Here is a 125813-nt window from a genome sequence, read left to right on the forward strand (position 1 = left end):
AACTGATTCTACTGTTTAGCTATAAAAATTATCTATCGCAATTTCATTTAATTTTTTTTAAAAAAGAAATATTCAATTGGTTTATGCAAATGTATTATTCCCTATGATTGTGATGAAACATGTAGGTTAAAAGAAGGAGCTTGTGTTTGGACTGTATTTAAAAAAGGATATGTTTGCATTTGTACATTTGGTTGCTAATTAATTAATTAATTAATTATGGTATTTTCAATTTTCATGTATAATAAAAGTTGATGGTAAATAAGTGAAAATATTATAAGTTGTTGATTGTTGGATATGAATGTATAAAAGTAAATAATTTAAACACCCACTCTTCTCATTGTTTTCTATTATATCCTTTCTTCATAACTCCCTTCAAACCTAAAGGAAGTTTTAAAGTCGTGGTGTACTGGTGGAAGTGCTTTACTTTTAAACAGGATCTCGAGTTCAAGTCTTGGCTATGAAGAAAATCTTGTTGGGAACGTGATTCGAATTTAGTCAAAGTTCTAATGTGGACTTCGAACACCGAATGAAAAATCAAAAAAAATAAAATCTTCCTGATTTTTATATTTTTTTATATTATTTAAGTGTTTCTATTTGTATTATTATCATAGAGCATACGTATAGTTTTTATAGAATATATGTATACAAATTATGTTATGATTAAATAATACTTTATTTTCTTGATACTTTGATTAAGTTTTTATATATTTGTTTATAAATCGCATATCAAGCTTTTGAGTCAAATTAGTAACTTCATCTCCTTCTTGTGGAAAAAAACTCTAAATTGAATAATAATATATGCCTATAATATAACATGAAAAATTAATGTCAAATAAAAAATATAATATAACATGGAAAATCAATTTCAAATAAAATTACTATTACAGTAGAATATTGTTATAAATTGTAAGTGTTAATAGAAAATTTTGATTATAAATTACATGAGAGCCGAGAGGAATCAATAATCTACAACTATGACACACAAAACTACAATTATAACAAGGATGATAACATCTTATAAAACAATTAATTAATTTACTATGTTTTTCTTGGTCATTTTGAGGATACCAATAACATTGCTTCTTGATTATTTTTTTTTAATTATAAATGTTAACTTTGAGTTAGATAAATACCCAAAATTCTTATATATAACTCTTTGCTATTTTAGAGAAAGAGAAATTTGAATATGGCTAAATCTCATATTTGCTTTTCTAATTTTATGGTATTAGTTTTTAACATACTCCTAATTACCTCCAATGGTGAGTCTATTTTCTTTCTCTCAATATTTATATATCATCTGAAAGTTTAAGTTGTTCGATACATATTTATTAATCACACAACATGTCACCCTTCATCCAGTCAGGCCTTGTTTTTTCTTCTTCTTCTTCTCCTTAGTACATGGATCAAAGATCTATCGAAAATAACTCCTCTATCCTAGGTATAGGAATAAGATTTGAATACATACTATATTATTCTTCTCTGAATTCCACTCGTAAAACTATACTGAAATTTTTCTATACTCTATTATTTGATTTTGTATTATCTGATTATCTCATCTAAAATTCAAACTATTAAAAAATGTATAACAATTATTATTATTATTTTTTCAGATTTTGAGGCTGTGGAAAATGAAATTTGTGAGGTATTTAGTGGCACATTTAGAGGGCAATGCTATGTATCATCTCATTGTGAGACAAATTGCAATAAAGAAGGATATCCCTCTGGACAATGTGAATGGAGGTGAACTAATTGGGGATTTGCTTGCATGTGTCAATATCTTTGTTGAGTTCATAATTATTTTCGAGTTTGAGCTTTTAAAAATGAAAAAAAAAGTTATTTAAATAAATTAGTACGTGTAATTATTTGGCTAAAATAGTCTAAAGAATATTATTATTTGTTAGCGGAGTGAGCCGCAAAGAAAGGACTAGCTCGCTCCAGCTCTTCTAGGGTTTGAGTTGAGTTGAACATTCAAGCCCTTTTGAATGAAGGGTCAGCCCGCCATAGACCTTCAAATTCCTTGGCCCGTGAGGCTTGGACAAGACCAGCCCTTTTTAACAGCTCTAAATAGGAGTGAGGAGTTGTTTTTGCCCGTCGTGCAAATTTTTTGTGCCACTTGTCACTCCACCGATACTGAGTTGGCGAAATTAAGCTTTCCACGTAGGCAAGGGCGCTAGATATTGTACAATTTGTGTCTCCTTCGATAAGAATATAATTATATTTTTTAAGATTTACAACAACTATGCAACATTCATATTGTAGAGTCAATAATGATTCTTTATGCACCAAAAAATGTGCTTCCAATCCATGAAAAAAAATCTAGTGATAAAATATAAAAATGTCCATGATTTCTTCTCACCATATTCATTTCATAACCAATATCTCAACATGATCCTCTATATCATTCTAATTATTTTTAGGAAAGGTTTAATATTTTTGTATGGTTTTATTCATGTATATCATTAAAAAAAAAAAAGAAAAGGAATCCCAATAGTTTTAGGATTTTGATATTCTAATCATGGTAATTAATTGGGAATGAACAAGATATTGTATTAAAATTTTAATTTGGTAATTGGATTTTTGATTTTTTAAAATGTTATAGGATCATCGTGTCAACTTTTTTTTAAAAAAAATGATTGTTTTTTCCGATGTCAATTTAATGTGAAAATTTTATTTTTTTAAAGATAAAACAACGTCTCGACTCTAATCAGAACAAAATTGTGTTTTTATTTCTACTTAATTTATTAAAATTATTTTAAATTAAAGTAATGCCACGTGAAGCGCGGACAAATTTCCTAATTAAGAATAAATGAAGATGAATTCTCTTTATATTACATTGTATTCCATTCTCCAATCTTTTTAGCATTTTATTAAGTATTATTCCCCTCTTGAATCTTCCATTTAAATTTCAATTCAAAGAAGAACTTATAATGGCAGTAAATTAACAGTAATCATGGGGTCTTTGATTTAAAAATTGTAAACTAAAATATAATGAGATTGAGTTTTGAGAAGAAAAAGTATCCAAATTTCCATTGTCAAGTTAGAAAAACATCATTGTATGGAATGACCATGGTTTATTATAATAAAATTATTATAAGTAATTTTTTAATAAAAAAATAAATTATATTTTGTCTTTCTTTTAGTTCATTTCAAAATCTTAAAGAATGTTTCTTTCCTTTTTATTAGTTATAAATTTAACTTCCATGTGACATGTTTAAGGACACAAGATTAAAAAGTATTTTGATATATATATTAATTTAAGATACGAGAGAGAATTGTTCGATGATAAGCACCACTCACTTTTAATCCGAAGATTGCGAGTTCGAATCATCAAGGGAGAAAAAAGAGTGGGAGCTCCTAAGAAGGGTAAAAAAAAAACGTAATTTATTTTATGAAATTATTATGTTCATCTCTATGAACAGTTGAAAAATAAATAAATTAAGACAATAGAAAAATAATTTTTTTTAAGACAATAGGAAAAATAAAAAAAATTCATTAAAAAGAAGAAATAATTTTAGAAATAAACTAAGGCCATGCACGGGTAAGAGCGGAAATTACTTTATGAAATTAATATGTTTATCTCTATAATTATGCGTTTAATGTTTGTAAGCCCTAACAAACTGGAAATAAATTTTTTTTAAATTACCAAAGTTGGAAATAAAATTTTTCTATACTACCAAAGTTAGCGCTACAGTAAACCAACCGTGCTTAGAGGAAAATATACCTAACAATCTACAAGTTCGACTATTCTGAATAATTGGAGTCTTATCTAATTCAACTATGGAGGGCACGTTCGAAGAAGCAAGGAAGGAAACATGAAAATTCAAAGATGTTCTATTTCTCCTACAGAAAAGACTATCTCATTTGTAAAATTCTGCAGCTTATTATACGGTGTAAATAAAATTCATAGTAAAAGCTAAACACAAAATAGAAAAAAAAAACATGCATAATTTAACTTCCATCTTATTTATTGATGAATACCTTGTTGCTGGCTCCTAGTAACTTAGCTAGAGATCAAAAGATCCATTTCAATGAGACAAAAAAATAATAATAATACAAGAAGAATAGAAACAAGTCAAACAATGATGTTGAAAATACCAAGAACGAGATCTGTTTCCTATTTGATATTTGATATCTGTATTGAAATTCGATTTAATTCGAATTTGAGCATTGCACAATTCATTTCTTGGGGGAGGGGGGACGCTCCCAATAAAAATTTTCTCATTCCTAAGTACTCGAACCCCCGATACCTCTGAGTAAGAGTAAAGGAATCTCAATCATCCCATCACAACCTGTATTGTATTTTTTTTCTTGAATATATTATTAATTTTGAATTTGACTTAATTAATTAATTAAGGACCCAACTTCTATTCTCCCTATAAATATCTTAATTCATCCCACATAATCATATAACTCTTTGTCACATTTGATATATAATTAAAAGAGAATTTTAATATGGCTGGTTATAATATTTGCTTTACTAGGTTTTTGGTGATATTTTTTAGCCTAGTACTCCTCATTGCATCAACTGGTGAGTTTGAAAAAAAGAAGCAATACTTTTACTAATTTTATTCCCATAATTAATTTGATCCTTATTATGTGTGGCACTATAAAAGAAAATTGGAATTATATACTAATCTATCGCTAATTCATTACTATATTGCTCGTAGCTAATAGAATATTTAGTTATCCAATGATGAACAAAATTAGCAACAAATTATGTTGTTTAGAACAAGATTATAATATCATTAGGGGTCACTCAATAGGAATTAGGTAATATGATTTTTGAGAATTTTTTTTTTCAATTTTTTTACAGGATTCTCCGTAATGACTTGAGGGAATAATACGTATAGCTTCATCATGGTCCACATTATTTTTTTTATCATTTAGGAGCCACTTAACACTAATTAGGTGATTATTTTCTTAGTTTTTTCGTGTATAAGTCAATGAAATTATTGGTGATATGGTTTTCGAGCTTTTTTTTTCAAAACTTTTACACGATCCTCCGTAATGATTTGGGGGAACAATATGTATAGTCTCATCATGATCCACGTCAATTTTTTAGCATTTAGGGGTCACTCATCAAGAATTAGACTATTTTCTTAGTTTTTTTTTGTGTGTGTGTGTTAAGTCAATAAATTTTTTGGTTGATATAATTTTCGAGCATTTTTTTTACATTAATTCATAACGATACGGGGAACAATATGTTTAAGTCTCACCATGATCTACGTCATATTTTTTAGCATTCAGGGGTCACTCAACAGGAATTAAGCGATTTTCTCAGTTTTTCGTATGCATTAGTCAATAATTTTTTCATAGATATGATTTTTGACCATCTTTTTTCTCCAAATCTTTCCAAAACATATTTTCGATGATAATCATATTTTATCATTTACCCTATTCGATTAGATTCTACGTTTTACCCTACATGTCCATATTAAGAAACTATTTCTTTAAAACAAAAAGTTAGTATATATCACACTTTTTATGTCCAAACACCTACTTATATTAAAAAAAAATTATTATTATTATTTATGCAGATGTTAATGGTATGAAAAATGGAATTTGCAAGAAATTTAGTGGAACATTTAGTGGACAATGCTATGAATCTGCTCATTGTGAAGAAACATGTGTAAAAGAAGGATCTCCCTCTGGAGAATGTGAATGGAAAGGAGTTCATTGGGGATATGTTTGCATGTGTGAATATTTTTGTTAAAAAAAAAACTATATATTATATGAAATCATCAAATAACAATGTTGATCAAAATCAAATATAATATATATATGTATAAATGAAACCTGTTTATATTTTTATGAATAATAAAACAGGTTGAATAATACTTTGTGTTTATTCATGATTAAAGAATAAAGGTGTATCTAGTTTTGTGTGTGTATGTATACTATATGTAGTTCTATTATAAAATATATTCCTTTTGTTTTAATTTATGAGTTTTATGTACTTTACTTTTTAGACTGTTTTTAAAGAAGAATTAACATCGTTGGTTAGATTTACCAATTTTTTTAAACATCATTATACAATATTTATATTATATTGTCTTACTCGCAGTGTTCATACTGATATTTTTGTAGAAGTTAGATTTTACCTTAATTTTATATTTATCTTTTGGATTTAGATCTACAAGACTTTCCGCCACCTTAAAGTTTTGACAACCCTTTTGAAGGTCAAGAATGGATGAGATTTAATCAATATGAACTCGAAACCTCTTTCGTTGTTCTCAAAACTTTTTCGTACTAACTCTCTTAGTCAAAAATGGATGAGATTTAATCAATATGAACTCGAAACCTCTTTCGTTGTTCTCAAAACTTTTTCGTACTCTCTTACTTGCCTAATTTCACATGTTATTATAATTGTCATGTGAAAAAATTACTTAAGTTGTTTAATTACTATTCTAATGATTACATATCGTACAAATAAAATAATAATTTCAAAACAAGCCGATAATTCTCATCAAATGTTGTTCAAAACCATGAACTTGTATTTTATTTAATCAATCAAAAGATCAATACTAAATGGACTTGAATCACCTTCTATTATTGGATGTGATGATTCAATCTGATCATAAATTAAAATTCATCGATAATATATATTAAAAAAATTATATATATATATATATAACTTAAAAATTCATATTTTATTGCATGAATATTGGCAATAACAAGCAAATCCCAAAAGAAGTCCACCCCAATCACAAACTCCATTGGAATATCCCTCAGTAAAACATTTTGTGGCACAAAGTGCATCATTATAACATTGTCCACTATATGTTGAACTCAACTTTTGGCACCCCAAAATTGCACCCACAAAAGGAAAATGGCCTGCAAAATTGAAGAAAAATAAAAATAAAAATTTATTTTTAGTACTTAAGTAAATTAATAAAAATAAATAATATAAGTCTTTTCAAATAATTTGAATTTCAAATGAGACTGTCAGAATTTTAAATGATTTTAAACGAAGCTGTCATACAGTTCGACATACTTTCAAAAATGTATGTTTATCATTTTCACTAACTTGAATATTTTTAGATAAGTTGATCAAATAAACGTTATACTTGATGAAAAGATCAAAATTATGGTAACAAAGATTTGCTTTCATTTTTTAAAACTCACCATTTGATACAATGAGGAGTACACTGAAAAGTATGACCAAAAACTTAGAGAAGCAAACTTGAGATTCACTCATATTTCAAAAGAATTTTATATGAATTGAAATTAATAACAAATATATATAAGGAGAGAAAAAAAAAGTTGGTTACTTAATTAATTCAAAGTAATTAGATTTAGTTTATTCAAGATATACAATGTTCTTGGTATCTTCAAAATCACCATTAAACAAATTATTTGAGTTGTTTACATCCTTGTTATGTTTGTCTCATAGTATAGTATTGTAGGATTCTTCAACACTATGTTTGGATGGTTGTTACGTATTATTGAAGACATAATTGAGTAAATAAAAGTGTGATATTCTTTAATAATTTGAACTTTGAGATAATATAACCACACACCACAACATGCATGATGGGTTCAATTCGAGTCTCACCGTCATTCATTAATAAAAACAATTTTTACACGCTTGACTTAAATACAAATTAAAAGGATCAGACTCTCACGTGAAAGTACTTACTGAAGACATAACAATTTAAACTCTAAGATCATGAGATAGTCATGTTAAATCGATAGAATGAGGAAAATTGGACTTAAAATCTTTTCCTCGTAATCTAACTTTCGAAATTGAGTTATAATAATTTGTTTTTTTTATGGATTACACACTTCAAACAAATAGCAAAACTACAAAGTAGATGAAAGATGTATCTTATACATTGAATTATTTATTTTCAATATCATACAATAGAAGTAACATCAAGAACACTTTATTCAATTACATAACACTTTCTTTTCTTATTTTGCACTCAATTTAGAACATTATTTTTTCATCTCAATTAAAACTCTCTTTTATCTTATTATATTTTATATTATATATATATATATATATAATAACAAGACAAAGCTTTTATATTTTCTTATATGTATGCATTTTGATGATGATTTCAATTTCACTCAACATAAATATTCACACATACAAACAAATCCCCAATGTATTCCTTTCCACTCACACTCTCCTGTTGAACTTCCTTCTTTAATGCATGTTTCCTCACAATGAGATGACACATAGCATTGACCACTAAATGTTGAACTAAATTGCTTGCAAATTCCATCCTTCACACCTTCAATATCTACATCCACATTAAAAAAAAAAAGAGAGTAAAAGAGTAGATATATATATTATGAAATTTATTACGTTGTCAATTTCAATTTATGTGATATTATTTTACTTAATACAAAAGTTAAGAAAGAAACAAAGGCGTTTGAAAACTTGTGGTTCACACTAGAGTATTTTCATTACTAGAAAGTTGCGAATTTTTGACAGATGTCTCTATGGAATTTAGTGAGATTCTCGATCAAAATTTTATTGAAAATATTATTGATGAATCGAATTCTGATAAATTGAATTACGTAGGAGATAACGATTTTCTGGTAGTATAATTTTAGATGAAATATTGATTACACAATTCAACATATTATTATAAAAGCAGACAAAGACTAATTATTCAAATCTCATCGATACACATTATTAAAAAAGAATTTTTCAAATGTATATGAAAAAAACATGTTGTATACCTAACATAAATAATAAATATACAGATCTCTAACAATTTATGCATCCAAAATTTTTTTTTTTTTTTTAACTCACCATTTGACACAAGGAGGAATACACAAAAAAGTGTAACTAGAAACTTAGAGAAGCAAATATCAAAATTAGCCATATTCAAACTTCTTCTTAATTATATCTAATTAAATAGCAAAGGCCAAAGAGTTATATGAAAATTGGAATAAAATGCAAGATATTTATAGGAACTAATTGGATTCTTAATCAATCCAAAATTAAAAATTAATTAAATAGTTAATTCTAGAAGCAACATTCTTGGAATCTTAATTACAAAATCAACATAAAAAATATCGAAAAAAAGAATTGTTTGAGCTGTTTTCGTCTTTGTTTTATTAAATTTGTAATTTTCTGTCTCATAATAATGAAATATTAATCTTGATACCTTTAAGCAACAAGATCCAATAAGCTATTTTTTTCCCCATATTTATATTTTAGATTTAAATTATATATATTGAATGTATAAATGGTTTTTTTATATACAACTATTGTAATAAAATGACAGATTTAAATACTTTTTACGCGATCATTGTTGTAATTTAAGTGCTTATAATTGACCTATATCGATGAACCAAAATTAATTTTTTTTATAGAACTATCAATAAATTTTAACATGTTATACCAGATTAGCTAATTATGATTTTTATCAAAATATTATTTCGTATTTATCAAAATGTTTATCTATAATTACCTTTCGATCTTATCGTGTGAATTATTTTATATATTGTCAATGCATAACTAAAACTTTACATTTGATATATATTTTACAAGAAATTAATTACGCATGTGTTTTTATTTTAATTTTTTTATGTTTTGCTTTTGGACTTTTATGTATGTTGGAATTGATAATTTTCAAAATCAAATCGAGGTAATATTGGTATATAGTGAATATAACAACCAATACTAACAAAAAGAAAAGTCAAGTGATTAAGAAAAAGTTGAACAAAAAAAATAAAAAGTTTATCTCTTATTTATCAAAGTAAATTTGTTGTCTTCATTGGTGATTTTGAAGATAACAAGAATTATTATTGCTAATTGAATAAATATAATATATCAATTATTGATACCCAAATTTATGTATTGTCCCTATAAGTATATGTTGTTAGTGTAGGTAAATATACACCTAATTCTTGTAACAAATTAAACTTCTTGTTAATTATTTCATATAGAAAAAAAGATATCAAAATATAAAATGGCTGAATATTATGTTTGTTATTCTAAGTTTCTTGTGATACTTCTTTGCTTGTTCCACATTGCTTCAAATGGTGAGTAATGAAAAAGGTTTAAGTATAAATATACTGATAGTTCAAAGAATTTTTTATATTAATATTGCAATTTAACTTGTTATAATAAAAATTACATAATTTCTTTTTTCTTATTATCGTGTCAGATATATTCACATGCATAATAATTCATCATAGTAGATAAACTTTATCTGATAATTATTTATATATTGTCGATGAAGAATAATAAAATAAACTCGCGTTAAAGCACAGACAAAAAAGAGGGAAGGCTATGATTGTTTGTATTGACAACATTAGCTTTATGATTTGTTGATATATAAATATTCTCTATCCGCTTGTCACATCGTTTAAAGAATTTTTTATATTAATATTGTAATTTAACTTGTTATGATAAAAATTACATAATTTTTCTTCTTATTATCGTGTCAGATATATTCACATGCATAGTAATTCATCATAGTAGATAAACTTAATCTGATAACTATCTATATATTATCGATGAAAAACAATAAAATAAACTCGAGTTAAAAGCACAAACAAAAAAGAGGGAAGGCTATGATTGTTTGTATTGACAACATTAGCTTTATGATGTGATGATATATAAATATTCTCTATCCTCTTGTCATGTCGCTCCTTTGTTGTCAATTAATATAAATTTTACTCGAGCGTAGTTAATCAGCTTCGTAATTATTTTTTTTTTAAAATTATTTGCAGAAATTGAAGTTGTGGAGGGTGCTAGTGCTGGCTTTTGTGATGCATGGAGTAAAAACTTTAAGGGGCAATGTTATAATGGTTACCATTGTGATAATGTATGTACAAATGAAGGGTATATTTTTGGAGGTGAATGTTTGTGGGAAGGCATTTTTACAGGAATGGCTTGTATGTGTGTCTATAGTTGTTAAGACTCAAAAATATAATATAATATAATAAGAGCGTAAAATTTATCTGTATTCAATATTTATATGAAATTTGACATTTTATGTATAAATATCGGTTGCAGATAAATATTATGTTAAGAAGATTGTTTTTGATTAGATCTTACTTTGTATAGGGCTGTGTATCGACCGGTTCGGATATAAAGTTTATCGGTTGACTTATTGGTTATCGGTTTGTAGAGATGCTAAACCGTTAAAGAACCATTAAGATATTAGATTATCGGTTATTGATTTATCGATTTTTGATCGTTATCGGTTCGGTTATCGATTTAACCGTTAAGATTTGACACAAAAGAAAAAACATTGAAAATCACTTAGAAACAAGGTGACAAACCAAATAAACATGCACTTGAGTTCACAAGTTACATCTTTCTCAAAAGCAAACACTTTTATATTGCAGAATAATCAACTGTTTGAGACAACCAAAAATAAAAGTAGGAAATTAAACTCTGAGTCGAGGACTTTATATACAAAATGGTATAACTATAATTATTTAATTTACTATCGGGTTATCGGTTAACCCGTTAAGAAAAAACTTCAAACCGTTAAGAACCGATAACCTGATTAAAAAATATCAAAACCGTTATCAAAACCAATAACCCAATACTATAAACCAATAACTTTTTTATCGATCCGGCTTATCGATTTTTGTTCGATTTTGAACAGCCCTAACTTTGTATATGTCTCGATTATCATCTCTGAAATAAAACTGAAAAGAATCATTATAAATATGTGCGATTTTCAAAACTATTTATGTTCAACTATAATCACCTTTTGTTCGATTCATTTTCTGGCATGAAAAAATGTACCAAACAAAGATATGCACACAATATTAACTATATTACCAAGACATATTAATACCATATCTTTCATAGATAAAACATCAAATTACAAATATTTAGACCATAAATAATTTATGATCATTATTTTTTCGATATCAAACATGTAATCACAAACATTTATTCAATCATACATTATATAAGACACATTGTGCCATAAGTAAAGTCTTATGGCCTTATATTGTGCTTCATTAATTTATTTTTTCAACATTTATAATAGCAATAACAATAACCCTTGTAACAATCTCCATAATCTTCATGATCCTTATTTTTGCACCAATTATCACATTTTTTTTCAAAACATTTCCCATTCCACCCTTTACTAGGTTTTCTACAGTATTTTGCTTCTGTTATCTGCATCTCTGCATTAAAAATCATAGGATAAAAAAAAATTAGGAAATAAAATAATAATAATTAAAAAAACATGTCATTTCATGGGTTTTTATTACTCTTTTAAGTATCAATTTATGTGACAGTTTTTGCTTTTGAAAAGTTAATTTGAGTAATTTTTTAAAATATTGATAATGGTCAAAAACACATATGAATTATCACTGTTCGCGAGCTTCATACGTTAACTATCAGTTGTTTACTTTTCCTACTTGAACTATCGCTATCTAAGTATTGAAATACACCTAGTTGATTATATGATGATAGTTCGTGGAGAAAAAAGGCCGAAAACGACTGATATTTATGGCGTGAAACTTGCAAAAAAGAAAAAGTGACAACATTCAAATATGCTTTTGACCATAAATTGAGATGTGAAACTAGCGAAAAAAGTAAAACTCAGAATGAAGCAAAAAAACACAACTTAATAGTGTTTAAAAAAAAAGTAACAAAAATTGAGAAAAAATATTTGAGAATTACTCACCAGAAGCAAACATGAGGAAAAAGCAAAAGAGTAGAGCACAGAAAGTAATTTTGCTAGCCATTTTTCTAATTAATATATACTTTGAAATACTTTAATTTTGTGTGAAACTTAAGGATATCCAAGGGTGTATTTATAGTGATCCAAGGATAATATTTTATAATTTTAAAATATATTTTTTTTAAAATTAGGTATGAATTAACCTCAAATACAAGATAAGGAAAATGTCAAAGAAATCAACTAGATTTTGTTTCTATGATTTTTCTTACCTGGTTAATTATGGACATCTATATTGAAGCACTGATTAATTTAAATTCACATCGTACAAGACTAGTTTTAAAAAGAAACACTTCTTATTTAGTTTTTACATAATCAAAAATAAAATTTGAAACCTTTAATTAGACATCCAAATATTCTATTTATCTTATCATAGTTCTCGATGGTTAAAAATGTCAACTAGATAAGCATTGAAAAAAATAAAATAAAGGAGGAGTACTTAGTCTTTGATAAACTTTTGAAGTAATCAAAGTTTTAATTTTCTTCATCCCTCATTATGAAAGTAACAATATTCCTACTACTGTAAATAAAGTCCATAGAAAAAAAAATTACTTAGAAGTTGTACAATTCAAAGGCAACTTATTCAAAGGTAGATATATAATAATTATTTTTAAAAAATATTGTGGTTAATTTGAAAATCATATTCAAACTAATTAAAGATGAAAATCCTAAAGAAACTTATCTAATAACCTATTATAGATGAAAATTGGCAAATATAATTAGTCGATATATATGAAAATTGACTTAGCCACGATAATAATCCAGAAAAAAAGTAGCTTATTATAAAAGTATTTTAACATGGAGCTTCATTAAATTTCAGGACATTTAAGATGTATAAAAATGAAATCGAACAACACTTACAAAGAATCATTTAACGTTTTTAAGCAAGCGCACATATTGGTAAGATTTATGGATGTCGAGTCCTGAATATGAAAAAAATCATTGGTATTCGAAATGGGATTCAATGTGACACGAATTTGGAATAGTCGAACTCTAATTCACGTTCAGACACGAGATAATCAAAAAGTAAAAATTTATGTCTGGACTAAATTGTACTTTTTGAAACATTGCAGGACCTTTGTACAATTTATTCTTCCTTCACCTTCACCAATTCGATTTCATTGCCACTATATTACCTTTTTTTTCAGCATAAACCCTAGTTGAATTTGTGAAGAAAAATTGAGAAAAATCAAATTTTGAGCAAATCCCAGATAAGAAGATTTGAAAAAAGATGGTGGGTACAAATTTGAAAGCAGAAACTATGAAGTTAATGGATGAAAGAACTAATACTGAAGCTGAGATGGATGTTGTTATTCAGCGACTTTGCCAACCTGGTGGTCCTGGACTTTCAGGGAACCTAGTTGATTCTGAGGTAATTCTTTAACTTTTTTGTTTTCTGTTTTTTTTTTTAATGTGATTTTAGGTTGTGTTTAATTATTTGGATTTTAGAGTGCTTTTATGTTAAAGGGGTAGTTATGGAGGAACCATAAAGTTGTTTCTGTGTGACGTATAGGTTATGAGTTAGAGTAGTGGGGTCAATGGTCTACATAACACCTGTTGAGGTGTTGTTGGTCCTTTCTTGAATCCTGTGTGAACATGGATGCTTTGTGCATGGGGCTGCTTCTGAGTGTTCTTGTGTTGAGTGGGAGCATAGAGCAATGATAAAGTTGTATTCTTGTGATGTATAGGTTAGGTTATGGATTTAAGCTGTGAAGTTAGCTAAATTATGCAAGTGTATGGGTAGACTGACTACATTAATCCCCTTGGGGTGTGGCTGGTTGTTCCCCGAACACCGTGTGAGTGTTGGATGCTTCGTGAGGTGTAGTTAGTCTAATTGATGTTTAAGGGGAGTTGTGGATCAACTGTAAAGTTGTCTTCATGTGTCCTATAGGTTTACAGGATTGAGCTGTCTAGCTGGTCTAACTGATGCAAGGATATGGGTAGATTGACCAAATTATGCCCCTTGGGGTGTGGCTGGTCCTTACCTGAACTCTCCGTGAACTTTGGATGCTTCGTGCTGTGTAGTCAGTCTAACTGATGCAAGGATATTGGTGAACTGCCCTAATTATGCCCCTTGGGGGTGTGGCTGGTCCTTCTCCGAACCCCGTGTGAAAGCCTGATGCTTCATGCATCAGGCTCGTATGTTTATTTTATTTATGTTGAAAGGAACTGTATTTATTTGAGTGGTTGATCTTTTCTTTTTTTCCTTTTAGGTTTGTGATTTGATGTGTCTTTTGATTATAAAGACTGAAACTTTGAAGCTAATTGCAGGGGTTCCCAAGAACTGATATTGATATTCCCTCTGTGCGTGCTGACCGGCGTAGGCTAGCTGGTAATGCTCATAAACATCTGTTTTATTAGTTGTTTCTGCATTTTAGACTTGTTGGGGTTTGTGATATAAGCATCTGTTTTTTTTTTTTCTCTGATGCTTTAGTCAATGAAGTTGATTTGGACTTGATTTTGATGACATAACTTAGTGAAGTTCTGAATGATATCCCTGTAGTATGTTTTGAGGTAGTACTGTTTTGTTTATAGCTATGGTGATTGGGACCAGCTTGAATGAACCTCAACTAATCCAGTGGATACCTTCTAACTTTGACCGGCAGAGGTATCCTGGTAAATTTGTCCTCAAAACTTTGGATGATAGAAAGGATCACCCTGTTGGGGCTTGAACCTTGGTCTCCTATGATTATCATACCACCTCATCATCCCCTAGACCATGACCTTATGTTCAGGAAGTATAATTTAAACTAAAGTTGTGAACTCTCAATTTTTTGTTGTCCCAAGTCTTGGTTCTGTGCCTCCAAAACATGTTTAGTTAGTGCAAGGAAGTAGAGAAATGAACATGTTAATATTCAGAAATAAGGTGCTCACGGAAGATGTTATTATGTTAAGATTCTTTGCTTTTAACTAAGGAAAGAGACATTTTTGTATTGAGTTGACGTGTCAGGTAATTGTGTGAACACGTTAAGTGTAGGGAAATTATATCCTATCCGGAAGTTGTAGGTGTTTCTGTAGGTACCAAAATTATCATTTGAGTTTTCTAGCAGAGATTGAGGAAGAATTGATGCTGTTTATTTTTAATAGTTATTATTCCAGAGCATGCGATGTTTTGCACATCGATTGTGGCAACATCAGAAATTCACCGTCTGTATTCTGTAATGCTGTATACTTTGTTATTATTGTTTCCAGAACTACTCATGTTTCAGCAGCAATATAGTAAATTATATCTGCTCCTTTCTTAAATCACATTGCGTTTCCACACTGCAGAGCTGCGTAATGATCACAAGATTATAACAGAAAAAATAGACCAAAATATTCAAGTTTTGCATTCGGCACGGCTTGCTTCTTCACCTTCTTCTGTTAAAGATTCAGGTACGTGACATTGGTGGATCACATCAAGCAACTTTTTGATAAGAACATTGTCATACTGTCCTACTTAAAAGGATCTATAGTTTTGTCTGAGAAGGTCAGTAAATTTTTATCAGCAAGTGGGAGAGACTGGTGCATGAGCAATAGTAATACTTCTCCATTTGCATCAGTTGGTTTTAGTGGAGCCGACTTCAGTGGTACATGTGTTGATTCTCCAGCTGATTTGCATGTTTCATGCTTAACCATCATCTTTGCTTATCCAACTGAAATATCATTTCATCTGTGTATTCTTTTGCATCAACTCCTTTGTTTGCTTGTAAATTCTCATTCCATCCTGCTATTTGGTTTACGTAGAAGGTCCCTAACCTATTGACTGTCTTAAAAACATTTACCTCATCTATTGAAATGCCTCTTAACCTATTGAATTTGGCTCAACATTACGCTCCTCTCTCCAATTGAACCATAAATAGTGATGAGCATTTTTGGTCTAATAGATGGAAGGAGGATATTATTTAGCCGAATTCAATAGGTTAGGGCTTTCTTTTTTTTTTGACAAAGATAGGTTAGGGCATTTGTAAGCCAAGAAATAACAATGAGGGTGTTTTTGATCTAATAGGGGAAGGTTTTTTTCAGCCAAATTAAATAGGTTAAGGGTATTAGTTGCTCAAGTTATACTACTTCCGAATTCTTACTTAAACAGTCATGTGCATCACTACACATAAGGGTACTGGTACTTTGAACCATTTTTTAGAAGTTGAATTATAGTCAATGTAGGATATTGATCTTCTTGTCTCGTATTGGTATAAGCTATTCTAAAGTTCACTGAAAATATCTACTCCATCTCATCGTATGTTCCAGCCTTTCCCTTTTAGTCTCTTAAAATAGAATGACATTTATTAATATTTGAGCTCTTAAATTTACTCTTAATAACATGCACGTATAGCCATAGAGATGCCATGATTAAGACCACACGTTTTAAGGGTACTTAAGATGTGTTCCTAAATTCGTTCTTTCTCTCCTCTGCACCGTAGAATCAAACATCTTCGTATAAAATGAAACGTAGCGAGCGTACAGTTAATGGAGCATTTTCTTGTAGGACGTCATGAAAATATATCCTTTTCTTTCTTCTAAGATGCTTCTGCTGGTATAGGTGTTCAAGGATCTGTTGTCAATATTGGTTCCTCATCATCTCCAGGCAATTACTCTGTGACAGCTGCTACAAGTGCCGCCATGGACATAGATGTAGTTTTCAGCAGACCCTTTGCGGTGATTGATGAAATAACCGAGGCATCTCCAGCTGCAGAGGACGGTTTACAACTGGGAGATCAGGTTGTAAGATTTGGGAATGTCCAGTCGGGTGAGAATCTGTTACAACGCCTTGCTGCTGAAGCACAGTCAAACCAGGGTTGTGTAGTTACCATGACAGTTCTGAGGCAAGGTGCTATGACTAACCTACAAGTGACACCACGAGTGTGGCAGGGTCGCGGCCTGCTTGGGTATGTCTTATCTTTCTTTGTTACTCCATGAGCAGAACAATCCCTTTTTGCTTCATTTTTTCTTTCCCTCGTTTATATCGATCATCTTAACTCAACGTAATCTCATTAACCTGTAATCCTTTTCCATCTGCAGATGCAATTTTCGGATCTTATGATGAGTTTGTTAATGATATGTCACTAAAGCGTTGATATGAAGAAGGATTCGTCCGCGTCTTCTTAAACCTTCGTGTATTTTCTGTTCTTTTATTGAACGAACACAACATGTTTTCTGGATTCATCGATCGCAATCAAATGGATGTTTAATATTTTGCCTCATTTAGTTGCTTCATTATCACCTGTTGTGTTCTCTGTTCTCTGTCAAAGCCAACAAGAAGATGCTTGTGTATATGATGTATACAACAACATACCAATGTAATCTCACCACAGTAGAAATGTTGTTTCCAATAGACCCGTGACTTAAAATCAAAGCATGACAAAGTAGTTCGAAAAAAGAAAACAACAAGACCAAGCAGCCAACAAAATACGAAAGAAACAGATGCAAATTGACAAACGTCACAATATGTTATTCTAAGTTCTATGTTACTTATTTTGATCCACAATAATGTACATAACTGAGTATAGACCATCTATATATTGGAGGACTATAAAAAAAAAAGGTATACTCTTCTAAATTACTACAAGAAAGCCCTATGGAGGAAAACTAAATAAATGCAGAAAAAAAATAAAATCAGAGCAGCTAAGCAATTTTAGCAAGGCTTAATTTCAAATCCAATACTCAACAGAGTTCGAGCCGATTCCATTGCTTTTTCTCCTCCAACATCCAATTTCTCACCAGTCAACTCACCTTCTTTGTCCACGGACCATTGTGTGGTCGATTTTTTATGTTGTAGGGGTTCGGGTTTGTTAGCATGCATAGTGGTTACGGAAGCAGGGGCAGTAGCAGCAATAAGAGGTGCACTCGGTGGACCATGACGTTTTTTGGGTACTGGCATGTCATGATCGTGTACTCCCTTGTATGTTATTGTTAAAGCACTTGTGGTATCTAAAACCCTCTCAATGTGCTTTCGAACGGGACATCCAGCTGATGTACAGCGATAGTAGTTCCTAAAGGTCATCCAGGAAACAACTCAGGACAGAACAGGAGAACGAAAGAAGCAAATGAAGTATACTTTTGACCAAGATACGAGTTAAAACGTAAAGTAGATAAAAACAAGTAATATGTGAGAAGAGTAGTCAGTTGATGTTGAATCAAAAGAAATTCTAATTTGAAACAGAAAACTAGCAGGAATTATTTACCTGAAGAAAACCTAATTGTCTTAACAGAACAGAAAAGGGAATAAGATGAGTGACACTCTCATCCATAGCCTTTAACAACTATGTTTAGTTGCTCGGAGTCTCCAAAAATGCTGCTGCACCCGTGTTGGATTCTCTGAAAATGCACTACTGTTGGAGTATCCCTCATGCACCCATCAACATTTTTGAAGAGTCCGAGCAACTTAGTTTAACAGAGCAGAATAGGGTGCATGAAGAATAGAACTCATCCATCAGCACAATCCAACAAAAGGAAACAAAGCAGAGAAAATAGAAAAAAAACAAACTCCTAAGTATGATTCAAGAAATGTGTTTAATGTGGCATCACTCCCTCCTAGTTCTTATAATTTAAGCGTAAGGCAGGCAGAACAATCAAACGATTTATCAAGTGTACGGCAGAAAATAATACAGTACCTTGGATGGGGATTTCCCTTCACTATTTTTTGTCCATACTTTCGCCATCTGTAGCCATCACTTGAGATTCCTACATCACAAGCAGCATGCACCACAAGCTTGGGTTTCTTTCCAGGTTTAGAAACAGATTCCAAACAACTTGTGTCACTTTTCCTTGACCTGAAAATCATAGGTGAGAATGGTGATCAATCATATGGTTTTGAACATTTGTAAGAGGAAAAGCAGAAAAATAAAATAACTAAAATTGAATACAAAAGTGAACTTGCCTCTTCTTTTGTCCAGCCTCGTCACGGTGCTCCTCTCTAATAGTGATTTCAGTGTCAGTGTCAGACCCACCTGAATCCTGATTTGCTGTCTCAGCAATTGGTAAACTTTCTTGCAAATTTTCATTTAAGGGGGATACTACGGTCTCAATAGAATTTCTCCTTGGATGAGCTATTATACTTTTGCCATTGGTAGGTGAAGACAATAATGCAGACTTGCTTTCCCTTGGGCAATTTACTCTTGGGGGTGGATCATGATTGTGTTGAGTTCTATAAATAATCTCCATAACACGATTAGTGTGATCAGAGCACTCAATCTTCTTGGCACAACACTCAGAATGAGTGCATCGGTAATAACTTCGAGAACCTTGAGGACTTTTAACTTGCTTTTGACCATACTTCCGCCAATTGTACCCATCGCGAGTTGGTCTCTTTAGAACTGGTACAAGAGCTAGAACCTGGGCGTCAGTACTCTGCTTAACCACTTCTCCTGTACTACAATTTACTGCTGCTGCTGATCGTCTTTCTGCTAGAGTTGCACTTGGCACTGATGAAATGGACTGTGCAACAGATAAAGAGGACAGCTCCAATGAGGATGCTGCATCAGGAACACGTCGTTGATGTTCTGTTCGTGCTTGAGCATTCAAAGTTCCAGGTTTGGTAACACTAATTCTATCCTGCATACAACATGAAATGACTCATTTGTTCCATCCCACAAATATACATATCCAGTTCCAGCAATTCTGTATAAACTTTTCAGTAAAAAGTAAAACATTATTATAAACAGAAAAGTCGAAACCAGATACTCTGGAAAATGTAATGTATTAACCTACAAACATAATTTGACTATTAATTATTTATAGCATCACGTCAAAAATAATGTTGCAATATGAGATATTATGAGTTAGAGTGGCCATGTGATGGTCACCATATGACAATTGTTAAGGTTTCTTGCATCTGCTTTCAATTTATCCAAAACTAAAGGATCATGATGATTCCTCAAGCGGTACCTGCTACTTGAGTATTATCCATCAACATGAGTACCGGATAACTATAACCCTAAGGCTCAGACAGATGGGAAAACACCTAGTGTTTTTTTGTTTCTACTGGTATTCTCCAAGGTTTGCACCCACTTCATTGCTCATTTAGGAAACAAAATCTAATGCACAAAACAACTATGCCTCACACTGGTATAGTAATGATATAGTCCCCTTTCCACCACCACCCGCCCCCGGTTAAGTCACAAGTTCGAGCCTAGGCCATCATCTCTGAGTTATCTTATCTCGTGCATTTAAGCCTTTCAGTATGTCTTAGACAGTGTTGTGAAAAGCGCGCTTAAAGCGAGGCGATGCTCTTGCGCTTTTAGCTCCTGAGGCAAGGTGACATTGAAAAGGCGCTCGCTTCTACTATAGAAGCGAGAAGCGCCAGAAAAACGAAAGCGCGATAAAGCATAAAAAGCGCCCCTTATATTTTTTTTCAAAAAAAATTGTAAGTTTTTTTTTTTTTATTTCAGAAAGATACGCGACTTCACATACTCTTTCCATCTGTCGCGACTTCACTCACAGCTGCGACTGCTTCTCTTCTTCAGACTTTTTTTTATGCAAGTTCTCTTCTTCTTCTCTTCTTCATACTCTTTTTGGTTGGTTGCTGCCAAGCTTCTGTAAGTTTTTTTTTCTTCTTCTCTTCTTCTCTACGAAGCTGCTGCTATCTGCTACTGTTTTTTTTTTTTTGGTTGCTGCTGGGTGTTTTTTTATATTTTTATTGCTGCATTTTAAAGAGTTTGAGGATCTTGTTGAAGAATAGGAGTTTGATTCTTTGTGATTTAATTATGTTTTTGATTTTTTTGCTTTATATGTTATGACTTATAAGTATTATTGACTATCTATTTTCTTATAATCTAAGAATATATTACCTCTATTCAGTTATTTTATATTATTTTATTTTTATACTAAATATCGCCTTCTGTAAAGCGAGCCCTCGTCGCTTTTTTCCGCTTCTCGCTTCCCAAAACACTGGTCTTAGAGGCTTCATAAATATGATGGGGTTACTACATTTACATCAGACGCTTATATAGCTCTCTCAGAGAAAACGTCTAAATTTACAGTCACAATACCCATCACCGTGTATGTGATATCTCAAGCTCCTGCCACACATCAGCTCAACGTATTTCTACGGACTGCCCATCACCTACTAACGCTTCCCAATATCAACCATCATGAATAAGGAGGTGGACGAGGACACTCTACTCCATTTTCAACTCCTACCTAACTTGATCTTTTAAGACAAAATTACTTTGTTGCATGCTTCATAAAACGCAAATGAGGATAAACAAGAACTTCTAAATCTTCAGAATAACTTTGTATATGCAACATGGAATGTGCATAGAATCTTGTAGAACCGATGATCATGCACCCTGTTTACCACAATAACTCCAGAAACCTCAGTGATTTATATTGCAGAAATTTTTGGCTCGATTTATACTGACACTTAAGTTTCAGCTTTAGCAGAATTTAACTTCTGTATTCTAATCAACCTTGTATATATCTACTAAAAAAAAGCAGCGAGCTCTCCGGTCCAAAACTCCAAATAGTGACAGAGCAATCACCTTGAATTTTCTAATTGCGCATGTTGTCCACCCCTATCGTAAATTACCTCAGTATCTCTGTGCTACCATTCAAATACACTACTTGTTTTTTCTTTTTTGAGTAAGTACTATTCAGATACATTGACACCTATGATTATAGTAACAAGATAATTGAAAAACTAACTTATTAAAATGCAACAACATAACCACTCTAATCCGATAAGTGGGGTCCAGGGAGGGTAGTGCATATGCTCCCTCTACATATAATAAGAATATGCTACCACATCGAATCCACTCAACCATCTCCCACATCTCGAAATAGATAAACTATCATAACAAAATTAAATACCAAGTCAAAAGAAAGGAACTGCATACCTTGATTTTTTCCGAGAAACCAAACGAGGGCAGTTCATATTCCACTGGTACTTCTGCCAGATTATTCAACACAATAATTACAGAATTTTCGTAGACAATTAAGCATGCATATACAACTCAAAAGGACTTACATTCCAGATATAATGGTCAAAATACACGTGAAGTATCACATTTTTGCAAGTTTCCTATATGAACTATTAGAAGTTCAGTTTTCCTATCTGATCTATTAACGACTATTTGTCAAAACACACCTCAAGTATAACTTATTCCCTTTTTCTACTTAAAAACTCATAAAACTCATGATCATAATTTATTTCTTTTTGATAAGGAGAACTCATGATCATAATCTCTCTTACACAAAAATATAAAATCAAAAGAACTTGCCTTCTAGATATAATGGCCAAACACACCTGAAGATCTTTTTGCAAATTCCCTATATGAACTATTCGGTGTTCACTTTTTCTACGTAAACTACCACCAAGTATTTATTACGGGAAAAAGGACAAATATACCCCAAACTATCATAAATGGTATGCATATACCGTTTGCTATACTTATAGGGACACGTGGCACAATCTTCATTATCGATCTAATATTTTATAAATGTCGAGTCGGTGGATAATATTATGACACGTGTATGTCCGTTAGTATAAAACACACCTCGACCATGAGACTCGCAAATGATAGTTGAGGTGTTTTCCTTTTCTATTTGAACAATCATCAACTATTTATCGTAACACGTGTGTGAACAATTGGTGATAGGTGATCGAATGAGAAGGTGAACACCTAATACGGAAACTAGTCATAATACTTTCGGTGTGCTTTTGATCAACAACTCTACATTCTACGCTTATATACACATAAAACAGGAAAGAAATTCAAAAGTATAGCACCCAAGTGTGTGGCTTAGCCGTCAATAAAGATGTTAAGCATCGTAAAATCTCACGTTCAATTCCCAGCAGAGACAAAATACTACTACTTTCTTCATCCCAATTTACGCGATGTTAAAAAGAACACTTTTGAAACTCCTCACTAAGGGTGAAGATATATCTTAACATTAAGTTGTTACTAAATAATAAAAATGTGTCCTTTTCTATAGAACCTACTAAAAAACGATATCATGTCACATAAATTGTATTTTTTTCTCATGTTATCTATCATTGGTGCACAAGTTACTTAATACGCTCGTGGAACGAAACAGATATCTCGTGGAATTAGTAGAGTCGTTATAGGGATACAAGATTATAAAAAAAATGGTTCAAATGTATAGAAATTGATCATAAAAAATGAAACATGAACTACTCAATTTCACACACAAAAAAAAAAGCATAAGAACGAATTAAACGGCATTGAATAGTACCAGAAAGTTGATAAGAGGGAGAAAACTCTGAATCGAATTCGGATTGGCCATCAATTTCAATTTGTACGGATGATTCTGCATTAGGATGAGCTAGGGTTTCTGAAATTAAAGCTCCCGTCTTTGATTCTCGTAAACTCTCAGCTCCACTGCTACCGTCAATTACTCTATCGTCGTCACCGTTTTCGTCGTTGTGTACGGAGGAATTTTCGATTTTATTGCTGATTTTGTCTTCTTCTTCTTCTTCTAGATTTGAATTTTTGAGTCCGGTTGATTTGGAGCTCTCGTTTTCGTCATCCATGGCGGATTCCGATGAACACACAGTGAGTGTGTTTGTGAAAAAAATGAATTAAGAGGAAGAAAATAGGTAAAGTTATATTTCAAAGTGAATTTTTTTTTTTAGTGTATTTGTTTTTTAAATTTTCCTTTTTCATAATAACAAGGCTTTAAGCCAAAATTGTTTATTTATGTGTATTTTGGTATTTTAAATATAATATTTTTAAAAATTTTACTTTATTTAAGTATGACAATATGAATTTAAAAATTAATGACTATTAGAAGAATATTATTAAAAATATGATGAAAATCTAATGAATATTTTTTACGGAAGAATAAATTGATTTAATTGGTTCGATTTCGAGTAGTAGCAACAGTAACATTATTTTCGTAACTTTTTTATCTTTCTATTTATGTTATTTCATGCGTTTCAGTTATCGTGTTCTTTGAATGCTCTTGTAATGCTTTCCTTATGATTTAATATTTCCTCTTTAATTTTGTAATTTTTCTTTTTTATTAGCTTTGTTACTTGTAATATCGATTAATAAGGTTTTTTTGAAATTAATTTTTCAACCTTAAAATAAAAGTAAGATTGTATATACATTTTGAACAAGTTGTTGTCATAAAAATCAGTCAATCTTAGTTTTTTTTGTAATCCAACTTTAATCACTTAAATATTTAACAAAAATATTAATTAAATATATTTGATCGATTATTTAAAAATAATTTCAAGGAGCTTGCACCAAAACTCTAATCATTTTTTCTAAAAATAAAAAGCCAATCGATCAAAGAACCAATTAAATAATAACATGGAGTAATTTTATCATATAATTTATCGCACTAAAAACTAAAGTTTTGAGATATATATTTTTTTTATATATATTAGATAGGGTTAAAATGATAATTTAGCAAGTAAAGAAAACATGAAAGAGACATAGAGAGTAGAGATCCGATTTATTAGGTGTAAGAATCAGACACGTTTGATCGAGGAATCAGTTATATATTCGAAAATAGCTATTTTTAAAATTGTTACCTAAGCTCAATATAAAATTAAAATAACATTATCCTGATATAAATTATTAAATAAACAACATCAAAATTACAAGTTAATTACTCCCAATACTTTGGATATATATATATGTATATATATATATATATATATATAAAATATAAATCCAAATTAGGTATTATTTATATAATATAAGATTGTCTGTTAATTTTTATAACAATCATGCCAACAAATACATAATTTATACTTATACCTAGGTCCCACATCTTCACACATTGGCCTTGGGTGAAGTCCACTATAATAATTATTACATAGCCTAATACAACAAGCTTCATTGCAATATTCATAATTACATGGACCTAAATTTGCTGAACATTGATAATCATTATCTATATCATCTCTACCACTCATAATATTCTCCATTTTTGTTGGAACCAAGTTGGAATCTCCCATGCCACCTAAGCAAGGTAAAAAAAAAAAGACGGAAATTTTTTTTTTAAACAGGATATATAGTTTCAGATAATTTTAATGAAAAGAATATTTTTTTAGTGTTTGGTTTGCGAAAAAATAATGAGAAAAAAAGTATGTGAAAGAGGGTGTGGTGCACTCCTAAATAAGGGAGGAAAAAAAAGTTAAAAGATAAAAATTATTAGATGAGAGTGTTTAGACAATTTAATATAGTATAATCAGAATTAATAGATGTTTGAGAATTCTAATTAAAAGTTTCATTATCAATAATTGTTAATGAAAAATAATAATATTTCTTTATGTTCGAGTCAAAGAAAAAGACACGATTCACTTTTATACAAATGATTTTCTCATGCCAACTAATCAAGGGATAAAAAGTAAAATCATGAAAACGATTGACGGAATGATAAACTCGAGACAATTCACACAATATTCGTCAACAAACACCACAGTGTGATAGAACAAGTTATATGAAATTTTTACTAATTATAAAATATTTTAACCAGTCGAACATAAAAAAAATAAAATTAAATTAATGTAAAAAGGAAAAAAAAAACACAGCAAACCTGTTACAAGAGTAAGAACAAAAATGGCAGAAAAACTTGGGTACCAAACTAGAATAGCCATTATATATGAATGTTGAGGAAAATTATTGATTTATGATTTAAATAAATTCCTCATTTTAAATATTATGTATTTATATAAAAATGTCTTTAAAGGTTTTATATAGGGATGAAAAAAATTCAAGGGATCCCAAAATTCAAACAAGTAGATAATATGTAATTAATCAAAATTGCTTATAATTTGTTTTTATTAGATTTTATTTCTCTTTTAATTAAATGATGTTGTTGACTAAGTAAGTTTCCCTTACTGATCAAATTGAATTTATTAGGACTCTTTGAAAGTTTTTTTCTTTTCTTTTAAGGATAACTAGATATGGTTGACTAAATTCGAGAAGATTTAAAATTTAAATTTTGTAAAAAGCTATAAATAATTGTTAATTGAAATGTGTTTCGATAAATATATAAAGAAGTTTAGATAGAAAATTCACATACTTAACAGTGAATAAATTTTAAAAAATAAAATATTTAGATATCTGTTTTACTTTTGGTGATAGAGAAAAGAAATATTAAATGGAAAGGTGGACTTATTATGGTCAAATAATATATAATAATTATAATCAAAGACGCGTGTTATTATTTTTTTAATTATAATTGTTAAATCAAAATTACTTGATTTAATATATACATCGAGTACACGCAAATAGTTATAATTTGTTTGGATGGTTATTATTGATTGTATTGTTATATTATATGATGTTTATTTTACTTAAATTTTAATTTTATTATATTATGTGATTAAATTTATTTAACTCATTATCTCATTTCTCTTTCTCATTATTTTGCTTTACATATTATTTGATAACCTCATTGTATCTATTACCATATATTTTTTTCTCAATTCCAATTTTGTTTTCCTCATATTAGGAATACATTAATTTAATACCATTATTATATTTTTACAAGACATAAATAGTGATAAATTGGTTGGTTTTTTTAATCGAGGACATCCCTTTTTAGGGCAAAGACAGAAAAAAAATGCTCATATTCTCACCATTTTTAAGTAAATACGAAATATAAAAATTATTTTTTATAGCTTTGAAAGTACTGTAATTGTTTGATTATTTTTTTCTGAAATATAATATATATATATATATATATATATATATATATATATATATATATATATATATTATTATTATTATTATTATTATTTTTATTTTTTAATTAGTCGAACATGAAAAAATTGAAGTCATATAAAAAAACATCGCAAAAATCAAAAAGATAATATAAGAGAACCATAACTAACATGTTACAAGAGTGAGAACAAAAATGGCACAAAAACTTGGTGACCAAACTAGAATAGCCATATATATGAATCTTGAGGAAAATTATTGATCTATGATTTACATGAATTATTCATTTTAAATATTATGTATTCATATAATAATGTGTTTGAGGTTTTATATAGGGATGAAAATTCAAATAAGTTAGATAATATGGATCAAATTGAATTCATACTACTAACTTCTAACTACTAATTATTATTAAGTGTTTATAGTTACTAATTACTGAGTTAAATAAAATAAATTATAAATTTAAACACATGATATGCACGTATTAAATTAGTGTAAACGCCTCTTGTATGAGTTTCAATTAATGGTAAAATCAATCACTCGCGGATTTTTTTTTCGCAAAAAAAAAAACCCAACTTTAATCATTTAAGTATTCAACAATTTTTTTTTAAAATATAACCAATCATATTCAAACGATTATTTAAAAATAAAAAATTATTTTAAGGAGCTTGATCAAAACTCTAGTCATTTTTCAAAATAAACTAATCGATTAAAAAACCAATCAAAATATAACATGGAGTAGTTTTATTATAGTTTATAGCACTAAAAACTAAAGTTTTAAGATATTTTTTATTGAGAAAATACATAAAAAAAAAATTCTGAACTTGGCAGCATAACTTATTTTAGCACTTTAACTATTTGAGTGTTTGAATACCACCCTTAACATCTTTCAAGTGAATTTAATTCTATCCGAAAAAGCTGAGGTGGCAAAAAAATAAATTCAGGCGCGTGTCTTAAAAAAAGTAATATAATTTACAAGTGATCATATTTGTTTTCTTAATATATATATATATATATATATATATATATATATAAAGTAGAGATCCGATTTATGAGGGGTAAGAATCGGACACGTTTGATCGGGGACTAAGTTATATATTTAGAACTAATTATTTTAGAATTGTTATCTAAATTCAATGTAAAATTAAAATAATATTATCTCGATATAAGTTATGATGTAATTTTATCACAATCAAATATAAAATAAATTCAATTTAAGATTAATTTTAAAATTATCATCTCTTATTTCTAGTATCAATGAACCTTTCAATCAAACATCTCTAAAATAATACTTCATTTTCATTGTCGTATTTTATTTGCTCAATATTAATTTAGCATATTCTTTTAAAAATTAAATAGAATGATAAATTTTTTATATTACTTTTCAAATATAATTAATTTAATATTTGAAAAATTGAATAATAAATAAGTGAAACAAATATTTTTTGATTTCTTAAACTGGACAGGTAAATATATATATAAAACATTCACACAATATCAATTCTTCTTATTATTATTATTAAATTAACGACATCAACATTACGAGTCCATTATTCTCATTTCTTTGGATATATATATATATCCAAATTAAGTATTATTTATATAATATAAGATTTGTATTAGTTTTTATAACAATCATGCCTACAAATACAAAATTTATCCTGAAATTTAGGTCCCAAATCCTCACACTTTGGACTAGGGTGAAGTCCACTATAATAATTATTACATAGCTTAATACAACAAGCATCTTGGCAAATGTCATAATTACATGGACCTAAATTTGCTGTACATTGATAAACATAATCTAAATCATCTCCACCATTCATAATATTCTCCATTTTTGTTGGAGTATATCCCATGCCACCTAAGCAATGTAAAAAAAAAAAATTATTTGATGAGAGTATTTGGACAATTTAATATGGTGTAATCAGATGTTTGAGAGTCTAATTAAAAGTTTCATTAACAATAATTATTAATGAAAAAAATTAATATTTCTTTGTGTTACGTGAAAAAAGACGTGATTCACTTTTATACAAATGATATTCTCGTGCTAAACTAACATAGGAATAAAAATATAAAATCATAAATACAATTTACGGAGTGATAAACTCAAGACAATTCACACGATCTCATTGTAACAATCATCAACAAACACCACAATGTGATAAAACAACTTATATGAAATGCTACTAATTATAAAACTTGTTTTTACTGATCTAAAACAAGTCATTTTCTTGATTGTCAAAGAACTTATTTTTCTAAAATAAAATATTTTAAAAAAAATATTTTAACTAATCGAATATAAAAATTAAAACTACATTCATACCAAACACAACCTAAAAGGGAGGGAAAAAAAATACATAAGAGAAACATAACAAACCTGTTACAAGAATAAGAACAAAAATGGCACAAAAACTTGGGTACCAAACTAGAATAGCCATTTATATGAATCTTGAGGAAAATTATTGATCTATGATATACATGAATTATTCGTTTTAAATATTATGTATTCATATAAAAATGTGTTTGAGGTTTTATATAGGGATAAAAATTCAAATAAGTTGGATAATATGAATCAAATTGAATTCATACTACTAACTTCTACCTACTAACTGCCACGTGTTTATAGTTACTAATTACTGAGTTAAATAAAAATGAATCATAAATTTAAACGCATGGGATATACGTATTGGATTAATGTAAACATTTCTGGTATGAGTTTCAATTAACGGATAAAACTTACACGAGTGTTTACATCAATTCAATATGTGCATATCACGTGTTTAAATTTATAGTTCATTTTATTTAACTATAATTAATTAACATGTGTTTTATTTCAGAAAATCACATGATATTAGAAATTAAATTAGTTTGGTCTAAACACCCAATGCGGATAAATTTTTTCCACGTACAAGTTTGTTTTTCTTACTCTTTTTGTCTTTTAAGGTTAACTAGATAGGAAGACCAAGTGGATTAGACCAATTAGATTAGGGAGATCAACAATGATTCAAAACTTAAATTTTACGGATTTTAGTTATGAATAATTGATAATTGAGTTGCCTTTCGATAAATGTCTACTGATAGTTTAGGTAGAAAATTGTGACACACCAACTTAAGATAAGAAGTCTTGCATCGGTAAAATTAAATAACAAAAATTACATTTGTGATGAAATGATAACTTACTCCTATATCTTTAATTAAAGATTTCAAATTTAAAACATTAGATATGAAGTCACCTACTTTCCGAATATGGAATCAATCAAACTCCAATACAAATACCGAATATCATATCAAAAAATAAGAAAAAAAATATAAGCACATTTTCATGAACAGTAAGATCATTGTAATATCTCATTAAGAAACAAATTTTTATGGTCGCATTATAGTTATTTCCTCTATCCTTAACTAGAGGTCTCATATTCGGTCCTACTTACTTTTTATCATAAATTTGAATTCAATCACACTCCATTACAAATATCCAAACACCAGACTAAAAAGCAAGAAAAATGTATAAAAGAAGATACAATTAGTGAATTTGCATGAAACAAATAAGATCATTAATGTAATATAATTGTATTAAAATATATTATATTTTATATCAATAACAATCATGCCAACAAATACAAAACTTGTATGGATAAAATCCAGGAAATTCAGTGCATATTGGTTCTGGATTAAGTTCACTATAATAATTATTGCATGTTTTAATGCAACAATCTTCATCACAATAGTCAGTGTTGCATGTACCTAAATTCCCAGAACATCTATAATTATAATCCAATTGTGTCAAATTTCCTCTAGCCATCTCCAAATGAGTCAAATTGCTATCTCCCATGCCAACTACACAAAAGAAAAAAAAATGAATAATGTTAATATTAAAAAACGTACGTACGTGTAAATGAGAATACTATTGATCCTGAATAGGGTGAGGTAAAAAAGATAATTATGAAGAGGTTATTCAAATGATAAGTATTTGTCCATCTTCAGTTCTTACGTTACGGCTTATGAGTTTGAGTCATCATGAAACTCCTAGGATGAAGTTCAAAAAAAAAAAAAACTTACTACGATTTATGGTTGACTATTTCTTAAAGACATAACCGAAAAGTGACTATAGGGCTATTTATGTAAATTTGTACCTATTAGAAGAATGGAACATCTATTTCAACACATTCCTTAGTGATATTAAAAATTTGAATTTTGATAATTAAAATATAATTTGAGTATATACAAATTAAATTCAACTAGTTGAATGAATTTTAGCTCATAAAGGTAGTGCAAATTATGTGAAATGACATCATTAACTAGTTAAATGGTGTCAAATATTTTAAGACATATTATATATAACAAATAAATAATCCGATAAAATTGAAAAAATGGACACATACGTGATACAAATATGTGAAGTAGAAGAAAATAAGAAGGAATTGAAATGGCCATCCTCATGATTTTTGAAATGTTGTTGCTTTAATTCTTCAAATATGATAAGAAATATTCATATAATATACAGTGTTTTTTATGATATACACAAATTCTGGCTATATATATTGGATAAAATGTATAGAACAAGGACTAGATAGGAAAATGAATTATATATATTTCTATAATTTTGTTAGTCTTTTATTTGTAAATTCCTAAAAAAAGAAAATTAGTAACTAATTTGACTGAGTTATTATGAGTTTACTGTTTTTTCCCCCAATTTTTTCTGACAATTTTGTTGGGATTTTTACTACGTCATTTATTAATTTTTACCATTTTACTTTTTTTTTTCACACTAGTTAATTTTTTCTTCCTAATTTGGCAAAATTTCATCTGGTATTTGAATTTATCCTGTAAATTTGGGATCAATAATATGAGTAAGCTTATAAAATCGAAATTAAAAATAAACTTTTAAAATAGTGTAAATTCGTTGATAAAGGGTAAATGAAGATGTTAAAAAAATAAAATAGACTAAAATTATCTTACGTAAATGAAAATGATAAATCTTGGAATTTCATACTAACTTTATAAAATATACTACGAATGACAAGTACAAATATATTAGATAGTCAAAATTTATTCATAAAATTTTCTAAATAACGATTCTTTTTATTTATGTATTCAATTTTAGTAATGAGTTAACTATACCATCTATTAGTAGTTGGACGTATTTATGTCATTGCACTAACGTATATTATTCATTTGTTTAACGAGCGAAATCTAGTATGAACTATTATATTCTGTTACGTGACATTATCCTTCATTTCATTAAGTTCAATCACATATTTAAATTTTTTTCTCAATCCCTTATTACACAATTCATTGTAAGTCGAGTTTGAGATAATTGATTGAGATAATTTGTAAGTCACATTTTATTTTTCAAATTAAAAGTATACCAATTTTAGGATTATTTTTGTTATACATTTATTAAAAATAATGATAAATATATATCATTTATTACAAGATATAAGAATAATATGCACTATTTATTAGACAATGCACATTAAATGTATTTCTTGTCATTTATTTTTTTTTAAAATTCTTTAAAAAGGAATTTTTGTAACTAATTTGATCAAGTTATTATGAATTTACTATTTACTCCTATTTTTCTCTGATATATATGATATATTTTTTTGGGGATTTTTGTTAGGCATTTATTAATTTTTTCCATTTTAGTTCTGATTCATATTGTTGAATTTCTTCCTATTTTAGCAAAATTTCATCTATAAGTCATCATGAATTAATCAATTTTACGTTGACAATTATCTATCATAATTTTTTTTCTTTTTTAAATTCTAAATCAAGATTGATAATATAAATAAGTTATATAGGTGATTTAATATAGCTAGAATTATTTTTTTATTTGATAATTTTGTTATATCTCTCACCATTTTAAGCAATTATTTAATTTGAGAGCTGATATTAACAATCTCTTTTACAAAAATATATATAAAATATAATTTTCATTTTAATTAGTGATATAATTTTTCTATAAAGAAATTTTGATTACGATCGTAAAATATATGACCTACTTGAAGTTTTTGAAAGTAAAATATTTCCCTTTTTTGTCACATCAAAATCACGTTTTAAAATTTTTATCTTTATTAATGTAAATCAAAAGGTGTGAAATATTAAGATAACATTAAATTAAAGTAAAAAAGATAAAAAAAAGTCATAATTCTTCTAGCACTTGAAGTTAAAAAAAAAATTAAAAAAAATAAAAGAATGCAAAACACGTTTATTTTTAGGTCAAAATTTACGGGCTTTTTTCATAAGAACTAAATAAATATATATAAATTAAATTAAAGGACGTTTAAAATAATAAGATATTATTAGTATGGTAGAGTAGGTGAAACAATTCCCTATTATTTATTAATCTTTTATTTTAATTTGTGTTTTTCGTAACCTTTTATCTACAATCATATCATCGTTTATCAAAACAACTAGTATATTAATTATTCACAATTTTTTTTAACATATAGTTAATGTATATTTTTTATATATTAATTATTTTCGATCGAATATAAAATCTTTCAATTTTGTTTCCCAATAACGCCACCAACCAATTAAATAAATAATTTGTGGACCATAAAACACAGCACTATAATATGGTCTGATTTCTCATCTCAAGAATCTTGAAAATGGGTAGATGTAAATTTTTTTTAATTCGATTCAATTATTTCAGATTAAATTTTGAATTAAATTAAGATATTATATGTATGAAGGTTGAGAATTAAAAAAGAGAGTTAATATGTTTTAATATTATTTACTTTCAATACTATAATTTGGATATCACAATTTTTCTTATTCTTGATATATTTTTAAGCTATGTTGATGTCTCTTTTTCTTTCTCATTTTTCTGTATCGATTACATTTCTTTTATTCAAAAAGTCTACTAAAAATAATATATTTAACATTTATTTATATCTTACCTTTTTTAAACTCAAACCACACTAGATATTTTTTTTACGTGCATCCGTTTTTTTTTGTGTGTGTGTAGCGTCTGTCTAAAATAATATATCTATTTTATAAAGACAATGAAAAATTTGTCTATATACTATTTTTTTAAAAATTTTATTTATAAAATTATATTGAATATATTATTACGATAGTTAAATATCGAAAATTTAAAATTCTAAATTTTGATTAATTTTCTTTTTGGCATGTGTTGAATGACAGAAGCACTTATGTCTTTTGCTGAATTTTTTAATTGTTGGCAGGTAAGATTTGATTACTTAAAGAATAATAATTTACTTATTAAAATAATAATAATCAGTTCCCTTTGTCAAATGACATGTCATATGAGTATCATATTCTTTGATTTGCTTTATTAAGCATAGGTATGTAAATGAGTTTAATAAATAAAATTTAATATTATTTTTGTGAAATTACCTAAAATTATTTTTAATAAATCCTCAATTCACTGAAAAAAAACTATCTAAACTTTTAAAGTAATTAAAACAAAAAACAATGAAAGTAAAGAAAATATGATAAAATATAACAAATCAGTCTGAACAATAATTATAATAAAATAACATGACAATCAAAATATATACTAATCGAACCCAAATAGCAAGAAACTACATGAGTACTAGTATGGAAGGGTAACAGAGAAAACATATGACGACGTATAAACCTTTTATCTTAAATTATATCCTTCACAATTTCTTATCTAGAATCGTGTTTTCATCCATAAAAAAAAAAATAGTCACGATATGTATATCTCAGTTGGAATTTACAAATTTTTATATTATACATAATTAATGTATACTTTTCGTATATAGAAATATAATTATCTTGGCTTAATACATATTATATTTAAACAATCAAATTAAATCAGGTTTTAATTTCTCCAAACAAAGTAATTAATAAGACACATTTGATTCAAATTTCGGAAAAACTTTTACACACATTTTCAATCATTTATCTCCTTTATTAATATACATCTGAAATTTTGCTATCTATTTGAGGCGAATACATATATCTAAAAAAAAATAAAAAAATTATATGACTAAGTTAACTATTTAATAAACTAAAAAATACATTTTAAAAAAAAATCAAACTTAATTCAAGCGTCTAAATAAATTATTCACAAACTTTCACTATGTATTAAAAGCCAATTAGTATTTTTTTTCCACCTAAACCAAAAGATTTCATCTAATCATTGAAATCTTGATTTTGATTTGTGGACCATAGATTTGCTGTTCTATTTAGATTCTATAATTTTTTGTCATCTGCTTCAATGGTTGTAATCTCAACAACCCCAGTTCAAATTTGAGCAGACCCGGAATTTTCTTTGACCCGACCCGATTAGTTTTGGTATCTCTACTCTCAACTTCTTCCACTGTCCCCTGAATTCTTGGGTTCATGCAACAATCATTGCTTATTTCTGTTCCAGGTCAGTATAATATGTGAAAATCTCAATTTTTTTTCAGGTTTTGGGGTTTGTGGGTATGTTAGATTTGTCAAGATGATTGTTTTTTTTTTCATGGTTCTTGAAAATTGTGAATTAAAGTTTTGATTTTTATCACTTGGGTGTTTTTTTTCTTGTGTGTTGAATGACTCTGCTTGTTGAAAGTTTCAGCTTTATATGCTTTGTGGGTATTCTTAGTTTTTGTAAATCCTTTCATGGTTCTTGAAAATTGTGAATTCAAGTTTTGATTTTTAGCACTTGGGTGTTTTTTCTTGTGTGTTGAAAGATAGTACTTGTGTAGTGTATAACAACATATTCAGTGAGGTAGAAGTTACGTAGGCCTTATCGCTATCTCGTGTTTTGTGCAAATAGGAGTTACGTAGGCCTTATCACTATCTCGTGTCTTGTGCAGATAGGAGTTACATAGGCCTTATCACTATCTCGTGTCTTGTGCAGATATGAGTTACGTAGGCCTTATCACTATCTCGTGTCTTGTGCAGATAGGAGTTATGTAGGCGTTATCACTATCTCGTGTCTTGTGCAGATAGAGAGTAAGAATTTAGTTGTGAAATAATCAGATCCCAGTCCTCCTTTGACAAGTGACATGACTATAGGGATAGGTTAAGGACCACTTTCTAAATGGAGAGTAAGATTGAGTTCGGGATTCTAGTTCTTTTAAGTTATTGGTTTTAAAATGAATGGTTTGTGTATATTCAAGAGTTTGAATCGAAGTTATTTGTTTCGACCAAAACACATAAGCTACACTCTAGCTCCGTCCCTGAGGATAGGTGTCTAATATGCTAAGAGCATGTATTGAGTTTCACATTAGTTAGTTGAGATTGCTATAGTTATCTTCTTAGTATTAAGTCAAATCCTTAATTTTTATGTGGTTATTCATTTGCATATCCTCACCTTTACGGAGATTATTTGTATAAATTGCGATTTATGCATAGATCATAAGGTAGTTATGTACCGAAGAAGCTAAGGAAGTTCATCAGTAGGTACTGCAAGGTTCAAGCCTGTTTGCTACGACCTTTTATGAAGCATTTTCTGATCATATGGTTGCTTTACTTACTCCATGTTTATGTTACTCTTCTATATTGAATGCTATTAATGAGTCGTTGCTTCTTCTCCCTCGTTTTTTTGAAATTGCTTTTACTTGAGCTGAGGGTCTGCCGAAAACATACACAATACACACTACCCTCCCTAGACTGTGTGATTATACTGGTTATGCTGATGTTGTTGTTGCTACTTATGAGTCTTTCTTTGATTCCTTTATCCGATCAAATTTATCTTTCCTCATGTCGTTTTTGACAATTGACATTTATCTATGATGACTGACTTCTTGTAGAGGAAATAATGGATGAAGCGCCGCCATCAAAGTCATTATGGCAATATATCTCGGCCTATTGGACGATGCTTTGTGAAATGTATTACAACAAGCCGCTTTCACATTGGATTCTTCTGTTTCTAAGTAGCATGGGGATGCTTGTTCCGTTCCCTGCTTCTAGCCTCTTGTCCCGATTATATTTCGCAAATGGTGGGAAGAGCAAGTGGATAATTTCATGGGTTTCAGTTGCAGGATGGCCTATGATCGCGATAGTCCTAATCCCTTCGTACTTCTTCCTTAAAGTGTTCCCGACGCCACTCGACTTAAAACTAACTTTATCTTATGTTGTCTTGGGATTCTTGAGTGCTGCTGACAACCTCATGTATGCATATGCCTATGCCTATCTACCAGCATCAACCGCTGCTCTTTTAGCCTCGACTTCACTGGTGTTCTCTGCATTATTCGGATATGTTCTCGTGAAAAACACTATGAATCTATCAATCATAAATTCTATTGTGATCATTACTGCTGCCATGACGATCATTGCTCTTGATTCAAGTTCAGACAGGTATGGATACATCACCGATCGTCAGTACATTATTGGTTTTGTGTGGGATATACTGGGATCTGCACTCCACGGTCTGATTTTCGCCTTATCAGAGTTGATTTTTGTGAAATTACTCGGTAAAAGGTCTTTCCTTGTTGTTCTTGAGCAGCAATTCATGGTTTCCCTCTTTGCGTTTATATTCACAACAATCGGACTTGTTATGAGCAACGGTTTCCATGGGATGAAATCCGAGGCAAGTACATTCAAGGGTGGGGAAAACGCGTATTACTCAGTTATTGTTTGGGGGACTATCACTTTCCAGTTGGGAGTGTTGGGAGCCACCGCGGTTGTGTTCCTCTCATCCACTGTCTTGGCTGGTGTCCTTAACGCTGTAAGAGTACCGATCACTAGCATTGCTGCTGTGATATTGTTGCATGATCCTATGAGTGGTTTCAAGATCCTGTCTTTGATTATTACATTCTGGGGATTTGGCTCTTATATCTACGGTAGCTATACTCCCGCGAAAAAGGAAGCCTCGAGAACTCTCTCTTAGTTTTCGTGTTTTCCTCCATTGATAAAAGGATTGAAGAACACAAAGTTTATGTATATGTACTAGCTGGTTCTGTTGAAATGAAAGTTGAAACCTATGTTGCTCGGACTCTTCCCAAGTGTTGTGGAGAGGCGTGTCGGATCCACCAAAAAGTAGTATTTCCCAAGTGTTGTGGAGAGGCGTGGCGGATCCACCAAAAAGTAGTACATTTTTTCGAGGATCAGACACGGGTGCGGTAACATATTTAGGTTGAAACTATGTACATGTAGAAGGTAGCAAAGAAATTAAACTTTGTTGCCATTACACTATTTTTCTATATATAGACATGCAACATATTTATCAAGATGTATTACTCCCTCCGTTTTTATTTATGTGTCGGTTCCTAATACTTGTCATTTCACAAAACTATTACATAAACGATAAATGAAATCTATTTTACCCTTACGAATTATTAACCTTGACATAGAAAAACTAGATAATTCATTTATGTTCATTGATTAATTTAATCATGTTCATTTATTAAAAATTTGACTTTAATAGAACATAAGGGTATAATTGTAAGCTTGCTTTGTTTCTTAAGGGGTGTAAAACCTAAAATTATGACAGCTAAATAGAAAAACGAGCATGAAATCTAAAATTGTGATAACTAAGTAGGAACGGAGGAAGTAATTTCTTACCGTCCCTATCTTTTCAAATTGTTTTCAAACAAGAAAGTATTACTTTTTTTTTCGGGAACATGCTAAAAAGAAAAGTACGACACATAAAAGGGACGGGAAGAAAATATTATCAAATGAAAAAATAATAGTTCCGTTGCCGGGACTTGAACCCGGGTCTCTCAGGTGAGAGCCGAGTATCCTAACCAACTAGACTACAACAGATTTATGATAGTTTAATCCACGTATTTTATTTATAATTACTTTAATTAGATAAAAAAAAAGTAATTAAGGATTTTAGACACGTTGCTTAGTATAGAAAACTTTCGTTAAATCCGATTATATATAATTCAAGTCTATTGAAATTCGGAAACATTCTTTTTATCTCACAAGTTGAAAGATAGTATACGTACAATGTAATTTTTAAAAATAATAAATTTTAATATTATATAAACAATGTCATTTTTTGGATAATTTGATCTTTCCTTCATCAAATCCGAGGTTAATCAATGGAATTTTACTTTAAAAAAGAATTGTGATTAACTTGATTATTTGAAAAGTATTTTTAACAATATACTATAACTAATTTTCTTAAAACATAACTTATGCCGTCAAACAAAATAGGTACAATGAATCAACAACTTGTTTATTTTAGATTTTTTTTAAAAAAATAACTTTTCAGAAAAGTATTTTTGTAAAAAGAAAAAAAAAATTGCGATTGACTTAATCATATGAAAAGTATTTTTAATAATCATATAGTGTTTAACTAATTTTCTTTAAAAAGCTTTTAGAGGCAAATTACGAGAAAAACGATAAATATTAGTGCACTTTTAATATTTTATTGAGAAAAATTATTTTTATATCTGTTTTAAGTCTTTTTTATTATTATTTTTATTTTTATCAAATTAAACTATATATATTAAAATTTTCGATCTATAATAACATAGATAAATAAGAAAATAATTAAATATTGATATGATATATGATTATCAAGCAAAATAAACATAAAAATTACTTGACAAATTAAATCATTACATATGAAAAAATCACCACAAAAAATATATAAGAAATATATTGGTAAAACTATATATATGGCTAGGATATTTTTTTCTTGAGAAAATAATATTCTATTTTTTTTCTTAAAAAGCATAATTTTTTTTTAATTTTTCCAAAAAAAAATATTTCTATTTCTATTTAAAAATAATTTTACTGATTAGACAAATATCTTGATAATTCAAAATATTTTTAACCTGTCAATGACAATGTCATTTGACTAAATCATTTTTTAATCTCTAATGTAACTGAATAAATATTATTATAGGTGCTTTCTTTCATGTTTCCATATATCTAAATTTTAATTTTAATTTCAAATTTTATATTGTGATATTTTGTTGTAAGACACATTTAATTTGATGTTTTTTGTTAAATAATAAATAAAATTTAATTATGTTTTTATAGTATATATTGTGATACACAAAAATATGATCATGGCACAAAAAGATTCACTCAATATTATTCAGAATTTAAAATTGACGAAAACTTATCACAATGAGATTCATATGAAATTGTCCAGAACCATGTATAAACATTGATAAAATGAAATATTCATGTTGTATAATGGAAATAATATTGTAATAATTTCATATTTTTAGATGTTTAAAATTAATTAATTTTGAGGAGGATAAGGTGGACATTTATGTTTACATGTTTCATAATTATCATAACAATTATAAGTTGTCCAACAACACCAATCTCCTGCTTTTATTGGGCTCTTCAAACACCATCCAGGAGCCAAAAGTATCCCATCTTCATTAATTACTTCTTCACCTGAATAAAAATATATGATAAAAATTAAAAAAAAAAAAGATTATTACAATGAGAGATTTAAAAAAAAAAAAAAAACAAGCCAACCTAAGTAAATATGAATTAGTTCTAAATTTTATATATTACTAAAGATTATAACATGATGGATAAGAATCGTCTGGTTTCAGGTTCGAGTCTTACGTTATTAACAACGGAGTCAGTAATTAAAGATAAAAAAAAAATTAATTTATGAAGAAGCATATTAGAAAACTCTACATCTACTATATATAATAATAATTTTGATCTTGTATATATAGTGTAAGCAGTCTAGATTCGTTCGTGCTTGGATTTAAAAAAAACAATATGCAACGATTTCAACCTTACTCTTATATGACGTAGTTCGTAGATCTGAATTTTATCAAACTTCGAATAAAAAATTATATAGAAAAAATAATAATTCTATCTTGTAAAGTAGAAGAGAAAAAAAGAATAAATATTTTTGAATTATACTTACATTCATAAGAAGGGAAGATGATAAAAACAAGCAAAGTGAAGAAAATCAAGTGATTAGTGATAGCCATTATTTTCTCAAAGTAATTTTGAGTTTTTAGTGAAATTTACTTAGGAGTGGTTGAATATATAACACATTTTCTATTGATATTTATAGTGGAAAATCATTTTTCACCTTTGGAATAAAGTTAAACTTTTTTCTTAAAATGATTATTTTAAATATAATTAGATTTTTGACACCACAACTTTATTGTTTGACTAATAAAATGTATTGACTTTAACTAAATCTTTTTACAATCTCTATTTATATAATATAATTATGTTTGTCTATATATGGTATATTTAAAATAAGTTATGTGTATGTAACGGTGAATCATCTCATTAAATTTTCATTAAATACTTATCAATATTATAATAATATAAATTTTAAGTGGTTTTGATTAAACTAATTTAAAATTTATAATTTAAAATAATTTATATATATTTGTGTGATAGAAAAACAATACTATCTACATCTTAAATTCTTAATAATGTTAACTAAAATAATTATAATAAATTATATTATATACTGGTGCAACAGTAAATTGTGCATGTCTCATGGCAATATGTTACATTCTCTCATGACACCTACAAAAGGGGCCAAAAATTGATATGAATAGTCGATAGATGTATAATATACGTATAAAAAAGAGTTATTTTAATTTGTTTACTATCAAATATTACAATGGGTGTATATGATCCCTTTTATTATCCCAAATTAAAGGTTACATATTTAAATTCTGAGTTGTCAGTAGTAGAGTCATAATTTTAACTTAAAGAGTTTAGAATATAATATAAAAAACAAAGAAGATTCAATATCGATGAAAATATAAAGTAAAAACGAAGAGTGATTTTTTCAAGTTATTATTGCTATTGAACATTGGGCGAAAACCTATGAAAACAAATTTGTAAAGTAAAAAAATAATAATGATTTTTTCCAAAAGTTCTTTTGTATGTTAGCATTAAAGATCAGTTGCGCCATGACATTAAACAAGACACTTATTTAAAATATGTTATTCATCAGTATACAGAGTACAATGTGATACGTTATAAAGCGATACATAACAATATGGACATTCAAACAAGGGTAATTAATATTTCTTTTGAATCAAATGAAACCAATTGACATCTCATTTGGATGTACAATCATAAGTACAAACACAAGTCTTATATTTGGAACTACTATAATACTTGCAAATTCCCAATGCATGGTGTGTTCTACTACCAAGGTATAAGTCACATAACCTATGGCAACATCTTGCATTGCATATTGAGGTACATGGACCAAGAGTTGTTGTACAATTCTTATCTAATTCTATCTTTTTACTCATAGGACTCAAGTTGTTATTTCCTTTGACACCTACAAAAGGAGAAAACTGATATTAATAATCGACAGATATATAATATACATGCATACAAAAAAGAGTTACTTTTATTTTATTCGTAACAAGAGTATAGTAGATGGATATATATGATCTCTTCACGCTCAATCAAATGTTTTCAGATTTGAATTCTGAGTTATCATGATTTTTCATCAAAGAGATTTGAAATATATATAATACATAAAAATTACTAATACTTACATTCATTAGAAGGGAAGATGACAAAAAGAAGTAAAGTGAAGGAAATCAATTGCTTAGTGATGAACAACATTTCCTCAAGTAATTTTGAGTTCTTTTGGTTAAAATAGACACATTTTCTGTTGATATTTATAGTGGGTTGAAATTATTATTGCCTTTTGAAATTAAAGATCAATGTAATTCTTACATTGATTTTTTCTTAAATCAATTAATAAATTTTAATTGCTAGTCAAAATCAGTTTTATGTCTGTTACTCACTAAAGATTACTCTTCCTTTCTCAAATTAATTACAATCCTGCATAGTAAATGAGTAATTATTAGAATGTGTCATTTCTATCATATTTCATTTAATATATTTGTGTTATATTATATTTATTACTTCCTCCGTCCGGTATTGTTTATCATGATTTTTATTTTCAGAGTCAAACTATAAAAACTTTGACTAACATTTTGAGATGCATTTTTTCATCATATTGATATGCAAAAAATTGTACTTTATAGTACTTTTCATATAGTTTTAGAATATCTAATTTTTTTGTTTAAAATATCGAATTAATGTGATCTAATTTACCTTTAAAAATTAATCAAATTGACTTTCGATAAACGCAACATGACAAACATTTTCGCACGGAGGGAGTATAAAAATACATTATAATGTGATTTTTCATTTAAATATATAGTCTTAGATAAGCTTGCAATCAAATAGCTCAAGCAAACAACTTAAAAGAAACCCATGCATGCAACTTAATCAAACAGACAATTTACAAAGTAGATATACATGAGTTTCAAATGGACGGGTTGGATTGAAATTGGACAAGTTCAAATGAATTGAATTAATAAATGAATTGAACTAAAACCAAAAGTTACTTGGATTAAAATCGATTATGTCATAACCCGTCAAACTTGAGTCATTTTTTATTTTGAATGATCCACCTTCCTCCGCTCCATCCAATCCTCCCTTACTATCTATCGAGGCTCGAGCCCTTCGAACCTACTCCTAACCATTGTCGCCGACCCGAGACATAAGACATGCGATTCGGAATCTAACCTTAAGTCGAAACCCGATCCCAACTTGGGAATATACCCTACCCTAATCAAGATATGACCCTGACAAAAAACTCGAGCCCAATCCGTGATCCAACCCAGACTCCAGACGTTACACTAAATTGGAATATAAAACTATAACACCCCATATTTCGTATAAAGGACTCTCTCTCGCCTCTATCCTCTATTCCTTTCTCTCGCCAATCTTACCTCGCTCACCTCTCTTCTCTTTTTCAGTTATCCCTCTCACCTCTCTCTCGTTTCTCTTTTGTCAATCTCTCTCACTTTATACAAACATAAATGTATAGCTTATGTTTGTTTTTATATAAAATGAGAGAGACCGAATATACAACTACATATCTCTCCATCCTATACACTTATAACTATAAAAATACAAAATACAAATACATATCTCTCTGTCCTATACACTTGTAATTATACTAATACAATTTTTCTCCTGCCTAATTCATCCCTTCTCTCTAAATTTATACAAACAAAAATTGTAAAAATTCAATATAATTTGTGTTTGTATAAAACGAGAAAGAGATTGGATACACAAACACCAAATTCTATGCAGATATACAAATACAATCACAGATACATATACATAGTAGTTACATATATACAATTATATAACCGATATACATATACAATCAATACACTTTTATACAAACGAAATATCTGCCTGCTATTTAACAAATCTGATGCTCCATAACAAACATAAAATTTTTAGTGGAGCGTAATTATACGAACTATAACTATAACATTCAAATATTATTTTTATGTTTGCTAAACCTAAAATTTACTAGCTTGCAATCAAACAAATAACTTCCAAATAGCTCAAGCAAGCAACTCACAAATAGTTTGCAAATAGTTTCATTATGATAATTCGCTTTATATAGTATATATCAGTAAAAGTTTTTCAAATGTTAGGAATTATTATACTATAATTTCGTTATGATAAATCTTTTTATAATGCAGTATCAATAAAAGATTTCGAGAATTTCTTATGATGGACTAATCTATATGTTAGCAGCAAAGACCAGTTGTTTCACGACATTTAACAAGACACTTTTTAAAAATATTTTATTCATCAAAATAACAAAGTACATAATACAATACGATAAGTTATGAAACGATACATTATGAAACGATACATAACAACCATGCACATCCAAACAAAATGTAATTAATAACTCTTTGAATCAAATGAAGCCAATTGAGGTTTCATTTATTGACAATCATAGGTACAAATGCAAGTTTCATATTGTCCACTAAAATACTTGCAAGCTGCCTCAGGGTGCCCTTTACTATAGTATCCTTCACATTGCTCATGGCAACATCTTACGTTGCATCTTGGGTCACATGGACCAAAATTTACTTGACATCTCTTAACCAATTCTGTCTTCTCACCCATAGGACTCAAGTTTCTATTTCCTTTGACACCTACAAAAGTGGGAAATTTGTATAAATAACCGACAGATATATAATATATATACATATAAAAAAGAACTACTTTCATTTTATTTATAATAAGATTATAGTAAAATTTAGATCGATATGATTTCTTATTTCTCAATTAAAGGTTTCAGATTTGAATTTTGAGGTATCAGTGACAGTCATGATTTTTTATTAAAGAGATTTGAAATATATTACGTAAAAGCTAAGAGGATTCAACATCGACAAAAATTTAAAGTAAAAATAAAAATTGATTTTTTTTAAGTCGATTTGATATTAAACATCTAGTGAAAATTAAAAAAGATAAAACTATTTTATAAGGTAAAGTGAATATTTGCCATACTTACATTCATGAGAAGGTAAGATGACATAAAGAATTAGAGTGAAGAAAATCAATTTCTTAGTGATGGACATCATTTTCTCAAGTAATTTTGTGAAAAATATTTTGGAGTGGTTGAATAGACAAACTTTCTATTGATATTTATAGTGTGTTGAAATCACTATTGCCTTTTGACTCAAAGATTAATGTAACTCTTTTACTATTTTTTTCTTAAATAACTTATTTATTACAAGTCAGCATAATAAAATTTTGTGTCTTTAAAAAAAAGACATCTAATAAAATTTCAATTGCTAGTCTAATTAGTATAATGTCTGTTACTCACTAAAGATTACCATTCATTTCTCAAATTAAAGTAATTTATTAGGATATGCAAATTTCTATAATATAATAATATTTCATTTAATATATTTTGGTTATATTATATTTATTATAAAAATGCATTGTATTGTGGTTATTCATTTAATTAAATATATATTGTATTAGATAAACTTGTAATTAAATTTCTTTCTATTATATTTATATTTATTTATATAGAAGAGTTAAGTGGGAGGACGATCAAGGGCAAAAATGTAATATCACACTAACAAATATCTATTTAGAAAATGATAAATAATTCTAGAAACATCTTTTTATATATGAAGTGAATAATGATCAGGTATAAATATAATTTCACATTAACAAAAATTTATAGTTATAGAAAACATCTTAAATTATTGTTATTACCATTAACGTATTTTATTATTACTTCACTTTCTTTTCTTTTGTGAGTTATTGTGATATCTATTTTATTATTACTTTATTTTACTATACTTTAATTATTATTTTTTTGCAATTCATTATGCTTATAAAAATGTTTACTTTTTATATAAAAATTTATCATGAATTAATTATTCTCATATTTATTTTGGTTTTAATTAATATACTTGAAAATAAATAAGCGTGATAAAATTAATAATTATATATTAGATTGAAATTAAAGAAAAAAATGTTACAAAGTAATTTTATAAATAAAAATGAATAGGATGATATATTTGTATAAAGACGAACAAGAATAAATATGTAATTACATACTAACAAAATTCTATCAAGAATAAATAATTTTAGAAACATCATTCTATGTATGAAGTGAATGATGATCAAACGTAAAATAAAACTTCATGCAAACAAAATCTACCAATAATGATAACAAGAAAATTAAATAGTTCTAGAAAAATCTTTAATAATTCATATTAGTATTACCTTATTTTTGTTATTTCTTTATATTTTATGAGTTATTGTGATATCTATTTATTATATAAAAGTAAATAAATTATTATTACGCTTAGATCTTAATAATTATATATCAAGTATAATATTAGGTGCAGTCAATCAAAACTAAAATAAAAATTTATATGTATATTTATATTTTGTGTATTTGACATATTTTTTAATTTTGTGATCTTAAATATGCTATATAAAATAATTAAAATTCAAAAGTTATTTTCTTTTTGAAATGAATTAAAAATAAATTCATATAAATTGAAAAGGAGGGAGTCATATATTAAAAATGAAATAATGATTTGAAAACTTTAATTCTTTCATTTTAATTTCTAATTTGTTACTTCTATTGAAAATCATTATGCAACAATTTGTTTATGATAAATCTTTTTATAATGTACTACTATCAATAGTTTTTTTTTTTTTTGAGAATTTCTAATGATCGACTAATCATTGCCAATGCTAGAGGTTAAGTAAGCTTGATTATTGATATACAAGACTTAAATATGCATGAAAATATATAATTAATTTAAGACACACATTAAGATATTATTACAACGAACTTAGATCAATGTTTTTTTAAAAAAAAAAAAAAGAAAAAAAAAAGAGAAAATTGCAACTCATCTCATTGAACTTTCATCGATTAATATCAAAATTCTAAAAAAATACAATATTCATACGAAATTATCCAGTATTCAAAACTAAGAAGTACTAAGCGCTAGGGGTAGGCATTCGGTTTGGGATTATCTAATTCCGAATTCGGTAATTGGTGGTACTAAAAAATAAGATACTAAATATCAAAATTTTAAATTTTTTGATCGGTAATCAGTAATTAAATTTCGATTAGGTATGATATTCAGTAATACTGTATTGTATTTTTAGCCGATTGTATTACTGAGTTAATACTACTTTCCAATCATTTCTATTTTTTTTATGTGGAGACACAATATAGTAAAAGTCAATAATAAATAAGAAGACATCAAGAAAAACGATTTGATACAAACTAAAAGACATAAGTTTGTTGATTCATTGAATCTATTTTGTTTGATTGAATAAGTAAGTTATGTTTTAAGAAAGTGAGTTAAACACGATATGAATCTCTTACGGTATAATTGGAAATATTTTTTTTCTTTAATCCGCCTCATGTAACGTAAATTCAGATTAGTTAAAGCCACGATATTGATATCATATTCTAATTTTGAAATATAGGGAGAAGTGAATTTTCTTAATCATATACTTGAATTCATGAGAGGAAAGATAACAAAAAGAAGCAAAATGAAGCTTAATGATCACCATTATTTTCTCAAGTAATTTTGAGTTCTTTTTTTATGAAAAATATTTTTGAAGTGATTGAATAAAAATATATTTTTCATAGATATTTATAGTTGTTCAAAATTGATATGGAGTATCATTTTCCATTTTGGACAAATTCTTATTAAGTAAACTCATTAAATGATCACCCCATTCCTTTTTTTATTGTTATGTTTACTAAACATTTTTTTTTTAAAAAAAATATATTTACCATTCATAGCAATAATATTTTTTTTCACTTGACTACTTTTAATGCATTTATAATGCAAGTTTAATACATATTACAAAGATAAATTTATTATTCAAATATAATACAAGTTTTAATGATGGATAATACATTTATCACACGTTTTATAATACAATGTGACAATCTTTTACCAAACAAACATAATATAATTTCAAAAACAATTATAATTCAAATATATTGCATACATAATTCACTTTTAATACATACTACAGATTTATCACAATATTGCTATAAATAATAATAAACAAAAAGTATCGCTAAAATCAGTAATTATTTTTAAAAATATATTTATTCATATAAATTTTTCCTTGTTTTTTCATAGTATTGGATCACATTTTACACAATTATGTTTTCAAAGTATAATTATTTTCTCACTCTTCTTTAGATTATATATAAATAAATATATTATCATATATTAACTACTATGTATATGAATATATAAAATGGACACATTTAACAACATTACAATATGCAACAACTAATAGATTTTGAATTCATATGTGATTTAATCATGTGTAACCATTATCTTTTTATGTAAAACTTATTATATCATTTTAATTTTTATAATATTAGATCTTTAATACGATTATATATTGGTCCCGTGTTTAACACGGACAAGATTCTTCACAATAATAAGTACAAAGGCAAGTTTTAAGTGGCCCACCCATATCCTTACAAGCTGGCTGAGGGGCTTTATGAGCATAGAACTCTCTACATGTCTTATAGCAACATTCTTTATTGCATCTTGGCTCACATAGACCAAGATTTACTGTACATGCCACAAGTGTAACTGTTTTCTCACCCATAGGACTCAAGCTACTATTTCCTTTGACACCTATAAAAAAGGAAAATTGATATAAATAGTCGACAGATATATAATATTTATATACGTATAAAAAAGAGTTATGATCTCTTTAGCTTAATTTAAGGCTTTAAATTTGAATTATGAGTTATCAGTGATAGAGTTATGATTTTTCATCAAAGAGGATTCAATATCGACGAAAATGTAAAGTAAAAGTAAAGATTACTTTTGTTACGTTGTTATTGATATCGAACATCAGATGTAAACTAGAGAGATAAACTATTTTGTAGGGTAAAGGAGAAATATGAAGTAAAAATTGTCATACTTATATTCATTATAGGATGTATAAGAATCATTCATTCTCGGGTTTTAGGTTCGAGCCTTATGTTATTAACAACAGAGACGGTGATTAAAGATTAAACTTTTTTTGAAGAAGCCTATTAAAAAACTATACAACTACTATATATAACAATAATTTTGATCTTGTATATATAGTGTAAATACTCTAGATCCGTTCGTGCCTGAATTTGAAAAAAAAAACAATAGGCAACAATTTTCCCTCTAATGGGACTCTTACATGACGTAGTTCGTATATCTGAATTTTATCAAATTCCGAATAAAAAATCATGTAGAAAAAATAATAATTTTATCTTGTACAGTAGAAGAGAAAAATAAAGAATAAATATTTTTGAATCATACTTACATTCATAAGAAGGGAAGACGATAAAAACAAGCAAAGTGAAGAAAATCAAGTGATTAGTGATAGCCATTATTTTCTCAAAGTAATTTTGAGTTTTTAGTGAAATTTACTTTGGAATGGTTGAATATAAAACAATTTCTATTGATATTTATAGTGGAAAATCATTTTTCACCACTTCAAATTTTTTTTAAAAAATGATTATTTTACATATAATTAGATTTTGAGACCATGAATATATTATTTGACTAATAATATATATTGACTTTGAATAAACCTTTTTACAATCTCTACTTATAATAATAATTATGTTTGTCTGTATATGGTATATTTTGAATAAGTTGGTGGATCATCTCATTAATTGTAATTAAATATTTAAAATATTATAATATTATAAATTTTAAATGGTTTTGATTAAACTAATTTAAATTTTATAATTTAAATAATTTATATATATTTGTGTAGCAATAAATCATTTATCTAAAATAAGTTATATAAATGTATTTGTCCGATAGTAAATTATCTAATTCATTGTACTACACATACTACCTACACTGTAAATTCTAAATAATGTTAATTAAAATAATTATAATAAACTATATATATTTGTGCGATAGTAAATTATCATTCTTTTCTGGTAATTTGGTATATTGAAACCTAAAACTGTGAAATAACTTATCAGGAAATGACTCTTAATAAAATAATTGCTAATTTTACTTAAGCCACTATTTTAGTCTAATATTAATATTAAACATCGAGTAAAAAATTGAAAAGAAAAATTAGTTTTATCTCGTAAATAAAATGAAGAATAAATATTCAAAAATCATATACTTAATATATTCATAAGAGAGAAAGATTACAAAAACGAGAAAAGTAAAAGAAAATCAAGTGCTTAGCAATGGCCATCATTTTCTCAAGTTATTTTGTGAAAATTATTTTTGTGTGTTACATATTCAAGTAAATATAATAATAATGTTTTACAAATTCATTTTCAAGAAATCTTAATCAGTCAATATTGTTTGAATAAATATTTTCTCACAAACTTTATGGGTATATTTGATTTTTTCTCGAAATAATTCAAAGATATATTTAATCATTCTTACATGATCATTTTCTTTATTGACATTTTTTAATTATTAAACATAAATAAATTTGTATCACCGTTTGAGAACATAATCATAGAGAAAAATAAATCAAAATTGAGGTTATCAACACCTGTTAATCATAAGCATATAACGTTGAACTGCAAAACGCTTCTTTCAAATATAGTATTCATCAAAACAATATAATACATAGTACTTTCGATATGCAATAACCATGCACATCTAAACAATGTGTAGTTAATAACTTTTTTAAAATCAATTAAGCCAAATGATGTCTCATTTTTGACAATCATAGGTACAAATAATGTATCCATGTTGTATCATGTAATTAATATTGTAATAATTTTCATATATTATGATTCATAAAATGTTTAAATAAACTCTTAAAGAAGAGGATTTGTTAATTAATTACTACTAATTATGAGAAGGAGGCCAATAGGGACATTTATGTGAACATTCATCCATTGTATTATAACAAAATAAAGGGTCTAAACGTGTATCACAACACCATTTAGAATGTACTGGGATACACTTGCCAAGACTAATAAGTCTCCTATCTTTAATAATACTCAATTTATCAATCACTTCTTCACCTATATTTAAAAAAAAAAAACACAAATGATTATTAAGATGAGAGAAAAAAATAGATAAAATAGAAAAATTAATAAAGGATAAAATAGATAAGTTAAAAGCGCAACATGATAAAACATATATATGTTTGTGAAATGAGATGTAGATAGAGTAGTAATATACACAATAAAATGAAATATCGTTATTGCATGCTATGTTTTAAATTGATAGTTCATTTTACTTCATTAAATCACCTAATAATAAATACTCATTTACTTGATATAAACACTCTATGCGAATAAGAAATGTTTAACAGAACTCTTAAAGAAGATGGATTTGTTAATTAATTACTACTAATTAAGAGGGGGGGGGGGGGGGGTCAATGGGGACAATTATGTGAACATTCATCCATTGAATCATAACAAAATAAAGGGTCTAAACTTGTATCACAACACTATACTCAATGTATCAATCACTTGATCTTCACCTAATTTTTTTAAAAAAATAATATTTTTTTTTCAAAAAAAGATAAAAAAAATAAATAAATATAAATGATTATTAAGATGAAAGAAAAAAATCTAACATAATTAAATCAGAGTAAATTTTTCATTTTGTTTACTATAAGGATTGTTGTGGAAAGCTTACTATCTATCTACTAAATTTTGAATATGATTAACAGAAATCATTAAAAAACTATAAAGAGTAAAAAATAATAAATCAAGAACCTCCAACATCTACTATTTATCGTAATAAGAGATCTAAATCCTATATACACAGTATAATTGTTCGATAAAGGGATTCATTTGAATCTGCATATGCCTAGATATGACTATAAGTCTTAGTTGGAAATATTTTTTTTCTTTAATTGACCTTACGCAACATGTATTCGGATTAGTTAAAGTCTTAATATAAACCAAGCAAAAAAATAAGTATTAATTTTATTTGCTTTATAATATAAAGCAAACTACAATTATACAAAGATTGAAATTATCATCGAACAAATTTTGTTTCATAGATAAACATGTTAGCAACTAAAAATTTAACGATAAAGTTTATAACTAATTCAAATTTAGAAATATAATGAAGAATGAATTTTCTTAATCATACTTACATTCATGATTAGGGAAGAAGACAAAAATAAGTAAAGTGAGGAAAATCAATTGCTTAGTGATGACCATTATTATCTCAATGTTTTTTTGTTGAAAAATAATTTTGAAGTGGTTAAATAAAATACATTTTTCATAGATATTTATAGTGATTAAGAATTGATATGGCGTATAATTTTGCCATTTTGGAAAAAATCTCATAAAAAAATCATTAATTAAATTCATTAAGTAATGACCCCACCCTTTTGTTATTAATTTAAATAAGCAAGACAGGATTAATTAACTTTTTCCAAATTTGCCCTTTAGCATTGAATATTCTACCATTAAGAGGCACGTAAATAAATGACAATTAAAGATTAATAAGGGATATAATAGTCAAATTATACTTCTAATTAATTTTTTCTTTTAAGGATAGTATGAAACCTTACCTTATTACTACTAAAAAGAAATAAAGTGAGTATTTTTAAATTCAATTTCAATTTGTTTCAAATATAGTTTAATTATTTTCTCAATATTCTTTTGACTTTTATATTAGAGAAATCTATTTATAGTATATAATATCAGCAATAGTTTTTCGAAATATTGAGAATTATTACATACCATATCAAGAAAAAGAGAGAATTATAATTTCCAATGTCAAATTCTCATCGATTAATATTAAAATATTTTGAAAAATAGAGATTCATACGAAACAAAATATAACATATCGCTAAATATTACTATTTGGCACATTGTAATCAACATTAAAATTGTGATATTTTCCCAATATTTTCATATATAAAGCTTAATATTTAACAAAACTCTTGATTGAGATAAAACTATTCCCTCAATACAACGTTGAGAATTTGTTAATTAATTAATACTAATTATGATGGGACAATTCTATTTGACTAACAGAACTCGTAGTATAGAATCCTTAAATTTCAAATTTTTGACTCTGTGCCTCGAATCCTTAAATTTCAAATTCTGACTCTGTGCCTCAGAGTGCATTCACTTAGCTCCAACACCAACATTTCCCAACCAAAAAAGCAAGGGAATTTGAGACAAAGCCATGAGAAGCAAAAGGTAATTCCTCTTTGTTGAATGCTTCTCAAAGGTTCTTACTTCACCAATTAAAATCCTCTTCATGGTCTTTATCAAGAACACCCCCACACAAAAACATTCAAAAATTGTTACAAAATAAAATGCATAATCCCAAATTACCCTACATAGCAATATAAATGATGCATTCACAAAAATATAGCCACTATAAGCAACAATATCAAGAAGTGGCACTTCTCCACTTCCTAAAGAGTGTAATGTGGCTTCAAGTAAGAGGATTTGCAAGAGCCAACAAAGTAGTCCTGTTGTGAATTGCACACCTAATGCTTCTGGACTAAACCTATAATGAAAAATTATACAGAGTTTAAGTTCTATATACTGATGATCGTGTTAAGAACATATATTTAAGTCATTTTCAAAAATAATTACACGTAAATTTATACGATAAGTGGTACTAATTGGTCAATATGATATACTATCACAAATTCAATCGTGTTGACATTGTGAACAGTATTTTATCGATATATAACTTCATCCATTGAAATGTCAGTATACAGACAATATTTTAGAACGTCGATAGAGCATATACAGGATAATATAAATGAACAGACTCACATTCTTATTAAAGCCAAAAATAAAACTTAGCTTCTCGATAGCCAACCAACTGACCTAATAATAATCATATATAAAGATGGATATTCATTTTAAGAAACTTACTTGGTAGTAATGCCCAAAAAATAGCCAGCAAGAACCAAATAAGTACCAAAAGCCATCATAGGGATATACAAATCAGGTGCATTTATATCATAAATTGGTGGTTTAAATGAAAATTCTCCTCTAGCCATATCTCCAGCTCTCATCCAATGTCCCTAAAAACATATTTATATATTAAAAAAATCATTCATATATTGAATTAAATAAAAAAGGATATAATTGTTGTATTTATTATCTATAAATGTTGTTAAAGGTTTTAGTAATTCTGAATATAATGACATTAATTTAACTATCGCCAAATATTATTATAAAGAAATTTTCATTGTCGCTAAATGTCTCTTTTGTTATAGCGATAAAAAAACACCTTTTTGTTTTAATATACTATCAGTGTTGTTAAACCTATAATAGTAGGCTTAGTAATTAAATTACAATTTTTATCAAGTTATTAATTACTAGTGTTTATATATCATAGAAATCACATGTAATTACACTAACATAATTGTGTAAATATTATTTATACTGTCAATATATATAATTTGAATTTAAGTAAATTAATTAAAATACAAAATGTTGTGGACTATTTACCTTGTGAAGAAATGGGAACAAAATCACCTTCAATTTATTTTTCACATAACTTTCATTCACTTGAAAATAGTACTGAGGATTGGAAATGTATCTCCCAATCTGTAAGTAGTAAAGAAATTAAAATTAGTAATAATTTGCAAGAATTAAAAATATTTGTCAAATTTGCAAAAGGTCAAAAATTAAAATTAGTAATACTTTCAAAATACTTTTCAAAATAATACTTCAAAAAAGTACAGTGCAATCGGATCTATCTAGAATAGTTTATCTCCTCAAAAAATATTTTACTATAACAATCGAATTCGACTTTCATATTGCATTATATTATATATTCTTTATAATAACATATCACTAGAGCAGTCAAAAACATGCGGACAAATAACATCATTATAATTAATTTCGACAGGTAGACCAAATGCACTATAAATTAATCAATATGGATTGTGGTGTAGTGACGGAACTGTTTCACCCTTAATTTAGAGGAGTTAGGTTAGAGCCCCAGATATAAAAAAAAAAATTATTGGGAGCATCACCTCCGAATAAACCCTGCAACGCGCAACTTAAATTCAATCGGAGCTCCAATACAACTCCGAACACCGAATGAAAAACGAAAAAAAAAAAACTATTAATTATATATTATTTTTATTTCTTTCCAAAAAAAGAAAAGGTATACTTACATTGCTTTGAACATAGGCAGAACTTGAACCAAATACTTTTTCTCCATAAGCACCAATTTCATTTTTTATAAGATCAGAGCCAGCACCATATAATAACATATTCCCAAATGATGTATCAATTTGTTTAGTACAAGTCTTCTTGTGATATTGTGATGTTTCATACATTGTTGACCCCATTAATATTATACTACAAAAGTAAGAAAATATTAATATAAATATGATTATTATTAAGAATTCAATAAATTTCATACCTTAACTAAGAGTATTCACATTTCTTTTGATAATAGGTCAAAAGCGGACAATATATGTTATAGATTTAAACTGTGATAAATATAGTATGAGAGCTAGTACGATGTGAGACAAATCTCAAACAGGATGTTGAGGCCTTAAGAGGTTGTATATGACAATCATACAAAGGGTGGGAGGCTTCTAGATTTGTAAGTTTTTGAAAACGAGGTGCATGTGAGACTTTAGGTGAATCCCACTTCGAATTGGGAGAAAAAAGTGAAAAACTTTATAAAGCTAAGCTTAAGTGATCACACGATGTACATATTTTTTAGACTCAATTTTAATATAATTCAAAAGACAAATCGATACGAACCTAAATAAAATGCAAATAGCACATGCGCAAAATTGAAAATTGAAGTATAGAAATTCTAATTTTATGAAGTCATTCGGTCTGGATGCCACGTGAAAAATATAAACAAAAATGATGGATCAAATTGAAATATTAAAAATGTAGAAAATTATAACATAGAGTAAATATTTGAAAATGTTACAATTATATATATACCTTTAGATTTTGAAGAAGTTTACTCAAAACACCATGCAAAAAGCTTTTTGCTTCTTAATTTGCAGAAATCAAAAGATAGTCTCTCTTTATTGTGTTTTTTTTTATACATTTTCAAGATGAATTATTACTATATTATATACTTTATTTTATGTTTTTTTTTTTTTGGTTATTTAATTTTGCATGATAATGAATGATAAAATTTTAGATGGTCCGCAACTCAATGCCACAATTTTTTTTATTTTAAAAAATTGGTTACTGAAATTGCAGTTGTATTTTAATGAAATGAAACTACTAATTAATTAATACCAATGAGTCCGGAGTTTATTGGGTGGAAAATATTAACAAAATTTTAAAATGGTATATGAATTTTTTTTTAATCAAAACGGTAAAATTAAAATCTGAAAAAAATAAAATCGTTGCAATAGTAGTGATTTATTAAATTTAATGTTTTTTTAAAAAAAAAAATTAAACAAAATTGCTCCAAATTTTATTTTATTTTTTTGCTGTTTTGATTTAAAAAAATTCATATACCATTTTAAAATTTTTGTTAACATTTTTCACCTTTTAAACTCCGAACTCAATATAAATAGGTGACATTTTTTGCAGTATAGTGTTGGGTCGGTATCTCTGCTATATAAGAGATATATACCTGCAAGCTTTGGACCATTATTATTTTCCCGATGCATGCCCTAAAAGTCCGAGTCAAGATTTTAACTTTACGAATTCTAATTTTAAATTCAAAATTTAGTATAAATTCGAGCAAAAAATGAATTATATTGAATTTATATTCGAGTTTTAGATCCAATCATACATTACTTACTAGGTCATTATTATATACAGCCAAATCTATCTATATATATAATAGGCATTGGCGAAGCTAGGGTACTATAGTGCAATCATCTAAACTCTCTCCGTAGAAAAATTACATGTTTACAAGATTAAAATTATATTTAGATACATTAAATAGATGTTAAATTACTTTGACTTCTTTATAATTCGTATGTTTACTTCTTAGTGGAAACTCAAGCTCCACTTTCAATAACAAACTTATCTGTTCGAATTATCTGATTACTCGTTAGTCGTTATGTACTGATAATATTATTTGATATTTAAAAATGGATATTTACGCATTTAGTGTGTTGTGTTTGAATCATAAATATTACTGATAATACGAAAATATTAAATTATACCCGAAAAAAATTACTTATTACGAGAGACATAAAATAATCAAAAGTGTTAATGATCCGTTTTGAGCCCACTATAGTCATTATCTAGTCAAATGGGCTTAAACAATTTGGGCTTCTGAATCTGAATAATCACTGAGGCCCATATCTTCTTAAACAAATAATCACTTCTATACAAACTATTTTACATTTAACCTTATTATATAATTTACTTAAATAACCATTCACTAAATCACTTCCACTAAAAATAACCTAACAGATGAATAATCAATGTTATACATAAAATATATATATATATATATATATATATATATATATATATATATATATATATATATATATATATATATATATATATATATATATATATACATATATATGGAGGCTAACAAAAATAAAGAATAAATTCATCTATTCGCGAAAAGATTTAAAAAGAAGTTAATTGATATCTTTTCATCAAAAAATTACATTAATTTAATTGTGCTTTTATATTATATGTTATATAGTATAAAATCTTATGATCATATTTCACATAAATATATTTTAATTCAAAAATTTCACAAACTTCAAACATGAATTTTCACAACTTTAATCTCATATATCTAAAGTTGTTCCCAAGTAAATTAAGTCGATAAAAATATTAATATGATGTTTTTGCGTAAAAATAATGTATCATATGACGATATTGACAATTTAATGATATAAAATATGAACTATGAAGTGGTCAAAGAGTAGGGTACCATATAGTCTTATAGAAGTGATATTTTGATTTGATGGTCTTTGTCTTTCCTAGGGATGTAAATATGAAGGTCTATATTAATATAAATTAATTAGATAACATCTAATAATATAAATGTAAAGTATTTTATTTTTTTGAATTTTATATCTAAACTATTACGTGTTTTATATCAAAACACGCCTCAATTATTAGTTTTCGTAAGTATATTATCATCATCTAAGAAAAGAAAAGAACTGATAGTTGATTTGTTTGATAAATAGTTGATAATAATTCAGGTAGCTAAGAAAACTAACATGCATTATAATTCAGCTGTGAAATTCGAAAAATCAATGTACTTTAAAACATGGACAACATATTTAATTTATGAGATATAAGATCAATGTATATTCTAGATCTCCTCAAATTTCAGTCATGAGATATTTTATTATTTAGCAATAAAAGTTATTTAACGCGTATAGTTTAGTATAAAAGTGATGATATATTAAAAGTTGGGGAAACAACATCTCATAAATCTAGGGCAAGATCTCAATCTTATACTATATATTTAGAGACTTCAATTCAAAGCAAACAATTTATTATAGTTATTTTTAGGTTTTGATTGACTTTTTTGGCTCTTGTGGGATCCTAAAAACCCTAGAGTCAATGTACTTTTTTCTTTATTGCAAATTTATTTTGTTAGGAATTTTATTCGTTAAAAAATTATATTGTATATAAAAGATACATTGTGAAATATAACTTTTCACATTTATTTTTAAACAGAGATCGAGGAATATAAAAAAATTACCATCTGAAATCTTTTATCCGGACGAATTGATTATTTGAAAAGGTGGAGCACTCAGTTGAGATTTATCGAAACTATTGTTACAAGCTTTTGAAAGAGAATTAAATCTTCGTAAAGTTGGTGATGATCACAACGTCTTACAACAAAGTTGATCTTTCATATATTAAGTTTCAACGAAAAGAAGATTCATTCGCTCGCTATTCGATATGAATAAATAAAACACTCAAAATTCATAAAATGTGTATACTCATCTTATATATATATATATATATATATATATATATATATATATATATATATATATATATATATATATATATATATATATATATATATATTTACATAGATTAGCATATAATAGTACTAATGAGGTTGACAAATGACTTCGAAGTTACATATTTAAGTTCCGTAACTTTGAATTAAAATTTCTGATTCTGCTACCGATCGACGATAGGAGACAAGCTTAGGGTTGTGAGACCTATGAAAGATTAATGCACATTTGTAGGACATATACAAGTGGTAAAAGTTATACAATTCATCAACGACATGCATTTAACACTATATGGAATTGATAAATCCTATTCAAATGTACCAAACTAATAATAATTTTAATTATTGTCCTTTGATACCCCCCTAAAGCCAACAAACATATAAAAAAAGTTTGGTGTTACGATTATTTTTTTCGATTTGTTAGGTATACTACGAAAAATGATATAGAAAAATGCAGGCTGTATACCCCCTTTATAATTTTTGACAAAATATAGTTATATTTAATTTGTTTCTTATCATATTTATATTTGACCAAATAAACTTAATTATAAACTCATTTTATAGTATTCACATAAAATCAAGCCAATAATTGTGCTTTACTTACCAAATTTAGTAATTTTATCTATTACTATAAAAATATAAATTAAGATATATAGCAAACAAATGAATTAGAGATGGTAATTATTTTTATTTTTTTAGTTTTTTTACATTATTACTTGATAAATATGAACAATTATTTAGTTTTGTTATCGTGTACAAGTTCTTATGAGTAACTAGTTATTTTGAGTCTTACAAAAGAAGAAACTTATAATGATCGTATATACACTTCACATAAAATCATAGATGGAATTAGAAAATAGTTTACGGGTTTGACCGAATTCAGTAACTTTAATTTTTGAACTCTGTATTTATATTTTTAAAAATTGATCAAATTAATTAAAAAAATATTAGTAATTTAAAACACAATTATTGGGCAACTATATTGGGCTACTGAATAGAACATAACTTAAGACAAAACTGAGGGTGGCCAAATATCTAGATAACATCATTTTTTGTAACAATTGAGAAATAAATAAATAAAACTAAAAAGGAAAAATATAATAATAATGTTATCATGGTATTAATTAATTAATGACACATCACATGGATGATTTAGCAATGAGTAATTAAATGATTTTACCCACTTCAATATTTGACAAACACAATATTAAAATCTATAAAATTCACATGATGATAGATTAAACCAAAAGGGAATGATTAGATAGGGTTGATAATCCACTCATAAACTCTATTTTTTAAAAATTATAATTATTTGATATTCGATACTCACTAAATCATCAAATCAAATTCGATCAGAATTTATACGCGTTATATAAACTTGAAATCAATCAACATACATGGAAGCTCCACCAATTCAAATTAAAGTCATCGTGTATAACCTATTTAATTGAACACTCTTTACATATGTTTCTTCATTCACAATCATTAATTTATTAAAAATTTCTTTCTGACATATCATATTTCAATTCGATAGGTATTATTGATTAAAAATTTTCTTATCGATAATTTTTACCTCATCATATTCATCAATGGTTAAATAAATTCTACTCCTTCCCCCCTCTCCTTAAACATTAAAAAAAGATAATATTATGTATATTATACTAGAGAATAGTCATATTCATGAATAGAAACTTTGACTACCATAATTTTTTATTCAGTTTGTCTAATCAAATACCTTTGCTAATTTGTCATTATTTTTATGATTTGGACATTGTGTTATAGATAAATACAAATAAAAAATCTACATGTACACCATAGTAATAGGTAATAATGATGAAAATCTTCATTGCTTTTTCAATTATCAAGAATAGCAAAATTTATAATGTTTTTTTTTCTATTGTTATATTTATAATTTATTTGTTTATAAAATATATAAAAATGCAATCTTTGTCAGTTGGACTATATGCATAACTTTTTTCTCTTGTACTATATAATTATTTATAGAATATAATCTAAAACCCCACACACCTTTCTATTAATTCTTCTCTTTTAACCTATTGTCCTTCTCTTTTCCTACTTCATTGGACCACTATTTCTAATAAAGCTAGAGATGTATGTGGAAGGTAAATTGAATATATTCGAATTTAAAATTTATAATTTTTAAAATTATAATTTTTTTATGAAATTATAATTTTTTTAAAACATAATTATATATCTTTTTGTAGTTATTACCAAGATACCCTTAGAAGCATATTCTTGAATGCTTTCATCCATTTATTGTTAGGTAGAGACGAATTTAAAGTATCAGTATTAGCTCAAATGAATTTAATAATTTTTATTTTATAAAATTTATGATAGTTACAAATTAAGTAATAAAAACAAGTTATAAGTTTCAAATTTTGATTCTGTCTTATTTTCAAGTCAATTTTGCCATCCCTAATTTAACAACTTCATAAAAGGAAATTCCCTTTTCTTCTTTTAAAAAAAGAAAAAGATGGAGAAAGGGAGAGGGACAAAAAAAAAAAAGGTCCCAACTTTTAATAATTAAAAGGGAAAACACAGGAATTTTTTTAAGTTTATCTCGAAAAGTCAGTTACACATTTTAATTATTACAGTAATACACATCTTTAATACTCAAAAGTGATACTTCATTCGTCTTATTTTATGTGATACTTTTCGTATTTCGAGATTTAAACAAGTGTTTTTTTAACTGTAATTTTTTCGTAGATCCTTTTAACATTTTGAATTATCAATTATTGTGACTTATAGTATTCTTTACGTAGTTTACAAATATATAAATTTCATTTAAAAAATTTTGAAAATTCCATATGCAAATATTTGATCAAAGTTAAATTGTTTGATTCTCGAAAAATGAAAAATATCACGTAAAATAGAACGAAGAAAATATTATTAATGTCTGAAACAAGTTCAAGGTCCACATTTTCTAACAAGACTACAACTACTTTATTAATGTTAAATATAACATTAGTGCTGAAGTCACACACCCCACCACCCCCATCATTACATTTCATCTCACCCCTTCAAAACACCCTATTATTATAATTATAAAAGTTTACCTTATATGGAGAGAGAAATGATTTGCAATCTTGAAAATAAGCAAGTGTACTAGTAACTATAAAAAAAATAAAAGTTTTATTGGTTAATTATTTTATATCATTGGTGAATATTAGTTAAATTCTTATGTTTATGTAAACTAATTAACATTAATAAATTAAAATTGAGAGAATCATAATGTTTTAGATTTAAGTTTTAGCGAAGACAAAAAGATTAAGCGATTTTGTCTTATTTTTCTAAGTTGGTGATGAATATATACAGTTACTTGATACATATATTAGCCAGTGTGATAATACAGCAAATACCTTATAAAATTATAAGTAGCGATATAATCAAGCTTGCTTGTACCAATCACAATTTTTTTAGTATCATATGTTGTACATGATTCGATCATCTACCTTAATCATATCTACTATATTACGTATATTTCAGATAATATCACATCTATGATCTAGTATCTGTCAATAAATATATTATAAATCAAATCACACACAAACTGATCCAGACACCATCACAATTTTTTTACTTTTTCTTACCTCATCTATACCTTACTCATTAACTTCCACACACACACACACCCCCCCCCCCCCCACCTATAAACCAAAACAAAAACAAACAAACAAGAAACTTATAGTAAGCACCATATATGTTCATGTATATATACTCCTCCATCTTATTTAGGTGACATACATATTATTGAAATTATAAGTGCAATGGCATCCCAAATTAGAGCTAATTATTATTCATTTTTCATGAGCCAATTTCTACTACTAACCATTATTAGTGTTGTTATTGCTCTAACAACAAAAGAACAAGAATTGGATCGGATCACAACACTTCCGGGACAACCTCCGGTGACGTTTTCGCAGTTTTCCGGCTATGTTTCCGTCAATGAAGGACATGGAAGAGCTTTGTTCTATTGGTTAACACAAGCTACAACTCACCATGAGAAGAAACCTCTTGTTCTTTGGCTCAATGGAGGTTAGTACTCCAATTTTCTTTTCAAAAACAAGAAATTTCGTTAAATATGTTCAAGATTTACCTGTATATAGCAGAAACAATTTTTCTACCTTCGTTCAGTAGGTATAGGGTTTGGGCCCCTCCTTGTATGAGTACTATATAGTATAATTTTCTGACGAGGAAAAAATTAATTGACTAACTTTCACCACCTGATGGAGTGAATTTCGAGGCGAAGGGAGAATAGAATTAACCGATTCAAGTGAGATCGATACTTTTGATTAGAAAATGTATGTGAAAGTAATTGAAAAATTATTTTGGCCTATAATTTTATGAGTAGAATTAGTTCAATCGTAATTCATTAAATATAAATTCTAGATTCGTCTAGTTGCTAGAGAATTTTAGAGTTGATTTTATTTTAATTGTAACAAAAGATTTTTTTTTTAATAACAAACCAGAAATATTTTATCCACGCAAAATATTGATAATTAGTCAAAACTTAATTAAAATCAAAGCAATAGTTGTTTAATGATAATGAAATTAATTATAAGGACAACACATGATACATGTACTCATAGCATGGGATCGTTTGTTTAAAAAATAAGTTAGATAGAAATTGTTATATAGCATGAAATAATATTAATGCTTTTAAGTTAAAAAAGAATATTTTTTCTCTATTTATATTTCGATTGTTTGATATCTGCTTTAGAATCTAACTAATTCAAATTTTTATCAAAACAATCTCATTTTAGGAATTGATCGATTTTAAAATATGATTAATGTAATTTTAATTTGATTTTTGCCTCTAATTTAACAATGTATTGGAGGAAAAGATCCTTCCCAAATACATCTAGGGGTGTTAAATATGATTTTAAAAGGTATTGCTAGTCTGTTCAATTCGTTTAAAATATTATCGATTAAACATAAAATAATTTTATATTCGATTGATTTTTGGTCCATCTAATAAAATTATCATTAATTGAAATAATAAGATAGATAAAATTTGTTATATTGAATCGATAAAAAGATTTTTTTTCTTTTATTGGATCTTATCAGATGCGACCTCGAAATTAGTCGAAAATGAGCCTAAAAAAATTTAAAAAAATTGCATAGTTACCATTAAATAAATAAAACCTTCCTCCATAATCAATCATTTTGAAAGATTTCAAATTCAAGGACTGGGATGAAAAAATAAATCTTAATTTAACGCATTTCTTTTTTTAATATATCTCAGGACTTGTATTTAAAATTAATCAAAATTTTATTATAAATATCAGACGTCGAATAAAAAATAATATTCCTTGTGTTTAAGTGCTCGTGATATCCTTGTGTCCAATTTACCTCATCATATTCTTTGTTATTCCTTTTTGTTCAAAGTTTATTCCTTGTTTGTATGTACACAAAAAGCTGCATTTTTAGCCTATGCTTTTTAGTCTTTATCTCCACAATATTATCATACAAACAAACAAAGTACAACATTCCAAATTCAACACAAAAGTAGAACTCCTTTTTCACTATTTTTGTACTTTTCTTTCCATTTTCTAGCATTCATGATTCATCCAATTTAGTTTTTTTTTTCAATTTATATAAGACAATTTTAAATTTTAAAAATCCAATAATTTAATTTTTGTGAATTTGAAATTTTTTAAATTTTTCTAAAAACTATAAACCTCACACAAATAAAATAAGAAACAAGAGTTGTCTCTATAACATATTTGAAATTTGTGATCTAAAATATCTCATAACAGTAACATAATTACTACGTAGATTGAAGGTGCTGCATCGAACACCTATTGTCGAAAATTTTTATAAGTTAAAACTTCCTATATACACACACACTCGGTCTATCACATATTAGTTGTCATATTTTGCTTCTTTGACTAATTTTTTTAAATCAAATTTTGTTATATTAATTAAATATATTTAAATTACAAATAAAAAATTTAAAAATTATATGAGAAGTATTATAAGTCTCAATTTTTTTCATGTATATATGACTCAATAGACTTAGACTCAAAAAATAAAATACGACAAAATAAATTTCGAATAATCAAAATACAATACAAATATCGATCTCCGAGCGAAAAAAAAAACTATGTAATATGGTGACCATTTAAAGCATCGAGTATTAATAAGCATGCGTATTCAGAAACTACTAAAAATAAATAGTGATGTTCATCATGATGTTCATAGTTACACTATTTATCTCATTGGTGAATTTTATGTGACCTATCATTATTAAAAAAAAAAAAAACTTATTTAAAAAATAAAAATAAAAAGTGAAGGGTCATTGTCTTGTGACTTGTGAGTAAATACTTGATAGTTGGAAATTTATTTATTTTTATTTTTTAAAAAAAAAGAGTGAGAGAAAAGTATATAATATAATTATAATATAAGATAATAAATGATGGGTGGGTGAATAATAAGTTAGAGAAGATTTTTAAATGCAACAAACTTTGAAATAATAATCAATTTAAGAAAGAAAGAAAAGATTTTTTATTGAACTCGCAAGTTAACCAGTTTTAAATATTTATCTTATTATAAAACATTTCAATAAATATAAAATAAAAATTTAAAATTAAATTATTTTTAAATATAAAAAAAATTGAGAGAAAAATATATCAGATAAATTAAGAACATGGAAAAAGGGCATTAACAATTGATTTTATTAATTTTTCATTTAATGTTTGATACGTAAAACGTGACTTAATATAATATAGATTCATGCATGATACATATTAAGACAAATGCTAGTAACAAAGCAACAAGCCCATCTATGATTATACATAATTATACATGTATTATACATTAAAAGATTTATATATATATATATATATATATATATATTTATTTATTTATTTATTTATTTATTTTTATTTTGATAAATTTTCACCTCAAAGTTGAAATTATATTTGCACTATGCAGGTCCAGGTTGTTCATCAATAGCATATGGGGCATCAGAAGAAATTGGTCCATTTAGAATTAATAAAACTGGTTCTTCCCTCTATTTAAACAAATATTCATGGAATAAAGGTAACTTTTTTATATTTTTTATAAAAAATTTTTTTTACTTTAATAAAAAAAATAATTTTTTTAAATGTTATAAATGCAGTGGCAAATATACTTTTCTTGGAATCTCCAGCTGGTGTTGGTTTTTCTTATACAAATACAAGCTCTGATCTCAAAGATTTTGGGGATAAAAGAACAGGTAAAAATACACATTTAATTTCTTGATATTTATGTTTTCAATAATGTAATATATAGTATTATTTTAACTTATATTTAAATTATAATGATAGTGTAAAATAAAACTTCACACTATATATGAAGAAGGGGTTTTACATTAAAAGGATTCACTATTTAATATTTTAACCGATATATATATTACATGTATATTGTATATCTAACGTCTATTTTTAGTTTAAGCAGGGGTGGATATATATTTAGACGTTAAAATATAACTACATTGACGTATTAATTTATTTCTTGGCACAGCTCAGGATGCACTAATATTCCTCACGAGATGGATGTCAAGGTTTCCGCAATATAAATATAGAGATTTTTATATTGCTGGAGAGAGTTATGCAGGTATTTTAATTAATTTATTTTTAAAAAAAAATTAATCTCTAATTCTCCCTAATTAATTCTTATTAAACATTTTCTTTGTGTTTATCAGGGCATTATGTTCCTCAATTAGCACAGGCTATTTACAATTATAACAAGAAATTTTCACATCCAATCATAAATCTTAAAGGATTCATGGTAAGTAATTAATTCATCTAATTGTATTTTAAAATCTTTTATTTAAATGGGAAATTTGCACTTTTAGTCCCTCACGTATTAATAAATTCTAAATTTGGTCCTTGTAATTTTTGGTTAAACATATTTAAACCTTCAACAAATAAGTAATAGGCATTGCTAATTGAATCCTTACAAATTTAACAAACTATTTAGTGTCAAACCATTTAATAACCTATGTATGTGTCATGTTAAATTCATATTTTTTTTAATCCATAATAATGAAGTACAATATACTTTGTATAAGTAGTCTAAATATTACATGTTTTCTTTATGAAAGGATCAAAACCATTTATTTCAATATCTACTAATAAAAACACTAATTTTCGACGAACGTCCTATCAAAAATTAGCTCGTTCTTTTAGAGAATTCAGATAGAAAATGCGTTAAAAATCTTTCCAACGAGCAAATTTTTGATGGACTATATAAAAAATTTACTCTTTTTTTCAATAGTAAAGTAATTAAAGGTTAAATAAATATGTTTAACCAACTATTAATTACAAGGACCAAAATAAAAATCTGTAGATAGTCGAGGGACTAGAAAGTGCAATTACCCCTTACATTTTAATAAGAGGTTTTAGAATATTCGAATCGCCTTTGATATGAACACTTATAACCCCTCCAAAGTCGGACTTTCTAGTATGAATCCTGATTAAGTAGACATAAAAATGATATCAGACATCGAACGAAAAATAATATAATTTTTAATTTTTTTTGGGGGGATAATACACAGGTAGGAAATGCTGTTACTGATAACAAATATGATGGAATTGGGACTGTTACATATTGGTGGAGTCACTCAATGATTTCAGACAAAACATACAAAAATATAATGAATTTTTGCAATTTTACATCTGAAAATTCATCAAAAAAATGTGATGAATCAGTGAGTTATGCAGTGAACCATGAATTTGGTCAAATTGATCAATATAGTATTTATACACCATCTTGTAAAATTGTGCAAAATGAAAGAAATTATAATAATGTTAGGTTCAAGAACACAATTATTCATAGGAAATTATCTGGCTATGATCCATGTACTGAGAATTATGCTGAGGAATATTTTAATAGACATGATGTGCAAAGAGCTATGCATGCTAATCTCACTAAGATTTCATACAAGTGGACGGCTTGCAGGTACGGATTCAGAATTTTAAGTTTTTTTGTTTTTCTCTGAAACAAACTTCATACGTTTATTAGGGTTTGGACAAATTATTTATGTGTATTAGCAATAGTGTAGTTTCATTTTCCTTTCGGTCCGTTGATTCATTTGTTTTGTATCTTGCTATTTGACTGTCAATATTGACCTTCTTTTTTGAGTTGATGGCCGGAGTTTATTAAAAACCAACTTTCTAACCATGGAAAAAGTTACGTATAGTTCTGCGCTAGCTCCCTAGATCCCACAGGTGAAATTTACACATGTTATGTTGTTGTAAATATAGGGTATGAGTCGAAGTTTGTTATGAACCCGTATAACTCAAGTGTAGATCTGCCCCTGCTCGACAATAGTACAACATATATTATTCTTGTACGATATTAGAAAATATTTCATCTTATGAGCTAATTAACTTTTGGTGTTGGATTAGATACAATATCATTTATTTAACATGAAAGTAGAGTTAGACTCATCTCAGTTCTTGATTTATCAAGTGTTAGTAACTCCGTGTTAGAATCTCACCCATTAATAAAATGAGTCGTTTTTAGTAAATAGTATTATACGTTCTAACTTTTACTATTAGATTAGACATAATATCGTTTCGGATATATTTATTAAAAAAAATATTTATAATCTCTTTATATGATTTTAGACAATTAATTTTCATTATTTTTTTTTCATTGATAAAACAGTGATATATTATTAAAGAATTGGAAGGACTCTGATGATTCAATGCTACCAATATATAAGAAACTAATGGCTGCTGGTCTTAGAATATGGATGTTCAGGTAAATCCAATCAATTTATATATATATATATATATATATATATATATATATATATATATATATATATATATATATATATATATATATATATATATATATATATATATATATATTATTTTATTTTTGGTTAAACATAGAAATGTGCTACATAATTTTTTTTTATCGATCGTTAAAAATTGATTTTTAGTCAATATCGATAAAAAAAAATGTTGTTAAAGAGGTGGTTAGTATTGTACTGACCAATCAATAATATCAAAAATTTATCTTCAGAAGTCGATTTATTGAATTACACAATTATAAAACACATTATTTAGAGATTAAATTTCGTGTTTATCGTGATACGATATATTTTTACCGCAATATAAAATAATAATTTTTTTAAAAATATATTTGAATATATATGCAGTGGGGATACAGATTCAGTGGTACCAGTGACTGCCACAAGGTTCTCTCTAAGCCATCTTAATCTCAAGATTAAAACTCCATGGTATCCTTGGTATTCTGGAACTCAGGTAATTAATATACACTCTATTTTTAAATATTTTAATAAGGGAAATTTATATAAATAATATTATAATAAAAAAATATTTATATTTATAGCAATAATATTTTCTTTTTCACTTGATCATTTTTAATTCACTTATAATACAAGTTTAATATATATATTACAAAGATAAATTTATTATTCAAATATAATACAAGTTTTATTGATGGATAATACATTTATCAAACATTTTAATACACTTATAATACAATGTGACAATTTTTTACAAAATAAACATAAGATATTTCAAAAACAATTATAATTCAAATATATTGCATACATAATTCATTTTTAATACATATTACAGATTTATCACAATATTGCTATAAAATGATAATAAACAAAAAGTATCGCTAAAATCAGTAATTATTTTTTAAAATGTATTTATTCATGTAATTTTTCCTTTTAATAAGTGACGGAGTTAAAATTTACCCTGTGAACTATAGGAATAAATTTAAAATATTGAATTATAGGAATAAATTTAAAATCTTGAATTATATCTGATTAACATCAAAAATACTTTTGTTATATAAGATAAACTTTAAATTTTAAACTCACATTTGATTAGCGTTATAAATGGTTTTGTTATATATAAAATAAACTCTAAATCTTGAACTCATATATGATAAGCACTAAGTTAACTTTTGTCATACTTAATAAATTTTAAATAATCTTGAATTCGCCTATGATAGACATCAGAATTATCTTTGTCATTCTAATAAAATTTTAAATCTTAAATTTGACTTTAATCGGAGTCGAAACTCATATTAATGATGACTATCATATTATATTATAGGTGGGAGGATGGACAGAAGTGTACGATGGACTTACATTTGCAACAATTAGAGGAGCTGGCCATGAAGTTCCATTATTTCAACCTAAAAGAGCATTGATTCTTTTTCAATCATTCTTGGCTGGCAAAGAATTACCAAAATAAATTCATAAAAATTTATTAAGATTACAATAATCTTAAGTTGAAAGTCATAAAAAAAAAAAGGGCAATTTTAATTTATAGCTCCCAAGAAAATTATGGGAGTTTTGTCAAATTATCATATTCATTTGAAATTTGTGTATTGAAAACTCAATTTCCAATATATCTAGAATTGTCAAGGCAACTAATTTTCTATCTAAGATTGTTAAAATAATTTTGTTAACTGACATTTCAAGTTTATTATTTTCGATCCATACCCCTTAATCACCTCCCCCCACCCCCTTAAAATATTTTTGAGATGATAGTTTTTAGTTTATTTATCACATACTAAAAATTAAAGAAGAAATTTATTTATTTTTTAAAAAAATATTTGTCTTCATTCTGATTGTTTTTTAACCATTTTTTTGCTTTTTTTGGATAAATGTATTGCTTTATAGTGTATCGTATTATATGATACTGTATGTATTGTTTGAATAAATACAAAATGTAGATTGATTATATCATTTTTATCTTTACATAATATCATATCCCAGTAATTTGAAAAAAAAATCAATATATATATAAAAAAAAAAAGAGGGGTGAGGGTAATAATAAAATATGATTATTAAATAATAAATAAATATATAATGAGATTTGTACGTAATAATAAATTTTAACGATAATATTAAATAAAATTTAAATAACAATCAAAATAAATTTTACATCTTTGAATATAGAATTTCGAGATAAATATTAAACCTTTAGAATTATAAGTCAATTTCTACCCTAGCCAATATATATTCAGAAATAGTAAAAAATATCTCCTTATATATACAACTTAATTTTTTACCGAATAAATTGGAGCAAACACCTTCTCATACTTCTAGATCAGGCCCCTACATACATATAATTAACTACATGACTAGTAGTTTCTTATGTTAAAAAGGAACAATTTTACTATATTATGCATGGATTTTAAATATCGAGAGTTGAGTTGATTAATTTTTCAAGTTATTTTAAATTTATTGACTTTCAGAGGGCTTGAATTTTATTGAGAGACGATTTTTAGTAGACATGATGTTTAGAGATATATATATGATCTTAGTATATATTTGACTAATTTTGAAATCATATTTATTGTTTTTTTGATGATAGACGTTGCTTTTTTAAGAGTTTTTTAGATCACAAAATGAGAATTCAAAATCATCTAAGTTTTTCATATGTATTAGTTTATGATTTATGATGTTTTCAAATTATATCTAACCGAATCTGTTTTGTGCCCAAATTTAGTAGGTCCATTTGAGACTATATTTAGTAAATGATACTCCTTATTTCTCAAAGACAGAGTTTCTTATTTGAAATTTCTAAGTTATGAAATACGAATTAAGAATCATATCGACTTTTGATGCATATTAGTTTAAGAATATTTCAAAATAATTTTTACCGAATATATTTAATTCTAAATTTTGTGAATTTATTCGTGACGATATATTAAATATAGGGTAAGGTATGTAACTTTTGAAATGTGGATGGTTTCACACAATTTCAGAAAGTTAGGTATGGAATGGACTGATCACCCATCCAGTAGACTCTATTTATATCATCCTAAACTCTATTTGTCATCATGTCAAAATGACTAATTTACCCCTGTGTATTGGATTAGGGACAATAAATAGGCAATTAAGAACATGTCTCAATAGTTTATAATGAATTGGAAAAATGTCTATAATTTTGTTGTAAACTATTGTCTCATGTCTTATATTCATCTTATTATTAGGATGTGTTAGGGCTTATTTACATATTTTATATATACATAGAAAGTGTGTCAGATAAATATATATTTATAAAAGAAAAAGGCGATTGCTTGATATAATTTAATTTAAAGTAAATGAACTCGTTAAGATCCTCGGCCAATGGCAAGGCCATAATGAAGTAAGGAAATTTAATATAGCTCGAGCTGATCGAGCTCGTTTGTGATTCTATTGGTTTTTCATGTTAAATGACTAATTTACCCTTGATAAAGTATTTGTATTTAATTATTCTTCGTCTAAAGACGTGAATTAAATAAATAATGCCAAAATTAACCTTATCATTTCAAATAGGTGGAGACCACATGACACACAACAAATATTAATGGCTGACAGAGTTGAAAGAAAAGCTTCACACTCATGGTTTCCATTTTCCAATATTAGAATTTGGTGAATGTTGAACTAAAGTCAAGAAGGAGCACTTCAAAACAAAAAGGAGGGTATAATGGTAAAAGAACATGCTAATGTATAGAAAAAGCCCATCACTATCACAGAGAAAACATCACAAGTTTTACCAAAGGTAGACAACAAAATAATTGAAAATGATAAAAATACTCCTTGATGTTTGAGATAAATTAAAGTAAGTCCCTTAAATGTTTTTTTTTTTAAGATTGTAACAACTCTAGGGGTACCAAACTACTACCAAGTCATACTATGGAGGTTTTAGAGAGATTGATCGAGATAAGGATGGAGAGAAACGTGTTTATTTTTTAGAAAAATTTAAATTCATTTTGAGAGGATCGACACAATGAAAGTTTTTCATCTTTTAAAGAGATTTGTTAGAGCATTATAGAAAGAAAAAAACTAACCTATACTATTCATTGACCTACAAAAAAACATACAATAAAGTACAGAAAGGTTTAAGTAGATGTTTGAAGTATATAGGTTTATTTGTGACATGCATCATAGTGATTAAGGAGGTGAACGATAGAGCCAAGACCTGGTTGAAGATTGTGAGGAACTCAACACATTTTTTAGTCGAGACGAGGTTGCACTAAGGATCAACTCTCAATCCATTTATTTTGTTTGTTGATGAATGAATTTACTAGGTACATTCAAGAAGAAGTAACATATTATATGTTATTTGCAAGTACATAGCATTGATCAACAAGTAACGAAATATAGTTAACGATCGATTAGTAATTAAAAAACAAACCTTAACGTCTAAAGACAATATGTTGAACAGAACTAAAACAAAATACATGAAGTGCAAGTTTAATAACATAAAACATAAGTCACATGCCACACACACATATATATGTATGTATATACACTCACTTTTGACCAATTCTATGGGTCAAAACTACATAAAGAAATACTTAAAGACACCATTTTAAACCAAATCTCAAAAGTAAGGGACCATTCTTGTCATTTCCTTCAACCAATAAACTCTGCCATACTTAATCAGAAGAAAAAGAGAAAAGAAGCATCTTCTCTTTCTAACTCATGCTCTTTTTCAGCAAAATCCATGGCCTCATCACTAGTGAACAGCCCCCCCCCTCTCCCACCCCACCCCCACCCACCACCCCACCCCTCAAATCCAACAAAAAAGTCCACCTCATAAATTACCTGATTTTTCTTCTATTCTCCTACATCTCTATGATGACTTCTACATCTTATTACAGAAAGCTAAGAGAGAAGATGATTCAAGAAACAAGAAATTACACCCCCCCCTAAACAACCCCCACCCCACCCCACCCCACCCCCCTGCCACAAAATCAAGAAGAGTCCACACCAACAAACTCTCTCTAATGGCCCAGCTGGACCAAAAATTATGCATAGGAAGAAAAACTCCAAAAAATATGAAAGAAATCAAGAATGGAAAAAGGGTAGATGTCTTCAAACTCATCAAACCTAAAGACACAATTTTTACCACAAATACCCTTTCTGCTACAAACCCCCCCTACCCCCCCCCCCTTTTTCTCCATCTTCATCACTATCTTAAAAGAACAACAAACAAGAAACACAATGTTTTTGTATACTATTACTGTTTGTTATTTTTGTTCCTTTTTCCTTGTTTACCGGTTTATGTGGGTTTGTCTTGGTCAGAGTTTTCACAGAGAACTTTCTCACCACAATACACTCTTTATCTCTTCTCCAACCCCCCCACCCCCCACCCCAATTGTGTTCTGTCTTTTCTATTCTTTCGCAATTACCCTTTCTTTTTTCTTTCTTAACCTATTTGTGTTTGTATTATTGTTCTGTCTTTACCTTCCACACGCTTCTTTTTCTCTTACTTTTCCTTCTTTTCTTTCTTCTGCCGCCATACCCTTTTCTTGGTTTTGTCTATTTGCTTCAAAGATTGGTTCTTTTTGTGATTTAAGCATTTGTTTGTTTTGATTTCTCTGTGATTTGATTCATATGTCTAAGAAGATGAAAAGGGTTGCTTTAGAATCATCACCTTATGTGGTGTTTGAGGAGAATAATGCTAGATTGAAGCATCAGACTCTATTGCAGGACTATCTGGAACTCCATAAGGTAAAAAAGATAGAAAATTGGGGTTGTTATTGGCCTGTAGTTTTGAAGATCTATGCTTATTGTTGATAAAAAAGAAATTGTTGTGTGATTTTTTGGATTTTGTGTAGAACGGTTTGTTGATTTGTCTCTGGTGGAGCTTCATGTAGTTAGATTTCTATTGGTGTTTTTGTTGTTTGAGGAACTGTTCTTGGTTTTGATTTGTTGTGTTTCCTGCCTTTTTCAGCTTTGATTTGTTTATTCAATAGTTGGTTCTTGTGTTTTCCTTAGTTTTGTGTATGAATTGAAGGACTTTTGTTTAGAATATAGAGAGTATAGTAATCTGGCACAATGGAAGGAAAAGATCTATAGTACTATGTAGATGATATGGTTGAGATTACGTTTTAGACTTTGTGCTAGTGGGAGTTAGCAAGTACCTCTTGAATTAGTAGTTACAAGATCTTATACTGGTGGGAGGTTGCACCCGTGGAATTAGTTGAGGTGTGCCTGAGTTGGCTCAGACACTGTGGTTGTAAAAATATGATTGGGGCTATCCCTGGATTTATTTATTCAGTTGTTTTATGTTGGTTCTTGTGTTTTCCTTAGCTTTGTGAATGAATTTGTTTATGATATGGCGAGTATTAGTAATTGATCACAATGGAAAGAAAAGATCAATATAGATGATATGCTTGTGAATGAGTTTTAGACTTTATGCTGTTGGGAGGTAGGAAGTACCCGTGAAATTAGTTGAGTTACACGATAGTTGTGCTGGTGGGAGGTGGCTAGTACCCAATGGAATCAGTTGAGGTGTGCGTAAGTTGGCTCAGTCACGGTTGTTAAAAAACGATCGGGGCTTTTCCCGGATTTGCTTATTTTCACCAGTTGTCTTATCTTGGTTCCTGTTTTTTCCTTAGTTATGTTTATGAATTGAAGAACTTATGTAGAGAATTGAGAACTTTGTCAGTTGCATGCCCATTGAGAAACTTTAAGCCACGTGATGCTTATTGTTATAATAATATTTGTGGTTTAGTGAGTATTAGTGATGCGTTTTCTGGTTTTATCTTTTGATAAAGTATCTTTTTTTTAACTAATCTTTGTATGTGAATCCATCATAACCATACTGTGTGGTTGTGCATATTCAGTTAATTTACGTGCATCTTATTTGTTACAATTATTTACAGGACACTAATAACACGAGGAACAAATTGGAGGACATGAAAATGAGGAAACAAAAATTACTTGCTGAAGTTCAGTAAGTTTTTGTTGTCGACTTGTTTTTCTTTTTCTGAGTTTTGCGCAAGTCTGTTGCATTATGTAGTGTAGGCTCTACAAAATGATCGTCTAAGGTCAACTTAGTAACCACGTTGAGGCTAAATTGTTTGGATAATTGGTCGTGTGTCTGGAGAATTTTAACATTATATTGATGATTGAACTGTGATTCATATTGCTGTTAATGTGCATCTATAGATACCAGAGGTGGAAATTTACATATATTTGCACATAGTATTGATATACATGCTCAATTACTTCGATGTCAACCAATACTAAATTTTGAACCATGGTTTTGAAAAATGTAATTGATTTAATGGGAAGTATCAAAGGTTAAATTCTGGATACTCCTCTTTCTGATGCAACTGGTTTTTGGTATGCTTGCAGAATTTTCTTTTATTCTTACTCTAAATGCATTCCGCATCTTTGCAGTTTCTTGCGCCGAAGACACAAATACCTATTGCAGATGAAGTCATCAGGTCATCTTGAACAGCAAGAACGAGCAGCCCTGCTGAACACAGAGTTATACGGTATAAATGGGATGAATGATCGATTTCATAGCAAAAAGGAGGTGAAGCAACACAAACTGCCCCCTCTTCCTAGGCTGAAACAGAAAGCGAGGATTCAAGTTGCAAAGGAAGCTTCATTACAGAGGACACCTTCGGATATTCTTGTGAATCATAAACAGGCATTACAGATTGGGAAAGACGCTGTTCATCGTAGTACAGTTTCTTCAGGTTTGAAGCACCAATCAAGAGTGTATAGTGGTAAGGAAATGCTGCTCCAAAACGCAGCTCCAGTGTTTGATTTGAATCAGAATGACAGGTCATTCGCTGGGAATGGTTTTGTTTTGAGGAGTACCATACCCGTCTTTGATTTGAATCAGGAAACTGATTATGTTGTGAAAGATGTTGTATTGCCTAGTCGAGCTCCAGTCATTGATTTGAATGAAATCTCGGTAAGTATCTAAACAAGAAATCCCAAGTTTGAACTTGTGTATATAGATGCTATGACATTTCTATGGATGTACAATGAACGAGTTTTGAAATAAAAAAATGCAACACTTCTTTTGGGACAGTTTAAAAGGAAGAGAGTATTGTTTTATACATTTGACGTGTAATACATTTTAACACTTTGCCTTCGGCGTCTCATTTTGCAGATAGGGGAAGAGGAGCCTCAAGCAAACTTTGAACCATTGAACTTTGAGGAGCCAAAGAGAGGACTAATTCAAAACATAAATGACGATCAGCACAGAGACTTAAAGTTATCGATATGCAGGAATGTGGGAGAAGGAACTTCTCATGTTGAGAAGCGGAAAATATCTTGGCAAGATCCTGTTGCTTTGAGGGTTTGATCCATCCTTTAATTTTCAATAAATACCTCTTAAAACTTTCGATCTAGAGCGAGTGCTATGGTAGTTGTAGCTTATCCAAAGAGGTCTCTACTGACCCTCGAGGATTTCTCGGTTATGAAAAAAAAGTTACCATTAGATGTCTTTCCCCCCCTCAATATGTAGGTATGCATTTTGCCTTTGTGTAAAGAGAACTCAGATATATCTAGTGATAATGATACACATGCTATATTGATTGGCAATGTGAAAATATATACATCAGTAGTTCTTGAAATTTGCTATCTTTTAGTATTTTGTCATGGCTTGTTTACTTCCATTATTTCTCTTTTCGAATTGTTTTGATATGTTTTTTTTCAAGTTACATGGATATATCAGAAATAATCTCTCGACTTCATAAGGTAGGGGTATGATTTGTGAACACGACATCCTCTTTGAAATTTCATTTGTGGGAGTAAATCGGGTATGTTAATGGTTTAGTTTTGTTAAAGAAGTTTGCATCATATCAGCAATTGAGTGAAACATGCAAGGATGAGAAAAAAGATTTGACTTGAAAATGCACTTCTCAATCACAATGTAGGAAGAAGATAAACTCACACTACCCTCTCTGATTCCACCTGTGGAATTACACGGGTTTGGGTTTAGGTTTGTTGTTGTATGTCAGGGCTACCCTCTCGGACTCCACCTGTGGAATTACACGGGTTTGGATTTATGTTTGTTGTTGTATGTCAAGGCTACCCTCTCGGACTCCACCTGTGGAATTACACGGGTTTGGGTTTAGGTTTGTTGTTGTATGTCAAGGCAAGGCCAATGCAACACACATCATGCATTATGTCAACATATAATGAAAAACTATTCCATGATCTTTTGTCCAATCATATGTCATTTCATAAACTGAAAAATACCCAATTATGTGAGAACAGAGCTAGAGTACTAAAATAGTACATACACATCACAATTGGTAGACAAGTTGTCACAGTTTACCTTACAATCCATCCCCTAAACTCTACATCAATAACTATAATACTCCTGAAAATAACTGGACTCAGTTATCGCCAGTGGTGAACACTTCTTCCTGCTTGTCGGGCACACCTGCACCTACCTCATCGATCACTTCAGTTTCTTCGACATCTTCTAATGCTTCATTAACTGTTTGAGTGCTCTCAGCCTTAGCAGTTTCAGTTTCTTCAACCTCTTTTGATGCTTCAATAACAGTTGGAGTGCTTTCAATTTTAGCAGCTTCAGTTTCTTCGACCACTTCTAATGCTTCATTAACAGTCTGAGTGTTCTCAACCTTAACAGCTTCAGTTTCTTCGACCTCTTTTAATGCTTCATTAACAGTCTGAGTGCTCTCAACCTTGACAGCTGAAGCAGCAGCGCTGCTGAGCACCAGGAGACGAGCCTTATGCTTCTTCCCTACCCTGTGTGCCTCCAATGACACCTCTGACAGAGCCCCTACTTTGCACGTTGCGCACCAAAATTTGTACTTCTTCCTAGCCTTCTGCTTTTTTGGAGCTGCATTTGCACTTTTCTTCAAGTCATCAGCATTGTGATGCAGAGTTGAGGTGATGGTGCCCTCTGCACCTTCTTTCTCCAAAATTACCAGAGATGATCTTTCCCCTGATTTGTTCTGAAGCAACAATTCAACTTGTGGTTTTACCATTTGCTCCATGTTAACATTGCCATCGGCTTCTGAAAGGTTGTTAATCTTAGGTTTCTTTGGGAAAAGACCGATGCTGTAGTTCTTCCCGAACCTCTGTTCTCGCAAAGCAGCTTCCTTGGACTTGTGTTTCTTTCCTTGGAGGTGATCATTCAGACCACGCTCACAAGTCGCACTTACCTGGCAAAGTGCACAACTCCAGTCCTCTTTCCCATTTTTGTTTGGAACACTGGAAGACGGAGGCTGGCTGGCAACCTCCACTGGTGGTGTAACAGCTTTTCGTTTTGCTCCAGAGACACTAGGCTTAGCCTGCAACCAAAAGCTCAAGAGAAGTTCGTAAACAAACAATGCTTCAAAATTCAATCAGATTAGTGGTGAAAGGTACTGTAAATCTATACATAATTATTTTCATAGAATCGAAATATCTGATGAGAGCGATGAGAGCCAGATTTTACACACATAATGGATGTCAGTATAGTTTAAATGGTTGGAAACTCTGCATTTTTTAAATATTTGTACCAAGCCAGCGTCAAGCATAACACGAAGCTTACATCAAATTACCAGATAACTCTACCTTCACCTAATAGAAACCTCAAATCATGCTAAGCCTATATGGAAAGAGTGGTTATTTACCTACCAATGTCTCCTTGTCAATTTCTCTCCTCGGGTCCATTTAATCCACATTAATACACAGACTCCCATCCTTCTACAAAAGTCACCGGCTTGTCAATTAATTTAATGTATTGGTTTCCCGATACTTTATTTGCATATGGGCGCTCAAAGAAAAACTGAACAGCTAAATCATATACTAGCCTTACAACAACAGCAACAACAACGTACCCAATGTAGCATACCTTTACCCCGACCTTTGTGGGGTAGAGGCTGTTTCCAGTAGACTGTTGGCTCAACCATAAACAGTCATTTATTTCCTAGAATTAATTGCACAATCTTCAAGAGTGTAGCTTCGTCCATAATCTATTTGTTAGATCTTGAATGAACCATCTCATGACAGACGGTAAATAGTAACTTAGTTACTAAAGGTTTTTTTTAGGGGTTACTAGTTACTAAAAGATTAGATGTGCAATTTCATTCATTTGCTCCCTGAACACATTCTTTTACTCACCTCTGAATCAATAGGATGATTTGGGCATATTTAGTAGAATCATAACTGCTAAGACTAACTACAAGCGAGGCAAAAAGTCTCAATTTGGACAGAGTCACCTCAAGATATGAAGCAAAACTGGTGGAGAAGTCATACTTCAAAATTACAATTTAATAATTCAAATTGTAATCCAAAACAGCAACTTAGAAGAGAAGTGCACAACACTTGTGCCAACCATTTGTTATCATTTATTAGCATTTGACAAAGAAATAGCAATTATAAGCAAAAAGGTCTAAAAACAAACAACCTAACTAATTAGGCACAGAAAACAGGATCAATCTACAGCTCATATGATCACACTGCAATATCTAACTCGCTTCTCCTCTTTAGTAACCTTGATAGTTATCAAAAGACCCTGGCCTTCCACATTGACGCAAAAAATAGAAGAAACATTTGTACACACACTAATTACAGGTATAAGCAAGGACATGTACTGTGCAATATTTTTACCACAATCAGGTGAAATAGAGTCGATCTACTTCCTTATTCTTCTTGCTAGATGCTATTGACATGTTTGAGAGCTACCAAGGGTCCAGTTAAAACTTAAAACTCTACCGTTCAATAAAAACTCTACCGTTCAATAAAGGAGAAGCATGCAAGAAAAAGGGAAAATAAGGACACATGCACACACAGAAAGACAAAAAGACAATGAGAGAAAGAATGTAAGAGATTGCATCGCAAGTATATGAATGCAGTCCTAAGATTAGCTGCAATCGGTAGATACAAACCAATACAAAGCATAAAGATGGATATATGCATTGACTGGTTTTAGCAATTATTTTGAATTGAATCCAGAAAAAGCAACACTATGAAACTAATCACTTCACCCAAGAGAGAGAAGAAACAAAAATAAGAAAAAATTTACCAGAAATAGCAAGTATGATATCTAGTTCAGGATAACAAAATGGAATAGACAAATGCAGTATGAACAAGAACATACTGACCAGCAAGATGATCTTGTCTTTTTCTTTGCTAGGCTCCAAAGGGGGCTGCAATTCTGAAATCATCGGCACTGAACTGTGGGATACAGGCTTCAAAGCAGAATTTTCTGGTTCCACACTCCGCTGCTGAAAAGGAATCTCTGGAATCCGCTCCTCAAATGGTACTATTTCAAGTCTCCCAATCTCATTTCTTGCACCCAATCTAGAGACTGATATGTCCCTTCCCATCCTATCCTCAAGTGACCTTACAACACTCTGTTGCTTCGAGAACGGAAGCGTGTGAGAGAAACTCATTGCAGGTGAAGAAAAAGGAGACAATCCCTCTCCACTCTGCTTTGCTAGTTCTCTTTCCATCATGAGCTCTCGTCTAACTTCCAACTCCAACATGTGTCTTCGAGCTTTTTCTTCAGCTATAATCTCCTGTTTAATTTTCTCCTTCTCAATCTCTCTCCAAATTGCCTCACGCATATTGGCAGGTTGGTTTTGGATATGATCAGGTTTGTTTTCAAATTGAGGCGCCATGTAGCCAGCTGAAACTTGTGATAAACAACGCAAAGAGCAACAACTTAGTCTCAAAATACAATATAAATTAAATAATGCAGGCACCATGAAGTCAATATAACTCAGGAGCAACAAAGCCAAACTTAGAAATTCATCACTTCCAAGTAACTACATTTCATCCCCTTCAGTTCTGTGCTTGGTTAACAATGGCATAGACAATTCCAGGACATCCAACGAATCAAAAGTCAATCTTTCTCTTAAATGAACACCATCAAGGATGAGAAAAATACTTGAGTACTAGTTAGAAATAAGTAAAGAAGAACCAAGATTACAGAAGGAAAAAAAAGACAGCTGCTTTCAGAAATACTTTCAAAATAGAGTGTTCCCTATCTTTTGGGATAGGAAATAATGCTTCTTCGTAGGATATAACAATCATTTTACCAGTTATCTAAAAGCAGCTGCTTTAACAATGGAACAAGTTACAAACATTTTTTTTTAAAAAAAAAGTAATCTTGAAAGGTTTTTTTGTTTCAAAAAATCTAAACCTTACAATTTAGGATTTTTCGAATCTCGCACATTACCAACTTTTCTGAAATAATTAGGATCACCCTCTTTACTCAATCACTATTGACACTTCAATATAACAAACCACAGAACAACACTAATGTTACTCTCCGCCTCCTCAATTAACTACATTTTCTTCGAGATTAACCAAAATGTCTCCAAATGTACCTTGCAGAGGCTAACAAAGAACACAATCAAAACCCAAAATCCCTTCTATCACTAGAGTTGTTCATCAAACAGAGAAACAAAACGAGTAAAAATCATAGGCCCTCCTTTACCAACTCTCATCCTCTTTACTCAATAACTATTGCCACTTCAACACAACAAACCACACAAAAACAGTACCACTACTCCCCGCCTCCTCAATTAACTACATCCTCATCAAGATTAACCACAATGTCTCCCGAAAGTACTCCATGTAAGCTAACACAAATAAAACCCAAAACCCTTTTATCACTATGGAAAAATTAATGCTAATACTACTCTCCGCCTCCTCAATTACCAACATTCTCATCAAGATTAACCAAAATGTCTTCAAATGTACTTCGCAGAGGCTTACACAGAACACTAACAAAACCCAAAATCCCTTCTATCTCTATAGGATTGTCCCATTGAGCAGAAAAATTAATGCTAATAATATTCTCCGCCTCCTCAATTAACTACATTCTCATAGAGATTAACCACGCCTTCCAAAAGTACTCCACATAAGCTAACAAAAAACACAATGAAAAAACAAAATGCATAGCTATAGAATTGTCCATTGAACAGAAATAATGGTTACACTACTCTCCACCTCAATTAACTACATTCTCGTCAAGATCAACCACAACTTCTCCCGAAAGTACTCGGCATAAGCTAACACAAAACACAAATAAAACCCAAAATCCCTTCCATCAACACAGCATTGTCCACTGAACAGAATAATAATGCTAAAACCATTCTCCATCTCCTCAATTAACGACATTCTCACCTAGATTAACCACAACGTCTCCCGAATGTACTCCTCATAAGCTAACACAAAACACAAACAGAACCCAAAAATCCCTTCCATCAATACAGAGTTGTCCATGGAAACAGAAAATTAAGGCTAATACTACACTTTACCTCCACAATTAACAACATTCTCATCAAGATGTAACAACAAAATCTCCCGAATATACTCCTCATTAACTAACACAAACAAAACCCAAAAATTCCTTCCATCAATACAGAATTGTCCATTGAACAGAAAAATGATGCTGACACTACTCTCCGCCTCCTCAATGAACTACATTCTCATCAAGATTAACCACAACGTCTCCCAAATGTACTACATATAAAACCCAAAATCCCTTCTATCACTACAAAACAATGCTAACACTACTCTCCAACTCCTCAATCAACTACATTTGCACCCAGATAAACAACAAATGTTTCCAAATAAGTAGAAAAGAAACAAGTTTACAGAAGAAAAAAAAAGGCAGCTACTTTCAGAAACACTTTCTAAGTAGAATGATTCCCATCTTTTGGTGATACGAAATAATGCTGTTCTTAGGATACAACAAGCATTTTACAGTTATCTAAAAGCAGCTGCTTTGACAATGTGACCACTTAAAAACATTTAAAATTATCTTGAAAGGTCTTATTGTTTCAAAAAGTTGTAACCTTTCAAGCCAGATACTTCTTTCTACTTATTAGCCGTCCAAAACCAAATTGCCACAATTTTAAATTTTTTTTGTGAAATAATTAAAAGATTGCATTTCTAATGGAGGATTTTCCAAATCTCGCAGATTGACCAACTTTCCTGAAAAGAAAAAGGATCACCCACTTAACTCAATCACTATTGACACTTTAATATAACAAACCACACAACAACATTAACAACACTCTCCGCCTCCTCAATTAACTACATTCTTAGTTAACTATATTATCATCGACATTAACTAAAACGTCTCCAGATATACTTCGTAGAGGCTAACACAGACTGCAAACAAATCCCAAAATCCCTTCTATCGCTATAAGATTGTCCTATTGAACATAAAAATTAAAGTTAATAGTACTCTCCGCCTCCTCAATTAACTACATTCTCATAGAGAGTAACCACAATGTCCGCCGAAAGTACTCCAAATAAGCTAACACACAACACAAACAAAACCCAAATATCCATTCCATCAATACAGAAATTTAATACTAACACTACTCTCTGCCTCCACTATTAACTACATTCTCATCGACATTAATAACAACATCTCCCGAATGTACTCTACATAAGCTAACACAAACAAAACCCAAAAATCCCTTCCATCAATACAAAATTGTCCATTGAACAGAAAAATACCATAACACTACTCCACGCCTCCTCAATGAACTACACCCTCATTGAGATTCACCACATCGTCTCCTGAATGTAATCCACATAAGCTAAACACAAAATCCCTTCTATCACTACAAAATTGTCCCATTGAGCAGAAAAATTAATGCTAATAGTACTTTCCACCTCGTCAATCAAATACATTCTCACCCAGATTAACCACAAATGTTCCTGAATATACTTCACATAGACTAACACAAAACCCAAATTCCAGATTGTCGAATTGAACACAAAAAGAATGGTAAAACTACTCTCCACAACCTCAATCAGCAACATTCTCGCCCAGATTAACCACAAACCTTTCCGATATACTTCACATAAACAAACCCAAAACTCAAAATCCTTTCTTTCGTACAAATCATTCATCCACAGGAAAAAAAAACAATTTAAAAAGCGAAAATTCAGAGAGAAGGAAGAAACCTCGAATGGCTTGTTGAGAGAAGTAAGTGAGAGACGGAAGCTGTGTATAACCCATCGGAGGATGAGGATGCTGTGCATAGCTCGTCATCGTCTGAGGCCGCACCGGCGCCGGCGCCGGCTGATCGCCGACCGATTCATACTTGTAATCCATCAAAATTCAATCAAAAAATTTGAAATTTTTCTTGAAATTCACAATGCCGAAACAGCAAATCGTTACATCTATAGAGAAAGATTGAGAGCAGAAAAGGTAGGGTTTTTCCTGGCCGTGATGAGCAGTGATTTTGGGAATTTGTGTTGAAAAAATGAGACCTTTTTTCTGACTCATGTACAACACATTATAAAGCAGTCAGCTGAGTAGGATGTGAGAAAGATTTTGCACTTTAACGGGTTGTTTGGCAGAGTATATTAGAAAAAAATAATACGTTAAAATTCAAATTTGAGAAGATACTATAACTAAATTAACATCATATTATCCCGAATTTATTTCTTTTAGTAATTTTATAACACCCTTTTAATTTATATGACATCCAAACATTTTTCACGTGTCTAAATTACGTGGAGTCGGTTAGTATGTTACATAATTCAAAAAGTGTATACAATAATTAAAAAAAAAGAGTTATAGAATATTAGTTCAGTTTAGACATGTCTATGAGATTTATTCGACTCTTATTCATATTATATTAGTATTTAAACCAAGTATAAGATTATGTAAGAACAGATACATCAAACACTTGATAAAATATAATTTCTGCATTATCAGTCTCTACATTTGTGTTATTAATCTTTGTAACAAACAACTCTTTAATGTTCTATGAATAAAATCATTAGTAATTATTTGTTCTTCTTCTTTTTCGATAAATAACTTTCTTGCCTATATCTCGTGTCTTGTTTTAAATGTTCATACGATACATTGCATTATTTACATTTTAATTTGAAAAAATTGAATTTGTTTAAATAAAAAAGATACGAATTTATTAATGAATCTTTTATCGATAAAATATTGTTAACAATGTGTTGAATTAAAGACGCAAAAGACTATCTAAATAGATTTATTTTTGCTAGTAAGGTCCAATCGTATTATAAGATTTCAACAAAAGAATTTTATAACTCTACGTGGACGGAAAATAGAGAATTTTGTTAAATTATGAGCTTGCACATTTTATATTCGAGAAATATATAAAATATTAATATCATTTAAAGAAGATATCTATATTCGTATATCCTCGTAAATGATATTTATTTCTCAAATATCATTATCTTTTTTTATAATATTTATACCACATTCTTTGTATCTAATAATACATGAATCATTGATCAGTCCAGTGGCGGAGGTAGTTTTTTTGATAAAGGGTGTTCAAGTGCTAAAGTGAATCTGCCCTTCTTAAAAAGTGCGAAAAGAAAATTGCTATTAGTGAAATTCGAACACACAAGCACTTTAAATTTGTATATCTTTACTCTTTCAAAGTACCTGAAATCATTAAATTACATTATATTGTTATATTAAGAATATTCAAAATATATTATCTAACCATTCAATTTATTATTTTACTCGTATATAATTATAGCCGTCATTTCAATGGTTGTATTTTTGTTCTCCATTTATAAATCTATATGTAAAAACAATAATTCTATCTTGTGCCATGTAATTTCCATCATGAATATTGTTAGGTGTATATAAGCTAATACTGATGTAATTTGCAAGACAAATTGTTATCTTCATGTAAATCAAATAAAATCTTATTAATAATGGCATTAGGTTCATACATATTACCATTAAACATCATTAGTTGAAGGGAGTTGGAAGTATTGATATGTATATCAAAATTAATTATTTCATCATATTTATGAAATTAATTTTTTTTTTTTAAATTTCAATCCGTTAATAAGAGTCGATTTCCACGGTAACAGAGTTTTTGAGACAACTAAAATAATACATTTTTAAATACATTTTGTACTCCTCCTAGGAGCTTTTACTTTTTTCGTCTTTTGATGATTCGAATTTACGATCTTAAAATCGAAAGTGTTGGATGTTTACTATCCGAACAACTCCTTCTTGTCTAACAGGTAACACAATGTATATTCCAATAACATAATTATGCTTAATTTTTATTTTCATGAACCACAAAATTTCTAAAAATATATTAAAAACAAATGACAATTGGCTTAATAAAATGTTAATTACCAAAAAAGACATTATTATTTTTCAATTTAAAAATATTCTTAAATAAATTATATTTATAAAATATCTATCCTTATTGATTTCAATGGGGAAATCAAATATTAGTATTATTGTTATTGTTTTGAAAATTGACTGATTGATAGAAATCATGAGCTATGTTACATATTTCACTTGATAAATAAAGAAAAAATTACGCGATAGAGCAAATTAAGTCCTTCTATTTACCTGAAATAGCGATAGTTTTACAATATTATGATATGTAGGAATCACAAGAACGATTCTCTATCATCTTCTTGTCGCTCTTCGCTTAGTTACCTTCACAGAAGCTCCTCAAATGGCGTTATGTCAAGGCTTAAAATCTAATTCCATGTACCCAATCTTCTCATCTGTGAAGATGCAATTCTTTTCCTCTAAGGATGTTACGTCACTCTGTTGCTTCAAGAACGGAAGTGAAGAAGAAGAAGAAGAACAGGGAGATAATCCTTCTCCGCTCTGCTTTGCTAGTTGTCTTTCCATCACGAGCTCTCTTCTTACTTCAGACTCCACCATGCGTCTACGAGCAATCTCTTCTGCAATAATCTTCTCTCTGATACGCTCCTTCTCAATCTCTCTTACGATTGCCTCACGCATATCAGCAGGTTGGTGTTGGCTATGATCAGGCGATGCTATGTAGCCAGCTGAAAGTTGCGATAAACATAGTAAAGAGCAACGATGAGATTAGCCACAATAGTCTCCAAATGTAGTTAACAGAGGCCAACACGAAACACAAACAAAATCCTTTCGATCACTACAGAATTGTTCATCAAACAGAGAAATAAAATGAGCAAGAATTCTAGCTCCGCCTCAGATCTCTCTTTACTCAATAACAATTGCTACTTCAATATAACAAAGCACACGACAACACTAACACTACTCTCTGGTCTCCTCAACTAACTACATTCTCATCGAGATTAACCCCAACGTCTCCTAATGCACTTCACAGAAGGCAACTGAAAACACAAATAAAACCGAAAATCCCTTCTATCACTACAGAATTGTCCATTTAACAGAAAAACAATGCTAACTTACACATTCCTCCGTCCACTCAATAAACTACATTATTTCCAAAAAGGAAGCTGGTTTGTAACAACATTGGCTTACCTAGATGGATTTTTGTTCACTTTCGAGAATGATACCATACATCGTCTGTTTTTCGCATGTACTGTGCCTTCCCCATGTTATGGTGTGATATTAGGAATACATCCGCGAAAAGGGCTAAACAACATGCTAAAGAAAGAGGTCCAAATGCTGAAATGTATAAAATGATGCTCGCTACTACTGTTTTTCTCACGATCTTTCAAGAACAAGAACCAGACTATGACTAGATTGATAAAGCAAGTGATCAAAGCAAGGAGAGTTTCCAAAAGCTCAATACTTGGCTTGAACAACACAATTTCTACCCTACAGCTTGATGGTAAAAACCTCGCTCCTATGCAATAACTCGCAAACCACATAGAAGTGGTAACCACACTAGGCAAGCCTGGTTGCGATAAGATCGACCCATAAGGCAAACCCTTGGGTTCCGAACTTGAGACCTCCAACATGAAAGTCCCGAACTCAAACCATTGGTCCACCCCGAAGGGTAAAGTAACTTTTTTTTTTGCCAGATTTACACCCCAAACCATCAATAGTTTCGTCTTCCTACTTAAATTATCACCATCTACATGTTAAAAACACACCTCAACTATCCGTTATTCCTTTTTTCTATCTATCTATTAAAACACATCTAAATTATACATTACTCCCTTTTCCTAAATGAACTATCACCATCATTTAATTAGTCGATTAATAGTTCAGCTAAAAAAAATGGAAACAAATCATAGTTGAGGTATGAAACTCGCAAAAAGATAATCTTTTTGAGTCGATGTATAAAATTATTCATCAAACAGAAAAACACAACAAAACCCCCAAAATCTCTTTGATTTATTCATCAAACAGAGAAATAAAAAAGAGGAAAAAATCGATAACAGAACCTCGAATGGCTTGTTGAGTGAAGTAACCTTCATCTGCAGCTTTATACTTGTAATGATCCATCAAAATTCACATAAAAAAACTTCGAATTTCACATTTGCCGAAACAAAAATCGATAGTGAAAGAGAGAGAGAGCAAATATGCTAGGGTTTATATTCTATAGGAAGATTTAAAGTTCTCTAATAAATACGACTTATTATATTGACTACTTACAACTCAATCATAATCGTATTCGTACTAACTAATTAAATAGAGAACATGACGTAAGTATCTTTTAGATTATGATTGAAATCACAGACACGACTTAATCTTATTGTCCTGGAATTCTTTTTTAAGAAAAAATACTCATTCCGTTTCACAAAAAATGATTTGATTTTGCTTGACACGGAGTTTAAGAGTATAAAGAAACTTTTGAATCTTGTGGTCTTAAATTAAAGTTAGATCAAATGTACAAAACTGTACTTTGATTTTGTGGTCTTAAACATGTCACGTGAAAGCTGAAATTAAAATATTATCAAAAAAAAGAAAAAGATTATTCTTTTTTAAACAGACTAAAAAAAAAGAAAATTATTTTTTTTAAATGAAGGAAGTAATAAATTGTACATCTTTTGACTTACTTGACTCATTCCACTTAATTAAGATGCGTGGAAGATGTTTAGAGGTCACGTGAGCCAAAAAAAGTGTATAAAAAATTATAAAGAAAAACATGACTTCATGGGTAACAATATTTTAACGTATTTAAAGTGTGTCTATGAAATTTCATACATGCATACATTAAATTATTCATGTTTTGAATTTGATATAATTAATATCATGTATGATAATATTTTTTTTTACTATAATAAAATCGGTACAATGTTTGGATTGCAATATTAAAAATCCACATGTAATTAATTCTACATAATCCTAATCAATATTTGGTCCAATCTAGAATATGTTAGACATGACTAAGAATATGATACGATCATAATTTACTGGAAACATGAATTCAAATATGAAAATATGAAGATTCGAGAATCAATATAGAATGATATATAGTTGGTTGCCCTATAAATATGATGTTGTAATAAAAGATTGCTAAAGTTAAGATGTTAATTATATTTAGAATTTAATAAGATTTTTTTATAATATAGATCTGAATTTAAGTAGAATAAAAAAGGTACTAAAGAATATAAGATCCTACATTTTAGTGAGTTTGAATCTTGAATTAATTATTTCCTTAAGACCAGCAAAAAAACCAAATTTTTTTGTACTTATAGAAGCTGGATTTATCACTTAGAAACTTAACTCAATTTTCCAATACATAAAAGTTTATTAAACTTTCTTCATAAAATTTGTTAAATATTAAATAAAATATTTTAAATATGGCTTCAAGATGTGAAGTTTTCTTGGAGATTTTGCTTGCAATCTTAATTCCACCTCTTGGAGTTTTCTTTAGACATGGTTGTTGCAGTGTAAGACCCCCCCACCCCCCTCACTCTTCATAGTTATTTTATTATCGGTTATTGATCAAGAACGGTTATTAAATACCTTATGTTAAAAATTATAATATGTATATAAAAATTGATATTATATATATATATAAAAGTTAAAAAATAATTTTTATATATACAGACATCAAATCTCAATTATTTCTAGGGAAATTCCTGATTTTATTACTGTTTATGTCAAGTATTTTTAAGTTGCACCTAATGTGTTTTAATTGACCGATCAGTAAAGTAAATGAAAATCATGGGAAATTGAATGATAGTTAAGAATTTTATTTATTTATTTGTCTATATTTTGATCGATCAAGTTATGTAATATTAATATTGATGATAAGTAACAAGTACTTGATTGAATTCACAAGCAAATGTTTTATGTGAGATAATTTTGTTCACAAAAAGTAAATAATAAGAAATTCACTTTGAAATAATTGAATTTTATATTCATAATTAAAATAATTTATAATCACATAAATATTTGAAAATATTTTATACTATTTTTTTTTATAAAAAATCTTTCTTTTAAAACTTCCATAATCAATCAATTACCAAATTAACATATTTTAAATGCATCATGCTTATTAGTGACAAAGAGATGCTTAGATTAGAATCTCTATCTAACACAATAAAATTTGTTAATTTTTTTTCTCCCTCCGTCTGGTATTGTTTATTATGATTTTTATTTTTAGAGTCAAATTATAAAAACTTTGACTAATATTTTAAGATGTATTTTTTCATCATATTAATATGAAAAAATTGTAATTTATAGTACTTTTCATATAGTTTTAGAATATCTAATTTTTTTGTTTAAAATATCGAATTAATGTGATCTAATTTACCTTTGAAAATTAGTCAAATTGACTTTCGATAAGCGCAACATGACAAACATTTCTGAATATAGCGAGAGTATTAATTATTTTCTTTTGGTTTTGCAGTGTGAACTCTTGATTTGCTTGATTTTGACCCTACTAGGTTATATTCCAGGGATAATTTATGCCATTTATGCAATTATCGTCGTTCGTGATTAAATTATTATTTGTAATAAAAAAATGTATTCAACGTTGCTTAAGAATTACCCATGTATCATATCAGATAGTTTTTTTTATTCATAATTTTTCAACATATGAAAAAGAAAAATACTTTGAAATTAGATTTTCAGAATTGTCACTCCAACTTTTTTAATTTTAAGACGCCACGTTCAAAGTTTAAAAGAAAAGCTTCTAGTAATGTTTCAACAATATTAAGTTAATTCATCATGCTTGGTGACCTTATATGACGATTTCCTTTTAATGAACCTTTGTGTGATACATATTTGAATCAGTCATGTGAGTATCGAATATCAAATACGAAATCAAATAATTATAAACTCTTCCAACACAATAAATTTTGCTAATCCCTTTGATAAAACTTTTTTAATTTTAATTTTAATTTATCTTTTTTGCAGTGTGAATTCTTGATTTGCTTAATATTAACCTTATTAGGTTATATTCCTGGAATTATTTATGCAATTTATGCAATTGTGGTTCGTGGTTATGATCAAGATGAAGAATGGCGTCCTCTCACAGCCTAGTCATTATTATATTTTTTAATTTTTAATTTATTATTATTTCTATTTTTATTTTTTTTATTTTTGGATAATAGGAAAACAATAATTTTACATGATTTAATTGGTTCTTTAATTGCAAAAAATTAATAAAAGTTTATCATGTCCTTATTTTTCATTGATTAGAATAAGATTTTCGTATCGATTTCTTTACTTTTTGAAATAATTTTTTTGATGATAAGGTTGAGAAAATAAATTATTTATAAGTATATTTTACAAAAGAAAAAATATAAGGGTGCACAATCTAAAAAAAAATTAAAAATGTTCGAACTCTTTGATTTGTCAAAGATTTTCTTCTGAGTTATTTAAATGTAACACGAACTAATTATTTTTTAATGAAAAATCCTCACTACTGACGAGATCTTGTTTGTTTTACTAAAAATTAAATATTCAGCACTAATAATCGATCTAAAATTATAGGTCGAAAATTAATAACCTCACGATATATATATATATTTCAATTAAAATTTTAATGGATAAATTGTTAATCATATATAACCTACTAGTAGTATTATAAGAGTCCTCAATGACTTGCTTGTGTACATAATAAATATATTTACGTTTAATGAAAATAGATTTCTTTAATAGCATATAGATCGAAAAAAATATATGCAAAATGACACAAAATGAAATTTTTTTTTTTAATTATTCAAAGCAAATTTAATTTGTCATCCCTAGTTTTAATCATTGATGTATATCCACATTATTTTTTTCCAAAAACTTTTGTATTTTGTTTCTTAATCTTAATATAGAAGCAAAAAAAAAAAAATAAAAAAAAAAATTAGACAACTCATTTTTTTTAGATATATAAATATTATTAGTCATCACCAATAATACTTGCTCTTGTATTTCAGTCACCATTTCTCAACCCCACCCCCCACCCCCCCACCCCCAGTCCTCTTGTGTGTTGAAGAATGGACTCAAGATGTGCAATTCTGTGTGAAGTTTTACTAGCAATCTTTCTTCCTCCACTGGGTGTTTGCCTTCGCCATGGTTGCTGCACTGTGAGATCCCCTTTTTTTCCTTTTATTTATCAAAAAAAGAAGATTGAAAAAAGATTCAATTTTTTTGGCATATTTTTGAAAACTTTGATTTGGGTTATTGTTTTTGTGGGATGAACTGAAAAGGGTGTTTGAGGATTGGGTTTATTGTGTAAAGTTGATTTAGTGATGTGAGTGATAAAAAGATTCAATTTTTTTTTGTATATTTTTGAAAACTTTGATTTGGGTTATTGTTTTTGTGGGATGAACTGAAAAGGGTGTTTGAGGATTTGGTTTATTGTGTTAAGTTGATTTAGTGATGTGTGTGATAAAAAGATTCAATTTTTTTTGCATATTTTTGGGAACTTTGATTTGGGTGATTGTTTTTGTGGGAGGAACTAAAAAGGGTGATTGAGGATTGGATCAATTGTTTAAGGGGATTTAGTGATTCAAACAACAACAACAACAAAAATATCAAAGTGTTAGTCCTACAAAATGGGATCTAAAACGAAGATAGAGTGGACACAAATCTTATCGTTGACTATATTTTTGATAGACCTATGCTCTATATAGTGATGTGGACAAAAAAGATTCATCAATTTTACAATAATATCTAGTGTTAGTCCTATAAAGTGGGATCTGACAAAGATAGAGTGAACGCGAACCTTATCTTTGTCTAAAAGAATGTAGATAGACTATATTTGATAGAACTTGTCTATATTTAGTGATGTGGATGATTAAAGATTCAATTTTTTTTTGTAAATCTTTTTCAAACTTTGATCTAGGTGATTGTTTTGGAGGATGAACTAAAAAGGGTGTTTGTGAATTGGGTCAATTGTTTAAGGGGATTTAGTGATACAACAACAGTGGGATCTGAGAAGGATAGAGTGTACACAAACCTATCATAGAATAGACCGTCTATCAAAAGGGTAGAGTCTATGCAAACCTGCCTTAGAGGTAGAGACGCTATTTTTTGATAGACTGTCTATTCTATTTAGTGATGTGGATAAAAAAGATACAATTTTTTGTAATTTTTGTTCTACTTTGATTTGGATGATTCTTTTTTTGGATGAACTTAAAAGGGTGTTTGAGAATTGGGTCAATTGTTTTAGGAGATTTAGTGATAAGGGTTGTTTCATTTATCTTTTTTTGGTAATGTTTTGCAGGTGGAGTTCTTGATTTGCTTGATTTTGACCATATTGGGCTATGTTCCTGGAATTATCTATGCTCTTTATGCAATCCTCTGTATTCAAAGTGAACCACACTACCATCATTACCATTCTCTTGCTTGATAGTTTAATTCCTTTTTCATTGTTCACTACACCACTTGAGATTGTGTGGTTGTTGTCCTTGTTTGCTCTTGTATTGTAATTCTTTGCTTGTAATTTAGACATGTACCATTGGATGAATTGTACTCTTATGATACTTGATCTTAAATCAACTTTGCTGTTTGAGTTTAAAGATTGAACCTTTATAGCCTTTTGTTTTGATATGTGGTAATTCATTTCTGTTGAGAATGTCCCACATCGGCCCGGGATATGATCCCGAGACTTTTTATTATGGCTTGAGAAATCTTCTTTCCGTGAAGCTAGCTTTTGGGTTATGTGTTACAGTATTATGCCCTAAACAAAATTTGAGATGGTACCATAGTCGGAACCATTGGGGTGATGAGAATGTCCCATGTCGGATAGGGACAAGATTTCAATTCTCGTTATATGGCTTGACAATCCTCCTTCCTTTGAACTAGTTAGAGTTAAAGATCAATACCTACTTTGAATGCCTCTTCAATCTTTAAAGGCATCCTAACATGAGTAGTACTTTAATTGGTTGGCAGTACCTGAACTTTCACCTCGTTGGTGAGAGTTTGATTTCCCACTTTATAATTTTCACCCTATTTTTCCTTTTCCGAGTCCCAAACATGAGTTAGGACGATTGATGGGGTGGGTTGCATTAGCGTTTGGGTTACCTTGATATTTCTCTTGAAACACGAAGCATTCTGCATGCCTATTGTTCCACATTACAGACTAAAGGAGTGCTAGTGTTACCGGTTATTGATCGAGGTACATGTCTTACATGTGTGAGAACGTTCAAGGGTGTAGCCTAGGGTCTCATGTTCAAATTGTAGTTGAGACAAAAATATTATGTGATTTCTTCTTATCCGACATAGTTTTGATGGAATACACACATATTTGAAACGTCTATAGAATCGACCTCGACACGAGTAGTTTCAGCCGAAGCTAGAGTGTCAGTTCGTTCTTTTTTGTCAAAAATAATATATACTACATGTATGAGATTAAAGTATATCTTTACATATCTCTATAACAAGAACATGTATGAGATAAAGTATAATTTTTATGTATCTCTTTTAACTTCTTTGTTATGTTTATTTATATTTAAAATCTTGAAAGTTTTTTAATAATTCATAAAAATCATAATAGTATGTAAATCAATAATTAGAAAACTAACTGCATGTTAATATTTATTCTTTTGTAGTTAAACAACTTTTGACTTTTAAGATGTTGAGATTAGTTGAATAAATCCTCCATATCCATTCAAATCAAAAACTATTTTTTTTTTAAAAAAACAAAATCAAATCAATTTAATACAAAGACATCTGGTAGGTCTTGTGTGAACAATTTTAGATTCGAATCGTAAATATAAAAAAAATTAAGACTTCAATACATATTTCGAATAACTGATAGAAAAAAAATAAATTTGAATCTTATAATCATTAACATACCATCAATTAATTATGACATCAATAGTCATCATTATTAGTCACTATATACTATAATTATCACAAACCATTAATATTGTTAAACATCACATTTAATCATCAACAAGATTATTATTTATTTATTACCATTACTAATACAATTGGAGTATTATCCTACTATGAACCCAAAGTTTATACTATATATGTTTCATTATGCTCAAAATTTTATACCATAGACGTTTGATTAAGCTCAAAATTTTAAATTAAGATAAAGTTTTTATAACTTACAATCTAAAATAATACATTTATTTAACTACTAATCACCTAATTAACACTAAACTCCAAAATAAAATAATTATTAATTAAAAGACTTAATTTAAATAAACAAATAGTGTGATACAAATCTTGTTGGGAGCGCAATCTCGAAACGATCCTCCAGAACGTGATGCAAATTTAATCGAAGCTCAAACACAGAATCCGAGTAAAAAATTAAAAAAAATAATAATAAAGAAGTACTATCGTATGGTATTTTTATTTTTGCATATAAATGTGAGTAATCAAAGGGTTGCATTACACTAAAAAGTCAAAATTATTTCCTCAGCCCCTTTTGAAATCAAGAATGGAGATAACATGTGCACTTGTCTGTGAGATCTTACTAGCAATCTTGCTTCCTCCTCTTGGTGTTTGCCTTCGCAATGGTTGCTGCACTGTAAGATCCCCTTTTACCTAAATTTGTTTTGTATATATAAAAAAGATCTCATTTTTAATTATTACTTTTAGTTTCTTTGATTTGGGTGATTATTTTTGTGGATGAGCTGAAAAGGGTGTTTGAGTATAAGGTTAATTGTTTTAGGGGATTTAGTGATGTGGGGTGTTTTTACTTCTTCTTGAAATTGCAAAAAAGATTCAATTTTTATGATTTTTTTGGTTGAAATTTTGACTTGGGTGATTGTTTTTGAGGATGAGCTAAAAAGGGTGTTTGAGAATAAGGTTGATTGTTTTAGGGGATTTTAGTGATGTGGGGTGTTTTTCCTTCTTGAAATTGCACAAAAGATTCAATTTTTATTGTTAAAAGTTTGATTGGTTTTTGAGATGAACTGAAAAAGGGTGTTTAGGAAGTGGATCACTTCTTTTATGGGATTTAGTGATGATTTCTAGCTGAAGTTTTGAAAAAAGATTCAATTTTTTTGTATAAACTTTGATTTGGGTGATTGTTAGGGTGTTTGAGAATTGAGTCAATTGTTTTAGGGGATTTAGTGATTTCTTTTCTGAATCTTTTTCCAGGTGGAGTTCTTGATTTGCTTGGTATTGACCATATTGGGCTATGTTCCTGGAATTATCTATGCTCTCTATGCAATCCTCTTTGTTGAACGTGAACCACGAAGGGATCATTATGACACTCTTGCTTGATCTTTGTTGAATATATCATTTCAGATTGTGTGCTTGTTGTTTTGTTTTGCTTGTAAGTTATACCTACGTTGCTCGGACTCTACAAAAATGTTGCAGTCCCCGTGTCGGATCTCCCAAAAATGTGTTGTTTTTGAAGGATCTGACGCGCACGCAAGCATTTTTGAAGGGTCTTTTTGACTCCAAGTATGGATGTATTGTACCTTATGTCGCTCGTTCTGAATCAACTCTTGCAGTGTAAGTTTATGGATTGGTAATTTATTGCCTTTTGTTCTAAGGTGTTAAATTTCTCGTCGTTTTGATTGGTACTTGAGCTTAATGTCCATCTGAAACAACGTATCTTCCTTCACAAGGTAGGAATAAGGTTGCATACACACCTCTCTCCCCAATAGCTTGAACCCTTACTTATTACTAGTTGGTCTATCAATCTTTAGAGATATGCTAGTATCGGCATGTCCTTAAAGATGGTGAAAGAATTTGATGAAACAAAATGTAAAGAACATATTGATTAAAGAACTTTGTATGCAAGATCTTTTCTGCTAAACTTAGTTGTGATTCTAGTGTTCTTCAAACATGTTATCTCGAGGAAAATGAAATTATCCTCTTTAATAGGCTACGAGTTTCTTTTATGCATCTTACTTGAGTTGAGGGTATTTTGGAAACAATCTCTATACCTTTACCAGATTGGGGTAAGTGATGTGTACAGTCTATCCTCTCTAGATGGATACGTGGGTTTATACTAAATGTGTTGTTGTAGTAGTTTCTCTTATGCTTAAAGAGGTTTTGGCGACCTTGTATGTGTAGATATCAATGATTCATTATCTCGATGAATTATTTTTTTGAATAGAAGAATTATCTTTGTTTTTAGGGAAAATGCACAAGTACCCCCTCAACCTATCTCCGAAATCTCATAGACACACTTATACTATATTAAGGTCATATTATCCCTCTGAACTTATTTTATAAGTACTTTTTTATCCCTTTTTGGCTTACGTGGCACTAACTTGAAAAAAAAAGTCAATCAACGTTGGGCCCACAAGATAGTGCCACGTAGGTCGAAAAGGGGTAGAAAATTATTAATAAAATAAGTTCAGGGGGTAATATTATCTTTGTATAGTATAAGTGTGTCTCTGAGATTTCAGACATAGATTGAGGGATACTTGTGCATTATCCCTCGTTTCTATAAGGAAAAGAATTTGAAGAAATTTTAGGTCTCATCGAATCACATGTATAGATATTGATAACTCACCCTCAATCACATGTTGATGTGACATGAACTCAGTTTCTCCATGTGTTTCCCAGACCCAGTGAGATATTACTTTTTGGACAAGGTTAGCTTGTGTGTTGGCAAGCTAGTTGTGGAAGTGAATAATGTGTATGTATTCGATACAAAATTTTAACTATAAACTTATTGAGTTTTATTGATTCGTAATTGATACTCTAGCTCTGTGCTGCTTAAACCGGGGAGGAGGGGGAAGGGGGGTGGTTGGAATATTATTACTTCATTTCTCCTGCATCTTTTCTGTCCTGGATATTCTTTTGTGAGGTATAATTCGCTTGTCCGATGTAGTCTCAACACACGTAGGGAAAATTCAAATTAATCGAGACTTCAATATAAGTATCGAACGATGGGTGGGAAGTGAAAAAAATGAAGTCTCTGCCTTGGAAATATTGTTATGAATGAGTCATTTGTTAACTAGTTTATGGTTGCCTACATCTAAATTTTATTGGCAAACATCATTGTCTTCTCAATTCTAAAATATGTGATGATAGCTACATTAAAATCAACATTCAAAACCCTCCATTTAAAGAAAGGGAAAAAAGACAAATATATCCCCGAACTATCGTAAATGTACGTAGATACCTTCATCATATTTTAGGGACATTGGTGCTTCTGCTGTCCAAAAACTATAGCGCATGCAATCTTCACACAACACAACCATTCCACAAAAAAGTTGATCTCGACCAGTTACTAGACACTCCACGCATGCACTAACACTCAAACTTGATCTCGACCAGTTACTAGACACTCCATAAGAGTCCGCATCTCGACATCTTAATTTAGTCTCAACTAGCCACCAAATGCTCCAACTCATCGCCATTGTGTCTCATGGACACTTGATACAAACTTGACATGTAATTATTGGAGGTCTCGAGATGTACAGACTAAAAGTTGGAGTTTTTACTTATCCGCTAAAACCAAGTTTGAATAGTGAGGCTAGCCTATATAAAAGCCTTTTCATTTCCCACCATTTGAAAGAGTAGAAGCTCAATCATGCCATTGACAACAAAATCCTATTCACAACTCAACAATATATCCACACAAATCCTCAATTTCTTGAACAAAACCTCAATTTCACCTTCTCAAATCTCCCAAATCCAAGCTCAAATCATCCACAACAATCTCCATTTCAACACCACCATAGCTCACAACTTCATCTCTGTTTCCAAATCTTTAGGTCTCTTTAACTCTGCTTACAACCTTTACACTAAACTCATCAAGAAACCCCACATCTTCATCTGCAACACACTGATTCAAGAATGTTCACATTCCGAAATCCCAGTACTGAAACAGAATTCGATTTCTATGTATGTTCATATGCATAAAGAAAGTATTTTTCCGAATAATTACACGTACCCTTTTGTTCTAAAGTCTTTATCTGATCTTAAGGAGCTAAAATTAGGCAAATCTGTACATACCCATGTTGTGAAATGGGGTTATGTTTGTGATATTTATGTGCAGAATTCATTGTTGAATTTGTATGCTTCTTGTGGTGAAATTGAGTTTTGTCAGCAAGTGTTCGATGAAATGCCTGAGAGAGATGTTGTTTCGTGGACGATTTTGATTATGGGGTATAGAGATTGTGGGAAGTTTGGTGATGCACTTGTTGTGTTTGAGAAAATGAAGGATTCGGGTGTGGCGCCTAATCGGGTGACGATGGTGAATGCATTGTCTGCTTGTGCTAATTGTGGTGCTTTAGATATGGGGATGTTGATACATGATGAAATAAGGAGGAGTGGATGGGCCATGGATGTGATTTTGGGTACTTCTTTGATAGATATGTATGGGAAGTGTGGGAAAATCGAACACGGTTTTTGGGTATTTCAAGAGATGAAACATAGGAATGTGTATACTTGGAATGCTGTGATCAGAGGGTTGGCGTTGGCTAAAAGCGGGGAGGAGGCAGTGCGATGGTTCTTCATTATGGAGCGCGAAAATGTCAAACCTGATGAAGTTACTCTAGTAGCCGTGCTTTGTGCTTGTGCGCATACAGGAATGGTTGAACAGGGAAGAGAAATATTTTCCTGGTTGATGAATGAGAAGTATGGATTTCCACCTGGTGTGAAACACTACGCGTGTATGGTTGATCTAATAGCGCGTTCAGGACATTTAGAAGAAGCGTTAAGCATGATCACAGACATGCCAATGGAACCAACGAAGAGCGTTTGGGGAGGATTGCTTGCTGGCTCTAGGTTACATGGAAATCAAGAACTGAGTGAGTTTGCTGCATGGAAGCTTATAGGATTGGCACCAAGAAACTCGGCCTATTACGTTGTGTTGGCTAACTTATATGGTGCAATGGGAAGGTGGAATGACGCAGAGAAAATTCGAGCTTTGATGAAAGAGAGGGGATTATCAAAGGACTTGGGTAGTAGTTCAGTTGAACTTGAGGATCAAAAGGATCTACTAGAGTTGTTAAGGTGAGAGTCAAGATTCTTGTCATTTGCAAGTTAATGTGTTTGATTGAACTTTTGTTTGATAACTCCTACAATGATCTTGTGGTAGATTAAGCATCAATGAAACATGAAAGAGAAATTGTCACCTTAATGTCCTACTTCGTCCATTTCAATTCATTTGTCTGGTTTTAACTTGATATGAAATTAAAGAACGTAAAGAAAGACTTTTGAATCTTATATTCTTAAACTAAAGATATATGAAAAGGTAAGTCATCGAGCGAGCTAAAGAAAGTACTTTTCCAAACAAGCATTCCCTTGCGAATATTCACCTATCAAAAATACCTATTAATATTGTTCAATAGGATATTATCGAATCAAATAATAAAGAATATTATTATATCGCGAACAACTTACCCCATTTATTATAAAAAATGATACATTATAAAGTTTTTCAGATTCTCGATAATTTTCCTGTGTTAGTTTTTTCCCCCAAAAATGGCGGAGGAAGAAGAGAAAACCAAGTCAGTGCAGATCCATAACTGGGCGGAGTTAACTCAGTTATGCCTAGTGAATATCCTCTCTCGTCTCTCCATTGAAGATCGATGGCGAGGTGCCATGTTTGTCTGCAAATCCTGGTTACAAGCTTGTAAGGATCCTAATCTAAACTCGGTAATCGATCTCGAGGCTCAGTTCATCGAATCGGTCACTGAATCATCGTCGTTGTCGTCGTCTCGTTACTGTAATCGCGAGTTTGAGAGGAAAATCGATTCTATGGTTCAATCTGTTGTAATTTGGAGTGATGGATCTCTGAATTTCGTTAGGGTTAGGCATTGCTCTGATCGATCCATAGCTTTGATCGCTGAAAGGTAAATAAAAAACTTCCCAATTTTATAAGAAGAAAAGAGATTTTTATTCTATGTGTTCCAATTTATGCGACGTAGTTTGATTGAGCATGAAATAGAAATATTGTAGAGTAGCCATGAGTTAACTCGGTCGTGATATTTGTGTAGCTATATATGGACCTTATTAAGTCTAAATGAATCACTAGATGATAGTGTAGGAGGTAGCAGTTACTCGTGGAATTAGTTGATGTTTGCAAGGTAAAAGAAAAGGACACTTTTTTAAATAGAAAGTTGTCATTTCTTTGGGGGGGACGGACTTAACGTTTGTCGTGTAAAATGGGATAGAAGGGGTAATTCATTTGCATAATACATAATCGTATCTTTTAACTGATATCTATGTCATCCAATTTGTGCGTGCAATAAAACACATTATGACACTTAAAAACTTATATAAGGTGGATGAAGTAGACACATGTGTCATATGTGTATTATGCCACGTAGGACATATGTGTCTACTTGTTCAACTTTATACAAGTTTAAGTGTCCAACATACACAAAGTTGGAGGACATAAATGTCAGCTAAGGCCAAGTTAGAAGGACATGTTTATGTATATTTGTGTTTTTCCAAATTGAGATGTTGTGTAAGAAAGAGATCTTGAGAAAAATTGGGATTTTTTTTTATAGTTGAGGTGAAATTGGGTAACAAAGAACATCTTGGTAAGAGAAAGAATGCATTTTGGCTGAGAATTTATGTGTATTTTTTGAAATTGTTGTGGGTGAAAATGAAATCAGGAGGAGAATGACATTTATGGCTGAAAATTTGATTGTAAATTTTTCTGAATTGAGGTATAAGGAGTTAAAGAAAAATCTTGAAAAGGTTAGCTGCAAGTGAAAATGTTGCTTAAGAGTCTTATGGCTGTGCTATGTATTAGCAGTACTAAAAATCCTGTCCGATTTACTTGCTTCCGTTGGAGTAGAGTAATCTACATTTCTTGTTTAAGCCGTTGGATTAGATAGGAATATGGAGGTCGTTCGCGTGATATTTGATGGCTCTAGTTTTACATCTGCATCGTCATGTTTTTCTTTTTTTATGTTTGAGAGCAGAAACTGCCCTCTAAATAGACCTTTGCATATTCATTTTGCCGTTTGTTCTGTTCTTCTCAGCAATGAGATGAAGTTGTCATTACTATTTAGTTGGTTTTAGATTGTTCTTGGGTTCATCAGTTCAACGTCCAATGCGTGTTTGGATTCATGAAACTACTAAAAAGTGTTCAAAACATCAGTCTTGAAATACTGATTTAGGAAATGCTAGGTGATTTTTTTTTATTTGTTTGAGCCTCAAATGGAATAGGTACTCGGTACCTGTGCTGGAGGGGTATAACAGGTACCCGGTCCACTAGTCGATGTGGGTAAATATTGGACCAAACACTAACCTTAAGATTCTTTTCTAAGAAATAAGGAGGGATGGGCTTAAACGATTGTATTGGTTGCCATAGCGAACAATGAATCGATGACTAGCAGGTGCTGTCTGTTTTATTGGTGGCCATAATGAACAATGACTAGTAATAGAACGTTGAGACTGAAGACAGTGGGCATTGCTATCAGTTCTTCTCTTCTCTTTTTGGGATTCAAAGTTTTTATGTTTTTTCCGTATGAGTTGGGCTGTTGTGTGATCATCAAACTATATCTTTATGTGTTTAATCAGATTAGAAGCAATGGGGATGATCAGTGATCTGACATGCTCAGCAACAATACCTATCTTTTTACTTATCAAACAGAAAAAAAACTCGCCAATCTCTTAGAAATGACAGTTCTTTTCGTGTTTCTGATAACTCTGCTGCTTCCAGAATATGATTATTTCCTAATTTTTGGTGAAGTTGTTGCGATACATGTGTTTATGAATGGTAAATATTTGCTCTGAATTTATTCTTACAGGTCGCCTAATCTTCAAGTTCTCTCAATTCAGAGGTGTCCACATGTAACCGATGAAACAATAGCTAAGATAGCTTCTGGTTGCCCGTTGCTTAGGGAACTTGATATCAGCTTCTGCTATCAAATATCTCACAAGTCTATAGCTCTTATAGGACAGCATTGTCCTAATTTGCAAATTCTAAGGCGAAATCTCATGACTCAGGTTAATCCGTCCCAACAAGAACCCTTTGTCCCGAGGGAGTACGTAGATACCTGTCCTCAAGATGGCGATTCAGAAGCTGCTGCAATAGGGAAATTCATGGCACAACTCGTGCAACTTGAAATACAATTCTCCAAATTGACTAATAAAGGTCTAGCTTTGATATCTGAAGGATGTATAAACCTCGAGCATTTGGATCTCTTTGGGTGTACTAATGTTACTAGCCGGGATATTGCTAATGCCTCGTCGAATCTGAAGCAGTTGAAAACCTTGAAGAAGCCTACTCAACTCTGCTTAGAATCTCAAACAGAGAGGTACGGGCATTGGCAACTGTATGATGATCGTTTCCAGACGGACTTTTTCCGAATTTAATCAGGTGAAAAATCAGTGGTATGTTGTTATTCAACCATGCTTCCTAGAATCCTCTCTAGTTTAACACTCTTTGATTACTTAGTCGTGTTCATATATTTCAATATCCTTGAAAAAATAGGATGAATCGAAATATAGTTGCTATAAATAATAGCAACTGGACTAGAGAATGTGATTGTATTATAAGGTCTTTGATTGAACTCGAATTGACGTAGAATGAAACCTATTAGACGAAAAGCTCCACGAGAGCAAGAAAAGCCTATAGACCCTCCAATTGACTCCAACGAGTAAAATCTCTTTGTGCTTTAGAACCTCATTGTAACGACAACGAATGTGTTAAAACTATAGGGGTCGTTTGGTGTGAAGATAGTATCAGATAATCATAGGATTAAATTATAGTTACACTTAGTTTGTTGTTTGGTTGGCAAGTCAAGAATAGCTTATCCCGAAATTAATAATTGATACCGAAATAAGTTATCCCTCCTCTTGGGCGGTATAGTAAGCTCGGGATAAAATAGGTATCGACAATCATGTATATTTACATTTTTTAATAAATAAGGTCATGAAATTTTTATTTTTAACAATGAATAATTTAAACTTGTAAATATTTTTTTTTAAAAAAAAACACTCCATCAGAAACGATCTCAACATAACTTATCCAATCATAACGTGTATTAAATCAAACTGATCAATCCATAAGTATACCAACCTTTTCCCAATCTGAATATGGTTTATTTAAAGATTTACGTTACTTCTATCCTCCGTAGACGTGACTTTGTGAAATTATACTGTGGCCAGGCTGTTTCTATACTACAAAATGAAGGCCTTCCCTAGCCTTAATCTGAATCATAGAATAGGGCTTTGGGGTAACCAAGTCCAGCTGTTAATATTTAAGTTTAACTAGCACAACAATAATTCAGACCTAGCAATAAATATCCATTCTACATTCTTGTACAAAAAATTATAAAGCAAGACATAAGTTAAATGATGATATCAAAAGTAGATGTGTGTGCTTTCAGTATTTCAAAAGGCGGGGGCGTAAAGCGAGGCGATGCGTTTTATACAGTATGGGATGAGACGTAAGTTTCGAGATGCAGGGTGTAAGTCTCATGGATCTACGGGAAGTGTAAGTTTCATGTATATTCAATTTTATGATTTTATTACTAACAAAACAAGCAAAAGTAAACCTTTCAATGATTTTTACAAATAAATTTTATAAATAACCTGTAATATATAGAATATGTATTATGATTTTTATTTGAGATAAGTATTATTATCAGTAATGAAGAAAAAGAAGTATTATAATTACTATTTGAGAAATATCATTACACCAACAATAAAAAAATATGATTTAAAGCAAAAAGGTTAAAAAAAAGATAAATTTAAAATGCTCGGGTCTATGTTTTTACGTTCAGGACTTACGCCTTATATTTTTGAACTTACGCCTTATGAATCTACGTCTTTACTTTATGCCGTAGAAAGTTTTTGATACACCCCGTCCTGAGACTTGTTCTGGTACTTACCCAAAAACGTTTTTGAAAACGCTAATGTGCGTAGTTTACCCATTTATATCCCTGGGTTAAGTCTATATTTCTCCAAATAACTTAATTTAATAATATTCATATAATATGATACACCTAATATTTAATTGCCTATTTTAATATCCCAAGATTTAATTTATAATATGATAATTAATTCAATTTAGGAGTAAAAAACTAAAAATGTTTTTTAATTAACATAATAAAACACATTTCTTATAAATGTTTAATGATGCTATCATGTTGTGTTTCACTTATTCTATAAAAAAGCTTTTTTATTAACGTAACATCAAATTTATTAGCAAAAATGTATATTAAAATTTAGAAAAACCTTTAATACGAAACAGACACCTCAATAAAGAGATTTAAAATTTTAAGATACCTTCGATATAAAACAGACACATCCATGAATAATTACAATACTTTGTTATCAAGACATATTTCTAACCACATGTTATGATGAGGATATTGAATGGACAAGGCAACACACCTCCAAGTAATCCCAAACTCAATTAATGTGAATAGACAAAATTATGAAACCTCAATTGGAATTATTAATCAATGAAAACTAATTACTACTCAATAAAGCCAAAGTGGGGAAACACATTCATTTCTATAAAAAGAAAAAGAAAATTAGAAATCATCATGCCTGATTTTTATTACTCATACCAAACGATCCCTTAATATTTAAAAAAAAAAAAGAGTTTGAAGTGAAGGTAATAGTCCTGATTTTTATTACTCATACGAAACGATTTTTTAATACTACTATAGAGAGAGTTTGAAGTGAAAGGTAATATTAAATTTTTACTATTATTGATTCCATTTTCACTATCACAATTTATGTTAAACATGTGGTTGACATGAAAGTAAAAGATTGAAAAGGACTTTGGGCATGTAAAATCAAATATATGTAAAATAGTGTTAAAAAATGAGGAGTAAAGATGATTCCAACAACAAAAATTGATGAGTTTTTTTTCTCAACCACAAATTTTATGTTAGAATTTCATAGTAATTATGATTTTTTTTTTGAATTTCACAAATGGTATTTGGTTTTTATATTGGAATCCAACTAAATTCGGATCTAGTTTGAGAAGTCTCCTGTTAGAGGGTAAAACACTTCATAACAAAGGTGGTTGACTCTGTGCATACAAAAACTCAAACTCGAGACTCAATATTAAAGTTCTTAGTTTCTCAATTAAGAAGTACTATATTTATTTTTATTGATAAATACTAATAATAGCAACAAACACACCCAATAATCAATATTATTCCATTTTATATACCATAACAATAATCAATAATTGCATAGGTAAGATCTCGAAAGGATAGAATGTACATAGACAACCTTATTTGCACTTCATGAAAATAGAAAGATAAATTAATGGTACTATATTTTTTAGGTTAGTAAATTAATTCTAAATTGAATATGAATGTATAGAAGTTAATTCTTATAAAGAAAAGTATTCCATAGATAATTGCCACTATAGTCAATCAATTGAAAACTAGGTATAATCACAAAGAAAATATGGAGTAATTTAGCTTTAATAAGACATTGACAAATACAAAATCAAATTCCTAATAAAGAATTTGGAATTATAAAAAAAAATAAAAAAAAATGCCTATCACACCACAATTTGTGTTGTACATTCTTGATTATTTTTTTTCATATGAAAAATATCTCATAATTCATATAAATATTTTTCAAATAGTGGCATGTGATCAGCATCTAGACAAACAGCCAAACGCAAGTTCCTATCTTTAGAATTTGGACTTGGTATAATATAAATTGTCCCTTCATATAAAATGCAAGCTGGTCCCATATGAATTGGCCTACCCCATCCAAAATCACACTCATGGACAGGCAACCTAGTCCAACTATTAATATTGAGGTTAGGGCTAGCAAAGTAAGCCGGGCCCCGAATTAGGGTTGATAAATCAGGTTGTAATTCGAGGTAATCCAGTGCTGATCTTAGGTAATTGTCGTCCATTTTGATCAACTCGCTGTGAATTCTCTTGACGGAATTTGTCAACGGCTCTGATTGAAGTTCGCATGATTTAGCTATTGGGGTGGCCGTGAACACGACGTTTCCTAGGTAACCCGGTGGCAAGGGAGGGCAAAGCCTTGACCTTCCGTCGGTGGCCACGTGTAATTTGGTCAATTGATCATCTGGCAATCCACGTGCCTTGCACGTGCATCGCCAAATATGGGCTGCGAGGATTTCATATGTGCTACCCTCGTTTTTGGACTTGGACTTTAGAAGCCCGAGTTGTTCACTCGAGAATTTCAACATGGTCGTGGTACTGGACTTTGGGCCTATGGACTCGCGATTTTTCGATGAGTTTAGGGTAGGTGGAGGATGGTACTCAACGTGCTCGAAAGAAGATGTCGGCGGGTCCCTTGCACGGAGGAGCGTCCGATCGATGAACGGCGGGACTGCGACGGAGAGGCCACGTGCGATGTCCGACCACGTGTTGATGAAGTGGATGGATGAGAGACCATCGGATAACGTGTGGAATACTCCACCACCAAGAGCGACTCCACCACACTTGAAACGAGTAACCTATAAATATTTTTTACACTGTCAGTATATTAAATAAAAACTATATAGACATTAAAGTTGGAAGAGATCACTTACAAATTCACTAGCACTATCTAGAAGGAAAAAAACAAATACTTCATTGACCAATATGCTAGGGAAGTGTGACTTGATCAACTTCAAATTTTATCTATTTATTATTAATGCATTCACATGCACAATTTCAGAAAAAAAGTATTTGGTTTTTTCAAAACAAGTATGGCCTACCCACTACACAAGTTGTTGTAAGAATTTATGAATATTATTTCATTTCTAAAATAATGATATTCGAATCAATTTACGTAACTTAGATTATTTCATCATATACTTAATCAAATAATGTTTTTTGTTCTTTTAAGCCAAAAAATAAAAAATTAAAATAGGTTAAGCAATTGTTAAAAGAGTAAGATAAGCACTAATTTATGGTTTGTTAAATTAATCCTTCTCTTAATATTTTGAAAAATTATTCATTCTAGAATTTATTTTTTCTCTTCCTATATTAATTACCATACCTAACTATCAAATCATTTCTCTTGTTCTCCTAAATTAATGTGAAAATAATTAGGATATTTATACTCCAATTTGATGTGACAATATAATTTAAATATAATAAATTATATTTTTTTAAAATTGAGTCAACTAAATTCGAAAAAAAAAAATATAACAACTAGTTTATGAATGAATAAAGTACTAGTTTAGGTAGGTTTTTGTAAGACTAGAACCATCTTGATAAATTGATAGCTGTCAAGAATTAAATATTACTATTATTAGATCTAGCAACTCAGAATATAAAATACTCTTCAATTGAATTATAGTAATATTTTTTTAATTATTTGGTAATTTCTCAAAATACTATGTCTTAAAATTTTAAGATCGAATTCGTTAAATTTAAATTTTGAATGGTATACGAAGGAGTCAAGGAAAAAAAAACATATTACAAAATACCTTGTACCACATATTTATACAGAATGTAAATAAAATATGGAAGAAAAAACTATACTTTTTATTAAATTTTGAATTTGTAATTCAAGTGGGTGATTTTTATTTTATTTTTAGAAAATAATGTGACTTAACTTGTCACCTAGCTTGTTATTTTAATTAGTCTATACTATAGTAGTAATCATATAGGTCACTTAGAAAATATAACTTAAAAAGTATGCTATTCTTAAATACTTTACTAAGTTCTCTTCTATTAAAATTCTACTAAACACTTAATTAAAGACATTAATTATGCAATTTTCATTCTTAATCATTTTTGTTATTTTCCCCTATCTTGATGTTAAAATTAATAACTTTTTTTCTTTTTTGGTTAGTAGAAAATATCTAAATTTTCTTATTAGAAAAGACAAGGAACAAGAACAATAATACCAATTATTCTTTTTAAAAAAATTAGGCACATGTCATTTTTTCTACCCCTTTAGATTTTGAATTTTTTTTATAAAAAAAGTTAAACCGACTTGCTTTAAAATTAAATTATTGATTATTCATTTTAAGTAAAATATACTATTCTAGATTTTTATATGAAATGCATTTTCTCCCCTTGATCATTTTATTTTTATTTCAAAAAATAATATAACTACAAATAGTGATAGATTTTAAATTAGATTAAACTCAATTTTCTACTACACCTCAATTGATTTAATCAATTAGAAATCAATTGAAAATTCTTATTTATAAATCAAAAAAATTATCTTATTATTCGAGATTCAAATTCAAGCTATTTAGTTCAGATAAATTATATCATACAACATCCATCCCTTCTACAAGTAGCTAAAAAATAAAATTAATAACCTAACAATCATAAACATGTAAAATAAATAAAAAAAATACCAACCACATAAAAAGATCTTTGTACTACTATCAACACATACAAATATAATAGCATAAAAATTATTTTACCTTAAAAGAATCACTAGTATAATAACATGGTAAAACAATCTTTGTACTATCCACACATATAAACATATATATATAATGAAGACAAAAGAAAAAACAATCCTCTAATAAAATAACATACAGGTAAATAAACACTAAGAAAGAATCTTTATATTATCAACGCATATATAACAAATATAAATAAGAAAATCTTTATACTATCGATATATATATAAAAACATATACGTAAAGTATTGTAATACTGATAACGTAAAAAATTTTTTTTTACCTGAAATATAACTAGTGGGAAAGTTGAGATATCTCCAGAAGCTTCAACACTTGGAATGAGTTTTCTAAGTTCCAAAGATGGTGTAAAATCACCAAAATCATCAACACATGAATCACTTTCAGCCTCAACAAACAAAACACCTTCACCATTACAATTAACTTCAATTCTACCTTGTTCATCCCTACCTAATCTTCCAGCCATTGGATAAAATGAAACTAAAACATTACTTAATGCTTCTTTAATAACTTTATTATCAAAAAAATTTGAAGATCCATTTGGTTTATAAAAATAAACAGTCAAAAGATGAATTCTTCCAACAATTAAATCCAAATTAGAACTCCAAATTCTCTTTGTTGGTGTTGGTTTTGATGGTTTCACTAGTGTTGATTCTTTGATATTAATTTTCATCATTTTTTCACTTCCCATTTATTTCCAAAAGAGGTAAAAAAAAATAAATTAGGTCAAGGAGAGGGAAGGGTATTTTTAAAAATAATAAAAATATGTATTTTTGGAATATTATTATTTGTGAAATGTGAAGGGAGAAAGAGCTAAAGAGATAAGGAAGATGGAGGAGTAATTGTGTGTTTGGGTATCATTATTTATAGCCTAAAAACTAACATGTATAGGGTATTATTAACCATACTATTTTATTGGAACCAATAATAACCTAGAAGGTGCAAGTTTCTTTTATTTTTATTCCAAATTCGAAATTCATATCATAACTTATATTTGAATCGCGTACTACACAATTTTTGATATAATACATAATTGTGCCCTTTAACTTGGATTCGAATCACATTTATGCCCTTCAATTTTGGGTGTGTATAATAAGACACTTAAACTTGTATAAAGTTGAACAAATAAACACACATGTCCTATATGTTATCCTACATGTCACTTTCTGTCCTATGTGTATTTTGTTATGTAGGACTTATGTGTTTATTTATTTAAAAGTTGGATAGTTAAAGTGCATGTTTGTGCATTATAAAAATTAAAGATCAAAGTTAAAATTTGAAGCTAAATTTACGATTCAATATATGTCTTATATCTTTATTAGAAAGTGCTCCTTTAAATAGATTTTTTTAACCTAACTCAAAATCTTCAAGGGTTAAACAGTTTCACAACTATACCATAATTCATGTTGATCTGCAAGTTATTGTTAAGTTCACCACAATTTAATTTTATTCCTATAGTGTTATATTTTCGTATTGATATTTTTTTTAATTATTTATTCAGCGTGAATAATTATATTATCTTGAGCTGATGATCTATTGAAAAAATAATTTTTCTATCTTTATAAAAAATTAGAATAATATTATATGTATATCTTTTATTTTAAAAATTTTATTTATAAAAATTATATTGATATATTATTGTTACCGTTAGTTCATAACTATACTAAAATTTACATCAAAAGTTTCTTATAATAACCTTTGTTGGTTATGATGGCCCTTGTCAAACAATTGTAGACACTATTCCCTACGTTTACTATTGTTTATCAGAATTTTTATATTTAAATTCTATTTTATAAGAATTTTGATTTATATTTTAGGATGTATTTTGTTAAAAGTTATAATTTATAGTACTTTTCATATAATTTTTGAATATTTAAAATTTTTTATTTAAAATATCGAATTAATATAATTTAATTTAAATTTAAAAATTAATAAAATTAATTTTCGAAAAGCGCCAACACGATAAAATATAAATGAATGGAGGGAGTAAAATTCTATGAAGCTTCTTTGCTTTATTTTATTTTATTATAATTGTATTTGAAATTTATTAGTCCGAGTCATTTGTATTGTTATATTTTCATAAATAGAGTGAGTTTTTTTAAAAATATAAATACCATTTTTTTAAAATATCGCTTTGACCAATGACTTTATTATATCAAAACAAAATTATATTATCGACGTAATTCGACTTTTAACAATAATGGATAGTTATGTTTTAAGTAATTTATTATTATAAAAATTCTTATTTTTCAAATAGATATAAACGTAGAAAACTTGTTCACGTTTCTTTGTAGTAGATATTTTCTTTAGAGTTCAATTTGGTGAAGAAAAGGGCAAATAAGATAAATGAAAAAAAGGGAAAAATTGAGAAAGATTCCCTTTTATTTTAGAAAAAATAATAATTAGTCTGTCAGTATTTATTTATTTTATATTTTATATTTTATATTCATGTGAAAGGAAATATAATTATGACTTTCAATACACAAAATAAAATGTAAAATTGATACCATTTGAATTTTTAATTTGTTGGAAGTAGCTTGACCATAAGATTTTATATGGTTCTTATGAATAGTTGGAATATATTAAAGAGAGCAATAAATAATCTACTTACCCCTTTTAAATTAAAAACCCACAATATTTTTTTTATTTATTTTTTCCCTCCTATTTAAATTTTGTTTTGGGACCATTTATAAAAAATATAAGTCAACTAGATAGTTACTTTTTTGATGATTTCATACTAGTTGTCTTGTATTTTTTAATATAATTATGTCTTTGAAAAAAATTATAAATAAGAAAGTAGTTTTACTAAATTATTTATGAAATATACTTTAAAAAAACTTCATAAATTTGTTCAAAATTTTTAGAAGAATTATCTAAAAAGTACAATGAAAAAAATTAATTATCTTTCTCTTAATGTTGTAAATTGACAATTAGTTTGTGATTAGAATTATTGGATGAAGAGAGTGAAATATATTATTTTCGTCTCAAAAAGTACTACTCATATTTGTAATTTACACGTCTCTTAAAAAAATATTAATTAAAAGAAGTATTTTATTATTTCACCTTTTTTATGTTTGTGTCATAATTTTTTTTTTTATAATTATTCTTGTATATCACCAAAGTGGAGAAAAATTATAAATTTAAGATTCAGTTAATACAACAGACATTTTACAATTAAACACTCATGAAACATCAAGTTTTTGGACACATTTGTAAAATTATTTTTATTAAGTGGTTAACTATGATTTGGTTACGTTAAATATGTCATCGAATTTTTAGAAAAAATTTATTTATGGTATTTTTAAAATTGTCGTTTATATTATTTTAGTTGATAAATAATGAGAGAATAAGTCTTTCTCAAATGAAAATGACACAAATAATCAAACTTTTAGTGAATATCATAAATAAATCTTTTTAAAATTCGATGATTTATTTGAACCTTTTTCCACTTCCAATTTATTTGGGATCTAATAATTTTATTGAAAATAATTCTATAAAATTAAGATAAAATAATTTATTTTCTTAATAATTTATCCTTGAAATTATGATTATTATATTGTGAAAGTATAAATAAATAGGATTGTTTAAAATTAAATTATATCGGAATCGATAATTTAAATTTAAAAAAGTTATTGATTTATCGGCAAGGGTTATTTAACGGTTTTGATAACCATTTTGATTCTTTTATTATCGGATTATAGATTTTAGTCGGTTTGAAGTTTTTTCTTAATGAATTAATCGATAACCCCGCAGTAAATAAAAATATATATATTTATACTATTTGATATATAAAGTCCTTGACCTAGGATTTAATTTCATATTTTTATTTCTGTCAGTCTCAAACTTTCAATTATTCTACAATGTGTTAGTGTTGTTTTTGAGTAAGATACAATATGATAACTCATATAGTTTATTTTCTTTGTCACCATGTTTCTCAGTATTGTTTAATCATTTATTAAATCTTCACGATTAAATCGACAATCGAATCGATAACGCCCAATAATCGATAAGTCAATAGTTCTTAACAGTTTAGTATGTGTACAAATCGATAATTGATAAATCAAACCAATAAACTTCAAAATCAAACCCATCGATACACAATTCCATAAGCAAATTTGTAATGTTCTAAAAGAAAAAGATAAAGTAATAAAAATGTCATAAAGGAATAATGGACGATTAATATATGACATCAAGAGTACTATTTTTCTTGTTTTTTTTTCCAACCTAATTAAATTGTTTATCTTAATATCTTAATATTAATATGGAAAAGACGTAGTCCTTACGAAATAGGAAAAATTACATGAATAAATACATTTTTAAAAATAATTACTGATTTTAGTAATACTTTTTATTTATATTTTTTATAGCAATATTGCAATAAATTTGTACTATGTATTAAAAATAAATTATGTATGCAATATATTTGAATTATAATAGTTTTTGAAATATATTATGTTTATTTGGTAAAAAATTGTCACATTGTATTATAAGTGTATTAAAATGTGTGATAAATGTATTATCCATCATTAAAACTTGTATTATATTTGAATAATAAATTTATCTTTGTAATATGTATTAAACTTGTATTATAAGTGAATTAAAAGTGGTCAAGTGAAAAAAAAATGCTATTGCTATAAATGGTAAATATTTTTTTATTATAGTATATTTATGTAAGTTGTATTTAAAGCTCGTTAATTAAGTTTATTTTTTTCAACAATAGTCCAATTAATTGACTTGGACTTGCCTAATTAAAAACAAAAATTAGGGTTTGTATGTCTCATAGTAGTCTAAAATGTGATTAGTTAATGTTTTAATGATCCAGTTGGTGATGTAACTATGTAATTATTATTCTAAATAGTTACATATTTTTAATAATTGTTTGGTAGAAATTGAGTCATAGATATCTAATATATTCATATCTAACTTTTTCATTTTTTTTCTTTTAAATAAAAAAAACCATGACAAGAAAATAGACCAAAAACATTTTTGCATCATATACAAAAATGATAATAATTCTTCAATATGTTCCATCGTTGGTCGATAGAATTATTAGATAATAAGTACTCCATAAAAATTATCTACTTATATAGTATAACTTGACTCAGACATCTTTGTTTTTTTCTTCTATCCTACGAATGATAGCCTTTGAAGCAATCTACAAAATGCACTGTACGATAGTAGTTTATGTTAGATGTTTATCCGGTAAAAAGTTTAGTTTTTTAATTAATTGTCCTTAAACATCGTATTAATATTAAGAATACATTCAAAAAATTTTGTTTAACGGAAATAAATAAGAGTTATATATATATATATATATTGAAAAATATGGTGCAGTAGATATATTGTTTCTTTCTTAACCAAAATCTTGCGTTCAAATTCTAAATATGATTTTTTTTTTAATAAGGGACGCTTTTTACTGAATGAAAATCTATATGACACAAATTAATCGAATTCTAATAATATTCGATACTAATTTTTCTTTTTTATATATATATTTATGCGATGATTACATGCATGGTATTAATATAAATTGTTGTGGGATATGTTTGAACTCTTTAAAAAGGAAAAATATTGGTTGACTTACGGAAAGATCTTGTAAATTATAAATTATAAATCATAAAATTAAATAGATCGAATTTTATTATAAATATCGAATAATAAATTCGATGGTCAAGTGGCCAAAAACTTTGTCATAAATTTATACGTTGTATTTAGGATGATAACGTGTGAAAATAATGACAAAAGAAAAAAAAATAGACAATATGTGGATGTGAAGAGTTCAACTCAATTTTATTTTTATTTTTTAAAAGAAATATTTTTATTTTTATATTGGAAAAGACTATCACCTACCCGCTCAAAATAACAAAAATAAATAAATAAATACCTACCTCCTCAAAATATTTATCATATACTATCTTTTATTTATAATATTTTTAAGAAATATAATATTTTTAATTTATTTTTATTTGTTTGTATTCAATTTGATATATGATTTGATAAATAATAATTTTATTATATTATTTCTATTTTTTTAAATAAGTTGTCTAAATATCAGAGAATCAGTACTTAATAACATGGTTAAAATAAATATAAAATAATAAATTATTGTATAATTTTTTAACATAAATAAAGTTTGAAAATTATTTTTATTATATCAGACGAATAAAAATAGACAAAAAGAGTATTATTGAGGAGGGATATTTGACTATTCTATGTTTTACCTATCATTCATTTATATTGCACAATTTATTTATTATGATTGAGGCGTTTATAATCTTCAAAAAATAATGTTATAAAGGATATATAAAATTGAAAAAACAATAAATTTCATCTTATACTTCTACAACAATAACTTATTTTAAGATATATATTTAGTAAGAATAATAAGTATTTTCAGACGGAAAAAGTAATAATAATATTCATGTTATGTCTGAATATCAAGAATCAAACCTTTAATTTTGATCGTAAATTTAAATTAAAAATCTTTAAGTTAATAAAAATAAAATTTACACATCTAAAAGTTACATAAAAAAATAAGTTATAATAACTGATAATACATAAGTAAAAATCACATTTGTCACTCTATTGGAAAAAACTATTTAAGTTAACCTTCTTTTATACTATCGATTCATATATTATATTATTTATTAAATCTTTATATACCCTTTTAACTTATAAAAATAACTCAAATTTATTCTTTTATTAATTTATCAAAATGATATTATTTATTAAATCTTTATATACCCTTAACTTATAAAAATAACTCAAATTTATTCTTTTATTAACTTATCAAAATGGTATGTCAACTCATGATCATAATTCATTCCAAATTCTTACATCACTATCCATGAATATTTTTAAATATTATTTACATATATAACTTCAATTTATTTTTAACACAAATACAAATATAGACAAAAAATTTAAAAAAAAAACATTCTAGAAGAAAAAGCATCTAGAATAAAAGAAAATTCTTCTCCTTTTCCTTAATACTAAATTTATTTATTTATTATAGAATTTATTTTTTTATGTACTTTTTTTTCGTTCTAGAATATATTACAATTATTGCTCAACAACTTTTATGCACGTCTCCCATCGCTAGACTATTATTTGTCCCCAAAATGGTCCACAAACACCAAAAATGTATCGATCTACGAGCGAATTGACTCAATAAAATTAGTGATTTTAAATTAAAATATTTTATATATAATTATATTATATAATAAATATATGTGATAATAATACGTTAATTTCTGATTTTACCACAGTATTTTTGAGTAAAGTTATAAATATGTGCTAATGTAATAAAATATATACTAACCCGTTCAATTGATTCAAATCGATTCGATATAATTAGTGTCTTCAAATTAAAATACTTCTAATATGATCATATCATGATGATAATGATGATTTTACCTATTAATCTTCTGTTCAATTATTATTTTTTCTGAAACAAGATATAAGATACATAAAGATAAAATGAAATATATAATAACTTTTTAAATCGACTCAATAAAATTATCGATTTTAAATTGAAATAAGGTGTATATAATTATATCATAATGATAATCTTATCAACCAAATGTGTTGTCATATATCTCATAGTACTACGTTGTCTATACTCTTCTTAATATAAGCCTACTTATTATTAATGTTATGTCCTACTACAGCTGGATATCACAATTTTATATTAGAATCTTAGCTATATATATATATATGTATATATATATATATATATCAATTTAATAAAAAAACTTAATGTAACTATAATTTTTTAAATTTGTCAGTAAATTATAATTTATTTTAAATTGTATTAGACACATGATAAGATGCTCTTATTTGATGCTTATAACTCAAATTTAAAAAAATGTGCATTTATAAAGTAGTACTCAAGTTAATCACAATAAGTATGTTATGTTCCTTAACTATAAATATCACCTTTAATTGAATATATCACGATATATATAAGATAATCGATAATAAAACTCTCTTACATAGTAAATTATGTAGTTATTTCATTACGAAGAGAAAAATATTAAAATTCTCTTTAATTACCGAAATAAATAAATAAAACAGATATAGTAATATAATAGTCGAATAAAATAAAATGATTGAAAATTATTTTTGTGAAAATGAATAAGTGAAGTTTTGAATTTCTTACACAATCATAAATTATGGCAACTACAAATGATATGATAATTTATTGATCACTAATCATTGTTTCTTTAATTATATAATTTAATTTACAAGGCTCTTCCACATTCTTTAAATTCTAGTTAGATCATCATTATATAGTACTATTATTCTCTTCATTATGTTTGTTTAAAATTTAGTGTTGCTATAGCAAAAAAAAAAAAGTATTCTAAAATAATAAAAAATTATTCTAAAATAAGAGTGGTTTTAGGAATTAAATATTATTTTTAACGTAAAACATTTTAATCCACCAATAATATTATTTGTTCTAAATTTATGTATAGTTAAAAATAAATAAATAAATTTTTAGGTTGAAATGCGGGTACCTCATTCTTTTAAGGAGATTCAAGAGCGTTGTGACATAATCTACACCGATCTAGCAGTATCATTCTTGACTTGCGTCCTCTAAATACAACGATCCAACGACGTTGTACAACTCAAGCACGAGAAACTAATGAACACGAAAATCACAAGAACTAATGGTCATATGAGTCACAACTCACAACAACCAATAGTCATCTGCTACGACAATTTATACCCACTAATATATTCACTTAATATTTTGTTTTAACAATAAAATACATATACACCACGTATATCAACTGTGAGAAGTAAATATGTGCTCTTTATATGGTAATAGACAGCCATCACCTTTAAAATTAAATGAATTATGCATGATGCAAAACATAAATTAATTCGACTTTAACATAAATATCAAACATTATATTTTTAAGAAAGCAATTCATAAACAAAATATCAATTATTTATCGAGAACACATAAAATATTGTATTATTATTTAGTAAATTTTATCCATAAAAAAATTGAGTTTTTTTTATTACAAATTCCTCATAAAATTTTATATTTTAATTAACTCACTTTTAATAGTGAATATACTTAGAGGAATAAAAGTGGAGTTGTGAAAAAAAAATTTATTTGGGTAGAATTTTAAAACTTACTTTATTAAAAAAAAGTTAATTTTCCTATAGGCATCCATATTTGAAGTTATCATCTCAACTAATTTGGGTTCCATACTTCGATGAGTTAAATTGTTGATATGAATAATTTAAATTCACTTTCTTTATATATATATATTTGTGTCTCGAAAAATAATTTTTTCGTGATCATAAATCTTGAATACCATGTGATTGTGACCATACTAAAAACAACTTTCTAGAAAAGAACAAATATTCCAACTTGACATTGTAGTAAACGTATTCACGATTCACATGGTTGATCCCAATTTATTTCTAACTTAATAATAATTTAATAAAATTTAGCTTGTAATTGATATTTTCAATGTTATATGTTTGAAATTAACGATTTTCTAGAAGTGAGTTTTGTTAAATTTTAGTTTCGCTGTCCAAAATGAGATGTTCATAAAAAATTTATCAATTTTCTAGTGGTGCGATTTTTGTTTAAAATTTTTTATAAAAAAATATATTAAAAGATTATTTTTAAAAAATATAAATCCGATCAGAATCCAATATTTTAATAAACCAAATATATAGTGATATAATTTTAAATTTAAATTCATAATATTCAAATTCTTGATTTACACATGATGTTCAAATTTTCAATTCGCACACCAACATGTGTAATGTATAGTCAAATCATAAAAATCTCTTTTTCTCTTTTTGAAAAAAAATACAAATTATGAGAAAACAAAACAAAAGATTCTATTATGAAAAAACAAAACAATTTTTTTTCTCTCATAATTTTCAAATATTCGAGATCTCTGATATGCAAATATAATTTTTTTTCATAATTTTCAAATATTCGAGATCTCTAATATATAAATAATTAATCATGTCATCACAATCGATTTTGATGATTTTTTATAAGAATATATTATAACTCATTTTTTATGCAATGTGGTGTCTATCACTAATCTAACCCCTATTTTTAATTAAACAACATAATAAGTTTATAAAAAAGCATCTAACAAGTAATTAACAACCCAAGATCCCGGCATAAATAAAGGTAGATTAATTAAATGTCTATTAATTCAAGCATATTTAAATATTGTATCATTAATTTAAATGATGTTAAGTAAATATTAAGAGCCAATCTCAATTTGATACTCAATTTTAATTTTTTGTTAAAAATATTAAAAATTTAATATATACGTATCGAAAATCCTTATTACTATATATGGCTACATTATTGTTTAATTTCGTAATATAATAAACTCGATTGAGCTCAATTCAATTTACGTTCAAACATATTCATAATAAGACACAAAATATACTTCATAATTTATTAGTACATTTTTCTGCAGCGTAATTGACTCCAAATTTGTCGGTAGATTATTTATTTTTTTAAAAAAAATGAAATAGGAACAATAAATATTTAATAATTTTAAGGCAGCTGTCACTCTCAAAATTTCAAAAAAATAAAAATAAATATGAAGGAATCTTCCAAGTAATTGTATATATTTTTCCCTCAAAAGAGAATCTTTTTTTAAAAATATATTTATATATATTACTTAATTATGATATCTTACACTTCATTAGTGAAACTGAGGGAAGTAATAATAAAAATAATGTATTAGTATAATTTCATAAATAAAATTTGAAAAAAATAAAAATCTATTTAAACTTTATTTTATTTATAAGTAGAGAAGTTATATCTTGTGGTTTAATTTATTGATAAAACCACAAAAAGAGTTGTGGTTCAACATTTTGTTTTCTTTAAAATAATTAAATAAATAAAAATTTCTTTTATTTAATATAATATAAGTTTTCTAAATCCATAACATGATCACAAACTTTAATGTATATTATAATTTATAGCTAATAGAGTTTTGAGATTAAATTTTACATACGGCTCATACTATTATAAATAATTTAGTCACATACATATTAAGACTATAGTTTAGACATATATTATATAGACATAACACATATATTAGATCTTAAATTTAGTTTTGAATTTTAACGTTAATCTCAAATTTTCATAGTGCAAAAATAGACATTTTAACTATTCTATCTTTTAATAAATAAATACGCGATTCTTACCTAGCAAAATGCATGAAATGCACATTCTGCGCGAGTAAGGGGTAATTTTCGAGGCCCACAACAGTAAAAAAATATTGAAATGACAATTCTATCCTTAATGAATCTCTTTTATAATTTTTTTTTTAGTTTCAAAATGACGTGTAGAATATTTTTTTTAAAAAAAATGTGTAAAATGTTTAATTAGTTAGCAGCCACTCATTGACTCACTAATACACGTAGAAGCGTTTGCATTTCACGCACTTTGGTTTCAAAAATTACGTGTTTATTTATTGAAAGATAGGATAGTTAAAGTGCCTATTTATACATTATGAAAGCTTGAGCTCAAAATTAAAATTCGAAGCCAAATTTAATATTCAATATATGTATTATGCCTATTATATATCTCATGGACATGTGATATTGATAAGATAAATAAATTTTAATTATATATAAATGATTACTTTACAAATTAGAGTGTTTAATTAACACAAATAAAATAATGCAAAGTGTACGTGTATATATATTCAAAGTTGAACTGTTTTATCTTTCAGTTGAAATCAAATTTAAATATTTATTTATATAATTAGATATATAATTTATTTTGCTTTGTTTAACAATTTAAACTTTTATGTATTATGTCACTCTGACAGAATCTTTTATGTTATTAAACTATTAATAACACTCTGGCCATGCATGATATTGTCTGACTATTACTAATTACAATCTTAATCATCTTCATTGATTTGATTATTTTTAAGAGATATGAATCTTAAAATTATATAATTTAATTACTATCATTCATAAATAATATATAAATATAAAGTTGTGTTGGATCTAGTGACTTGAACCTTATTAAGATGAAAAAGAAGTCACAAGATATCTCGAGAAATGTCAAGATTTTCATTAACGAGATTTCAGATAAATTTTTGAATTGTATCAAGAGAGTTTAATATGCAATCTATACGTATAAATATTAGATTTAACCTTCTATATACAGTAGCGTTTGGATTTGATGATCGAATCCCTGTGTTAACACTAATTATCGTCTTTTTTGTTCGTTATTTTAATATGATTATTTTTTACTATATTCATTTTACATATTTGTTTTTGTGATATGCTTAACTTAAGTCGAAGATCTATCAAAAACTATTTCTCTAAAACTAAGTACAAACCTCCCTCTCTCTCGTTCGTGGAATATCTTAGAGTACTAAATATATTGTTATTATACAGATACTTTTATCATATAAATTTATATCTAACCTACTTTTAAAAATATATATCATCATATACTCAATCATGTCAATAATAATTAGATATCAAATTGGGAATAAGAAGTGTATCAACAATTCAAAATCTCTTAGCCTTAGTAGGGATTTAGATTTAAAAATTTAATATAATAGTCTCTTTGTTATATTTTAAACTTTTAACCACTCTTTGTTTGGATCTACATATATATATATATATATATATATATATATATATATATATATATATTATATTTGTATGTGTATGGATCTCCAATTAGTTGATAAGCACATGCTAATTAGGTAGATTAAACTACAAAAGAATTAGATTATCCAAGGGCTTTGTGCTCAATACATTGTCAATAAAATTAATTTGTGAACAAAAGTCTAGTTTGTTTTCTTAGATAACAATAATAATATATTCGATGTAATCTCATGAATGAGATTTAAAAAGAATAGAATATCTTTGACGTTACGAAATACTAAAAGATTCTACTAGTAAGATGAATACATAATACACGAAATTAAATAAATACATATATTTGTTTTAATATTATATTCGATATAACCTCGAGTTGCAATATTTGTTTTCAAAGTTTGACAAAATAAGTCTCTGCAAAATTATACATCCTAAATCCGCCCCGCACCCGCTTGATTCTCTTAAAATGTTAGAACCCGCTCTACCTCTGCCCCATCCCGCATTCATCTAAATAAGTCTCATATTAAACCTGTCTCGCTTCGTCGTCATCCCTCGGGTCCAACCCAACCTGTCACTCATTTAAAAAGATGAGGTTCATAGGCCCATCACAAATCAAAAGAGGGCAAAAGATGAGGTTTAATAGGCCTAACTAATTTGGGTGTCAAATAAGGTATATTGGCCAATATTATATATCAGAAATATTAGTTGGCACCACTAACGATATTGTCACTTGATCAACTCTCATCGAGTGTGAGTATACTTTACAGTTCGAGTGGAACTTTTTATTGGTCGATGCTTTGTCTTAAGATTACACCATATCTAGCCAAAAGTGTGTATACCATGTAAAACTTAAGTTACGTCTTATAAAACTCTTTCACTTGAAGCCTCCCAGAAAACAACACCAAATTTGCTAAATGTTGGAAGAAAAAATTGCTTATAATCAAACTAAATATCTTCCACTTCTATTTGAAGCAATGAAACCAGAAAAAAGAATGACAAACTGTGTATACAAGCATCATAATTCATAACAAAAGAAAGTGTATACTAATTTGAATATCAAATCAAAATCACTTTGTCCGGCAAGGACGAAGTTAGAAATTTCTCCAAGAATGTTCAAGAATACATATATATATATATATAAACAGTCACAGCAGCAAAGCCCATTCAACCAGGGGCAGAGCTACGAATAGTAACTCAAAAATCTAGAATCCCGAACCCATAAGATTCAAATTCCGACTCTTCAAATATGGTTTCAGGGGGACAATGGCATAAGGGAGTTATGTCTTCTTTGACTATGTACAAGTAACATACATACATACATCAAATCAATCCAAAGTTCAACAACATTAAATAGATCAAAAAGAATCAATCTTTGTAGGCGTCAACTCGAGTTTCTCTGTAAAACTCATCATGTCCAGCTCCCAAAACCTGGGATACTTCCTGCATTTTGGATAACGAAATACCTCTTTCTTCTTGCGCGTTTTTTAGTTCGTTGAACTCTATTCCACTCGAATACACATTGTTCAACAGAAAGATTGATGTTGCCCATCTCCTGGATAGATACATTGAGGCTGTCATTCCCCATATTCTTCACTTCCTCTTGTACTCTTTGAACAAACATTTCCACAATCACACAACACGAACGTACCTCAATGCATTGTAACGTATAGATGTTCTCTATCTCATGAGGCATATTCTCGATAGAGTAACAATGTTCTAGCACTAGATGTTCGAGGTTTGGAAAGTTTACCGAGCTAGCATCCCATACAACAAGCTCGAGAGAATCCAGTTTTAGGTACTTCAAGTTACTGAACACTTCTTCAGTCAGATTCCAAGTGTGTTGCTCGAATTCTACACACATCAGTTTAAGAATCTCAAGATTGGGTAAGCTAGAAAGAGTGTTCGTAAATCCACGTGGGAGAGAAGAACACCTCTGCAGAACCAACTTCTTCAGACTTGACGGGAAAAAATCCATGCTTGACAACTTGTGGTAGCAAAGCTTCAACTTTTCAAGCTGCTTCAAGTAGCGAAGATTACTGAGGTAATAGGATGATGATGGCTCACTGCTACTACATTCTCCGCGTCCATGTATTGACAATTTCTTGAGATTTGGAACATTAACGACCACTTCTCTTGTACAACTAGCAATATCCATATAGGTTATTGTTTGTAGATTCGTTAAAACCTTAGAAATCCCATTGAAGCCAGACGCGGGATTAGGTAAAAAACATCCTTTACCCAAACAGACATGCCTTAAGCTTTCCATTTCCCATACAGTTTCAGGCAGATTCACGGTATGACTTGTATTCAAAATGAAGGTCTGTAAGTTCCACAGCCTTGAAATCAATTCAGGGCAATCGGGTTCATAAACTGCTAGCGCAAGATACCTTAAATGAACAAGCTGCAAAACTTGAGGCGGAAAACAATCGAAGGTGATATTTAGTATGTGCAATACTCTCAACAGTTTATATAGTAAAGGACCATACATCTGTGGACTAAAACCCTTCAGAGCTCCCGAGTGATAGGAAAGGAGCAGAGTTCGGGAGAGGGGAAGCAATGGCTTCCACGGAACTTCAATAGAGGCAGCATCAAGGTAATTGAGACGACGACCACAATGCAAAGTATCATCTGAGGCAAAGAGTTCA

General features: G+C 28.6%; 14 protein-coding genes, 3 long non-coding RNA genes and 1 other non-coding gene across 28 annotated transcripts in view; 8 read left to right on the forward strand and 10 right to left on the reverse strand.

Annotated features, from left to right (window-relative positions):
* Window positions 1-11771: 11771 nt before the first annotated feature.
* On the reverse strand, window positions 11772-12727 carry LOC112941856 (uncharacterized). The gene is made up of 2 exons (XR_011210709.1): window positions 12627-12727; window positions 11772-12120 (listed from the first exon to the last, which is right to left on the reverse strand). It is a non-coding gene; the product is annotated as an uncharacterized lncRNA (long non-coding RNA).
* A 1072-nt stretch (window positions 12728-13799) lies between these two features.
* Window positions 13800-17863, forward strand: LOC101268879 (uncharacterized). 2 transcript variants are annotated; one of them, XM_010324883.4, is made up of 6 exons: window positions 13806-14052; window positions 14952-15012; window positions 15216-15296; window positions 15951-16055; window positions 17203-17548; window positions 17682-17863. In XM_010324883.4, exons 1-6 carry the CDS (start codon window positions 13912-13914, stop codon window positions 17701-17703), a joined length of 756 nt encoding a protein of 251 aa, XP_010323185.2. In that variant the 5' UTR covers window positions 13806-13911; the 3' UTR covers window positions 17704-17863. The 2 variants fall into 2 exon arrangements, with proteins under 2 accessions (XP_004242595.2, XP_010323185.2); XM_004242547.4 differs by lacking the exon at window positions 15216-15296 and having other exon boundaries at window positions 13800-14052.
* A 227-nt stretch (window positions 17864-18090) lies between these two features.
* Window positions 18091-24282, reverse strand: LOC101243902 (probable WRKY transcription factor 32). 2 transcript variants are annotated; one of them, XR_011210710.1, is made up of 6 exons: window positions 23856-24253; window positions 22496-22548; window positions 19540-20213; window positions 19274-19432; window positions 18845-19043; window positions 18091-18652 (listed from the first exon to the last, which is right to left on the reverse strand). XR_011210710.1 is itself a non-coding variant. In XM_004242548.5 (5 exons), the coding sequence occupies exons 1-5, from the start codon at window positions 24151-24153 to the stop codon at window positions 18295-18297; spliced, it is 1542 nt and encodes a 513-aa protein (XP_004242596.2). In that variant the 5' UTR covers window positions 24154-24282; the 3' UTR covers window positions 18091-18294. The 2 variants fall into 2 exon arrangements, 1 of the variants encoding a protein (XP_004242596.2); XM_004242548.5 differs by lacking the exon at window positions 18845-19043 and having other exon boundaries at window positions 23856-24282.
* Window positions 24283-30864: 6582 nt separating this feature from the next.
* Window positions 30865-34886, reverse strand: LOC109120750 (uncharacterized). The gene is made up of 2 exons (XR_002028163.3): window positions 31687-34886; window positions 30865-31141 (listed from the first exon to the last, which is right to left on the reverse strand). It is a non-coding gene; the product is annotated as an uncharacterized lncRNA (long non-coding RNA).
* A 442-nt stretch (window positions 34887-35328) lies between these two features.
* Window positions 35329-38451, forward strand: LOC101244781 (probable purine permease 5). 3 transcript variants are annotated; one of them, XM_004242551.4, is made up of 2 exons: window positions 35329-35675; window positions 37042-38451. In XM_004242551.4, the coding sequence occupies exons 1-2, from the start codon at window positions 35645-35647 to the stop codon at window positions 38118-38120; spliced, it is 1110 nt and encodes a 369-aa protein (XP_004242599.2). In that variant the 5' UTR covers window positions 35329-35644; the 3' UTR covers window positions 38121-38451. The 3 variants fall into 3 exon arrangements, with proteins under 3 accessions (XP_004242599.2, XP_025887625.2, XP_025887627.2); XM_026031840.2 differs by lacking the exon at window positions 35329-35675 and adding an exon at window positions 36202-36336 and having other exon boundaries at window positions 37042-38228; XM_026031842.2 differs by lacking the exon at window positions 35329-35675 and adding an exon at window positions 36429-36691 and having other exon boundaries at window positions 37042-38228.
* Window positions 38452-38922: 471 nt separating this feature from the next.
* TRNAE-CUC (transfer RNA glutamic acid (anticodon CUC)) lies at window positions 38923-38995 on the reverse strand. Its single transcript has one exon. It is a non-coding gene; the product is annotated as a tRNA-Glu (tRNA).
* A 3203-nt stretch (window positions 38996-42198) lies between these two features.
* Window positions 42199-42964, reverse strand: LOC104648139 (uncharacterized). Its single transcript, XR_742181.4, has 2 exons — window positions 42706-42964; window positions 42199-42482 (listed from the first exon to the last, which is right to left on the reverse strand). It is a non-coding gene; the product is annotated as an uncharacterized lncRNA (long non-coding RNA).
* Window positions 42965-53425: 10461 nt separating this feature from the next.
* Window positions 53426-56559, reverse strand: LOC101245559 (uncharacterized). The gene is made up of 5 exons (XM_026032194.2): window positions 56445-56559; window positions 55652-55838; window positions 54978-55076; window positions 54396-54547; window positions 53426-54018 (listed from the first exon to the last, which is right to left on the reverse strand). Exons 2-5 carry the CDS (start codon window positions 55826-55828, stop codon window positions 53628-53630), a joined length of 819 nt encoding a protein of 272 aa, XP_025887979.2. The 5' UTR covers window positions 55829-55838; window positions 56445-56559; the 3' UTR covers window positions 53426-53627.
* A 6556-nt stretch (window positions 56560-63115) lies between these two features.
* Window positions 63116-70864, forward strand: LOC101245667 (serine carboxypeptidase 24). The gene is made up of 9 exons (XM_004242555.5): window positions 63116-63474; window positions 66376-66483; window positions 66563-66658; window positions 66946-67038; window positions 67127-67212; window positions 67982-68385; window positions 69097-69192; window positions 69599-69704; window positions 70533-70864. Exons 1-9 carry the CDS (start codon window positions 63207-63209, stop codon window positions 70671-70673), a joined length of 1398 nt encoding a protein of 465 aa, XP_004242603.3. The 5' UTR covers window positions 63116-63206; the 3' UTR covers window positions 70674-70864.
* A 3183-nt stretch (window positions 70865-74047) lies between these two features.
* Window positions 74048-77802, forward strand: LOC101246261 (uncharacterized). The gene is made up of 4 exons (XM_004242557.3): window positions 74048-74932; window positions 76090-76160; window positions 76610-77135; window positions 77337-77802. The coding sequence occupies exons 1-4, from the start codon at window positions 74816-74818 to the stop codon at window positions 77529-77531; spliced, it is 909 nt and encodes a 302-aa protein (XP_004242605.2). The 5' UTR covers window positions 74048-74815; the 3' UTR covers window positions 77532-77802.
* Window positions 77803-78390: 588 nt separating this feature from the next.
* LOC101245961 (probable GPI-anchored adhesin-like protein PGA55) lies at window positions 78391-85475 on the reverse strand. 2 transcript variants are annotated; one of them, XM_004242556.4, is made up of 3 exons: window positions 85124-85475; window positions 81292-81818; window positions 78391-79494 (listed from the first exon to the last, which is right to left on the reverse strand). In XM_004242556.4, the coding sequence occupies exons 1-3, from the start codon at window positions 85272-85274 to the stop codon at window positions 78571-78573; spliced, it is 1602 nt and encodes a 533-aa protein (XP_004242604.2). In that variant the 5' UTR covers window positions 85275-85475; the 3' UTR covers window positions 78391-78570. The 2 variants fall into 2 exon arrangements, with proteins under 2 accessions (XP_004242604.2, XP_010323188.2); XM_010324886.3 differs by having other exon boundaries at window positions 81292-81824.
* A 2025-nt stretch (window positions 85476-87500) lies between these two features.
* On the reverse strand, window positions 87501-89482 carry LOC138349436 (uncharacterized). Its single transcript, XM_069299829.1, has 2 exons — window positions 89315-89482; window positions 87501-87979 (listed from the first exon to the last, which is right to left on the reverse strand). Exons 1-2 carry the CDS (start codon window positions 89373-89375, stop codon window positions 87648-87650), a joined length of 393 nt encoding a protein of 130 aa, XP_069155930.1. The 5' UTR covers window positions 89376-89482; the 3' UTR covers window positions 87501-87647.
* A 1041-nt stretch (window positions 89483-90523) lies between these two features.
* Window positions 90524-92513, forward strand: LOC101245857 (low temperature-induced protein lt101.2-like). 2 transcript variants are annotated; one of them, XR_011210715.1, is made up of 2 exons: window positions 90524-90766; window positions 91732-91882. XR_011210715.1 is itself a non-coding variant. In XM_069286905.1 (2 exons), exons 1-2 carry the CDS (start codon window positions 90677-90679, stop codon window positions 92364-92366), a joined length of 216 nt encoding a protein of 71 aa, XP_069143006.1. In that variant the 5' UTR covers window positions 90575-90676; the 3' UTR covers window positions 92367-92513. The 2 variants fall into 2 exon arrangements, 1 of the variants encoding a protein (XP_069143006.1); XM_069286905.1 differs by lacking the exon at window positions 91732-91882 and adding an exon at window positions 92241-92513 and having other exon boundaries at window positions 90575-90766.
* A 730-nt stretch (window positions 92514-93243) lies between these two features.
* LOC101247136 (UPF0057 membrane protein At4g30660) lies at window positions 93244-94840 on the forward strand. The gene is made up of 2 exons (XM_019214948.3): window positions 93244-93403; window positions 94546-94840. The coding sequence occupies exons 1-2, from the start codon at window positions 93314-93316 to the stop codon at window positions 94669-94671; spliced, it is 216 nt and encodes a 71-aa protein (XP_019070493.1). The 5' UTR covers window positions 93244-93313; the 3' UTR covers window positions 94672-94840.
* A 1804-nt stretch (window positions 94841-96644) lies between these two features.
* Window positions 96645-97788, forward strand: LOC101246835 (UPF0057 membrane protein At4g30660). Its single transcript, XM_004242559.5, has 2 exons — window positions 96645-96804; window positions 97380-97788. The coding sequence occupies exons 1-2, from the start codon at window positions 96715-96717 to the stop codon at window positions 97503-97505; spliced, it is 216 nt and encodes a 71-aa protein (XP_004242607.2). The 5' UTR covers window positions 96645-96714; the 3' UTR covers window positions 97506-97788.
* A 1198-nt stretch (window positions 97789-98986) lies between these two features.
* On the forward strand, window positions 98987-105815 carry LOC101247439 (F-box protein SKIP1). Of its 5 annotated transcripts, none has more exons than XM_010324889.4 (3): window positions 98987-101204; window positions 103958-104543; window positions 105542-105815. In XM_010324889.4, the coding sequence occupies exons 1-2, from the start codon at window positions 99778-99780 to the stop codon at window positions 104523-104525; spliced, it is 1995 nt and encodes a 664-aa protein (XP_010323191.2). In that variant the 5' UTR covers window positions 98987-99777; the 3' UTR covers window positions 104526-104543; window positions 105542-105815. The 5 variants fall into 5 exon arrangements, with proteins under 5 accessions (XP_010323191.2, XP_019070395.2, XP_069143007.1 ...); XM_019214850.3 differs by having other exon boundaries at window positions 103958-104529; XM_069286906.1 differs by lacking the exon at window positions 98987-101204 and adding an exon at window positions 101582-102046.
* A 1866-nt stretch (window positions 105816-107681) lies between these two features.
* hqt (hydroxycinnamoyl CoA quinate transferase) lies at window positions 107682-111332 on the reverse strand. Its single transcript, NM_001247921.2, is given in 2 exon segments — window positions 107682-108621; window positions 110801-111332. Coding segments are annotated over 2 exon segments (1308 nt in total). The 5' UTR covers window positions 111227-111332; the 3' UTR covers window positions 107682-107739.
* A 12870-nt stretch (window positions 111333-124202) lies between these two features.
* LOC101247730 (putative late blight resistance protein homolog R1B-16) overlaps window positions 124203-125813 on the reverse strand; it is a 6118-nt gene continuing 4507 nt past the window's right edge. Inside the window, exon 2 of the mRNA XM_069286908.1 lies at window positions 124203-125813. This exon is cut by the window's right edge and continues 3476 nt beyond it. Coding sequence (XP_069143009.1) covers window positions 124577-125813 — 1237 coding nt within the window. The 3' untranslated portion in view covers window positions 124203-124576.

Source organism: Solanum lycopersicum, chromosome 7 (assembly GCF_036512215.1).
Source record: "Solanum lycopersicum chromosome 7, SLM_r2.1".
NCBI lineage: Eukaryota > Viridiplantae > Streptophyta > Magnoliopsida > Solanales > Solanaceae > Solanum > Solanum lycopersicum.

Coding starts and splice junctions, on each gene's coding strand:
- LOC101245559 (XM_026032194.2), bottom strand. CDS start 55,828: ATGGGGTCAACAATGTATGAAACATCACAATATCACAAGAAGACTTGT. Junction 54,548..54,977: donor TGTTCCCATTTCTTCACAAG/GTAAATAGTCCA, acceptor ATATGTTTTTAG/GGACATTGGATGAGAGCTGG. Junction 54,019..54,395: donor TTTTTGGGCATTACTACCAA/GTAAGTTTCTTA, acceptor TTTTCATTATAG/GTTTAGTCCAGAAGCATTAG.
- LOC101245667 (XM_004242555.5), top strand. CDS start 63,207: ATGGCATCCCAAATTAGAGCTAATTATTATTCATTTTTCATGAGCCAA. Junction 66,659..66,945: donor TTTTGGGGATAAAAGAACAG/GTAAAAATACAC, acceptor TTCTTGGCACAG/CTCAGGATGCACTAATATTC. Junction 69,193..69,598: donor CTTAGAATATGGATGTTCAG/GTAAATCCAATC, acceptor ATATATATGCAG/TGGGGATACAGATTCAGTGG.
- LOC101245961 (XM_010324886.3), bottom strand. CDS start 85,274: ATGGATTACAAGTATGAATCGGTCGGCGATCAGCCGGCGCCGGCGCCG. Junction 81,825..85,123: donor CTCTCAACAAGCCATTCGAG/GTTTCTTCCTTC, acceptor GTTTATCACAAG/TTTCAGCTGGCTACATGGCG. Junction 79,495..81,291: donor AAGACAAGATCATCTTGCTG/GTCAGTATGTTC, acceptor TTTTGGTTGCAG/GCTAAGCCTAGTGTCTCTGG.
- LOC101268879 (XM_010324883.4), top strand. CDS start 13,912: ATGGTGGGTACAAATTTGAAAGCAGAAACTATGAAGTTAATGGATGAA. Junction 15,013..15,215: donor TGACCGGCGTAGGCTAGCTG/GTAATGCTCATA, acceptor TTTTGTTTATAG/CTATGGTGATTGGGACCAGC. Junction 16,056..17,202: donor TTCTTCTGTTAAAGATTCAG/GTACGTGACATT, acceptor CTGCTGGTATAG/GTGTTCAAGGATCTGTTGTC.
- LOC101244781 (XM_004242551.4), top strand. CDS start 35,645: ATGCAACAATCATTGCTTATTTCTGTTCCAG. Junction 35,676..37,041: donor ATTGCTTATTTCTGTTCCAG/GTCAGTATAATA, acceptor GACTTCTTGTAG/AGGAAATAATGGATGAAGCG.
- LOC101243902 (XM_004242548.5), bottom strand. CDS start 24,153: ATGGATGACGAAAACGAGAGCTCCAAATCAACCGGACTCAAAAATTCA. Junction 22,549..23,855: donor TCCCTCTTATCAACTTTCTG/GTACTATTCAAT, acceptor ATAATCTGGCAG/AAGTACCAGTGGAATATGAA. Junction 18,653..19,273: donor AAGGGAAATCCCCATCCAAG/GTACTGTATTAT, acceptor GATGACCTTTAG/GAACTACTATCGCTGTACAT.
- LOC101245857 (XM_069286905.1), top strand. CDS start 90,677: ATGGCTTCAAGATGTGAAGTTTTCTTGGAGATTTTGCTTGCAATCTTA. Junction 90,767..92,240: donor TTAGACATGGTTGTTGCAGT/GTAAGACCCCCC, acceptor TCTTTTTTGCAG/TGTGAATTCTTGATTTGCTT.
- LOC101247439 (XM_010324889.4), top strand. CDS start 99,778: ATGCCATTGACAACAAAATCCTATTCACAACTCAACAATATATCCACA. Junction 101,205..103,957: donor GATCTACTAGAGTTGTTAAG/GTGAGAGTCAAG, acceptor TTATTCTTACAG/GTCGCCTAATCTTCAAGTTC.
- LOC101247136 (XM_019214948.3), top strand. CDS start 93,314: ATGGACTCAAGATGTGCAATTCTGTGTGAAGTTTTACTAGCAATCTTT. Junction 93,404..94,545: donor TTCGCCATGGTTGCTGCACT/GTGAGATCCCCT, acceptor AATGTTTTGCAG/GTGGAGTTCTTGATTTGCTT.
- LOC101246261 (XM_004242557.3), top strand. CDS start 74,816: ATGTCTAAGAAGATGAAAAGGGTTGCTTTAGAATCATCACCTTATGTG. Junction 74,933..76,089: donor ACTATCTGGAACTCCATAAG/GTAAAAAAGATA, acceptor AATTATTTACAG/GACACTAATAACACGAGGAA. Junction 77,136..77,336: donor TTGATTTGAATGAAATCTCG/GTAAGTATCTAA, acceptor CTCATTTTGCAG/ATAGGGGAAGAGGAGCCTCA.
- LOC138349436 (XM_069299829.1), bottom strand. CDS start 89,375: ATGGATCATTACAAGTATAAAGCTGCAGATGAAGGTTACTTCACTCAA. Junction 87,980..89,314: donor CACTCAACAAGCCATTCGAG/GTTCTGTTATCG, acceptor CGCAACTTTCAG/CTGGCTACATAGCATCGCCT.
- LOC101246835 (XM_004242559.5), top strand. CDS start 96,715: ATGGAGATAACATGTGCACTTGTCTGTGAGATCTTACTAGCAATCTTG. Junction 96,805..97,379: donor TTCGCAATGGTTGCTGCACT/GTAAGATCCCCT, acceptor ATCTTTTTCCAG/GTGGAGTTCTTGATTTGCTT.